Below are 144,179 nucleotides of genomic sequence, written 5' to 3'. Positions count from 1 at the left end.
GCCGTGGGCCGGAGGCCCTAGGCCATTCTTAGCCACTCACGTTCTAATCCTTGGCCATTATCCTATACATATACTTCCAAAATCATGGTGATGGTGATCCTGGTAGTAGACTTTTTCTTCGATAAGCGTTAGACTTGTTTCAAGTCTTTGGAAGCAAACTAGCCTCATTTCCAATGACATAGTTCAATAGCCTCATACAACAGTATAGTGCTTAAAATGCAAACTCAAGTTGTGGAGTATGAGTTTCTGTATACCCAAGGATGTGAGATCCTGCAGGCAAGGTCTTATTTATGGGCTTGGCAAATAGGATAGGTATAGGTAGGTGCCAATAATATAAAACAAAACATAATTTCCATGATCCCGAATGATTTCCAAGCATTCAGCATGTTCAGAATTTTCATTGTACTGTTTAGCATTAAACAAAAATGAACACATAGCAAGTTCATGCTAATTTATGTGGGGCATTGTGTGGTATGGTTTAATGTTTGTCATCTTAGTCTATCTGTATAACATGAATGTTATACAAAAAATGTTGTCAAGTAAACTTAATGTCAATAATATCATTTCCAGATTAAATTAAAATGAGAGGTTCAAAACTCCAGAACATTCCAAGCAATGATGTAGCTGGAAGTAGTACCTCACAGGATTTGTGTTGTTTCCAATTGTTTTTGTGGATTAATATGGGCAGTGGAAAGTCGAAATCATGGACACAGAAAAGCTAATCCATGCACATTTCAATTTCTTTTGTTTTATAGTGGATATAAGAAAACATATAGGCCTATAATATTACTCTGTTTCTTCTTCATTAAGTTCATTCTCAGTCTTGGATATCGTATACTAGGCCTAAAGTAATATTGTTTTTGGCCTACCAAATTACACAACGCAAATTTGATGAAATAATGCATCAGTTTACTAGTATTTGGGAGAGGGGGTCTCAAGGATTATATGTGTACACAAAAAAGTTGCAATTCCGACAAAAGTCAGAAAAGTCTCATTTCTGAAAAAGTCCCTCCTCCATTTTTTTTAAAAACTCGGACTAGAAAAATGTTTTTATTTTTACTCAGCCCAAACACATGCACAGTGAAAATTTGCACTCCACAAACTATCTTCAAGAATTTTAGAAGTATCTTTGGTGAAATCAGGGATGGAAATGTGATAGAGAAGTCAAGATATCCAGAAAGTTACGGGTAATAACTTAGATTCAGGTAATTGAACAACAATTCAATAGCATAGCTGAGATTTTTGCTAGAGGGGTTAGCCTGTGTAGGGCGGGGCCCAAATCCACCAAAAGGGGTGGTATGGGGGTCGTGGTGCGACGCCCCTACATCAACAAGTAAGTCCTCTTTTCAGAGTAAAATTATCAAAGAAGGTCCCAAGTAAAAGAAGATTTCACAAAGGGACCACTTTTCATGCTAACTTGAGCTGTTCAAAATATCCAACAAAAGTACATTCTTAGATGAAGTAAGATGAAGTAGAAAATTCTGCACTTCTTCCTTGCAAAAACATCATGTCATGTACAGGCCTGTTTGTGTAGATGTTACGCACTTTTTGAGGGATAAAGAAATGAAAGAATCATTAATTATTGTTTGCCTTCAGCATGTTAAGGGGGCTATCATTTTCTTCAGAAGGGTGTTCCCAATTTACAAAAAGTTGCCGTCAATAAAATTGCAACCCCACCCATTTTGTCAACAAAAATTTTATGCCCACCCCACCACTGATACACCTTGCCCCTAAACAGGCTAAAATTGTATTGAAATCAGTCTTTTCAATAAAATAAACATATTATCTGTGGTCATCTTGTGACTCCCTACATTTTGGTCATTAAAAATGTTATGACCCCCCTCATTTTTCTTTTCAAAAATTTATGACTCCCAATATATTTGGGAGCTCCCTTCCGAAGAAAATGATAGCCCTTTAAGCTCCTTAAAATATTGTCATCCACAATCACCATCCTTGGATCTACGAGTAGCCTATATAGTGATAAGATAAATCTCATGGAATATTTGTACAGATCTGTACTTTCTCTTTCCCTTAAGGGCTGGGGTATGAACGTTTGGACAGTATTTATTGTGGGACATTAGAGCACATCAGACATATCGAATTGCATTCTGAATACGAAGAATGTCATTCTGATATCAAATAATTTTGATTTTTGAAATTCGCAATTTAATACACATTTTATGGCAAATCATTAAAAATTGATATTTTGATATTTAACAGTAGGCCTACTTGAAGTAAACTTTATAAATCTGATGATTTATACTTAAAGTGTATGTAGGTGGGATAAAAGCCGACGATCAATTGAACATTTTGACCTTTCGTATTATATTGAAGATATGGATTTTTTTTCCCAAAACACAAAAAAAAAATTAGGGCTTTTCCTCCCTGCTACATATACTTTAAGAATATGTCATTAGATTTATATAATTTACTTCGAGGACTGTTATATATCAAAAATTTGAAAAATATCAAATTTTTATAATTTGTTATAAAATTTGTATTATATTGTGATTTTCAAAAAATGAAAATTATTTGATATCAGAAAGACATGCTTCGTATTCAGAATGCAATTCGATAGGTCCTAGGTGCTCTCATGTCCCACAAAAAATACTGTCGAAACGCAATAAACGCTCATTTTAGATCCCTTAATCCCCTTCTATCTTTTCGCCAGCCCATTCGGTGGGCTGGTACCTGTTTCAGGTTTGGGGTCAGTTTACTCAAGAGATTATATTTTAGTGGTATTGGAATGATTTTTTTTTATACTTTTTGTGGTTAAATTTTTTTTAAAATATTTTAATTCGATTTGTTAGGAAAAGTAAGTATGTTTTGCCGTTTCAACGAACGAAAACGAGTGAGTATTACCAAAGTTATGTTTGAACTAATTAATTATGACTTTAAAAGTTTAAAGGCCTAAATGTAACAATAATAGTTAATATATATAGCATCATATGGTCAGCAGAAGAAAATCTGACATCACCTATGATGTAATATCAGTGTCCTTGACCGGGGGTCCTTACTCCTTGACCACTGAACAGCGTGATATCATGTTGATAACAGATCTATAGAATCAAAATCTTCATCATATCCCGGATCATATCACAGATTCTCAACAATCTGTGATCATATGGACCATATTGATGTGAAAGTAGTTATCTATCATATCCTGTGTCGTTTTATGGATAAAAATGACTCAAAATGTTATTGATGAAATGGTTGCTATCATAAACATCAGTTTTGTCTTTTCAACGGGAAAAATCCGATGCAAAATAAAGTTTTTAGGGCCTAGCTATAATATGGGCATAATTTATGCATATAGTATTGAACAATGTACCCCATTTGACATGCACTTATAGATAAATAAATTGTCTTACTTTATTAATTTAATAACTTCTTTATTATAAATAAAATGACACATAACTATTTGATTCATAAAATTACATTCAACAAAATGATTGAAGAGAAAACACACAAGGCACTAGGCAGACTGTTATAGAATGGAGTATGTAAGATGCCATGTCCATAGCTTCGCAGGAGTTTCCGACTAGCAATCAACATGATCAGCACATTCAGAATAAAAATTCCTTTAAAAAAGGAATGGGGCGCCCAAATTATGTGAGCTTGGACGTGATATGGTGAATTCCATGGCATGGTGTTTAGATTTGGTCCCGGGATTTGGTATCATAATGATTTTTTCTAGGGAAGAGTAGAAGATGATCAAATGCAAGACAAATGTGTTTGATTGGGGAAGGTGTATCACAGGACCGTTTTGGATGAAATAAATTGAATTGGAATGAAGCTGTCGTGTCAATTTGCGATTATGTGGGTGGGGAGTTCAATTTTGGGGCATATTGTAGTGATGATATTGCTTTGGATATTGAATATTGTTGAATTTCGTTATGCAAGGGGGTATATGATGGATAGTATAGAAGAGGATCTATCCCTATGTTGACCAAAAGAAAAGTTTTTATGAATGTATAACGTCTGTGATACATATACATCATAACGTCTATGATACATATACATCATCTACTTGCTAATACACTGAAAATCTAATAGAGATGAAGGATAAAAGACAATTACAGAACATTCATTCTTCAAAAGTAGCTATATGGGTATACAATGTTTACAAGATAAGAACGTTAATGTTTTGTACATGAACGTAACATCTTTGATACATAGTTGTTAACACACTGAAAATCTGACTAGAGATTTACAATTTGATGATATCCAAAAGAATACTTACTAACTTAGCATTGAAGAATTAAAATAATTACAGAACTTTCATTTGTTAACATACACGTAGCAATGATTAACAATGTTGAAAATACAAACGTAACGTTTTGTTCATAAACATAACATCCTCGACACATCTAGGATCCGCATAATTTGTTGATTAATGTCATAAACAGTCACAAAAGATTTATGGTCTGATCATTTTATCATTTTAAGGGGACCCGATATTGCATTTGGAAGAACCAGGCTTTTCAATTACTATCAAAACTGCTGGGTACCAAACTTTTTGATACAGCTTGTATAGTAATTTGTTCTAATTTCCATGCAAAAGGAGCCAGTTGTTTCATCCTTAAAACAAATAGGCTACACCATAATTTCCAATTACCCCATGCAGATAGATAAGACCTTGGTAAGATAAGCGTGTTAATTGTTATGTCACTATCACTATCTTGATCTTGATAAGATGCCTGACTTTGAAACTTTGGGTACAAAAACTCATACTCTGCAAGTTCAAGTCAAATTTTGCACTATGATTGTTTATTTGAGCTTATTGGACTATGCCATTCAGATTAGGCTATTGTAATCCATAGTGTTGGTCACCGTCTATCGGGTTCTAAGAGGCGGTAAACTGGTTACAAAGGTCAAAGTGGTTACAAAGGTCAAAGGTCTCGATTTATTTGGTGTTTTACAAATCCATTAATTTTGTCTTTTAAACAAAGAATATCGCACACCATTTTATCCTGTGCATAACAGAAAACAATAATAAAATCAAATCCAAGCATATTGTGGATTTATTTCTGAGCAAGGGCATAATTTTAGCAAAATAGCACAACAATTGCGGAGTAAATCTAGTAAGACTGAAATTAGAAGCTACTCACAAGTACATGCCAATATTGTGGGACGCCTCCGTAGAGGGCGCCCCAAAAACACAGTTTAAGAGTGAAGATTGTAGTGAGTAACCAGTCCTTTATAAATGTGCTGGCCACTATCTATTATAATATAGTAGGCTTAAACTATACATTGCGAATTAATTAAGTTATTTTAAAATAAATGTACATGTAAGTTAACTCAAACCGGCAGTGTATATATCGAAAGCAGTGAAATCGGACATTCCTAAGCGAAGATATTGAGTTCGTAAGTTCTGGTATTACAAAATTGGAAATTGAGATATCGTGGGTAAAAAGCTGAAAAGACAAAAAAACCCAACGACAACAACAACAACAACAACAAAACAAACAGACCAGAACAATTTGGAGTACATGTAATGATTAAAAGAGTTGACATGAGATTAGGAATTAATGTTTTCTGCTGTTTCAGTGTGCATGTTCTCATCGTTGATGGTTTGGTGGACTGTCATGTAGATGTAAGCGTGATCCTAAATGCTTTTCACATTGACCAAAACTAATTACAAGACCTCTTCTACATTGAGGCTGGCTTTCCCTTTTAAAGGGAATTTTTATCCTCTCTCTCCCACATTTTTCTTTCTTTTTTGTTCCTGTACTGGCAGGTGGAGGGGTGGGTATGCAATTTTGCCAGAGCCCCTGGAAGCTATGCCATTGTTCCAATTTCATTTTATAAAAGATGGCCATGCATGACGTAGTCTAAATGGTAGAGCAAATGTAAGCTAATTAAAAAAGAAACTATACACTAGGCCTACTGCATTCAAAATGGAAAGTCATACCAGATAATCAGAATCATATAATATCTTCTATTATATTCTATTGCATCACCATTTAAAGGAGTATTTCGTGATCCTAGCATCCTCTTTTAAGACATTTTTCATTATAGATATCCACCAAAAAGCTCATTCCCAAAATTTCAGTTGATTCAAACTATGTACTTGCAAGTTGCGCACGATTAAGGCTGGTTCAAAGTGTATATTCGAAGGCGAATATTCGGCTTCGAATACTTTTTGGTCGTCAAAATATATGCGGCTTCGAATATAAAACTATGAACCGGAGAAAGATATATTTCTACAATTCACAGCGTTGCCCGACTGTTAACAAGTATTGCCCGTTGACCTAGGTAAGCAAAAATTAGAGAATTTCTATAGAAATTCTCTAATTTTTATAACATAGTCAATAAAATAATAGGTAAACTCAATATTGAACTACTGTCATGATTTAATGTCTGAAAATAAAAATGAATAAATAAATTAATAAGTTAATAAAGAAATAAATAAGTCAATAAATAAGTCAATACGTACGTGACCATGCGTTTTAAGTGGAGATGTTACATTTTGGGGTTCATAATATAGGCCTACCCCGGGGAGGCCTACAGCCTATGTAGTTAAATTTGGTGTCAAACTAAAGCTTGTGATGAGACCAATACAGTAAGCATAATAAATATTGTAAACCTTATTAACATTTGCATAATTTGCGGGGTGGAGGATGATCAGGAGGAGCAAATTGAATATAAGTGACCCCCAGTGGTCATATAATGCAAGAGGGCCATTTCTTTTTTCACATTTTGTTTACAATTCACTTTAAACTGCATACTTTAACACCATACAATCATATTCCAGGTAATTTAATTTGCTTTGAGAAGCAATTTTACATATTTAATTTTCTGTAATTATCAAACACATGGCTAATTGTTATCTAATCAAGTATAACATTATAATTATAATTATAGGCCTAGATAGTAATGCGTTGAGTTTTTAAAAAGTAATATCCGCCTTTTTTTTCTTTCTTTTTGAAATGACATACTCGTTACAAAAACAAATCAGCATGGAAAACATTTTTTTACGTCAGAGGCAGATATTTGGTCTATTCAGTGTCATAAAGCTACAAATAGACGATCTTTTAAATTCATTTTAAATGGCTTTTTCTTTTTCAACCTTATTGTTTGTATTTGTAATGTTCACACAATCTGACAATGTCCCAACTTATACCTAATGTGAATCGAGCCATTTAACATGTGCTTGTAGGACAACGATTTTGAATGAAACTTATTAATTGTGATATTTTAATTCCCCTAGAACACTACAGTTAAGCGTCAAGTCAAAAATTGTAAGTGGGTTTTCTTTTATTTTACCTCATTATTTCGTTAAAATTACTCGAAAACCCTCCAAAGAGTTGTTACTGATATACATTTCATAATTTTCGGCAAAGAATAGCCAAATAGTTGACCGAAATCGTATATTTGCACCAATATTTGACTGAAATCGTATATTAGCATTACCGCCCCTTCGTGACTTTATTGCTGCTAAATGTGAAACGAGATTACTTGAAATATATATTTCAAGAGTTGAACAAGTTTCAACTCTACGAATATATTTCTGAAATATGTCTATCTGATTGGTTGATGGTCAAGAGGATTACGGCATCCTCAAAGTCTCTTGCTGTAATTCTCTAATCGATATCTATTATAGGACCGATCTTTTGAAATCCAACCGTGTCAAATGAAATAGTCTCGGATCATAATTTGTGCACGATACAACGTTGATACTTCAGATTTCGGAATTTTATTTAAAATAGGCATAAATCACCTTGAACAGGTTGAATGCTGGCAAAAGTAGATAAAATAACTATGGGTCGAATTTACATTAATCAGTGTCCTGGGCCAGGATAACATGTAGGACTCCTTCGCACTCTAAAACAATACTTCACCAAATGTCCTTGCTTTCATTTTCTCATTTAATTTATTTTTATTTTTATTAATTTCTTTATTCACTGCCTATGTGGTCAATCCGGTATTGCCAAACATTTCTCGTCCATTACCCGTGTTAATCTATTTATTTATTAAAATGCACCATCTATTAAATTCCTGTAATACAATGTATAGTCCTAGTGTATTTTGATAACAAAGTTGTTTTTATTTTTGATTGGAATTTGGGGTTCCATAGATTTAAAAGGGGTCAATTTTACACGATTTCATATATAAAATATGTTTGGGCATGGCGGAATTAATATATGATTAAAAATAGACATACTCTTAGGCCCCCTTTTTTAATGTTTGTACATTATTAATATTAATGTACAAAATGCAAACGAATGTATATATTTGACTGTTTTGTAAACATTAATTTTGATGTTTACTCATAATTATGTCTGGAAAGTCAGGAAAAAAAAGGAGTATCGATATTTCCTGGGAAAGTGGATCAGATGAGCAGTGAGTAAAAACATTCGCTCTAAATGTTTATTTGATTTTTATTTTTTTATGAATTTATTAGGCCTACTGGTAAAGTGAAGAAAAAAACTCCAAACGCACTCTAGGATTTTTCATCAGCAGCAGTAGAAATTTCTCTTGCATAGATTTTCGGGTGATCTCGCTTGGATTTAGCAAACAATGAACCGTTCACTTGTAGGTTATGTTTGTAAGCCTAAATATCATATTATTTGCATAAAACATAACTTACCATCACTACAGCATTGGAATGCTATTGCCTGCCAGGCATTTTCCTTTTCTGGACGTCTTTATATAGTCCCTTACTTTTATGTCATATAAAATGGGTACGCTTGTACCGCACTAATAACGTTTTCTTTCAGTTCGTTATCAGCCATTTTGGAACTATCCAGACGTATTTTGCACAACTGTGCAGGTTAATTTCATTGGGGATTTTTGAAATCATCGTTCGTCGAACGATATTCAGGTGACCTCGAGCCTTTCATATAAATCAATAGTATCTCGCTATCAGTTGCGCGATATTTAATCCGACTCAACTCGGCGTGTCATCATATTTTATTCGTTGCCGTATATATTTTGACGTCACAAAAAGTATTCGACAACGAATATTCGCCTTCGAATATTCACTATGAACCGACCCTTATAGCAAACAAAATTATACTGCAAGAAATTTTTTGTACATAAACATTCTGTAGCCAGGGGTTTCCAGTGGTATAAAAATCTCATTTTTTTTGGAGAAAAGTTAGGAAATGAGGCTGTGGATCACGAAATGACATGCACTTTATAATATAGGCTACTGGTCAGACAATAGAGATACCTGCGTGTGTTTGTGATTTTTTTTGGATCTTTTTGATTGATTAAAAGCTATTTCACCAAATAACATGAACTTTAAAACACATCATTTTACCAACATTGAAAGCAAATTATTTTGGTACTGAAAGTTCTACTATAGAGTCTGGTTTAGAAACTTGGGTCTAGCCTTTGGTGTATTGTATTAATTAATGTTGCATGCCAAACACAGTAGGTGATTTCCAGGCTCATGATATTTGGGTATGTGATAAGTGATTGACAAATTGCTTGGTGGGGAGTGTAAATCCTGCTGTTCTGAGGGGTAATAAAATGAACAGTGGACATACTAGTTCCCTCGCTACGCTCAGTGCTTGCTCCGCTCGCTATTCGAGAGGCGTCGCGGTTTGTGGAACGGCGGGCAAGTTCTATTGAGACATAATATGACAAGCTGAAATGAGAAATATAAACACAGACATCCTTGGAACATGAGGCCAAATTATAACACCCACATGAGCTAACACATACTCAGTTCTTTAACCCCAATACACTTGTACAGGCATAGAATGACCTTTGAGTCTGTTGGGTAAAAAATCCCATGCTCTTTAACCTGGGGTCAACTTTGAGCTATATTAATTGCATGGTGTTAATGAACTTTGCCATAGGAGATGAGATTATTTTGACAGACACTGTAATTCATAGGAATGAATAACTCCCCAAGTCCTCTGTCTTTTTAGTCTGCAAATCCCATTTATGCAGTTATGCACTTTCTGTTATGCAAAATAGACTTGCCGCACTCAGCAGTACTGAATAAGTTGGAACCCCATTCAAATACATGTAGCTAATTTATATACTGTCACTTGTCAGTATATAAATTAGGCCCTTCGCACTTGATTACTAGTTTCCTGTTTACCGCCCACCTCCAAAATTGAAAATCTCAAAATAATTAATTATTTTTTCTATTTCTAATTTTCTCCTTTAAAATAACTTTCAACTACTTCTACTTGCCATTTTCTGACTTTAATAATATCAACAATAATGATGAATGAACAAAGAGTACAACTCCACCTTCAATTATTTATAAAATCAAATATTGTTGGGAAATAATTAAATGCCCGCTCTAGTCAAAACGAGCCAATAGTTGCTTGTAATAGTTCAAACTAAATAAAGAAAATAAAAGATAATTAATAATTAAAAGTCACCTTGTCCCTTTTTCAACATCTTTAACAGGAAACTAATAATACAGATTCATGTAAATTCCTTTTTTTGTAATAAGTAGGCTTTAGGCTGAGCCACTAACAGGCTATACACGTTTATGACAATGACAAAGGTACCAAAATCTGAATTTTTTTAATTTTTCGATCATCCAGATGAGCAAATCACTCATGGTATTTCATACACTAGAATAATGGGTATTTTATGTTTAAGTTCTATTCATTGTAGATTTCTCAAGGAGGAAAAAGCAACCTAGTATAAATATAGGCTTGACCAACCACAGATATTGGAACACAATGGGAGATTTTTTTGAGTGAGGGGATGGGGATTTTTTTTACTTTTTGCTTAATTCATGCACTGGTCAAAATTGACTGAACATTTCGAACATTTTCAAAATATGTTTGAAAAAAAAAAAAATCAATTTTTCCAAATTTTCAAGCTTTCGGAGACTAGTATTAATTAGGGTCATTTCATTTTAGCCTCCAGAAAAAATTAAAGTGAAAAAAAAATCTCGACCAACCTACCATACTTGAAAAGTCTATCCGCTCAGGTTTTTTTCTGTCGCCTTGACTTTTCAAATGTTTGTTTTGGTTTTGTTCAATTATTCTTGAATTTTCTTTCTAGTACAGGGTGAGTCAAAAAGTACAATAGAAAAAGAATCCATTTTATTTAAGAACCGAGTTGAACCTTTTAGGTTTTCAAACATTTACATAACATATCCATTAGAGATCATGTGTGAAAAAATCAAGGAATTAGCATTAACCGTTTTGTTTTTATGACACATTTTATAGCGATACCCAATTTTAATGTTTGTTCAAGAGGCATCTAAAATTTGAATGTCAGCCCACTCTGTGTAAGGTAGATTTGGAACAACTGCCATTTTCTTAACCTCATTGTATTGAAATAAAATGGAGCACCCAAAGTGTTATTGTCCTTGGTCTTGTTTAAGGAGAAGCAACATTATTTGTTATTATTTTCATTTTCCCTTTACTTTTTTCTCTATCAAAAACATAGTATACATTTGTAGGCGGGTTTTTCAAATGTCAAAATGAAATGCTTGCGCAAAATTGAAGTGGAGTGAATTACAAAATATCCATTAAGTTGGACATATTGGGGTTAAAAACTGAAGTTGGAGTCGAGTGAGGTATGAAGGACTTAAAGTAATGTTATAAAGTTTGTTTGAACAGAAAAAAAATTAAAAGTAATGCAAAAATCAACCTAATTAAGTTAAAGTTAGTTTCAGAGCTGGTGCTTTTATTGTGCATTGTGTGCTCTCATTCAAAATACATGGACAAATAATGGAATTGGGTATCGCAGCAAAAGGACACAAGCCGAGAGGACTAAGGGCAAGCGTTTTTTGGCACACATTTAAATAAAACGCTCTAAAAACAGTACGGAATGAAACGCTTAAATATGCAAATTTTTCTTGCTAGCTCGCTGCATGCACTTGCAATATATATCTAGACCATTTAGGGGCTATGTAATATTACTATGAGCCCCGAGGGTAAAACTAGGGGGAATTTTAGGCACACATTAACCATGGTTAATGGGGCGCCTTTTAATGTTCTAAAAAGTCTTTAATATACATGAAGTATACATTTTCAGAAAGAAAATGATGCAAGGTCTCCCAACACTAAGCACAGCAGATGTGGGCAGAAATGAGCAGTTTTTGAGAAAAGAGCTACATTTTGATTTTCCATGTCAATATTTCTGTTCTGACCATAACAACTTTCTCTTAATAACAAAGTTGATGAAAATTGCATATTTGTGTTCAAAAGACAAAACACTATGATGATATTAGTTTTAGAATTTTTTTCTTCGTTTTAAAAATATGGGTCAAAAAAGGTCACAATTTGAATTAAAAAAAAAAATTTGTCCAAAATGTTGGATATTTTAATATGGCATAGCAACATTTACTCTAATTCGATAACTGAGGCCTACAGCGCAAGTCTTCTACATGTTCAATTATCTCAATCATATAATTTCACTCTGGTCCTATGTAAAAATTGTACCTATGTACAAGTATTAAACTATACATTTCTCTTGACATTTCCTCAACTGCTCCCCAGGTGTTGCTAGCTCTATTCCCTTTTCAATACTTTTTTAAGTACATTTATTTTTGTCCAAATCTGTTTTATGGCCATAACTAGGCCTAGGTTTTTTTTATCACTTTTTATGTACTATTTGCCAATTTTAACTTGAAACTTGAAAATGACAATTTTTCACACGCAATAGCCAGAAGCAAAAGATAATTCATTTTGCTCTTGATCACAGACTTAACACTTTACAGGAAGTCCATCACCACAATATTTTTTTGACATTAATATTAATTTTTTTAAATTACAAAACACCACACACACACCCCCACATCACCAAACATAAGAAATCTCAAACCCCATGATACACAGGGCAAAATGGAAATTAACAAACACACAACAATTTAAACATTCAACAATCATCCCTACTCTCTAAACAACACACATCAAGCATTGCAGCCATGTTCAAGTGTCATGTACATACATGTACCATTGGCCTGCCAAATGGAAAACCAGGAAAAAAATTATTTCAGAGGGCTTCAAAGATCAATCATCCTTTTTTAAATTAAATTAAGACAGACACAATGTTGAAAAGAAATCTACACCACTGATGACTTTACATAAATTTGCCATGGAAGTCACTATTGAAGGATAAAAGTTTGTTAAAGCTTAGGATTTCACACTTTTATTGAACCACGTTCTAAACATGCTTGATTCCAAACCCCTATAGTTTTGAACTGCTGTCCGCACACCCCTGGCGCTGTCAAGTTGAATGGCCCCGGGATGGAGCAATCAGTAGCTGTATACATATCAGGCCTGGCTGTCACTGGTCACTACACTGCAATAGGAATTTTAAACACTTTTCTAAACAATATCTTGCACCATGTCTTTAAGGAATTTGATAGGCTGTGTAAAAGAATTTAACACATGATGTCTAAATTGGAATTTGACATTGGTTTTTAGGAACTAAACACTTTTCTTACACAAAGTTTCTAAACATGTGTAGCATTTAAATATGTTTAAAAACAGGGGTGCTATTCCTTAAAACGCTTTTTGCAGTGTAATATTAAATAACAAAGAAAAGGCAGCATAGTAAACAGGCAACAAATAGTAACAGTAATGCTATGGCCAGTCTCTCTTCTTTTTTAACTTTATCCAAAGAGAACATTCCCAGGTATGCATGACCAGAGATTTTTAAAACATACGGGGGAACAGGATTTGCTCTTTTGAGCAAAACAAAACCCTACTAGGATTTGTGTGATTCATGTTTATTCTCAGAAAAGGATGCATAATTCTAATTTGTGTTTTTCTGGTCACCTGTGTACACTTTCACCCGGCCGCCCCACACCCCCAACCCCACATATTTACACAACCACCCCACACAGTTCACAGACAAAGCAAACCGCACGCATGAACCTTGTATCCTTGATTTACATGTGTAGTTTTCAACAAATTAAAGCCCCCTACACTTTGTTAAAAATCATGTAAAATTAGCCACTTTTGGCAATCTCTGAGCCCCCACAGAAAAAGATCCTGGCACGCCGGTGTGTAAAATACAATTTCCTGCATGTTTCCCTTCTCCATTCGTACCTGGCTGAGGGTTCTGATATTTTATCATTCTCAGCGTCTACACAAGTAAAAAGTGAATATAACATTTGTGAATTTAAAAATGCAATATTTTAAGTCTGTCAGACATGCAGACCTACATGTTAAATAAAGTAGAGGAGTTGAATTTGTCTTTGGTGGAAATTCTGCAGTCAGTGAGTGTTTTGCATACAAGCAAGTACTTTACATTAGGCTATGCTTTTTAGTGATAAACTTTTCCTGACTGACCGACCGACCCAAATTCTGAAAGTGATCTATGGACAAGCAAACAATTTATTTTTGGCCTTATTGTAGGAAGGGTTTCTGTTCGTTTTGAGCTGAAATAACAAGTTAAAGTGAAAAAACCCTACCGGTTATTTTGACCGTTTAACATGCAGTTCGATGGGAGGACATAAAGTCATAATTTTATGAATTATGACTTCATGTCAAACTTTGCTTTGACTTACAAACACAACAAATTTGGCCAATTCCAATTAGGTGGACGTTGGGACATGTGTAAACATTTATACAAATATGCCAAAAAATCAGGTTTGAAAAAAATTAACCAATTTCATAAAATAAGATCGTAGATTAGGACTTTTACAAATAATTCTTAGTTTCCTGTTTCCGTCCGCATCCAAAGTAGAGAATTGCAAAATATTTAGGCCTAATTATTTTATTTTTATTTTGGATTTTCTCTTTTAAAGTAACTTTTAATGACTTCCAGTTGCTACTTTCTGACTTTGATCATATCAACTATAATGATGAATAAACTAACAACATAACTGTACGATTACTCCTGTATAAAATTTAACATAGTTGTAAAATAATTAAATCCATGCTCCTAGTCAAAACGGGTTGATGTAGATGTAGGTTGCGACCGCTTGTTTTAAAATTAAAATAATAGATAATTAATAATTAAAAGTCACCTCATCCTTTGTTTTCAACCATGAAACAGGGATTTCTTTTAGAATACCCTACCACTGTAGATTTTCAATGGGGGTCTTTTATGAACGACCCATACACACATACAGTGTGAATGTAAGAAACAGGAAACTATGAATCAATTGTGAAGGGCCTTTATATTGCTTTAATTTTTATTATATTGACAATGCTGTTATTTTTAAAAATTTATTCCTCCTGTATTTGTATGTGTGCTAAGGGGGACCCAGGGCTGCCTGCCATGAATAATTTTCAGGGATAAAATGGGTACATCAAAGAGTAAAGTGTCCTTAAAATTACTATTGACAAAATTAATGGGGACCAACATTTGGCTTTGCTCCCTCACACTGAATCTTGGCTATACTACTGATGTATGCTGCACGAATCAAGTGACTCTTTCCTGGTTCCTGCCCACATGTGGGTTCTGTCTACATGTAGTACTAGTATGTCACACACACAAACACCACTCCAGGACACCACTGCACATGACCATGACTGCTCTCCGATGTCTGTGTTTTCAGAAAGTAAGTACTTTCCTGCAAAACCATTCACCTAATATAAGGTGAAGGACAAGCCTGTAAAGTAAGATATTTTCAATGCCTGAAAAATTTGCAAGCATTGAAAAATTCATGTAATTGCCAGAAGCTAGACCAAAAAAAAATCTTTCTATTTAGTTATCTATTTCTTTTCAAAATTTGAAAATGTGGTTTATTACTGAAAAGTTTTGAATTGTAAAAGTTCTATGCAACAAAATGCATGCATTGTGGACTGACAAGAGCCCCTTCATCCATTCATATTCAACCTTGTGCTCAACCAACTCAGATTTCACCCAGTCAACATGGTCAACTTTCTTTCACCAACAACTGCCAGTGCTGCTAGAGTATACCATACCGGTAGATTAAAATCTTTGAGTATACAGGCCCGTAGCCAGCCCTCCGAGTTAGGGGGTTCGTTTTTGCAGATTTCTGTTAAGTATAACTGATGAGTAATGGCCGCGTAGCGGGCATCGCGCCGCGGAATTGCGGCGCAGGGGTGGGTGTCTGAGGGGGGATGTTCCCCCCTCAGAAATGGGAGAATTTTGACAAATGAAGTCCCAATTGAAGGCATTTGGTGCACAATTTTTACATTATTATCAGAAATATATGGTTTCAATTTATTATTGCAAAGAGGCAAATTAGCACGGTTAAAACAAGAAAAAGTTGCAAATCAGGCATACGGGGTGTCTGAGCTGAAAAATGTAGTCCCAATTGAAGGCATGGTGCACCATTTTTACATTATTATCAACATATTGGTTCAATATATTACAGCAAAGACGCAAATTAGCGCGGTTAAAACAAGAAAAAGTTGCAAATCAGGCGCCCTCAGAATTGGAAGAATTTTTAAAAAAGAGGTCCAAATTGAAGGCATTTGGTGCATTATTTTTACATTATTATCAGGAATATAATGGATACATTATAGCAAAATTAGCTCGATTAAAACAAGAAAAAATTGCTAATCAAGTGCGTTATTTCATCACAAATAATATCAATTATCTTATTTTCCTATGTTATATCACTCCCTTCATCTCTGAACTAAGCTTTCTCGGTTATCGTTTTTTTGCAAACCAAATATTTTTTTTAAATCTTCAAATCTAGATGAGACAAAGAGGCAAACAATGACTCTGCTGTATTTATAGCATTAAATTAAGTCATAGGGCTACATAAACTGGGCGTCGGGGGATTTTTCAAATCGTCCCGCTAATCTGAGCCTAAAAGTAATAGGAAAATTCGCGCGAAGCGTGAGAAAAATAAAAATTTTTGTGCTAAAATGGCCATTTCAACCACATTTCCCATGTTCTCCTTTTTTTGTGTCAAAATTTTAGGGGGTTCGATCGAACCCCTCGAACCCCCCTGGCTACGGGCCTGGTATACATGCATAATTTCTATCTTTTCTCAAGGTTATCTATGAATTTGACAGGTTGCTAATTGATGCAATAACATTATATGGCATGTAGCTTATTATAACATGGATTTATCATGTTTCTAGCCAACCTTCCACTGCAGTGGTCAAACGGACCTTCTAGTTTTGGGGTCAGTTGACTGCTATGCATTCCTTTTAATAAACTCTTTACCATGCAGCTATGCTGCCATTCTTCCGGGCCATTCCATAAAACACAACACACTTCAGCGTCCGCTCCGCCCCGGTCTGACGGGAGTGGTTCTTGTTCTGATCTTGTAATCATTGTCAGATGAGTTGATATTGAAGTATGAAGTTTCAAAAGAGGAGTTTTTGGGTGGCTGTATCAACATGATCAAGTTATTGCAGTGGCGTAAGCATGGGTCATCATATTGGGGGGGCACCATGATTGGGGAGCACCAGGTCTGTTTGGGGGACAAGTTGGGTTTTTTTTTTGCTTTATTTTTCTTTGGGTTTTTTCAAATTTTACAATTGATTTGTGGGGGCACGATGCTGCGCCACTAGAGGTAATGTGTGTGTTTTCCAACTGGGGAGATTCACACACCCACATTCAAACTGGGGAAATTTTTTTACACAAATCTCAGAGCAACCGCCATACTGTGGAGGTTGCTCTAATCAGAAAAATGACAGGTGGTATACCCCCTCTATGGCTCAAAAACCCCATTTTTGAGGTTATCTCCAACTGTGGAGCTCCACGGTTGTTAGCAGACTCCACATTGTGAATGTGACAAAACACACACACCTCCACAGTTAGAACCATTTACAAACACACCTCCACACTTGGCAGCATCTACAAGGGGGGGATTGCTTGGTTGAATCTTTAGTACTATTATTCCTGTGTAGGGTGGTTGTGTGTATGTACGGGCCGGGGTGTGTGAACATCTTCAAAATTGAAAGCTATTGTATAAAATGTGCTCTGATAATTAGCACAGAACAACCACTGAGACATCCTAGCCCTATTCATGGAAGGCAGACATTTAATACATACATACTACTAGTCAATTTACTACAACATTTATAAAGCACCTTTTTTTCGAGATAAGTTTCAAAGCGCTAGTAAGCAAAACACAAAAGATCAAAAATATAAACATTAAGCAATAATTAAATATATTGGTGATATACATGTTTCATGAGAAGAACAAAGAGTTTAGGCCGTATAAAATTAATGTTTTGGTTCTCGTCCCTCCCTCCTCAATTTCTGGGATTTGTCAGATTTTTTTATTATAGATTTTTCAATTATTTTAGACTTTGGAATGATTTATGAATTGTTCATACATATAAATTTATTAGAGAACACGGATCACTTCCAAGTCTTTTTGTGGTACTCTAGGGGGTTTATCCCTCAGAATCAAAAAAAAAAAAAAAAAAAGTGCCTCATCGTTTCCTCAAGCACTGTTGGAAAAGACCGAAAACTACTGACAATGCTGATTTTACATTTTACAAAAAACAAAAACAAAAACAAAAACACCTCCCTCCCTCATCAATTCATGAACATCCTCTGGACGAGAACCAAAATATTAATTTTATATGGCCTTATGGAAAACAAAAACAAAAGTTACTGTGGATAAAGATAAGATTTGAGAGCTGTTTTGAAACTGTTTATGTTTTGAGCGTTTCTGATTGCATATTATTATCATTCACTTTATGACAAATCAATGAAAATAAGCTATCTTCAGTAGATAGCAAGAATGACTAAGCAGTCTGTCCTGTGTTAGTTTCCATGACTCACTTACTGCCCACCCCTCTTGCATGCTTGTAATTGAGCACCATGGAAATTGATGAGGGGGATGTATTTTTAGTAAGATTTAGATATATGTTAAAGGGGTATGGCCCGATCCCTAATTTTACAGAGAGTGGTCTAAATTTGGTTGACCAATATTAGGTTTACAATAGGACATACGAATTCAAAAATCAGTTTCAGTTCTCACTTTACAGATGGGATATGTGGGTTAAGGTGAACCATTCAAGATGGAAACGTTAATTGGGTCAAAATACTAAGAATAACACAAAATATTAGTATATGAACATAATATAAAAAAAAGAAAGATATATGAAAATATCGCAAAAAAAACACATTTCAGAAAATATTGTAAACAATGAAAAACTATACCCAAAATATTTGTTTACAAATGTAAAATAAGATGAAAAAACAAACAAAAAAACACACACAAAAACACAAACTTTCAGAAAATGTTTTAATACAAAAAATTGTAAATTAAAAAAAATTAAGAACATTTAGTAAAACTGCAAATTTTTAGGAGATAATGTAAAATAACACAAAATTTCAGGAACACCCCTATATAGAGGAGTAACTTTTCAATCAAAGAAATGTCTGGATTATTATTCTTTCGGAAAACCACTGGAATTCCTGTTGCCAATGTCACATGATAAAGCTTGGAAATCCAATTAAATGAAGGAAAAATCACAGAAATCTCCAAAATAAGCTCTCAAATGGAGGATTGCTGATTTTAAACTATTTTTGCCTGATTTTTTTTGCCTTTGGGCACTTTAAATGTCTGGATTTCCAACAGTCACGACTGGACAAAAGTCCAGTTTTGAACTCCTCTATAGGGGTGTGCATCTATTTTCCGAATAGCTCAATCCAGGATCCAGACTTGTACCGAGTCCAGCTCGTCTGAGTCCGAGCTGAGCCGAGTCCAGTTGAACCCGAGTCCGAGCCAAGTCCGAGTGCTTTTGTATCCGAGTCCGGACTCGAGTCCAAGTCCGGGGGTGCCAAGTCCGAGCCAAGTCCGAGTCCAACAAAAATCGACCCGAGTCCATGCCTGGGGTGGGGCACTGAACTTTATATCTGACATGCATGTGTCTATCAGCTTTTTATCAGTGAAGTAGGGGCCTAAAAAGTGTGGGTGTGGGTCATTGGGTATAAAAAAAGACAAGGCGGTTCTCGAACCACGAGTCTCGCCTGCTTTCGCAACAACCTGCTTTTGTGATTACTTTTGGTTGAGGTAAATGAATTTGGCGGTTATCGGCTAGGCACAATTATCTGGCTGATGGTGACTGTGCCCACCAAGTTTCATGCCCATGCAACAGTTTTTACTAATTTGACCCCTGGTGACCCTGAAATGACCTTTCAAAACATTGGCTCTAAATGTTGACTGTATCCACTAAGTTTCATACCCACACGACAGTTTTTACTAATTTGACCTCAGATGACCCCTGATGGCCTCGAAATGATCTTCCAAAAATTTGGCTTTAAATGTTGACTATACCCACCAAGTTTCATGTCCATCGACAGTTTTACTAATTTGACCTCAGATGACCCCTGGTGACCTCAAAATGACCTTCCAAAAATTTGGCTTTAAATGTTGACTGTACCCACCAAGTTTCATGCACATCCGATAGTTTTTACTAATTTGACCTCGGATGACCCCTGGTGACCCTGAAATGACCTTCCAAAAATTTGGCTTTAAATGTTGACTGTACCCACCAAGTTTCATGCCCATCCGACAGTTTATACTAATTTGACCTCAGATGACCCTGGTGACCTTGAAATGACCTTCAAAAATTTGGCTTTAAATGTTGACTGTACCTACCAAGTTTCATGCCCATCCGACAGTTTATACTAATTTGACCTCAGATGACCCCAGGTGACCTTGAAATGACCTTCCAAAAATTTGGCTTGAAATGTTGACTGTACCCACCAAGTTTCATGCCCATCCGACAGTTTATACTAATTTGACCTCAGATGACCCCTGGTGACCTTGAAATGACCTTAAAAAATTTGGCTTGAAATGTTGACTGTACCTACCAAGTTTCATGCCCATCCGACAGTTTTTACTAATTTGACCTCAGATGACCTCTAGAGGTCCTCAGTGACCTTGACCCACTAACCAATACAAACCGGTTTTGTCTCGGGTCAAGATGCACCCACCCACCAAGTTTGAGAAACGTGCGACTCCTAGTCTCCGAGAAAAAGCAAAACTTTAATCAAATTTGTCACACACGCACGCACACACACCCCTACATACGGAAAAGTGATTATATAGTCTCCTGCCTTATCAGGCGAGACAAAAAAGGGGGTAATTTGGTAAACATTTTAAACGATGGGGGTCACAGGTATTAGAAGTTCTCTAAAAACTACATGTATCAGACAGCAGTAAATGTGGATGTGTTGTTGTGTGTATGTCACATTATTTTAGTCACATGCCCGTGTCGCATGTAACTCACAGATGTACACAGGCCACAGGGAAGGGGCACCAGGCTGTGTGCAGCATAAATGTACATGGAGAGCAATGTATTCAATGGGGGTGGGATAAATTATAGAAAAATATAATAATGATAATAATTTAAATAATAAAATAAATGATAATAATAATCATAATAATATAAATTCAGCCTTCAGAAATATCAAGAAGAAAATGTGTTGAAATGTTTTCCCAGTTTGGCATTTTGTTACCAGTATGCAAACATCTTTTTACCATATTCATTAAAGCAAGCCTGAAGATTTGGAATAACTACACATGTATACAAATCAGTTGTGGGGTCCATATCCCCCCCCCCCCACTTTTATCAGTCAGTCTGGGTGGATTATGCTGTCACCAAACAAAAGTTCAAGAATGTGGTATGCTTTGTACCAAAACTGAACAAATGTGCACCAAATCTAGTGAACACATACAAACTACACATGTATGTATTATCTCGGTCAGGGTTGTTCCATCTAGTGCACTTACCCATTTCTCACATCTGTCACAGGGGACACCCTCACAACATCCCTATTGGATTGTACAGGGTCTTTGATTTCCAGTCAATTTTCTCCGCATAGAACACATCAATGTGCATTAATTTTCCTTTGTAATTACTCATTATTGGGAGCGTATTCCCCTGATAAGAAATCAAACTTTTTAAATTGTTTCACAAAGAGGTATATATCATATGACATGTTTTGTGATTTCCCCCATTGAGTACAACAGTAAGTGTCCCCTGTGTCTGAGGGCACAAGATGGAATAGCCGAATCTATCGTGAGCGACCGACAGAATGTAAAATACCCTATGTAATAACCATACCCATACCCATACATGTACATGTATGTAAGGAGGAGCACAAAGTTAGGATGAGCTGCCATGCATACTGCATGGTCCAGTGTGCACTTTTCTCTTTTTCACTGAGTTTCATGAAACTAGACAGTTCCATGAAAGCTCATGAAAGAAGTTTAAGATATTTTTAAACAGTAAAATTATGCATAATTAATTATATAAAACTGGTTTATTTCATTAATGCTAACAATAATATGATTATGCTAATTCACAGATATTAACCTAAATAATATGGTGGATATGTAGGATACATGACAGATGACTTATTTGACAGCCCCAATTTTAGGAAAAAGGGCAAATAAAGTGAAGTCAACAAATTTTAAATCAAATTTTAGATCTATTTTGACATATTTAGGTATAATCAGTTCACATTTTAAACATGGATCTAATTGCATGACTCGGACCGGACTTGGCTTCGAGTCCGAGCCCTTTGTGTTTGAGTCCGAGCCGAGCCGAGTCTTTTTATGTTAGAGTCGAGTCCAAGTCCGACAAAAAGTGGACTTGAGTCCAGACTTGAGTCCGAGTCCGGACTCGAACGATACATCACTGCCAGGATCTGTGCTGACAGGTACATGTAGTTATCAGATTCCCAGTCTGTAACACAGACAACTTGACTGGGGACCTGTACAATAGATAAATTTAATAAAAGTCGTTCTTTGTCCAAGTTATATCATCAATTAGGAGAACCACATAGACTCAGTACACCGGTCGATCTTACCGTTTCCGATGTTGATTAAGATACTTCTTGCATCGATCCCGAGATGCGGAAAAACCAATAGTCATTTTGTCCCACATAAATGAATAAATAACAAAAAACCCCCCGATCCCCCGGTGGACTCACCCAAAAGGTGACGTCACACCATATGATCGTCCCTTATCCTCCTTGGTCTCCGACTGACACAGACGTGCCTATCGATTGTTCATAGCACTGTGTATCAATTTCTCGACCAAGGCGAGATATACGGTTGTAGTTTCACACCTTAGGTAAAACCAAACCGGTATTGTTCGGCTGAGGATAGTTTTGACGGCATTTTCTGGCGAAAAAGTGACAAAAACGATCCAAAACTTAGCTACATATCGTGCCTCCGTTTGTATACGGGACACACGAGCAATTCAAAATGGCCGCTCGTTGACGCCATTCATTTTGTTTCCCACGTAAAACAACCATTGCAGCCTGTAAGTTACAATAGATGTTTGTACATACACATTGTATTTCATGTACGGTAGGTTATTGTTGCTATGTTAGGGTGATTACTCTATCGTTATGTCTTCATTACCGTCCAATAAAGACGAGTTAATCAGATATTCATACGGTGGGGATTGGTAGGGACCCGTCTGACTTTTTAGTAATAAAGTTAGCCAGTCCTTACTTTACCACTAACGTTAGCGACCAGCCTCCGTGCTCAGGTTTGCTTACTGGGCTTGAGTCGGCGTGTTGGGGGGTAGTGCCCCCCCCTTTTCTCCTCGCTTCGCCTCGGCCCTGTCGGGCTTGCCCTTCCCTGGTGACGGAGCGGGACCCACACCCGCTCTGTTTCACCCACAGGGAGTGCTCACGATCTTCTACATGTCTTTCTTTTGCTTAGGACTCTCCGAGTTCCAGCTTGACGATTGGGATAGGCTCCGTCATCGCCATAAGACGAAGAAATCTACCAAGGGCACTGGTAAGGTCGATCACGGTGGATTCTGCTGTGACAGCCCCTATGGGTCATGGCAGGTCTGCTTAAGGGGCTCCGGTCCCCGGACAAGCAGGCGGTTCCTTCGGGGACTGCTAAGCGCGTCCAAAGGCTCAGCAGCCAGCGAAAGCACTGACTATACGTCCGGAGCAAAGTAGCAGGCAGCAGAGCGGTAACCACCAGCGAAAACCCTAGCGGGTTTTGCAGCAGGAGGATACCAGTCGATCACGGTAGATTCTGCTGTGACAGCCCCTATGGGTCATGGCAGGTCTGCTTAAGGGGCTCCGGTCCCCGGACAAGCAGGCGGTTCCTTCGGGACTGCTAAGCGCGTCCAAAGGCTCAGCAGCCAGCGAAAGCACTGACTATACGTCCGGAGCAAAGTAGCAGGCAGCAGAGCGGTAACCACCAGCGAAAACCCTAGCGGGTTTTGTAGCAGGAGGATACCAGTCCTCTAGCGAAAATCCTCACGGGTTTTTAGCAGGAGGACACCCGTCTGTTGCAGGCATATCTACGGGCTCAAACAGCCACAGTAGTAGCCAGCGACGGGCAGCAGGCAAGGGTACCCCGGGCTTGCCTGGGTTGAACCCTAGCATGCATGGGTTCAGCAGAGACGATACCGCGGCTAACGCTGTGGGTGTAGTCTTAGCAGAACCAACTGGGGTTGTCACACGGCAGCGTTCCATGGCGGGACCGCCGAGTGATACCCTGGGCCCTAGAATAGCTGCTGGCTGTCCACAGGACTGGCTGGCGATTATTCAGGGGTTGGGCTCGCAGTCTCTCACGGGACAGCGACCCAGGTGCATTCAGTGGCAGCTACAAAGGCGAGCTACGGCTTGACTTCAGTGGTAGCCGCTATGCACCCGCCCATAGCTGCCGTGAGTGGTCCGCCACACACAGCGACCTTGGGCGAAGCTCTAGAGGGTACAGTAAGTAGCTTGAACAGCCTAGCTGATCAACAACCCACTTATGTCCTCGAGAGCCAGCGGAGCGTGGGTGATCCATTACCGTCAATGGGTCAATTACCCTCTCTTGATCGATCACTGTCAAATCAACAGGGCATAGCTCCATTGATTGACGCTGCCTATTCAGGTGGCGAGGTGATTGATCGGGGGGATGCACGCTCAGCTACCCGTGGTACTAGGCAAGCTGACTCTAGCCAAGGGACAGCCGGTATAGCGGGGTACCCATACACACGGCTTGATCCTTTGCGGGGAACGCAGTGAGGCATGGGTACAGTGGTACACAGCCGGAGCCCTCACGGGCACCTACGCTGGAACCACGCATACAGCGGTACACAACCGGGAACCCTCACGGTACCCATGCTAGTACCGCGCCGGTACCACGCCAGCACACAGCTTGATCCCCAAACAGGGAACGCGTGTGGCGAGGGTACAGCGGTCCACAGTGGGGAACCCTCACGGGTACCCACGCTGATACCGCACCGGTACCGCAGCACCCGCCTTAGTCGCCACAGTCTCTGTGGCAACAAGGGGGAGGCGGTGCTGGTACTGCAGTACCATGGGGTTACCCTGGTGGCGGATCCTTTCAGGGTCAGCTGCCGGCTGGGTATGCCCGTGGTACCCGCCGCAGGGTGTTTCTTCCACGGCCTAGCACCGTGGCAAGTGTCGCCTAGCGATGGCCACGCAGTACCAACATCAGCTGTTGACCAGGCCAGCCGGCATGGGGCTAACCCAGATCTTGATCAGGGTAGGCCCGTGCTGCTAAGCGCTAGGACGACGGCTGCGAGAGCATGCGGACCCAGTGGTGCCATGGCGGATACCTCAGGGTCTTGCGGAGTACTCCTCTTCTGCTGGCAGGTAGTCGGCGAGCCACACAGTGGTTATGCCTTCTTACCCGCTTTCAGATGCCCGTCCTCAGTTACCGTCATCATCGGAGCATGATCACGGATACTGTGGGCGAGGAAAGGAGTCGGAAGCTGAGTCCGGTAGTGACATCACTACAATCTCCTTCCCCGCTGCCCCGCGAGGGGAGCAACAGCACTGATCTTCCTCCGGACACCCCTAAGGGGAGTCCATGGAGGAGGACCAGGGATCCTTTCAGTAGGATGCTCAGCTGCTGCTTCCTCGCAGGGGGCGCCTGCACTCTCATTCCGGCAAACCTCACGGGTAGATATCGTGGGCTGTCGAGCTCAGTAGAGCTATGACGCCGCTGCGTGCTTGCACGCTTCCTCTGCGTGTAACGCGGGAGGACCACGGGACCTACCTGAGGGGATCCGAGCGGGACCCAGATGTCGCCAAGCGTATCACGCGCAGACAACCTCTGAGCTCTTCCGCGAGGTGAGCCTATTAGCGGTGCTAACAGCTAGCCTCAACGAGCGCGCCATGGGCCTAGCCCATCGGGCGTCCACTCAGCGCCGGGGAGGGGCCTGCCACTCCAATCGCTCAACGCGATGGAAAGGCAGGGTCCTTTTTCTCTTTGGATGCTTCTGCGCCACGGTGGAGGACCGTGCAAAGAAGCTACCAACGGGAGCACTCTGAAGAGGTCGGAAACTGCCCTTACCATGGGTAGGAGCTCCGACTTCAGCAGGCCGTGCACCACCAACAGTACCCGAGCCCACTACCTCTGCAGCACCCATTTCTGGGAGGCGCAAGGGTAGCACAGGAACAGCTGGCAAGCCCGAAGAAGAGCAAGCGCTCTTCCAAGGGAAGCTAGGCAGAGCATTCCTGGGGGCTCAGCAGTTTTTCCACAGGGGATCTCCCAGTGGACGACCGCTTATGGCTTTCACCCAGAGGTGGGAAACCATCTCTTTGAGCGCCTGGGTATGGTCAGTGGTGAGTGGGGGTTACAGACTGGCAACCCAGTCTCCCCACATTCGCCTGCACATTTCAGAGGTCCACAGTAGTGCCGTCAGACGGCCCCCAGCGTCCGGGCACTACTGACAGGGATCACACAGCTTCTCACGGCGGGCGATTGTCCCGGTCTACCCCCGTTCTCTACGGGTGATCTTGGAGCCATTGGCTCCAAGGAAGACCGGCGACGGGCGCCCCATCCGGAGCCGCAGGCTGTTGAACACGCTCTTCAGGCCCAAGAGGTTCAGAATGGGGACTCTCGCCTCGGTGCTAGCCTGCCCCGTCAGGGGCATGGGAACAGCATCGCTCGATCTCTCGGACGCCTATCTGCATATGCCAATCGCCTCTCAAGATCGGAGGCATCTGCGCTTCTAGGTACAGGATCAAAATTACCAGTTTTGATACCGCCATCCGCCTGTCCATCTCTCCAGGGTGTTTAACACTCTTGGTCAGAGCGGTGGCAGCATACCTGAAGCACAGGGGTGTCAACATCAGTTGCTACCTGGACGTTTGGCTCATATACGGACGCACTCCACTGAAGACTACGGGTCTCATGGGGGTGATAGTCCGTAGGGTGCGGGACGCTGGTGTTTTTGATGGGCCCAGAAAAGTCCAGCGTGGTCCCGACGCAGACACCACTATTTGTAGGGGCCCAGATCACCCTCACGGAGGGGTTCGCGGTGCTCTCACCCGAGCGGGTGATTTAACATGGTGCGGTGTGCCTGACTCTTGGCCGAGTCTCGGCAAAACCCGCTGTGGCATGGATGAAGGTGGTAGGCCTAATGGCCAGTATGGTAGACCTCGTACTGTACTGCCGTTTCTCGTTAGGCTTACCCAACTACACCTTCTAGCCTGCTTGCAGGCCCAGTCGTCACCAATATCCCTCGCGGTTCCGTTGTCGGAGATCGCGCGAGAGGATCTCTGGTGGTGGACCCATCAGCCCAATTTGACCCAGGGTGTCAGGTTTCCTGCACCCCCGGTATGTCACGTAGTGACGACCATAGCGCAAAACGGGGCTGGGGGTCCACATCCACGGAGACTCCGTCTCGGGCCTATGGGGACCATAGAGACAGAGTTTCACATCAACCTCCCTCGCTTACGAGGAGGTGATCGTGGAATCACATACCGTTGTCCTGACGGATAACACAACCGTGGTAGCCTACCCCAACAGACAAGGGGACTCCGGGCCACCACGATTGAGCCTGCATGCACGACACCTGATAGGGTGGTGCAAGTTCAGGCAGATTACGATGAGAGCGATACACATCGCTGGCGTCACCAGCATCCTCGCGCACAATCTGTCACGAGGAAGGGTGTCGGGACCAGCAGAATGGTCCCTTGCTCCGCAGGTCGCTCAGACGATCTTCAAGGGGATGTACCACCCCTCGAAAGATCTGTTCGCATCTCATCGCAATCATCCACTGCCGGTGTACTGCTCAAGGGTCGCGGACCCCAAGCATTCACCGTGGACGCTCTGTCCATAGACTGGGGAGGATGACAGCTTATGCAGTCCCTCCGATCTCACTACTCATGAGGGTGGTGGCCAAGATCGGGTGGGAAGACTGCATTGTCATTCTGCTAGCGGCAAGGCCGCTGGCACTCCCAGTACCAGATCTACTCCGGATGCCGGAGCGGAGGTACCCAGTCTATCACTAGAGCACCTGCAGTTAGCTGCATGGCCCTTACCAGGAACACGCAGCGGAGGGATACTTTTCATCAGAAGCTGTTTTTCTCATCGCCGGGGCTAGACGGAAGTCTACCCTCCGTGCGTATAGCCAGAGTCTGGCTCCATACTACGCTTGGTGCAATGAGACAAATAGCTCTCCCTAGAGCCTCTGTGCTGCTAGTTCCGGAGTTTCTGACAGAAAAGTTCCAAGCAAGACTTCAGCGGGCCACTGGGGCCAGCTATAAGTCAGCTGTCCTCTCCATTCACCGAGGTTTCGAGACGGGTCGACTATCATAGCCGAGGGTTACCTTATTAGTCGACGCCTCGACGGTATGTTCAACGAGTGTCTACCAAAAAGGAAAGTGATCCTCCTAAGGGATCCCAACACAGTCTTAGATTACTTTAAGGGTCACGCTTTTGACCTTCTGTCAAAAGCGGCGCTTAAATCGTAACTCTCAAGATGGCTTTCCGGTTTGGCGTTGGCTTCGGACGGCGGTGCTGAGTTGCACACGGTCTCGAGGTTAGCTTCCGTGTTCACAAACACTGGAGCGACACTGTTTCGGCGCTCTGTTCTCGTGACTACGAACGGGCGCGGTGCATACCGACATTCGTCCCTCTCCAATCCCCAGGGTTGGGCAAGGTTCGGCTGAAGCCAAAGATAGGCTGGGGTGTCCGATAAGGCGCTGCAGCACTATTTCTTCCGAACACAAGCCTTGCGAGGGACTCACGACCGCATTCATCACCCTTACAGAGCCTTTCGGTCCAGCCGCTGTCGCAATGGCTGGTCCAGGTGTTGGTGGGGTCCGGGGGATCGCGAAGGTTTCGCGTCCCACGACCCACTCGTCACGAGCTATCTCATCATCTTGGGTATACCGTTCGGTTGTCCCTTGAGGAGATCTAGCAGGCGGTGTCCCGGAAGTCACCTTCGCCCTTCTCTACGATACTTCCGTTTACGTTAGTAATCAGAGACGGCGGGAGGTTTACCGGGACATTGTTCGGGCGATCATAATACGGTGGTGTACGGGTACCAGGTTTTCAGACTATACAGAATACTCAGCATGGTAAGAACCAGTGTCGCTATTCTTAACCACCAAACTTATTAAGTAAGGAGGTTTATGTCTGTGATCGCGTGGTCTTTTTTGTTTCCCGACCGCGGGGAAAATATTTTCTGACCTCGCGAAAACCATCGTTACCCGCTTCCGATCCCTGATCAGATGCTGACCAATCTTGTACCTCCATCCGTCGGTTACTTGCTAGATCGATCTTTCAGATGTTGATGCAAGAAGTATCTTAATCAACATCGGAAACGGTAAGATCGACCGGTGTACTGAGTCTAGTCCCAAACAGAAATGTTTGGTAGACTCATAACCGGTGCGATCTTACCTTTCCGATGTTGATTATCCCGACCCCGGCCACCCCTACAAGTTTGGTCCGAGTAGGGGATCCCAAGTCGGATAAGGGACGATCATATGGTGTGACGTCACCTTTTGGGTGAGTCCACCGGGGGATCGGGGGTTTTTTTGTTATTTATTCATTTATGTGGGACAAAATGACTATTGGTTTTTCCGCATCTCGGGATCGATGCAAGAAGTATCTTAATCAACATCGGAAAGGTAAGATCGCACCGGTTATGAGTCTGCCAAACATTTCTGTTTGGGACTATTTTCAAAGCAATTTTCAATGCGCTTCTGTAGTCTTTTATAGTATTTTATAAATCTATATAAATTAATCCCATTTAGGCCTAGGTGGTCACATTTCTAAATGTGCAGTTCATTGTATTATGGGATGGGTGCAATTCATACACTCTTCCCCCCCTGAAAGAAGAAATATAACTAAAAATGGTGAGAAAATACACAAACTCACAAGGAGAGTGAAATTCAACTGGGGTGACTTGAATGGGTGCTTCAATATATAGACCCCAGTGTGGGCGGTTTAAGGTCATGTCTTCCAGATTAGGGGGTGTATGGATTTCAACTGGAATAGCCCAATGGCAATAGCTCACATACTTGTATGGTCATCTTGGACATGTTGGATAGGAAAAATAGGACAATCTGAAGCTACAGAACACACCCCTACATGGGCAAAACAATTGCTCTAGTAATAGATACATGTACACGTACATGTACACACAGGATACTTTGTAAAAAGAAAGTCACTATTATTTTTGTAAAATCATTGCAATTTGTGTAAAATTGTCTCAATTTTGGTCAAATTAACATGTAAAATCGCCAAAAATCACTGCAATTTTTGTTAAATCAACAACATTTTTGTAAAATCACCAAAATTGTGTAAAATCTCCAAATTTTTGGTAACTTCACCAAAATTTTTGTAAAATTGCCAAAATGTTTGTAAAATCACCAATTTTTTTGTAAAATCGCCAACATTTTTGTAAAATCGCCAACATTTTTGTAAAATCGCCAAAATTTTGGTAAAATCGCCAAAATTTTTGTAAAATCGCCATAATTTTTGTAAAATTATCAAAATTTATGTAAAATCGCAACAATTTTGTAAAATCGCAACAATTTTGGTAAAATCACGACAATTTTTGTAAAATCACCAAATTTTTTGTAAAATCACCGAAATTTTTGTAAAATCGGCAAAAATGTTGTAAAATTACAAGAATTAATTATAAAATCGCATTAAATGACAATAGTGAAATATAAATATATTTAAAATTTTTTTAAATACATCAAAATATTTACAAAAAACACAAAGTTTATGGCGATTTCCCGTTTTTTCCCTTGTGACATGGGGCCTTATTATATATGTGGTGCATAACACAATGGTTTCAAGTAAAAAAAATCAGGTCTATTAATAGCTATTAATGGCAAAAAATCCTGACGTTACGTTCATGTCGTCACAGATACGTTACCTAAATTCTACTCCCCTCGAAAAAACGCTGTAATAAATGAAGCCAAATACCATACCAGACTTTAGTACATTGGGTGATGACTGATCAAGTATAAGTATTAAGTCGGTAAGTTTTTACACTTGCACGATTAAGACAAAAGTGTGAAAGGGCTTCACAGATACGTTACCACTGATACGTTACCACCAATGCGTACAAGTAATATTGCTCAAAAATGAAGTATTGTTGAAAAATCACCCATGCATTGTTTCGTGCTCTGAAACTATTAAAGTTTACGATTCTGAATGATTTTTATGAATTTTTCGTGGTTGGAATTTTGCAATTACCGAGACCAAACTTGAACGCTTTATCGGAGAATGAGCCATATGTTTATTATAGGGGCAAGGACCACAACTACTGCACTGAAAATTCAGCAACTCAAGGCAAGTAGTTATTGATTTATTGATCAAATATTGGTTTTCCCTCATTTTTGACTGCAACTCCACAACTGTTGTCTGTGCTGAAATAAAATGTCCAGTGCAGTAGTTGTAGTCCTTCCCCCTATAATATACATATCTTGCTTGTCGCCAATGCGCTATAATTTTTGAGAAAAATGCAAAAATAGGCACAAAATTGGGCAGGGGTGTAGTACCCCCTTAAGATGATTGCAGTCAAATTTTGATTTTGGTTATTCTTTGTCAAATATTTTTCTAGTAGTACATGTATAAACAACTGTCAGGAAAGTTTTCTGGTCATTTAAAGCCAATGAGGTAAATGAAAGAAAACCCACTTTCTGGCTGCCTTAGCCGCTTACTGTGGTGTTTTATGGGAAATTTAAAGTTATAATATGACTTGAATTCAAACTTGCTCTGTTGTCCTTAAAATCCAACTAACTTGGCTGAATCCAATACGTATTACTTTAAAGCTTTAACAAACTTATCAAAAAATGTTTTGGTTCAATGTGTAAAATTTATTGTTGATTTCCGAAGTTTAAAGCCTCTCCAGTATTGCCGACATGTGAGAGTAAGGGTGTGTTACCCCCGAGGTTACCCCCTGTCAGAGGTCTTGGCCTGTAACAGTAAAGAAAAGATATTAATGTGCCCTTGAGCAAAGAAAGGGACATACATTTAGGGGGGGGGGGCGTAAAAAACCCGAATAGGCCCCAAGGGCACTTTTCTTTGCTTTTTACGGACCCCGAAGTCTCTTTTCCCGGCCCTTTTTGCCTTTACAAACTAATCATTTGTTTGATTTCACAGGCCCTGGGTATACAGGGTGAGTCAAAAAAAGTGCAATAGAGAAAAGAATCCATTTTTATCAAAGAACCGAGTTGAACCTTTTAGGTTTGAAAACATTTTATATATGATATATTCATCAGCAACCTTGTGTGAAGAAATAAAGGAATTAGCATTTACCGTTTTGTTTTTATGACACATTTTATAGCGATACCCAATTTTAATGTTTGTCCAAGAGACACCTAAAATTTGAATGTCAGCGCACTCTGTGTAAGGTAGATTTGGAACAACTGCCATTTTCTAAACCTCATTGGCATTGAAATTAAATGGAGCACCCAAAGTGTTATTGCCCTTGGTCTTTTTTAAGGAAAAGAAACATTATTTGTTGTTATTTTCATTTTACCTTTACTTTAAAGATGTTTATTCTCAATCAAAACATACAAATTTGTAGGCGGGTTTTTGTCAAAATAAAATGCGCGCAAATTTAAGTGGAGTGAATTACATAATATGCAGTAAATTGGACATATTGGGATTAAAATACTGGAGTTGAAGTCGATTGAGGTATGAAGGTCTTAAAGTAATGTTAGAAAGTTTGTTTGAACAGAAAAAAAGAAATTAAAATAACGCAAAAATCAACCTTTTTTAAGTTGATGCCAGTTTCAGAGCTAATGCCTTTACCGTGCATTGTGTGCTCTCATTCAAAATACATGGTATCTCGTGGACAAATAACAAAATTGGGTATCGCAGCAAAAGGACTTATAAAAATTAAATGGTAGTCGCGATTCATTTCATATTTTCACAGAAGGTGACTTTTGAGTGTGGCATTTATAAAAATTTTCAATAATGGGAAAGTTTGACTTGGTTCTTGCATAAATATCGATTCTTTGCTCTATTGCACTTTTTTTTACTCACCCTGCAAATGAACACATAGGCCTATACTTGCACGGGACTTGCACAATGACGTGCAGACCACCAGTACAGTCCAGGCCGGGGTCTTTCGGTGAAAGATTGACACCAAAAAGGGATTGGGTGAGATGACTTAAAAAAGAGATTTCAAGTTGTGGGTATAAAATTATAAAAAGTCATTCTATGAAATTAGTTAGTTGAAGAAAAAGAAAAAACTGGAGTTGGTGAAAGATCCCGGGATGAGGCCATTCAAATTCAATAATGAGTTTCCCGTCCAGTCCACCGTCCCCCGTCCGCGTTATCATTTTGCAAAATCTGACAATGATTCCCGGCAATGATTCATTATTTTAAATTTGCAAATTCATAAACCAGCTGAAAGAAAATTTTGTTCTGCAAAATGTTTAAACCACAAGAAAAGCAGTGGCGAATTTCTTATGATGACATTCGGCGCCCGGGGAGGGGGGGGGGGCACTCCAACTTTGGAGGTGACACGTATGTGTAGGGCTGTTAAGATCCCCTTTTTCAGCGTCGCTGTCACCCAAAGACCCCATATTTTTTTTTTACGAACACATGTTCTGTCACCCTAAGACCCCCTATTTTTTCATTTGACCTGTCACCCAAAGACCCTAACAAGTTCAATTTTAACAGCAACTTTCATTTATCACTTCTTTTGAAAAAAAAAAACAACAAAGAAATTTGAAGCCATTTAGAACTAGAAATTCTATTTTCGAGGTTTCTGTGGCGCTGAGTTTCGGCTCTCACCCAAAATTCCATTTAAAAAAAGGTCATGTTCTCACCCAATTACCCCATATTTTTTACATTTTGCTCTCACCGAATGCCAAAAATCATGCTCTGACCCAATGACCCCATATTTAATTTTTTACATTTTGCTCTCACCGAATGCCCCTTAGTGCGAAAGTGCCAGCCCGACACCTATATCGATTTCAAATTGAAGTGCCCCCCCCCCGATTTGGCGGAGGGGTTGGAGACTGTGGAAGGTCCCACAACATATAGGCCTACTCAGGACTCGCGAGTGGATCCAAGTTTTTTAAAGGGGGTCCACTGGATGTTTTGATTTTTGTTTTAAGTGGAACGCCCCCTGGATTGAGCGTTTCGACAGTATTTTTGTGGGACATGATAGCACATCAGACATATCGAATTGCATTCTGAATACGAAGAATGTCTTTCTAGTTCTGATATCAAATAATTTTCATTTCTTGAAATTCACGATATAATACACATTTTATGACAAATTATTAAAATTTGATATTTTTCACATTTTTGATATACATGTAGGGGAAAGTGGGGTAATGCCGGACTGTGGGGAATCCCGGACACATCGATTGCAACTAACGGAGAAGGGTGGCACTATTATACTACCTTAGGGTATTAGCTACCTAAAGGTGTACCTCACGTGTACTACTACCAGCGCTTTGGGTCTCGTCTTTCTTTGTGAAAATTACGAAAAAACAGAAATTGTCATTTTTGACTTTTTATCTGAAAAGTGATTTATTAGTTGGGTGACAGTTAATGCGACAAGGGACACAGATGAAGTATGGATGAAAAATTATGTTTAATACTTGAATGTTAGTTGGATGTATGAATTTTGGTATCTTAAAAATGGATTAGTAGAACAAGCACTGAAAAATTAAATCGGGACCGTGAGGGGTAATCCCGGACACACATGCGTCTCTATACAGATGGGGTAATACCGGACACTTGTTATTTCGAAAATATAGACAACAACAACAGCCCCCATAGTTGTATGCTTGAGGTAACAGAAGTATCTAATACATTCTAGAGGATTATCATCCTAATCCACTTTCCCTCTTAGCAACAATCATGTGTCCGGGATTACCCCGTGTCCGGCATTACCCCATCATTTTTTACCATTTTGTTTTTTAATCATAACTTATTAACCATAGATGTTGAGTTATTAAAAACTAGTTACTAGTTAGAACATTACTCCTACTTTGCATTGATATGATTTTTACTGATGAACTTTATTTAATCTTGTACCTGTGTAGCCTTAACGAAAGGTGCCCGGGGTTACCCCACTTTCCCCTAGGGCCTATAACAGTCCTCGAAGTAAATTTTATAAATCTAATGATTATTAAAGTGTATGTAGGCCTAGGCCTAGCTGGGAGGAAAAGCCGACGATCAATTGAAAATTTTGACCTATCATAGGCCTATATGGATTTTCCCCCCAAAATACCTAATTTTTTTGGGTGTTTTGGGAAAAAATCCGATATATTCAATACGAAAGGTCAACATTTTCAATTGATCGTCGGCTTTTCATCCCACACTTGTAAGTAGGGCCCTATGAATCCCCGGGTATGAATCATCAGATTTATAAAGTTTACTTCGAGTTCTGTTAAATATCAAAAATAACATTTTTTAATCATTTGCCATAAATATAGCTAAATATGTATTATTTCATTGCGAATTTCAAAAAATCTAAATTATTTGATATCAGAAGGACATTCTTCGTATTCAGAATGCAATTCGATATGTCTGATGTGCTCTAATGCCGGGCTCTAATGTCCCACAATAAATACTGTCTAAACGTTCATACCCCATCCCTTAATCCGCCCTTGGGGAAGTTCTGATTGATGGTCGAGATCGAGTGAGCAACCAATTAGGGGTGGTGCAATAATTATGTGTACCCCTGGGGGTGAATTCTCAAAATGGTCTGCCAAAATCGCTTGCCCCGGGGCACTTCAATTTGAAATGGATATAGGTGTAGGGCTGGAGCTTTCGCACTAAGGGGCATTCGGTGAGAGCAACATGTAAAAAATATGGGGTCATTGGGTGAGAGCATGATTTTTGGCATTCGGTGAAAGCAAAATGTAAAAAATATGGGGTCATTGGGTGAGAACATGACCATTTTTTTTAATGGAATCTTTGGGTAAGACCAAAACAGCGCCACAAAAACCTCGAAAATCGAATTTCTAGTTCTAAATGGCTTCAAATATCTTTATTTTTTCAAAATAAGTAACAAAACCAGTGATAAATGAAAGTTGCTGTTCAAATTGAACTTATAAGGGTCTTTGGGTGACAGATCAAATGGAAAAATAGGGGATCTTCGGTGACAGAGCGGAGCGAGCATGTGTTCGTAAAAAATATGGGGTCTTTGGGTGACAGCGATGCTGAAAAAGGGGTCTTAACAGCCCTACATACGCGTCACCTCCAAAGTTGGAGTGCCCCCCCGCCCCCCTTTTGGCCGTGCCAAAAATCTTTGCCCCCCCTTTCGACATGCCAAAAATGTTTGCCCCCCTTTTGACGTGCCAAAAACCTTAAATTGTCTTATCATACAATGCGAGCGCAGCGAACAGGAAATTTTGCATATTTAAACGTTTCCTAACATTTTCCTACACCTTTTTAGGGCGTAATATAGAAACAGTACCCAAAATATCTGTGCCAAAAATTGCTTGCCCCCCCCTTTCGACCTGCCAAAAATCGCTTGGCCCCCCCTTTTGACCTGCCAAAAAAATGCTTGCCCCCCCCCCTTCTGGCCTGCCAAAAATCTTTGCTCCCCCTACACATAATTATTGCACCACCCCTTATAGAAATAGAAATAGTGGTGTGCACCCTTAATTGGACGACAAGCTGTTAGTAGTCAGTCATGGCGTGTCGACTGCGGAGTGCCTGTCGGATTCTTCTTTCAAGCAAACAATTTCACAGGTTTGTACGTTTTTAGAGTACAGTTATTTGGGTCTGAGAATCAGAATTTGCTGCTCAAACTTGTGATAGTATTGTACGCGACTTTACAAAGTCTAGTGTACACTGAATGAGTCACTGATGATGAAGTTGATTTCATGATTTACATGTAGGCCTATCGCTCATTAAAATCCGGTGCCAATAGCCCTTTTTCCATTCTTTGGTCCACAAATACTTTGTCGAGCATTTAGGGCATCAAATATGTTGTTTTTCTGGTAGAACTAAACGAGATCTACACGGACATATATAGTTTTCCATACTTTAAATGCTGATTAACCCTTGCAAAGGCTCGAAAATCGCTAAAATTGCGTTTCCACTGCTCAAGTGTTAAATCTTAATATTTTCTTTGAATAAATGCGATATCTTTACATATTTGTTGTTTTTTTAATTAGATAAGGCGCCATCATATTGCATATCAACATTATTTTTTAGTGATTAAAACGTCTTTGTGTAATTCTAAAATAAATTGCACTTTCCACCAAAACGCTGTGAGCTACGTTACCCCTTTTTAACACATGTTATTGGAAAGAAGTAAATCACAGGTATCAACGTAGTTTACGGTTTTTGAAAGAAAACACTCATAGGTCTTTAAAAATAACAGTAAAAATCGTGATGCTGTAGCACTTTTGGCATAGAAATGTTGTAAACATTGAAATTTCGACCGACCATGTTAAGATTGGTGAGCTACGTTACCAGAATTCCATAGTATGCACTTGTATAACAAGTACTTCCTAATAATATGTGATAGGTACCAGTGATCGAACCCCATTTATATTAGAATTATTTAACCAACATAACATCCTAACGTTCGCAAATCACATCAAAAACATTAAAAACCCGTGAACTACGTTACTGTGAGCTACGTTACGCACTCATTTATGCATCTTTAAAACTTCTATGAAATGGTGAAATCGGTGTTACATTTCACTCAAGTGATCTTTCGTTTGCTTTTTATGACCTTGGATTAAGTAAAACCAGCCCATTTTGTAGCCGGTAACGTAGCTCACATTACATTGAAATTTTAGTGTTAAAAAACATTATGACTTCCTGAAAGAAAAATATACAAGTGGTGTTGACAATCTTTTACATCTGAAAGTAGTGATACATTTGCTCTTAAAAAACACAAAAAGCAGGTCTTTTTGAACAACCTTATTTTTTTCAATTTTTACAGTGGATTGGCACCGGATTTTGTAGAATGAGCGGTATACAATCATCATGACCATTGGACATGACAATGTCATAGTGATACATCATACATGTCATAGTACAAACCAATCGCATGATCACAGCGTCATCATCCCTATAACAAGCGGCTACGGGACGACAGGTAACCTTCCGGTCAGCTATTGTTGTCACGCAGTAATCCGTTGACCGCTATCCTGTCAATCGAAATCTTTGTAAATTGATCGATTGATCCAATTATGGTGTACCCGCGCCGCGGCGCCCTGTGTGATGCATGCAGCAGGCACAGGTAGCACCTAATTTTTTGGACCAACGCTAGCATTGTAGTGGAGGACTGTGACTACAATAAGGTCATGTGTCTTATGGTGGGGCACATTTGCGTTACAAGCACTGATTTTGATCATGTGTCTTCCTTTTCACTAAAATTGATACATGACTAAAACTAAACATCTCACACCAGCAAAACTATACGGTACATTTTTGGAAAGCTTATGTTCCAAGGAATCCAACTATGCAAATTTGAAGTTGGTTTACAGGGTGTGTAAGAAAATATATAGGGTGATATCATGAAAAAATTAAATTTTACTAGTAAATTGATTATTTACTGCATTTGCTACTGATATGGAATACCTCAAATGAAATCTAATTTTGGGACAGTCAACACTATGAGCTTTAATAAAATGTATACTTTTGCTATGTTATGACTGACCAAAGTGGTGATACAGGGTGCGAAAATATACATAACTTCATGCACAAAATGTTGATTACATTTTTGAAAATATTTTCTTTAGAGTGTATCCTACATTTATTTTAATTGCATATTTAGATTCCTGGGGTAAAAAGCTTTCCAAAAATGTATAATTTTCCTAGGGTGTATAATTCTCAAGATACAACAATTGAAAGCCAAAACGCATGTTGTGACTGAAAATGTTTGCATTTGTGTGTAAGTGAATAGTAAAAAATTGTGGTTCTTGTGACTTGCAGTTCTCAGTGAATACTTGTAAACATGATTAGATGAAATTAATAGCTGAATATGAATAATGAATAAACAAGCTTTCATTTCAGGTATGATTTGCATGTATAGCACACAATTTGACAATGATATTTAATTAAAATTCAAAAAGATTTCATGTCTTCAAAGCATTTGCCATAGAGATTGTACATACTCCTCTACCACATATCCTCTACCACATATCCACCAGGTTTACCTTCGTTAACATTTTAATATTTTTCGCTAATTAAACGAATTGGAATTCCAAATTGTGAAACATATTTGAAAATTAGAATAATCAAGCTGTATAATGAGCCCAAACTTGATGCAATTGGACAATAGGGTGCATCTGTTGCCCCTTTAGTGAGCAATTGTTCTGTCCCTAGTCTTAAAATGTTCCATTGGTCAAAATATTGCTTGCAGTGAAATTTTATTTTATTCCAAGATTGTTTAGGGGGGCCTCCGCAGCTTTGAATCTTTTGAATGCAAGGCTGCCGAATTCGGCAGGCTTAAGGCTTGCATTTCAAATATTTCAAATTTTGACCAAAATACTAACTGGACTCTTGATGTTTTCTTCAAGTATGGCAATTATTTATCATATTTGATTATTAAATGGTACATACAAGTCTGTAAACTTGTGTGTGTGTGGGGGGGGGGGGGGGGCATGTATGACCCCCCCTTTAAAAAAAAGGGTACACAAAAGAAACTGAATTTTCAGTACCAATGAAACAAATGCAACTGTCAGAATTCCAACTTTTCAAGCACTGGACATGTGACAGCAGCATGTGCCACTGCTCTTCAAAGACCACTATTTATATGAGACCACAAGGGGGTCGTCATCATGTTGGCGAAATAAGATTGACTCGGTGTCTTTTATGATTTGCAAATTGAAGCCTCCCATGTTGTCCGGAAGAACTTCGGGTTCACTGGCCACTGATACAGTTAGATGTATCTCATTTATTGGAATTGCAGACAATGATAGCGGTCATTATACTGGGTTGCCGAGGTTCTTCAAGTCCTGCAATTTGAATCAGATCATCTAAGAAGAGAGCTGAGAACTATTGCAAGTTTGTAAGATGCTGGGCAGAGATATTAAATTCAAGTAGCCCGGGCCACTGCACAAAGCCAGATGGATGGCTAAACTTCTGAACGCTATCAAAATGTGCCTGCTAGAGGCCGAGATCCAGAAGCTCACAACAGGAGCAGGAACTATAAAGCACCGGGTACAAAAACTGAGAGACTTTGCACAGCCTTTGCTACCAATGAGTATAGTTGCTGGTGGCTGACATGTAATTCTGTGGTTGATACCCCATGGAACGACCTCAAACTGTGGCGTAGTTTGCTGAGTTGAACCTCTCTGTTACAGAAAGTGCGCTTAAAGGTATTCAAGCGGCACTTATGGTACCTGATGTCAGAAATATTGTTCCCCTGGCTTATTCATGAACAAGGTACCAACAGGAGAGTGACAGGCACTGGCTGATAGTCTTCTAACAATTAAACATGCAAACCACAAGTGGAGTGCCCCAAAGGACCACTTTGGAACTGGATTTGGAAAGCCCAAGTTCCCCACAGTTATCACTGAGTCTACAACACTTACAGATTCAGTTGATTCCTGGTTCATGCTTTTTAAAACAGTTTGCAAATATACCATGAGTTTCTAATGGAACCAGTTGAAACCTGGTCAAACTCCGCTACATACCAAGCCTCACTAGCAAACATTGATGCATTGAATGTATCAACTATTGTGCAGAGCATGGTGTGAAGCAACGTGAAGTTTAGCTTGTATATACCTGTCAGCAGCGAAGTCTGAAGAACATTATCAGAATGTTCATCAACTTGTAGAAGAAGACCAAAAGAAAATGCCTAATGGACATCAACGGAAAGCAAACGCCAATTTAAAAGCTATGGATAAACTACTTCAAGCCTCAAGGAACTGTCACTTTTAGGTGTTTTATTAAACTTAAAGTTTATGCAGTATATCAATGGTTATGAACAATTTCAAGTTATGTTAAATTATTCTTCAAACTATATGCTGTTATTATATGTACTATATATATCCATGTTCATAACAAAGATTTTTAAGGTGGGTTGAGGGATGTATCTAGATGAGTTGACCTCAATGTTTATATCAACAAAGGCAGGGGACTTGATATGCTTGAGTAAACCGCATACAACCACTACACAGTTCAATAATCTTATTGGGATGTGGCATGAGTTTTAAAAGCACAGGCCCTAAACAAAATATGATGTGCGCTTATACTGCCATGCAAGGAACAATGGGAATTGTGATAATGCACGCAATGCGCATACTGCCAGGCAATGACGTTGAAGTCAACTCATCTACACGTATAGTTTTAACCAAATTATACTTTAATGATAAAAATGTTTTATAGCCCAGATTGAAAACAGTTTTTTTTTTTCAATTAATTCCATCCTGATTTTGAGCCATAGTACCATTAATGAAAGGAAAGCAGACTTTTTTTTAGGGGGGGGGAGGGCTGGGGCATCACAATGACCCCAATCACAAGGTTACAGACCTATATGTACCATGTAGTAACTAAATATGATTAAATAAGAACCATTCTTGAAGAAAAAGTATTTGATTCTTGTCAAATTTTGGTCAAATTTAAAGTTTTTGAAATACAAGCCTTCAAACCTGCCGAATTCGGCAACCTTGCATTTCAAATGTTCAACCTCTCGGAGGCCCCCCTAAATCATGTTCAAATTTTCTAAAATTTTGCAGCAGGCATTTATTTAGGCATTGGAACACATTTAAACTAGGGAATATAAAAAACAGACAATTTTGAAAAAAAAGGGGGCAACAGATGCACCCTATTGGACAAAGAATAACTTTGTGACAACAAGTTAAATCAGAAAGGGAAGAGAAAAATGTAACGCCACCAGGTATTTTGTGGTCCCACCATAAGACACATGACCATAAAATAAATGATAAATTAATATTAATACAAAGTAACAAAATATTCTGATCATGTGGATTTTTATTTCTTTGTTTTACTTCTCATCATTATTGCTTTTCTTTTTGTTAGGCCCACAATTTATTTTCTTCTTTCTCCCTTTCATTTTCTTTATTCTGCTCATCAGGAGAATTTTTTTTCCTTTTCTTCAAAATTATGTAGTTCTTTTTATTCTTATTCTTATCTTATTCTATTTATTCATTTCTTTGTACGCATTTTTTTTCATATTTCTTTATTCATTCGAAATATTTACCTTCTTTATTTCCTTTTTCATTACTTACGAGGGGTGGTCAATAAGTTTGTAGAACAAGGTACTTGAAAGAGTACTAGCCAAATTATTTCTATCTCACTCTTTAGCATGGTCAGGGGTACTACACCCCTGGCCAATTTTGTGCCTGTTTTTGAATTTTTCTCAAAAAATTATAGCGTATTACTGACAAGTAAGATACATATATTATAGGGGCAAGGACTACAACTACTGTACCGTACTGGAAATTTTATTTCAGCACAGACAACAGTTGTGGAGTTACAGTAAAAAATGAGGGAAAACCAATATTTGATCAATAAATCAATAACTACTTGCCTTGAGTTGCTGAATTTTCAGTGCAGTAGTTGCAGTCCTTGCCCCTATTATACATAAGAATAATATACTAAGAATAGCGTACAGGACACAATCCGAGAACATTCACATTCCTACCATCAACCTTCTTCACATGATGGCTTGCCTCAATTTAATTGCTATCAAAATTGTATGATATATGCCTATGATTGTACTTTCATTTGGCAAATGATCTGGCATCAAGACTCTCCCTGGATCTCAGAAACAGCGATGAAGACCTTGCACTATGGTTACCGAGTGATGATCTTCTTAGGGGTGGGAGATCCAGAAGTTTCCACTACATGTAAATACACTCGTAATTCCAGTGATTAATGTCTGTCTTATCAACTTAATCCACACATAGATTAAGCTTGTCTCGGTCCTCATTCTAAGTGTATAGAAGGTGTGGACCTGAATATGTCAATTGGTATCAATTTTTTGAAGATTCTGGGACCCGATCTAGAATACACCCTGGAATACCCGATGTTAATGGATTAATGTTGAAAACACATTCATCAGAGTTGTCATATTTTGTGGCTACATGACATCTTATCTTTCTTATTTGGCTCTTTATTCATTATCGATGCCACTGTACCAGCACGTATCATTAGTGGTGACGTCAGCCAGTCTTTTGGACCTTGGATGATCTTCAAGGATGCTCATTCCATTCTTGAACTCTAAGAACCACTTCGTTGCTGTTGAATACCAAGGACTTCATTACCATTAACAGCAACTGTAGGCCTACATTGTTCAATTTCATTTGAGTTTTCACCACCGTCCAGAGAACTTTCCATAAAATGACCCTATATTCACTTCTGGTAGTGCCTGTGAATTCATGGAGGTAGGCTTCCTCTGAAGAGTGTCCTGCCCACATACAGTGATGCAAAAATCTAATATCTTTGCAGTAATGTATTGAAAGAACAAGCTTTCAAATGAGACCAAATTCAATACCGTGCGACAAAGTATCATGTACCGAATTCTACAAACTTTTTGACCGCCCTTGTAATTTGCCTATTTTACTTTGTCTATACTGTTTTTCTTTATATATAATACACAATTCATTTATTATAGACCTGTAATATTTTACTTTTTGCACAGCCGCCATCGGCGCTGTGCATTCTTTTTTCCGCATTCTTCTTTCTTTCTTCTTCTTCTGTCATCATCTCGTCAACATCATTAAATCAGCCATCGTAGCCACATGCTTTCAGCCATGTTGATCATAGTTGGTCACTAGGACTATTGGGTGGTGCCACAGATGTCACATGATGAACTTCCGATCAAATGTCATCCACTTCCGGTCAGTGGCCAAAACCGTGATTTTCACTAAAAATGCTACTCCTTCCACATATTACATACATGTAGCACCGTGACGGCACTTGCACACATGCATCACCTACATGTATAGCCAGTGTCTAAAAGTTATACCACAAAATTGGAATCAAAGGTCATTAAGGGGTCATCACTTCCGGTAAAAGTCTGAAAAATTTGTAAAAAATATTCAAAAAATCACTGTCTTTACAAATTACATAGCAGAGAGTCGCCATTAGCACAACCGCCAATATATCACCTATATTCAAAAAGGGTGATAGAGCGACTGCCTCAAACTACCGCCCAGTGTCATTAACCCCCATATGTTGCAAGTTACTCAAACACATTATTCACAGCAACATCATAAACCACTTCAATAAGCATCATATTCTAACCAGTAAGCAACATGGCTTTCGCCAACACCACTCGTGTGAAAGTCAGTTACTCCTCACAGTCGATGACCTTGCTAAAGCCCTTGATGACCAAATCCCTGTTGACATGGTCATCATGGACTTTAGCAAGGCTTTCGACACAGTACCACACATGAGATTACTTCACAAACTTCAAAATTATGGCGTTACTGGAAGGACACATACATGGGTGTCAAATTTTCTCACAAGGCGAAACAGAGAGTTGTCGTGGATGGCGATCATTCACAGTGGGTGTCGGTTAGATCGGGCGTTCCCCAAGGCACCATCTTCGGACCGTTGTTGTTCTTAGCGTACATAAACGACCTCCCGAATAACATCTCGTCAGAGGTCCGTTTGTTCGCGGACGATTGTGTAATGTATCGGCCCATCCACGACAACTCTGATGTTGAAACCCTCCAGCAAGACCTGGATAAACTGGATGGCGGGCAAAAAACCTGGCAGATGCAGTTTAATGTGCAGAAATGTTTCACCCTAAAAATAACTCATTCTAGGAAAAAAACAGACCACCAATACAAACTTGGTCAAAATACTCTTCAAGAAACAGAGACTCATACTTTTGGGTATTCACCTCACAAAAGACCTAAAATGGGATGTTCATGTAAATCACACCGTTGCAAAAGCAAAAAGAGTGCTTGGAGTAGTATGTAGAAATCTACATCCATGTACAACTTCTCTAAAAGCCACAGCATATAAAGCTCTGGTGCGACCGCACCTTGAATATAGCTGTTGTGTGTGGGATCCTACGACGAAAGAACTCATACAGAAGGTGGAATCAATCCAACGTAAGGCAGCAAGATTCGCACGCCGAGATTATGGTAGAACAAGTAGCGCTACGGAGATGTTAAAAACACTACAATGGGATACTCTCCAAATGCGTCGGTAGGCAACAAGGTTGACTATGCTACACAAAGTCAACACAGGCCAGGTTGCCATTCCGGCGCAAAAGTTTCTCACACCGGTCGTCCGCCCCACTCGTCATAACAACAGTCAAGCCTACTAAGACCAAGAGCAAAGAAGAACTGCTATAAAGATTCGTTCTTTCCAAGAACAATTCATGAATGGAACGTATTGCCTGAACAATTAGTAAACATCCCAGTAACATCCACTTTCAAGACACAAGTAACAGACCATCTGAGAAAAGAACAAGAATAAGCAACCTCACGCTACCACAACCCTTCGCTTGACTTCAACCTTGGAAGCGCTTGGGTATTCATCAAAGTCAAAGTCAAAGTCATGCATCGCTACTAGCCAGGGTCTTTAGGATGCCTACAGTTTTGGGGTCAAAGGTCATTAAAGGGTTACTTCCGGTCAAAAACCAAAATTATCAAAAATGTTTACAAATTTTTTATCTCAAAATGTAAACAGACCAGAGTAATATAATCATCATACATGAATCAGTGTTACCTGATGTATGCATAGTATTTTTATTTTTGGGGTCAAAGGTCATTAAGGGGTCACTTCCTGTTTTTAGCTACATCTCAACAACTAAACATAGTAGAATTTTTAAATTAAAATTGGAACAATGCATTTTGTCGGTGTAAATGAGTTTTTTTTTTTTTTGAGGTCAAAGGTCATTAAGGGGTCAAAAAGTCAATCATAAATTTAAAAAAAATCAAAATCCATGTATAAGTTCCGATTAAGCTGAAATTATCTATGTAATATTTTTGCGGGGTCAAAGGTAATTAAGGGATCACTTCCGGTTCTCACAGATTCATTTGTCCCTGCTGGCTGTGCATGCTCGCGGTCGCAGGTGAACGCAATCAGATCTTGTTTCTTTTGTTTTTCTGTTATTTTTTTCTTTATTCATTTAATTCTTTGAACTAATTCGCCCTATTTATTTGCTTTCTCAAACGTTTCTTTCTTTCCTCTTTCATTTGCTATTCCACTAGTCTTTTCATCTGTATAAATTATCTTTTCTTTATTTTAATTTAGATTTTCTTTTACCTCTTCTTTATTTCCCAGACTTCAGCAATGAAATATTTCCAGAAAGCATCAACATCACTGTTGATGTTGGTAACCGGTAACATCAACAGTGACTGTTTTATAAAATCTATACAATTTATAAAACAGTCATTTTATATACCGTATAGATTTTCTTTTTCTTTTCACCTCTTCTTTCTGTCTGTTTCTTATGGTTCTTTTCTTCTTGATTTCATGGCCTTCTTCCTTTCCTTTTTTCTTCATCTTTCTTTTCTTCATATTTCTTTATTCATTCAATATAATTATCTATTTACTTTCCCATTTTTTCCTTTATTTCCCTTTTCATTACTTAATTGGCATATGTTAACTTTGTCCATACAGTTTTTCTTTATAGTCACAATTACTTTATTATATAAGTATAGTCTATAATATTTTTATTTCCCTAATTTGCATAATTAATGATTTAATTTGCATAAAGCTAATTTTTAAATGCGCATTTTGGCTACAAACACATAATTTTCGGTTCAATTTGTGTGAAAGGCCTAGCCTTTATGACTACTGTACCAGTATAGTATTTTAGTAGCTTTTAGTGTAGTGTATAGTAAATTTGGCTTTGTTCAAGGTTACAAAAATGTAAGTATTCTCTTTCCATGTATGTATTTAATCAGTTATTTTTAAATGCTTTATTCAATTAACTTTAATTCCTTTTTTATTTCAATTCAGGCCTGTGTGTTTCATTTTTATGATTCAAGCACACAGGCCCAGGCCTATACCCGGGGGCCTATAGGCCTACTATTATGTGACCTCACTTCATTTTGTACAAGCTATAGGCCTATCATGCTAACCATAGACTCTAAAATATAACTTCTTAATCCAACACACTAAATTTTGTTTCAGAATTTTCTTCTTTTTTTTTTCCTTTCTTGTAAACATGGTTAACGTTTCCATAATTATAGGCACTGCACGAATCCACACCTTACCGCGACACATCTGCGTACAAGACGGGTTAGCGCTCAGAGTATCTTACCCGATGATTCCCCGCGCTGCGCCGGCCCGAGTCTGCTGTGATGGAACATGAACCACCCGTAGGCCTATACCGTGTATTTCAACTTCGTCATTTTATTTCCATTTTCATTTCATTGTTATTCCATTTCAACTTTATTTCATTTCAGGTCCAATTTATTTATTTTATTTTATTTTATTTTATTTTATTTTTGTCTCGCCTGATAAGGCAGGAGACTATACATGTATAATCACTTTTCCGTATGTGTGTATGTAGGGGTGGGGTGTGTGTGGGGGGGGGGGTGTGTATGTGACAAATTTGGTTCAAGTTTTGGTTAAAGTTTGCCTTGCGGCTATTTTCACGGAGACTAGGAGTCACACGTTCCTCAATCTTGGTGGGTGGGTGCATCTTGACCCGAGACAGAACCGGTTGGTATTGGTTAGTGGGTCAAGGTCACTGAGGTCATCTAGGGGTCATCTGAGGTCAAATTAGTATGAAACTGTTGTATGGGCATGAAATTTGGTGGGTGCAGTCAACATTTAAAGCCAAATTTTTGGAAGGTCATTTCAAGGTCACCAGGGGTCATCTGAGGTCAAATTAGTAAAAACTGTCGTATGGGCATGAAACTTGGTGGGTGCGGTCAACGTTTAAAGTCAAATTTTTGGAAGGTCATTTCAAGGTCACCAGGGGTCATCTGAGGTCAAATTAGTAAAAATGTCATATGGGCATGAAACTTGGTGGGTACAGTCAACATTTAAAGCCAAATTTTTGGAAGGTCATTTTGAGGTCACCAGGGGTCATCTGAGGTCAAATTAGTAAAACTGTCGGATGGGCATGAAACTTGGTGGGTACAGTCAACATTTAAAGCCAAATTTTGGAAGGTCATTTTGGGGTCACCAGGGGTCATCTGAGGTCAAATTAGTAAAAACTGTTGTATGGGCATGAAATTTGGTGGGTGCAGTCAACATTTAAAGCCAAATTTTTGGAAGGTCATTTCAAGGTCACAAGGGGTCATCTGAGGTCAAATTAGTAAAAACTGTCGTATGGGCATGAAACTTGGTGGGTACAGTCAACATTTAAAGCCAAATTTTTTGAAGGTCATTTTGGGGTCACCAGGGGTCATCTGAGGTCAAATTAGTAAAAACTGTTGTATGGGCATGAAATTTGGTGGGTGCAGTCAACATTTAAAGCCAAATTTTTGGAAGGTCATTTTGAGGTCACCAGGGGTCATCTGAGGTCAAATTAGTAAAAACTGTCGGATGGGCATGAAACTTGGTGGGTACAGTCAACATTTAAAGCCAAATTTTTGGAAGGTCATTTTGAGGTCACCAGGGGTCATCTGAGGTCAAATTAGTAAAACCTGTCACATGGGCATGAAACTTGGTGGGTGCAGTCAACATTTAAAGCCAAATTTTAGGAAGGTCATTTCAAGGTCACCAGGGGTCATCTGAGGTCAAATCAGTAAAAACTGTCATATGGGCATGAAACTTGGTGGGTACAGTCAACATTTAAAGCCAAATTTTTGGAAGGTCATTTCGAGTCCACCAGGGGTCATCTGAGGTCAAATTAGTAAAAACTGTTGCATGGGCATGACACTTGGTGGGTACAGTCACCATCAGCCAGATAATCGTGCCCAGCCGATAACCCCAAATTCATTTACCTCTACCAAAAGTAATCGCAAAAGCAGGCGGTCACGAAAGCAGGCGAGACTCGTGGTTCGAGAACCGCCTTTGTATTTTATTTTATTTTATTTTATTTTATTTTTTATTTTATTTCAAAATCTTAATCTCTAAATAAATGCAGGGATTTCATATCGAATTGCATTTTTTTTCACTTAAGTTAATTTCTATTAAATTTTTGTATTTCATTTCATTTCATTCAATTCAATTTAATTTAATTTAATTTAATTTTAAAATGTAATTTTATTTTTTGTTTTTATTTCAATTTTTATTTTAAAATTTTTACAAGGATTAGGGCGGGCATATAGGGCATATACATAATTCTATTTCTTCTAATGTTTATTTTCTTTTTAATTATTAAATTTATTTATTATTTTTTTATTATCAATTTATTTATATATTTATTTATTTGTTTATTTATTTATTCATTATTTTATTTTCTCTTGTTTCTTTTCTTTCTTTTTTTATTTATGAAAAGAACAAGCCAAGCCCATTCAGCTCAGTCTATAAATACAATGCACCATAGTGAGACACTATAAACTTTTGTTATCTGCGACTGCGTCAATAATAGGATATTGATTTAAATGGAATTGAATACATCTCTACATCTGAGTTTGTACTTCATCACTGAGCGATCTAGCGATCGGTTTCTAGCCAATCAGATAGGGCTCCTTTTCTTGCGTTCGGTACCAATCGCCCATCGCTCACCAACGGAATATCAAGATGTGATTCATTGCAGGGAAATTAAATACTTATTTACAGGTCGTAGACACTGTGCCACAAACATACAGGCATATAGGGTTCTGCAGTAGCATATTTTGTTGACATTTTTATACTGTACTTTCAACATAAGTAATATCATCAACTGACAACTCAAATACAAAGAATATTAGTAAGTTGGTAAACTTAATGTTATGCAATCACTTAGCTTAATAGATTATTATCATTATAATCATCCAGCTATCACTGGCATCCCCCGGCCCCCACTACCAGGGCAATAGCGGGGATGCCGCGGGGACATTTTCCCGGTGCATTGGTTTAAGGGAGTACTACACCCATTGCATTTTTTTGCGTTTTTTTTTAATGCATTTTGTGAAGAAATGAGAAAAACATTTGGACAAAGTGGTACCGGTATGCAAAATAAAGGGGCAAATCTTCTCGTTTTATTGGTGGCATCGGTATCAATGTACTTTTTGTAGCTTGCATGCTTTTAAAGGTAGAAGCCAAAAAGTGGTACATCAGGCATGTATCACTAAAATGCCGCTTTGTAAATGCTTTTCACTATCATATAAGAAATTGAAAATTTAATATTTCCGAGTTCTGACTGATTTTGCGCAATTGCATCACATATGTGTATCAGGCAATACAAAACAATATTTACTTTTTTTCATGGTATGTTTGTGAAATTATAAGCAAACATGATGTCCATATACAATTGAAGGGGAAAAAAACAGGTGAAAAGGAAAGTATCTGCCATCTGAATTCTTCAAAAAAAAAACCCCATATGACTCTAACCAGCAACAACCTTAATGTTTAACCAGAAATCACTATTTTCATATCTATAGGTGTAAATCGGTGGTAACATATTCAGGACCTGGGACAGGATTGTGTACTGTCAGATACCACAGCAGTGAAGGTAGCAACGTCAGTTTACAGTCTGGTAAGCATTCTTTAATTTGATTAAATTTAAAGTAATGTACTTCTTTTCAGGAGATATTTAAACCAGGGCTAATTTAGAATTTCAGAAGAAATCCACAATTTGCTTTTTGTAAATAAAATACCTGGGGTACTCAATTTTGGTGTTTGGTAGGGGTGTATACAATGTACCTGTACATAATGTATATTTATGAAGATGGAAACAAACCACAGCTGATACAGTTTCTCAGTTTTGCGTTGTTGTAAACTTGCTAACAATTTTATTCTTTTTTCCTCCAGAATCGCCATTACAGAAATTTGAATGGATACAAAAGAGAGCACCAGCATTTGCTATTTCAGGAGAAAATGTGGTAATACTACCAGGGCCAGTGGAATACTTTGAAGAACTTAAAGTAAGAATAATTCCAACAAGATATGGATTTGTGATCAATGTTTTTCCTCAACAGGGTTTTCACAAATGAAGGATGAAGGGCCAAATTCCCTGACTGAAGCCAAACTACTTTTATTATTATACCAATTAATTGACTTCCAAGAGAACAGCACAATTTTTTTTGGTCTGCTGTATCCTCTGCTTTATCACAGACATAAATGTATTAAGTTAGTCACATAATGGGTGCATTATAATAGAGATCAATTTAATTTGTATTACTGTGATTGTTTATTTTTTTGTATAAACCATTTGTTTCATTGCAGAATCAAGCAAGAAATGCCTCTAAAAGGGTTGTCCTGGCTTCTCTATACCTTGGAACAAGTCCTAAGGTCCAAGAACTGGTAAGAAGAGCATCTTTTGTTCTGATTCAGATTGTTTCTTATTCAGATTGTTTCTTATATAATACTTTACCCATAGAAAATAACAGTAGCAGCAGTGTTCATCATATAATAATAATAATAATATTTTTATTTTTATATAGCGCAGACAGTAACCATGCCTGAACATTCTAACTGCCTGGTATTTTTGGATACCGGTACTTACTTTTGTAATTATGCATAGCACAACTGACATAGTATATTTCTTTGTAACTCTTCACATTTATTCTATATATTTTTGTGTGTGTCTTATTTGTGACCATTCACGGCGAATGAGCCGTAAATTCCTCCCCCGGTCAATTTTGTTTTATTTCGTGTTTAAAAAATAAACATCATGAAATTAAAAATGGTATATCATTTGACTTCAAACGATATCCAGAAGCGGGGTTATGGTTTGTTAAACTTTGCTTCTTCAACAAAGTTATAGCTTTTACGCTTTTACATGTGTCTCTTTTTCCACATTGCTGGCAATAAATATCAAACAGTCATAATTGGCGGTCATTTCAAATCATCCCCAAGTCAACGAGGTTTGAGAAAGTTCTCTCATTGTTAATTGTTGGTTAAATGCATACCTGTACAAAATACAATGCCTGGTAACCCACCACTTGAACAGGATTTAGCAAAAGCAAACAAAGACCAGAGTTATTAAAAGTTCTATAGCCATCTAAGGTAGAAGCTTATTATCCACTTCAACAATAAGATTATTGATTAGTTTTTGACTATCAAAATGGGACAGATGTCGGGCCAGCTTAAGTTACCGATGAAGACGACCTTCGTACACATTTTACACCGTAACTCAGAATACAATTTAGGGAATTTACGGCTCATTTGTGCTGCTGGGTCACATTTAACCTCATTACCTGGGTAAATCATTCAGTATTAAAACATTGCTCTCCCATGATATCCATGGGCCACGGTAATAGGGTGTACAAACAGCCAGGCATTACCTGGTCAGAACTGGCTGTGAGGTCTTTGTCATCACTGCATTTATGCAGGAATGGAGACAGTAGATAATTGAATATGAATTTTGCTTCACTAGGGATCAAACCGGGGACCTCTCATGCCAGAGTCAAAGACCTGAACAATTACATGTTGTTCTCTTGAAGTGTAGATCAGAATGTGATCATTTTCAACTCAAAACATTCTCCTTTACCATTTATCTCATTAGGTGGATACCATTTACCAAACATGCCAAACATCCTCACAGGGTACACAAGACAAGCCACCGCTAAAAGTGCACATCCTCCTAGATTGTACACGGGGCTCACGTGGCAAGCACAATTCTCGTACCATGTTGCTCCCGCTCATCAAAGATTTCCCAGATAGGGCCTCTGTGTCACTCTACCACACACCGGACTTGAGAGGAAGGCTGAAGGAACTGATTCCTGAGAGATATAATGAAATCATTGGGCTGTCACATATCAAGGCATACATATTTGATGACACTGTTATAATGAGTGGGTAGGTATCTTATTAGAATAGAAAACTCATGTCCTAACCATCAGAATTTACAGGAGTAGAGACAGGAGCAGAGCTCATTTTATCATGGAATCACCCCAACAGTTTAAGCTACATGCAGAATATAACATCTTTTAGTATTAAAGGGGCATTTCGTGATCCACAGCCTCATCCCCTCACTTTTCTCAAAAAAGTTGAGATTTTTATACTACTGGAAACCTTTGGCTACATGATGTTTATGTACAAAAAATTTCTTGCAGATTAATTCGTTTAGCAAAAATATGGTCAAATTTGAATTACATTCTGGTACACCAGAACGAAATTAACACAGTGGCCTATGGAACAGTGTAATACACATGCATAACTCGCAAATGCAAAATGGGAATCAACTGAAATTTTGGGAATAAGGATATCTACTGAAAAATGTCATAAAAAGAAGATGCCAGGACTCACAAAATACTCTTTTAAAAAAGTTCATATTATGTTCACTATTGGTTTTGCCTTTATGCTTTGGGAGTGTTTAACATACATCCCAAGGATATTATATTTTTTCATAAAAGTAACCTTTCAATTTTCAAACCAACAGTGCTAACTTGAGTGAGAGCTACTTCACCAATCGTCAAGACAGGTACATAATGGTAAAAGACTGCCCTCAACTGGCAGATTTCTTTCACAAATTAGTTACAACAGTGAGCACATTCTCCTTTCAACTACAGCAGGATGATAGCTTGGTATTGGATCCAGAATTCAATGTACATCCATATGAAGGTGAGGTTCAACTTTCAGTTATGTAGTTTGGAAATGACTTGAATATGCTTTGATTGGCTCATTTAATAAGCACAATTTTATAACACTAAGCTAATAGCTATTAATAATGAAAATCTGATGCATTTGAAATTGAATAACGAAGTGAAGCTCAGGCAAATAAAAGGAGAGAAAATATTAGAACCGTTTGCATTCGAACCAGCGTGTGAACTCGCGATTACATGTTGTTGAGTTCACCACCACACGCCACAACAGCTCATTGGTGATCTGCCCGCGAATTATTAAACATGTAATGATTTTCTTCTCTCGAAAATGTCTCGCAACCAAGGCATTTTAAATTTATTGAAAAGCGTAGTGTATAAAATATGCTATATCCAGCTTGCATAATATTATAAAGAAAATAATCAGAAAATGTATGGCTCTTCTCACAAGATTAGAAGTGTAACTTTCATTTTCAGAAATGAACATAGAGTGTCAGTTTAAACCTTGGTTTTCAGTGCTTCATATTATTATTATTAAATATTATTATTTTGTTAAAACTGACTGAGAAGTGCCTGCTAGTATAATAATATTGTTCATGCCAACAGTGAGCACACATTTTAGGTTTTTTACATACATGGATGTATGATTTGCTATGAATGTATGCCACAAAGAAACTGCTTCGCTTGTGGCAACTGCTTAGTATGATACATGCTTAACTCAAACCCGAATTCTAACCCTAAGTGGAGTGTGCTAATGTTTCCATCCCTACCAATTTTGCACATGTTGCAAGGAATATTATGAGCACTTATTAATTGAGTTTGAGTATACAATATTTATTCTTATTTGACAGGAGACATCACTGAATTCAAAACCAAAGCTAGGACTCTTGTTGAAGAAGTAATAGACCCTGAGCATTGGAATGGCAACACCAGTCAACACAACCATCAACCACACACTACAGAGTCCAAATCATGTGAACTCCATCATACATCACCTGAATTTTCACATAGGACTCTTGTTGACAATAGGCCTAAAGAATCCAGAACTAAACCTGTGATCCTGTTACGACAAGATGCCAATAGTGGGAGCAGCACAAGTCCACAGAGCCAGCATGCCACATGTTTGCACACAGGTGCAGTTCAGCAAAAAGATATTTCAAATAGTAGTTCCAATTCTAATTCCCAGGAAAACATTGATACCGAAAGTGTGCAGAATTCAGACTCTACAATGTATGATGGGAAGGAACGTATGACCTCTGACCTGCCACTTGACACATGGATCTTCCCCTTGGTGCAAATGGGACCACTTGGTGTGACGGTGGATGAGGAAGTAACTAGTGGTATTTTGAACACTGCCGATTCAGACATGGAGTGCTATCTTGCTTCAGGTTATTTCAATTTGACCCGGACGTACATGGATATTGTGCTGAGGTCAAAAGCTAAGTTCAACATGCTGATGGCATCCCCACAGGTAAGTTGAAGTGACACTCAGAGACCCAGAAAGTTTAACAAAAGAAACACTGTTTGTGATTTTTAGCCCTGTTGTAATCAAAGAGATTATACCCAAAGAGTACTGACTCTGCCGTGATTGTGTGTTGCTCATGGAGGGCAAAATGGTGTACATTGTACCTTCAGATTATATTTTGCCATGCACCTGATGAACTTCTATAGACGAATCCGATGAGCCAAGTGATGGTCAGGATTAAGTCGGCCATAGCTGGGGCCATCCGCGCAAAACTAGCTTAGTTTGTTTGGATTGCGATCCAAGACAGCCACTATCATGAGCGCATTGTAGTGCGTAGCATTTGCGTCACGGGAGCGGTAAACGCTGCACGCCTGTGATACTGGCGTCGCGTAAAATGGATTGGAAGGCCCCCAGCGAGGTGTAGGAATGTGTCAAGTTGGATTTGTGTGTAATAGTACATACTTATTTGTGTTGTGCGAGTACTGCAGTCAGATAGCGTGCGCTAGAAGTGCTATACATTTACACACAAACCCTTGATAATTTATAGCTCTCAAGGTTTAAAACTCATTTTCTGTTCGATTTCTGGCTTTTTCTGACAAATGCCGGAGGTTCACTGTCTGACACAAAAATACCTTGGTACCAGTGTTGTAGTCAAGACCTCTATGTCCGAGACCGAGACCAAGACCTGCCCATCCGAGACCGAGACCGAGACCAAACCTTCCAAGACCAAGACCACCCCTTCCGAGACCGAGACCTCTAAGTTCCGAGACCAAGACCGAGACCGAGACCTTGGTTTAATCCCGGGGGATACTCAAGTTTGGTTTGAGTAGGGGTAATGGCGTGCCGCTGAGAATGTGAAAGAGAACCCATCATTGTACCAACTTTTCAAGAAATTTGGACCAGTTGAACACCATTTGTCTTAATTTTTACAATTTTTCCTCCAAATTTTGAGAAAATTTCATAAATGTTACACAGTGAGGGCAAAATTAGTGTGTGAAGGGCCAGTGCGTGAAGCAATTGAGCAATTTTACCATATTTGGGCCCAAAACACAGTGTTTTTCGTGTTGAAAAGAAGATGCACATGTCACAGGGCAACTATTTGTTCATCTATAAATATGCTTTTGTGGAGAATATTCCCCTTGCAAAAATTTAGTGGGATCCTCGCTTCCGCTACCTGCCCACCTATGTTTAATAATGAACTGAAATTGGAAGGTCACATACGAACATGCTCACTTATGATTCATTTATAACTTTTATAACTTTATAAAATGATTTCTGTATCTTTATTCTTAACAATTTCTTCAACATTCATTCAAATTTAGAGTAAGGAATAAATAATGAACAACAACAGAAAATCATATCATTTTCTTCAGGTCTCAACCAAAAAAAAATGTTCAAGACCGAGACTTTTGAGGTCCGAGACCGAGACTTTTGAGTTCCGAGACCAAGACCGAGACACTGCAAAACCAGGTCTCGAGATGGTCTCGAGACCGAGACCTGGTCTCGAGACCTACAACACTGCTTGGTACCTTAGGTATTTTCATCTCAGTACGCTGTTCTGGTATCCATGAATGACAAACCAAGCCAATTTACCACAGCATTACGCACAGGGCAATTACAAGTTGGTACTCTACGGGCATTGAAATACTCTCTATGCTGAATGTATCCCGTAATGTCATCTTAAATATTAACTGGTCATGCATTTTTTAACCGTAGCCATATCTGCATTTGTGTTGATAGGTCAATGGTTTCTATGGTGCCAAAGGAATATCAGGCTTCATACCAGATTCATACACCTACATTGCCAAGAAGTTTTGTGAGCAGAGAGATAGCAGAGGTCAACAAGACAGGATACAAATGTATGAGTATTACAAAGACAATTGGACTTTCCATGCTAAAGGTATTTATCAACTTGAGTTTAAACTTCACTCACTTTATCACTGGGAATCAGTTGACCAAAGAGCACTACTGACATTTTTGTCAAAATTTAGTTTTTACTATTGATGGCCTTGATGACAGTGATTAGGATGTTGAACCCAAACCCTAACACACTAAAATTTTTTTACATACATGTACCTCATTGAGCAAAAAGGTTTTGTCATTATTTGAAAATACTATGTTTGCTGTGTGCCATTATATAATGTGCCATTGCATATGTGTCTACAACAGTTCTGTTGTCAATTGTAGTGAGGAGTTCAGTTAATTCTTTGTTTATACCTTAGGGTATTATATAGGCACGGCTAACAATTTGGCTATACATGACTATCATATGTATATTTGCCTAATACCTCAGATTGTCTCTGTCTATAGAATATCTTAGTTTGTTTGATTTGCAGATTTAGCAAGATTCAAGCAAAAAATGAGTGACCACAATTTTTCAAGAGATTTTTTTCTTGTGCATTTTGTTCTAAAAGCAATATGAAATCAATAAATCCTATCTATGAAAATCAATCTATAACTTTCCTAAAACCGAGTTTTCATATCTGACCTGCTAAAAATAAAAAATAAGGTAACACATTTCACATTTTGGTTTTAATGCCACTTGTGGAATACAAACGTTTTAGCCTTGTTGATCTGTATTTACTGTTAATTTGTTCTTTCATTTTCACCTTGCACTAGGTTTATGGATTTATCAATCAGGCAAAAAGCTACCCTTTCTAACCCTGATGGGCTCACCAAACTTTGGTAAGCATAATTTAATTTATTACTGTAGTAAGTTTGTTATAAAGTCAGGACATAGATAGAGTGAGATGGGGCAACTAATTGAGTGAGTTCTTAGGGTTAAATTTGCACCCTTTTCCTTGGTGGCAAATTGTGAAAAAAGTTGACAGTTAACTCCAGATGCAGATAAAAATGATATTTGAAATCAAATCATCTTTTAATATCATATCTCAAGTATTGTATATTATAAAAACAAGCCAGAAGATAGGTCCTTTACTGTAATTCAATGTTCAGTTTGTGATGCGCTCTCACAATTGTATGGCGAAATAATTTTGAGGCACACCATTTTGCCATAGTGTCTTTGGACTAGACAGAAATATAAATGTTGAGACAGAGAAGCAAACTTCTCAGTGAAAATACTACATGCAACTTGTCTAGACTTATAAAATGCGCTATACAGTTGAACTCCATACATTCCCAATTTGAAATTCACACTCCCCGTGTGGAAGATTAAGGTTAATGTTTTTAACAGGGCAATTGATGACAGCAACTTAAAATGCGCCACAAAAATGGAATCAAGTAAAATTCCTGAAGCACCTAGAGGAAGTCTTTATTGAATGATATTTATTTTTACTATCCTTGTGAACAGGTCATAGGTCAGTGCATCGTGATCTTGAGGCTCAACTAGCAATAATAACAACCAATGGAAACCTCCAAAAGCAGTTACATCAGGTTGGTTTCAAATTATAAAGTAGTTTGGAACAATAATGTTTGCAGCAATTGTAACAGTAATATGGTGACAGAAATCCAGGCTATAATCCAGGGCATGCAATATATCTCTGGCCCCTGAACTTTCATACAAATTGTGCATGACATCTAGGTGACCTTTGACCCTATTGTCAATGGCAATTGACCCTTCCCAATTTCCCATAAGAAATGTTGTGACCAAATATTATTGGTGATGATCTTTCATGGTAAAATTAGATTTTTTGCATTTTTGCACAATTACCAAATTGGACCCTAAGATGACCCTTTGACCTCAATATCATTCAGGTCACCTTAAGCCCCCCCCTGCCCCACTCAATGATCATTGATGCCAAGTATGTGTTTAATACATAATAGTTGACTAAATTATAATTCTATTCAACTAATACATAATAGTAGTGATGCTTTTGGAATTACATCAATCTGTTTTAGCTTACACATACAGATATGGCAATTGCATAATATTATTCTTTTTCTTCTACAATGGTTGTTCCAAAATGATGATTTGGAAATCTATTATAATAGACTGGTTCTATTTACGCTGTTACGCATCAAGCGGCAAGTTCACGTAAAAGCTGCCAACCAAATTATTTTGGTTAATTTGGGTATGCTGAATTCAAAAATTTTGTCTGCCAAGCTATATTGGAACCCAGTGACCCTAAAAAAGACCTCAAACCCCTACATGCTCATACAGGGGGCAAAAATTAAACATGCTCCAAATTCACTAAAAAAACATGTCAGATTATTTATATGGGTCTATTTAAGGATCACAAAAATGTAAAATATTTGCACGTAGGACATATAGTTACCAAGTTATGAGGCTCAATAGGTCCAAGGTCAAGTTGCATGTTATACAGGGGTGAATAATTTATCAGACACTTTCTCACACTTCTCAACCCTTTCTTTCCCAACAGGAGCAAGAGAGGCTGTACACACAATCAGAGAGAGTAGATAAAACTACATACCAGCAAGAACACAGGAAAGTGCCATTATGGGTCAAAATAGTCTCTATAACAACAAGGAACTTTTGGTGACATGTCAGATAAACACTTTGCAAACTGAACAAGGATCTTTTTTTGGGGAGGGGAGACAGTGTTTGAAATATGCCTCAAAAAGTTACAGGCCAGCCGGGCTTGACCTTAAAAAGTTACCGGCCAGCCGGGCCGGCAACGAGATGCCAGTCAGAAAGTTACCGGCCAGGCCAAAAAGTTACAGGCCAATGGCCGGCTAACCGGTCCATTTCGAACGCTGAAGGCAGACCTACATATATCTCCATAGGCAGTCAGTTGAGTCTTGTGCAATGAGGCTGGCATATTGTTCAATAGGCCTGACACGAAGAACTACATGTATAATAGTTCTGACCTCAGATAGGGATGTTTTGCAAAAGCCTGGAGGCAGCCATTTATTGTTAAAGTTAACATCAGTTCAGGCTATCAACATAAAAGAGATAACTGCTTTGTGCTCTCACTAGCATACAGTAAGCAAAATAATTAAGGTACCAGTTATGTTCACCCAGCTGTATAATTATCCTAAACAAAGGTAAATAGTGAAAATTACAACCAGCAGCCAATACCTGTACCGGATACCCTTTAGCTCTGATTTACCTCACTTGTTGAAATTGGTTGAGAATTAACAAAACAGTAGGACCCCATTGGAAATAAGTTTACAAATTTGCAGCTAGACTTTATGGGTTATCCTGGCATTTCGCTTTTTGGTGTCTTTGCTTGTATCCATGTATTTCATATATGCTAAATTTGTGATAATTTGTGATTGATTAATGATTATATTTATTGTTCTTGTCGATTTTGCCGAATAAATATGAATGAATGAATGATCTAATACACAAGAAAGTAACAAAATCAAAAGTTTCACTTTCATGTTCCAATCAATGGAGAGTATGGCGCTAGTTTTAATGTGCTAATCAATGTTCGAGAACGCTTTGTGTACAAATCAATAGGGCATGTAATGGAGCAAAACTGCAACTTTTGAATTTGCATCTTCCTTGGGTTTTGGATCATTGTGGCTTTATTTCTTGACTTTTAACGAAGTCTTAATCCGAGCTAAAAGATGCAGGTATTGGCTTCTGGTTCTAATTATGACAAATCTGCCTTTGTTTTGGATATACAGGGTAAACATAACTGGTATCTTTATTGTTTAGCAGACCGTATTTGCTAAAAGTTTTAAGAACATGAAGCCTGTTTAAGCCTGGCTCCATCCTTTGCAGTGCTACATGCTTGTGGATCAAATGTCAGGTTATCAGAACAAGTGCAAGAGTAGGCAATACAAGAGTTCAAATTTAATTACTAATTCAAGCCAACCCAGTAACAATGGATTGGTGTTATTTCCAGAATGGACCGGTCAGTTGTCAAATTTTAGAAAATCTGTGATAGCTGTTTTATTCCTTTAATCAACCTATTTTATTGTTCAGTTTTGTTATCATTTCTGATGATACACTGCTCTTTCAGTGAGATCCTGTATGTTGTGATGCTACAGCAGATCAGATGGGATCATGATCTAGTGGTGTTTGCATTCAAATATCAAGACAAATAAAGCTGACACACAAGAGAAATGGTATGGGTTCTATAAAAGAAATCCCCAAGGTTTGATAAAGGAAATCCCCAAGGTTTGATATAAGGGGTGTGATTTTCACCCCATGTGCATGATTTTTCTTGGCAGGGGGAAAACTTTGGTTTTGAAATATTATTGGCCTCAACTCAAGAACAGCAAGACCTATGGAAATAGAAATGTGATTATTGGGCCCCTCGACTCATTTTCCTATATGAAGAGCTTTGTTTCAAAACCCCTTACATCCACTTTGGCTAAATTGAGTTATTGACATGAAATAATAGTGTGGGTAAAAATACACATTTTGGTGGTTGTTTGACCTTCATACCACTTTCCCTTCCGGAGATATGGTATATTTCCGTTTGGGAAATCTTAGGAATTTCCGAAATCTGAACATAAAATGAATATAGAATTGTTTTGTTTTAATTTTTGATGTATACTAGTAGCATGGAATGTTCTTAACCTATTAAAACCAAAGAGAACTGTTTTTGGGTCACCATTTTTGAAAAAATCATTCTAATTAACAAAAGGTGTAGCTTCGGAAATACTCAAAAAATGCCATTTTCCCGAATTTAATTAAAAATTCATAATTAAAAAAGTAAATGAGATATTTCAATTTTTCTTTTTGATTTTGAAAGCATTAGCTAAGTTACATAAAGTAGTGCAAACAAATGGGCTCAAATATGATTGCAAAGGTGGTTTCTAGAAAAGGGGTAAATTTGTTTTGTTGCAAAAGCCCTTACATCCACAAAAGGCGCGATATAAAAGATATAATAAAATAAATAGGAAGGCTTCAAAATTTTACCAAACCTATTCTTTTAGTCTCTATTCATCAACACTTTATCCAAACCCAAATTGAATCAAATCGAACCAGTAATACTTGCACAATTAAAAAAAGCTGTTTTTCTCAAAAAGTCAAAAGTGGATGTAAGGGGTTTTGCAACAAAGCTCTTCATATGATCAACAATGTATTAATATTAGGAAGTACACCAGTTTTTTTAGTTAAATCACCCAAACTGGAAAAATTTGGCTCCTGCTACCCGATTCGCCTCAATGACAAAAGCAACCAACACAATATAATAAATGCACAAACAACATGTAATATCATATAATCATTAATTTATTTTGTTTGCAAATAAAACTCTTAATAATCAGTTCTTTTGTATAACACCACTGAATATATTTCTGTGCAGAAGTTTTAATAAATATGTACATATACCACAACAAGACAAAATGTTTGTAATAAAATGAATGCCAATATGAACTAAGATTGATGTGTTGTATGTCTGTTTGCTATTTCTACATAAATTGATTTTTTGTAAGTTTTTCTCACTTTTCTATTTATAAAAATTAGAATGTATATATCTAAAAGGAAATATAGAGAAGAAAACTGCAACTACTGCATGTTTTTAAGATGTTGAAGTTTTCTTCACTCACAATTAACAGTACATGAAAAATCACTGGCAGCATTATAGAAATTTCATTTGAATGAACACAGCTGCCAACAGCATGAAAATTGTTGGTGCACACTGTGATGAACGCCCACAGTAAATGCAACCATCCCAACTACTAATGCAAACTCACTCAGGACTGGTTAGTAAGTATCCAATGTCATGCATTTTGAAATATGATCACGGTCGGCAGCCGCATTCATTCAAATGAAATTTTACTATAGATATATTAATAAATATTAATACGGAGGACTAATCATCCTTTTGGATTAAAATATTATGTACCTTTTAATCATCCTTTTGGATTAAAATACCGTATTGTTTGTAATAAACGCTCCCCCCTCTAATAAACGCCCCCAATGTTTCTGTGAAAATTGACAAAATGCTAACATTTCCATGACATATCGTGTAGGTAAGCTTAAAACTTGCATCAGTCATGTCAGTCACGATCGCTAAATTGAATGGACAAAACCTATTATGACTCAACTCTCATCCATTTCATTGCCTAATTATGGTAGAATTTCACTAATTCCATGCACTTACAGGTGTAATTTTGTTGTATTCCCCACGAAAATATCATTTTCCGTATGCGCCATCATCATGTAGTGTAAATCCTCCTTTTAATAGGAGCACCATCGGGAAATTGAACACGATTTTTAAGCTTTTTTCACTGACAATTCACTTCCAATAAACGCCCCCTTTTGGAAAAATGCAACGCCCCCGGCGTTTATTACAAACAATACGGTATGTACCTTTTTAGTTAACCAGATTGTTTACCAGGTTCCAGTGGCCAAAAGTTTAAATGTGGATACGATTTGGGTTTTTGTTTTTGGAACTCCCAACAGCTTACATAAAGATTAAACATGCCAAATAAACTACATTTACGCATGCAAATGTGGGCGATATAATTCACTGGATGACATGACATGACTAATCCGGAAATTAGCTAATTGTGTCTGAAAATGGCAACTGCCATTCAGGGATAAGACCATTTACATAAATAGATGGTTCACCTAGTGCCAAAGTCCAGCATCATTTGTTTTGGCCAATAGTTCCATGATGTGCGAGAGACAAAAATGCTAAACCCACTCTCTGCCTGTTTCTAACGCAGACTTCTTGGTGGTTCACATAAACCCAAAGGCATGTTATGCTTTGTTAGGCACGGGCAACAGAAAAATCTGCCCTCATGAATATTAAAGTGGTTCTACACCCTGAATTTTGCATTTTTCTCAAAAAATAATAACACACTGGTAACAAAAGTTATGTATATTATAGGGCAAGGAATCCAGTTACTACACTAGAATTTCAGTGACTCAAGACAAGCGGTGCATTGTTTATGATAAGGAAAGAGGTATCGCTAGAATATACCTCATTTCTTAACATATATAATGAACCACTTGTTTTGAATCGCTGAAATAATATTAATGGCTCCAAACTTTGAAAGCCCATAACTCTACAAGTGGTATTCGAATTTTTCTTTGGACCCCTTATTCAGTTAACCACAACATCTGCCTTCAAGTGACTTATGAACAAACCCCCAAGAGGTATGGCAAAATGGCTGGCTGAATTGGGCTGGACTCACTTTGACATTGATTCCTATGATAACTGAATATAAATATCATATACCAGAAATCTGCTGAAAATGAACAGTAAAACTATACATTTATCATCAATAAAAAGTGTAAGATGCCTTCTACTTCTACTAGTGCCTTCACAGAAGAAATTTCTACTACTTCCCAAAAGTATAAAGAAAAGACAGAAATTCATATAAATTGACTCGAATGAGGTCCAAACATGACCTATAGTTTACAGATGTGATGTTATGTCCTTCTTTGACCAGTTTCTAAAAAAATGTTTTTCTTCCTGTCCATTGAATAAGAACGTACAATGTTAAGTGAAAATGTTACATCAGTAGAAAACATTTTAATAATATATAGGATAAGTTGGTTCGGTCTCCCTGTCCAACAATGAACACTTTTCAGAAAACAAATTTGGATTGTGAGATTATTATGACAAACATTTCATTTAATATTTTTTTAAACTGTAAAATAAGGAGCAAAAACCAAAACAATAAATATTTGAAATTTGTATTGGTAGATGCTCATTAATTTGCATCTAAAATCCAACATTGGCTATTCCAAATAAACATTATTCCAGTTGAAATCCATACACCCCTATGGAAGACATGACCTTAATCTCCCACGCAGGGAGTGTCAATTTCTAATGGAATCACCCATTCAGGTATCCTCATTCCAAACTCACACCCTCTATGTGGAAGATGGTCCTGTCTTCCATAAGGGGTGTATGGATTTTAACTGGAAAAGCCCATTTCATGACTATTTTGTGGCATAACCAGCACTCATCACAATCAAGGGAAATCCCATGATCAGCGGCCAAGTTAGCTTAATCTTTAAGGCGCTAGACTCTAGTGTGTAAGGGTACAACTTCAAGCCCCCTTCTGTGTCTACCTGTACGAAACCTGGTGAGCTGATTCTGGCTGTGATGGTTATTATATAATTTAATGTAGGCTGCCTAGGGTTCTGTGTCTGTATAGCTACATCCCTGAATGATGCTAAATGGTAGTAAGGTGTGTATTGGGCCAAAGTGGTCAACAACGTTCTCCAAGGTATATTTCTGTCTATTCGAAAAGTACATGTACAAGCTGTACATTTTGCCAGAGTAATAATTTGTATGCATTTCAAAAGTTTTACGCATTTTGTTAATTTCACAATTTTTACTACGGAGACCTAGCTGCAAAGTTAACACATAATCTTAAAGATACATTCACTGATGTGATTTTCAACCCAAATATTGTTCACTCTTTAGTGTTTTATAAAGTCACACCCTGTACACATTTACAACCTTCCTGAGAAAAGAGAGAACACAATGGTGTGTTGTATATATACCGTATTTCGTCAAATAGTCGCCCCCCCTCAAATAAACGCCCCCCACCACTTTTTTTTTTCAACCAAGATCTTGTGTAGTAAGCTTACCAAGTTGCCCACATGGTCAATAATAGCGTCAATATAAATTGGTGTTAGTGAACCAGAAGTCAGTTTGTCATTTTAGCGTGAATTTTAAGTTTACCTAATGATTTTAACGGGAATTATCGTTCTAAAATTGACCTTGAATAAACGCCCCCCCCCTTGGGAAAATGTAACGCCCCCGGGGCGTTTATTTGATGAAATACGGTATTGAACATTTTGTCATTCATAATCCTCTAAACTGGTGCATCACTTGGCGTAAGATATTCATGAATTAGACTTACTTGTGTAAGATTACACTACTATCTATGGAATAAAGCTGTATAATTCTTCAATATCGCTGTGATACCTTGGAATAAGAGAGGATATTTTGCACTTCCCAGAATCCATTGCAACATGGCTCATCACCTCATTACAGCAGATGGCGACTCATATTACTTTGTACAGGTTCCCTTTGTTTTCATGTTGAGAATAGAATAGCTAAACTGTATAGGTTGATAATCAAGATATTAATTTTTTTGCAAGATCTGGATGTGCTCTGTTCATTGAAGTACAATTTGTAACTATCGCAACCCATGTTGCACTCGATAGCAAATGAGTACAGAAAATTGAAGTGGAAGAAATGCATTGTTGGAAGTATAATCTTCTCTGCCTTAAAATTATGCAAGCTCTCTGTAACTTTCTGTAGCATCAAGTTAATCTAATAAATGACAGGCTACTCAAAGAACAGCCCAGTCCTGCCACAGCTAGATCAACTGGCTATTCCAGTTAAAATCAATATCCCCTCGATTGCAGGCATGAGCTTGATCTTCCACACAAGGAGTGTGAATTTAAAATGGGGTGATCTGAGTGGGTGGCTTCATTTGAAATCTACACTCTGTGTGGGAGATTAAAGTTTGGGCCTTCCACAGGGGTTGTATATGGATTTCAACTGGAATAGTATTATCAAATATGCATGACAAAGATGGGGTGATCAAACGCATGTTTACCAAACTTGATATTTTACAACCACATTATATTCTTTGGAAACTTTCCTTTATGTTGCATTAGGACATATGTGTGCTACATCAAAACTATATACTGGTGTATCCTTTGTTTAAGATATGCATGCGGAGGGAAGTAAGGAGCTTACGGAATAAAGCTGTATAATCCTTCAATAGAATATTTCTATTCTAGGCTAATTCTGCGCTGTTTTACAAGACGGATAAACCCAAATAATGGAATTGAGTCAACCATCCCTCCTCTTCCACCCAAAACATAAAAATCTGAATGTCCCTTTCAACTTCATAAGGGGCATGAAAGTTTCACAAAAAGTAATGTGATATTGACCCCTTGCACAGTCATCTCAAAATGAGATCATGCTTACAAAGAGCAAGATCATTTTAACAAAACACTGATCATGCCCGTACATTAAAATATATCACACCAATCCATTTCTTGCGATTTCAAAGCGTATTCAACCATGCAGTGTGGGCACCCTGTTCAGTAAGTACGGGCAACATGGTACATGATTGGTGTGAACAATCAGACCATGCCATAAGCTCACTGAACACACTGTACCCAGTGTGGGATTGATTAATGGAGTATTGTTTACCACATGTGACATCTTTGTTAACTAATTTCCTAAGATTTTCGATCAGCTGCTGTAAAGGTCTATTGCATGATATGGAACCGTGTTTTGGTAGCAAGATGATGGATCCCCCACAAAGGGTCGAAGAAGACATCAACTAATACAGTACCTCCACTTCCAACAGAAAAGTATATTACAGGCACGCCCAACGCCAATGAAAGAGAGATGGAATTCCAGTTTCCATAGCCTAATGTGGTCGTTGCTATAGAAGTCTAGCTTTGAATTTGCTCACCGATAGCTTCACTTTCTAGGGTAGTATCCCCAATTATCAAAATCTAGTAGAAATTGATGAAGCATGATGTGTAATAAAGCAAAGAAAACACAGGTGATCACGATGGGCGATCACATCGAAAATGTTGCTACAATTGCCCTTCAATTCAACTTCAAAATATGCAACCTTTGCACTTAAACATACGAGGGGGTATCAAAAAGTTTTAGAAATCGCCCAGAAGTGAAAGACCTATATCAATGAAATTTTGTCAGTGCAATCACTGGTCCTTATGTACAATATGATGCAAAAATGGTCTCATAAGAATGTTTACTTTTTTTACAGGCGCTAGATGTCAGTACATGCCTATGTAACCGCATAACCAGCAAAATGGAGAAAATTGAGACATGTAGCATGATTAAGTTCCATTTTAAGGGTTACAGTGCCCAAAAAATCTGTGATGAAATAAAAATTCATTTTCCAAAAAGCAACAGTGACAATATCACAATCACCACCGAAGATAACTTTCATTTCATCATCGATTTTCTGGGCACTGCAACCCTTCAAATGCAGGATCTTAATAACGCTGCTTGCCTCAATTTTCTCAATCTTGCAGTTTATGCGCAGTAACTGGGGCAGCAGGTTATTAGCATCTAGCGTCGCCTGTAGAAAAAGTAAACATACTTATGAGACCATTTTTGCACCATAGTGTACATAAGGACCAGTGATTGCACTGACAAAATTTCATTGATATAGCTCTTTCACTTCTGTTCGATTTCTAAAACTTTTTGATACCCCCTCGTACAGTTGACCCATCAAAATAACTATCATTCAAATTGAAACATCAACAGAATATCTAACATGCTTTGCAAAAAATGTCAGCAATGTCAACACTGACCTACCAAAAACAATACATTGAAGCTGTGGACTCTATAATGTGGTTCACCTCAAGTTTGGTTGTGACGTAGGTGCGTATTTTGCTCGCCGCAGTATGGAAGCGCGCGCGTAATGTTACCCGCGCTGACTGTCCACGCACGCGTACAGGGGCGGCTTGCTGGCACGCTTGCGGCGCAATCGCAAAAAAGCATTGACGTCACTACCGAACTTGAGGTGAACCAAATTATAAGCCTCAAACTATTGTGTGCAAATTCAAAGCTAGGCTTCTCGAGTAAGTAGTGGGCCATTACATTTTCCTTTACAATAAATGAAGATTGGCATAGGAACTGAAGCATTTTCTGGGTTATAAACTTACAGATGAAAGAGAATAAAATGCTACAGTGCTGTCTGTAATTCACCATCATAGTAAATACGTCATACCTTAGTTACTGGTTCACACTTGGTTTGCGCACATGTTAGCAACCCACTGACCTTGTGTTGTGATCATGATTCCAAACACAGATAGCGTGAACCAGTTGCCCTAGCAATGATAAATTTTGACGCCGCACTACGACAGCGAATATACATTTGTAAATGCAGAGTTGGTTTGTATTCGAAGAGTTCAGGCACAAAACACAATATACACTGCGTGTACTGCCTAATATTATTTTCTTCTCACTATTATTGATACTGTTATTTCATGCCTTTAACACCATTTCTCCTTTAGGGATGAAATCAAAACCGGCAGTTGAACTATGTTCCATTGTTTAGAACAACAACTGGAACCGCCCGGAACCGGCAGTCGACTTTTCATCCCTTATCAGTGTCCATCCTTTATCAGCCATAACAAAAGTATCTTACTACATAAAACAAAAATATCAATACAAAAGTACACAGGGCAGCCTTTGGTAAACCATGTTTTCCATCTGAACTCTTCATTTGTATGTTAAAACATTCAGGTCTTTAGAGATTACATTTTCCTTAGCATTTCCATTTAGCATGTTACTTATTTAAAGCTGCCTCCAGACATTAATCCAGATCTTCTTCCTTTGGTTTTAGTTCTGTGGTTCTCCTTGCTTGTTGCCTAGTAACGGTGCTGTCATCAGTATCATCATCTGTTCTGAATAAATTTTTGAATAAGTTTCCTGCAGAACAAAAGAGATGATAGATATTAATGTCAAGTTTTTCACTTATAATTGTTTCCTTGTTTGCTGTTAACTTTAAAGGGAGTCTCCAGCAATCATAACATTACAGTGTATGCCTTATATGTTAGAAAAATAATTATCAAGCATGAATCACATGGTTTTATTTAAAACAAACGAATAAAGACAGTCAGCTCTCAACACGCGGTATTCAAATTTCCCGCACCGAAATTGTCTACGCGTGCAATGACGTAATGGTTATTTGTGCTCAATTGTTGTCACCCTTCATTGTATTACTGGGACGTCATTGCACTCGATAATTTCGGTGCCCGGGAATTTTGAATATCGCATGTTGAGAGACGGTTGTTTTTATTGGTTTTTATGGTTACTATGTGATTCGTGTTTGATAATTATTTATCTTACATATAAGGCATAATGTTGTGATTGCCAGAGACTTCCTTTAACCACTTCACTTTTTCAGTCACTTAAATGAGTGACACATTTATATTAAATCAACTAAAACTAGCACCTGCACACTTGAAAGTAACGGCTTAAAGGAAGTCTCCAGCAATCATAACACACGATATTCAAAATTCCTGGGCACCGAAATTGTCTAGGGCAATGACGTCCTGGTAATACAATGGAGGCTGATGACAATTGAACACAAATAACCATGACATCATTGCCCAAGATAGTCGGGTCAGGGAGTTTTGAATATCGCATGTTGAGAGACAGCTGTTTTTATTCATTTTTTATGGTCAATATGAGTTTTAAACAAAACCATGCTTGATAATTATTTTTCTATAATGTTATGATTGTGGGAGACTTCCTTGAACCAGTAACCTGTCCACCCAAAATGCCTAAACCGTCCATTAATTACCTGTGCAATAAAAACCCTTGCTGAAAAACACAACTCTCCTTCATTTTCACATACATACCTAGCATTCCTCCTGGTCCTGAGGGTTCAGGAGGGGGGAGTCCAAAGAAGTGTTGGCCAATCTTGTCAAGATATTCTGCATACGCTGGGTCTCTCCTTAGTGTTGGCTGGTACTTGTCACAAAGTTCTGTAAATGTTGTTAGTTTGCCTCTGTGGAAAAAACAACACAGAAATAAACATGTCATTTTTGTCCAATATTGCACCTCATGTAAAGCATCAGACCATTTAATGACCTGGGTATAGTCCCATGCTTAATTACAATTAATCTCTGTTACAGGTCGATAGTACAGAAGGTCGCTAGTCCGAAAACCCAATAAAAGTATTACAAACCCAAACCCAAATCCTTACCCTAACCTTTCAGTTTACCATAATCCTAACCTATAACTTAAGCCATAATCCTAACCCAAATTGCCAAAACCTAACCCAGACTCTAACCCTTTATACTCTGGACCTTACCCTATCCTAAAGCCCACAATTTTTCTGCTTTACAAATGTCAAATTCCACTTTTCTCCGCTTTGTAAATTTTGCAATAATACAATTCCGATTAGGTGAATGCAATATCGCAAGACAGGGACTAGGTATGGTACTATGCCTGGAACAGGTCTATTCCTGGATTGTGTAGATCCCTATGTTTCTTTTTTTTTTAAAGTTTCAACTTACGTGTCTATAGTACTGAGAAGGAACCAGAGAAAGTTGAGTAGCGGTAGTATGAAAGGTGGACCCCTTTCAATTGCTGGGTGTTTCTCTGTGTATACATGGAATGTCACTGTAGCTGTAGCCTTGTTCTTTAAACATAAATACCTGTGAAAAAAAACAACCAAAAAAGGTAAAGCAAATGCATAATTTAAACTTGTTCATTCCAAAATGTATTTTTACATGTACATTCCCAGTCCTGAATATTTTTATTAGCTCTTACATTTTGACAATCTTTTAAGTTTCTCTCTCAAGTTTTATATCTTGAAACCATTATGCGGAAGTCTTCAACCTGGAATGCTTCCTGAATACATGATACTTTACAGTAGTTTGATTTATGCATGTAATTTGTAAAGTTTGTTCATATTTGCATTCAGAAAGATACCACATCAAAGCATAGTTGGTTTGATTTTGACAAATCTATCCAACAGTTTCTTACACATAACAGTCTCTTGTTACTTTTCCCTACTGATTTCTAATTATTACATCATGCACTCATCCACTGAAGTCTCTATATAAATCAGTAAAATGTTTAATATATAGCGAGACTAGCACAACCAAAATTAAAACGTCCCATTAAAACTTATTACTATCAGTTCAAAAGTAGTCCTTATGTTTCAAACTTTGATTCTTATAAAATATCTTCCTTATATGTGATGAGATCAGAGGAAATGAGTCTGATGTCGCTAATATTGATTTTGAGATATTGGCAAAGAAAGCCTTGAAATTCTTTTGTTTTCAGCGATTGATAAATTAACGTAACTTTGCAACGAAAAGGCATATCAACATGTGGTTCTCAGTTTCTGAATGCTCTAAATGTCCTCTTTAGAAATACATGTAAAACTCATTTTCGACCAGGGTCGACATGTGACTCATTCCCCTTGATCATGTCACATATAATCAAGTATTAACTTACTGTAGTACAGCTTGTGCTAAAAATAGGTCCACTTCTCCTGGGTATCCAGTCTGTATGTGGAACTCAATCAACATTGTAGCACAGCCCTCCCCATCCTTGGAGTGGATGAAATGGTAACGTGAATCTTGGTAATTCTTCTCTGTGATGGATTGTGGGAGAAAAACAGTATGTAACTAATTATCATAGAGCAGCGGCAAACACAGAGACTGGGAGTGTATTTTATGACCTGTATATACATGTACAATGTAACACTGGACATGAGGTCAAATAGGTCAAAGAAATCATGTCAATAATATCATGAGAGGATTATTAAGCTTGAAACATGGAGCAGAAATGCTGCCACATGTAATATAGGTACAATTAGCCTTTTAGAGGTATGGCAGACACAATAAGATAGCACTGCACGAAGTGGGTCTTGAAGTCTTTTGAATTTGGCGGGTTTTACCCATATTAAATACTGCCCTCCTATTTTGTACGCCATGCTTCGAAAAGGCTAATGTGAATGTATGTCGTGGGTGTCATCATGTTTTAAAGACAGGACAGATGCACTCTAGTTCCCAGTTTATATGCATTATGGAACGCTTGGTACACTCTGTCGAAATTCCGTGCAGAATTTCATATGATCATGGAAATGACGTATATTTTGCCTGGGAACAAGCATGACATCTACAACTATGATTTACCCTTCCCCTCTCTCCATCAATCAATGTTGGAACACATTGGGAAACTGCTGAAGACTGTGGTATTTCTCAACATTGCACGGGGGAGAGGGGGTGACCGTTTTCCGTTATTTACACGCAAGCGTTCCAAGACTTTTTTCGTTGATTGTAGCTTGGCATGATACTACAACACAGGAGAAGGGAACAAAGCTCTGTGTATGTTGCTGGAAGTTAGTATAGTCCTTAATAAGATTTATAAAATGCCCAAAACAGACTTGACTCTTACCCTCCCATAATATCTTTGCCAACTTTTGGTGCAGTTCCGGATTCCCGTCTTCACCTCAGGGTCCCCATTCTTTGACCACTGCAGAGCAGACATCATGAACTTGTTCCTCTCTGGTACATCGGGTTGGACCTTCTTGAAAAGGTTTGCTATTCTTTGGATGTTTGTATCTGAGGCTGAGGCCTCGGTCGTGTTGAAGGCCTCAACAAGTAAAAGACACAGATCAGCTCCACTCACATCCTGTTGAGAGACATGTAACACAAGCAATATGTTTCATAATTCTTACAAATAGTCATGATAGTGTTCAAACTAGAGCCCAGCAGCAAGATTTTCTTCACCTAGATGCCGGACTTCCCCATCCCATACCCCTGAACAGTAAGGCAAACCTAATGTTTTTCTAGACCAGACCGGACCATCTCTTTTCATCAATACTCCAGTATAGCGAGTCTGTGAATTTCTGACATGAATCGTCAGATTCAGTTCCCCCTCACTAAATTGTTTCAAACTTGCAATTATTACACCTGAGGAAAGTACAGACACATCAGTACATTTATATCTACATGTATGTTAGAGGCTTAGAGTTTAACAAAAGGGTAGGAGTATTTTGAACGGATGAAAATTTGCAAACTTATTGGATGTCAATGAAAAACACACAGCGAGCTGGATTTGATGGTTATTTTTACACTACCTGATTGTGTTCAAGAAGTAGTGATGCACCTGAATAGACCAGTTCTATTGCTTCTGCATGCTTCTTTTGAGCCATGTACCTGAAAATATAAAAGGAAATACAAAATGCACATTGATTATCAGAAATGAAACATTTAAAAGTTATGTTTCACATAACAGGATAGGTGGCGTTTCCATGGTCAGAGGGAGGGATGATAAATTAAAATGGTCTACTAAAGTAGACTAAATGTATCCTGTGCAGTGGTGTCTATTTTGCCAAATAAATAGTCCCAAACAAAATGTTTGGTAGACTCATAACCGGTGCGATCTTACCTTTCCGATGTTGATTAAGATACTTCTTGCATCGATCAAAAAAAAAAAAAAAACCAATAGTCATTTTGTCCCACATAAATGAATAAATAACAAAAACCCCGATCCCCGGTGGACTCACCCAAAAGGTGACGTCACACCATATGATCGCCTTATCCGACTTGGGATCCCCTACTCGGACCAAACTTGTAGGGGGTGGCGGGGTCGGGATAATCAACATCGGAAAGGTAAGATCGCACCGGTTATGAGTCTACCAAACATTTTTGTTTGGGACTAGACTCAGTACACGGTCGATCTTACCGTTCGATGTTGATTAAGATACTTCTTGCATCAACATCTGAAAGATCGATCTAGCAAGTAACCGACGGATGGAGGTACAAGATTGGTCAGCATCAGATCAGGGATCGGGAGCGGTAACGATGGTTTTCGCGAGGTCAGAAAATATTTTCCCCAGCGGTCGGGAAACAAAAAGACCACGCGATCACAGACATAAACCTCCTTACTTAATAAGTTTGGTGGTTAAGAATAGCGACACTGGTTCTTACCATGCTGAGTATTCTGTATAGTCTGAAAACCTGGTACCCGTACACCACCGTATTATGATCGCCCGAACAATGTCCCGTAAACCTCCGCCCGTCTCTGATTACTAACGTAAACGGAAGTATCGTGAGAGAAGGGCGAAGGTGGCTTCCGGGACACCGCCTGCTAGATCTCCTCAAGGGACAACCGAATGGTATACCCAAGATGATGAGATAGCTCGTGTCGAGTGGGTCGTGGGACGCGAAACCTTCGCCATCCCCCGGACCCCACCAACACCTGGACCAGCCATTGCGACAGCGGCTGGACCGAAAACTCTGTAAGGGTGATGAATGCGGTCGTGAGTCCCTCGCAAGGCTTGTGTTCGGAAGAAATAGTGCTGCAGCGCCTTATCGGACACCCCAGCCTATCTTTGGCTTCAGCCGAACCTTGCCCAACCCTGGGGATTGGAGAGGGACGAATGTCGGTATGCACCGCGCCCGTTCAGTAGTCACGAGAACAGAGCGCCCGAAACAGTGTCGCTCCAGTGTTTGTGAACACGGAAGCTAACCTCGAGACCGTGTGCAACTCAGCACCGCCGTCCGAAGCCAACGCCAAACCGGAAAGCCATCTTGAGAGTTACGTATTTAAGCGTCGCTTTTGACGGAAGGTCAAAAGGTGACCCTTAAAGTAATCTAAGACTGTGTTGGGATCCCTTAGGAGGATCACTTTCCTTTTTTTTATATTCTTGTTGAACATACTTTCGAGGCGTAGACTAATAAGGTAACCATCGGCTATGATAGTCGACCCGTCTCGAAACCTCGGTGAATGGAGAGGACAGCTGACTTATAGCTGGCCCCAGTGGCCCGCTGAAGTCTTGCTTGGAACTTTTCTGTCAGAAACTCCGGAACTAGCAGCACAGAGGCTCTAGCGGAGAGCTATTTGTCTCATTGCACCAAGCGTAGTATGGAGCCAGACTCTGGCTATACGTGCGGAGGGTAGACTTCCGTCTAGCCCGGCGATGAGAAAAACAGCTTCTGATGAAAAGTATCCCTCCGCTGCGTGTTCCTGGTAAGGGCCATGCAGCTAACTGCAGGTGCTCTAGTGATAGACTGGGTACCTCCGCTCCGGGCATCCGGAGTAGATCTGGTACCTCGGGGAGGGCCAGCGGCCTTGCCGCTAGCAGAATGACAATGCAGTCTTCCCACCCGATCTTGGCCACCACCCTCATGAGTAGTGAGATCGGAGGGACTGCATAAGCTGTCATCCCTCCCCAGTCTATGGACAGAGCGTCCACGGTGAATGCTTGGGGGTCCGTGACCCTTGAGCAGTACACCGGCAGTGGATGATTGCGATGAGATGCGACCAGATCTTTCGAGGGGTGGTACATCCCTTGAAGATCGTCTGAGCGACCTGCGAGCAAGGGACCATTCTGCTGGTGCCGACACCCTGGCTCGGGACAGATTGTGCGCGAGGATGCTGGTGACGCCATGCGATGTGTATCGCTCTCATCGTAATCTGCCTGAACTTGCACCACCCTATCAGGTGTCGTGCATGCAGGCTCAATCGTGGTGGCCCGGAGTCCCCTTGTCTGTTGGGGTAGGCTACCACGGTTGTGTTATCCGTCAGGACAACGGTATGTGATTCCACGATCACCTCCTCGTAAGCGAGGGAGGTTGATGTGAAACTCTGTCTCTATGGCCCCCATAGGCCCGAGACGGAGTCTCCGTGGATGTGGACCCCCAGCCCCGTTTTGGCGCTATGGTCGCACTACGTGACATACCGGGGGTGCAGGCAACCTGACACCCTGGGTCAAATTGGGCTGATGGGTCCACCACCAGAGTTCTCTCGCGCGATCTCCGACAACGGAACCGCGAGGGATATTGGTGACGACTGGGCCTGCAAGCAGGCTAGAAGGTGTAGTTGGGTAAGCCCTAACGTAGAAAGCGGCAGTACAGTACGAGGTCTACCATACTGGCCATTAGGCCTACCACCTTCATCCATGCCACAGCGGGTTTTGCCCGAGACTTCGGCCAAGAGTCAGGCACACCGCACCATGTTCGCCACCCGCTCGGGTGAGAGCACCGCTGAACCCTCCGTGAGGGTGATCTGGGCCCCTACAAATAGTGGTGACTGCGTCGGGACCACGCTGGACTTTTTTGAGCTGATCAAAAAAAATCCAGGGTCCCGCACCCTACGGACTATCAACCCCATGAGACCCGTAGTCTTCAGTGGAGTGCGTCCGTATATGAGCCAAACGTCCAGGTAGCAACTGATGTTGACACCCCTGTGCTTCGGGTACGCGGCCACCGCTCTGACCAAGAGTGTTAAACACCCTGGGAGAGATGGACAGGCGGATGGCGGTATCAAAACTGGTAATTTTGATCCTGTACCTAGAAGCGCAGATGCCTCCGATCTTGAGAGGCGATTGGCATATGCAGATAGGCGTCCGAGAGATCTAGCGATGCTGTTCCCATGCCCCTGATGGAGCAGGCTAGCACCGAGGCGAGAGTCCCCATTCTGAACCTCTTGGGCCTGAAGAACGTGTTCAACAGTCTGCGGTTCGGATGGGGCTCCCGTCGCCAGTCTTCCTTGGAGCCAATGGCTCCAAGATCACCCAGTAGAACGGGGGTAGACCGGGACAATCGCCCGCTTGCGTGAGAAGCTGTGTGATCCCTGTCAGTAGTGCCCGACGCTGGGGGCCGTCTGACGGCACTACTGTGGACCTCTGAAATGTGCAGATGAATGTGGGGAGACTGGGTTGCCAGTCTGTAACCCCCACTCACCACTGACCATACCCAGGCGCTCAAAGAGATGGTTTCCCACCTCTGGGTGAAAGCCATAAGCGGTCGTCCACTGGGAGATCCCCCTGTGGAAAAACCGCTGAGTCCCCCAGGAATGCTCTGCTTAGCTTCCCTTGGAAGAGCGCTTGCTCTTCTTCGGGGCTTGCCAGCTGTTCCTGTGCTACCCTTGCGCCTCCCAGAAATGGGTGCTGCAGAGGTAGTGGGCTCGGGTACTGTTGGTGGTGCACGGCCTGCTGAAGTCGGAGCTCCTACCCATGGTAAGGGCAGTTTCCGACCTCTTCAGAGTGCTCCCGTTGGTAGCTTCTTTGCACGGTCCTCCACCGTGGCGCAGAAGCATCCAAAGAAAAAGGACCCTGCCTTTCCATCGCGTTGAGCGATTGGAGTGGCAGGCCCCTCCCAGCGCTGAGTGGACACCCTATGGGCTAGGCCCATGGAGCTCTCGTTGAGGCTAGCTGTTAGCACCGCTAATAGGCTCACCTGCGGAAGAGCTCAGATGTTGTCTGAGCGTGATACGCTTGACGACATCTGGGTCCCTCTCGGATCCCCTCAGGTAGGTCCCGTGGTCCTCCCGCGTTACACGCAGAGGAAGCGTGCAAGCACGCGGCGTCATAGCTCTACTGAGCTCGACAGCCCTCGATATCTACCCGTGAGGTTTGCGGGAATGAGAGTGTAGGCGTCCCCTGTGAGGAAGCAGCAGCTGAGCATCCTACTGAAAAGGATCCCTGGTCCTCCTCCATGGACTCCCCCTTAGGGGGGTGTCCGGAGGAAGATCAGTGCTGTTGCTCCTTCAAGGGGCAGCGGGGAAGGAGACTGTAGTGATGTCACTACCGGACTCAGCTTCCGACTCCTTTCCCTCGCCCACAGTATCCGTATCATGCTCCGATGATGACGGTAACTGAGGACGGGCATCTGAAAGCGGGCAAGAAGGCATAACCACTGTGTGGCTCGCCGACTACCTGCCAGCAGAAGAGGGAGTACTCCCGCAAGACCCTGAGGTATCCGCCATGGCACCACTGGGTCCGCATGCTCTCGCAGCCGTCGTCCTAGCGCTAGCAGCAGCACGGCCTACCCTGATCAAGATCTGGGTTAGCCCCATGCCGGCTGGCCTGGTCAACAGCTGATGTTGGTACTGCGTGGCCATCGCTGGCGACACTTGCCGCGGTGCTGAGCCGTGGAAGAAACACCCTGCGGCGGGTACCACGGCGCATACCCCGCCGGCAGCTGACCCTGAAAGGATCCGCCACCAGGGTAACCCCATGGTACTGCAGTACCAGCACCGCCTCCCCCTTGTTGCCACAGAGACTGTGGCGACTAAAGCGAGTGCTGCGGTACCGGTCTTGGTATCAGCGTGGGTACCCGTGAGGGTTCCCAACTGTGGACCGCTGTACCCTCGCCACACTGCGTTCCCTGTTTGGGGGATCAAGCTGTGTGCTGGCGTGGTACCGGCGCGGGACTAGCGTAGGTGCCCGTGAGGGCTCCCGGCTGTGTACCACTGTACCCATGCCTCACTGCGTTCCCCGCAAGGGATCAAGCCGTGTGTATGGGTACCCTTCATACCGGCTGTCCCTTGGCTAGAGGGAGCTTGCCTAGTACCACGGGTAGCTGAGCGTGCATCCCCCCGATCAATCACCTCGCCACCTGAATAGGCAGCGTCAATCAATGGAGCTATGCCCTGTTGATTTGACAGTGATCGATCAAGAGAGGGTAATTGACCCATTGACGGTAATGGATCACCCACGCTCCGCTGGCTCTCGAGGACATAAGTGGGTTGTTGATCAGCTAGGCTGTTCAAGCTACTTATTGTACCCTCTAGAGCTTCGCCCAAGGTCGCTGTGTGTGGCGGACCACTCACGGCAGCTATGGGCGGGTGCATAGCGGCTACCACTGAAGTCAAGCCGTAGCTCGTCTTTGTAGCTGCCACCGGAATGCACGTGGGTCGCTGTCCCGTGAGAGACTGCGAGCCCAACCCCTGAATAATCGCCAGCCAGTCCCTGTGGACAGCCAGCAGCTATTCTAGGGCCCAGGGTATCACTCGGCGGTCCCGCCATGGAACGCTGCCGTGTGACAACCCCAGTTGGTTCTGCTAAGACTACACCCACAGCGTTAGCCGCGGTATCGTCTCTGCTGAACCCATGCATGCTAGGGTTCAACCCAGGCAAGCCCGGGTACCCTTGCATGCTGCCCGTCGCTGGCTACTACTGTGGCTGTTTGAGCCTGTAGATATGCCTGCAACAGACGGGTGTCCTCCTGCTAAAAACCCGTGAGGATTTTCGCTAGAGGACTGGTATCCTCCTGCTACAAACCCGCTAGGGTTTTCGCTGGTGGTTACCGCTCTGCTGCCTGCTACTTTGCTCCGACATATAGTCAGTGCTTTCGCTGGCTGCCGAGCCTTTGGACGCGCTTAGCAGTCCCGAAGGAACCGCCTGCTTGTCCGGGACCGGAGCCCCTTAAGCAGACCTGCCATGACCCATAGGGGCTGTCACAGCAGAATCTACCGTGTCGACTGGTATCCTCCTGCTGCAAAACCCGCTAGGGTTTTCGCTGGTGGTTACCGCTCTGCTGCCTGCTACTTTGCTCCGACGTATAGTCAGTGCTTTCGCTGGCTGCTGAGCCTTTGGACGCTAGCAGTCCCGAAGGAACCGCCTGCTTGTCCGGGGACCGGAGCCCCTTAAGCAGACCTGCCATGACCCATAGGGGCTGTCACAGCAGAATCCACCGTGTCGACCTTACCAGTGCCCTTGGTAGATTTCTTCTTCGTCTTATGGCGATGGCGGAGCCTATCCAAATCGTCAAGCTGGAACTCGGAGAGTCCTAAGCAAAAGAAAGACATCTAGAAGATCGTGAGCACTCCTGTGGGTGAAACAGAGCGGGTGTGGGTCCCGCTCCGTCACCAGGGAAGGGCAAGCCCGACAGGGCCGAGGCGAAGCGAGGAGAAAAGGGAGGGGCACTACCCCCCCCCAACACGCGACTCAAGCCCAGTAAGCAAACCTGAGCACGGAGGCTGGTCGCTAACGTTAGTGGTAAAGTAAGGACTGGCTAACTTTATTACTAAAATGTCAGGCGGGTCCCTACCAATCCCCACCGTATGAATATCTGATTAACTTTCGTCTTTATTGGACGGTAATGAAGACATAACGATAGAGTAATCACCCTAACATAGCAACAATAACCTACCGTACATGAAATACAATGTGTATGTACAAACATCTATTGTAACTTACAGGCTGCAATGGTTGTTTTACGTGGGAAACAAAATGAATGGCGTCAACGAAGCGGCCATTTTGAATTGCTCGTGTGTCCCGTGATACAAGCGGAGGCACGATATGTAGCTAAGTTTTGGATCGTTTTTGTCACTTTTTCGCCAGAAAATGCCGTCAAAACTATCCTCAGCCGAACAATACCGGTTTGGTTTTACCTAAGGTGTGAAACTACAACCGTATATCTCGCCTTGGTCGAGAAATTGATACACAGTGCTATGAACAATCGATAGGCACGTCTGTGTCAGTCGGAGACCAAGGAGGATAAGAGGCGATCATATGGTGTGACGTCACCTTTTGGGTGAGTCCACCGGGGATCGGGGTTTTTGTTATTTATTCATTTATGTGGGACAAAATGACTATTGGTTTTTCCGCATCTCGGGATCGATGCAAGAAGTATCTTAATCAACATCGGAAACGGTAAGATCGACCGGTGTACTGAGTCTCTAAATTATTCCCTGATGCTACCATACTGTGGCCACATCCTTCCCCAGACTCCCCAACCTGAATCCCACAGAAATGGATCCAAAAGGGGAAATTTCATGTCTGTTGCTATCTATATGTGCCATACTTGTCTTTATTGAACCCACTTGACTGAATGTAGGTAATTGTCAGACCCAGAAACGTTTCTTATAAAACTGTAAGCAAAATTTTGCGAGTTCTTTTCTGTCTTCCCCAAACCTCACTACCTTCACTAGATGGTACAGTGACACTGAACCATTGCATCCACGGACTAATGGTTCAAAGGGAACAGACTCGGACTGTCAAACACCTCTGTCAAACAATGAAGATCTTGCGAGACCCAGCTCATTGTCACCTTGGATGACCTGGCCAAAGGATTGGATAACAAATCCCAGACTGACGTGATTCTCCTAGACTACGAGAAGGCATTCGACAAGGTTTCGTATCGTCACCTCCTAAAGAAAGTGGAACACTACAGCGTCCATGGTAGTTCTCTCAACTGGATCAGAGACTTTCTTTCCAGCAGATCCTAATCAGTCGTTGTTGATGGCAGTAAGAGCCCTGAAGCACCTGTGACATCCGGTGTCCCCCAGGGCAGCGTGTTAGGACCCTGTTGTTTGTTATCTACATCAACGATCTTCCTAATTGTGTCTCTGACTCTACAACAAGGATGTTCGCCGATGATAGCCTCATCTACCGAAACATCACATCTCCAGGGGACTCAGCTGCTCTTCAACATGACCTTGACGCTCTCCAGAAGTGGGAATCTGACTGGCTAATGAGCTTCAACGAAACCAAGTGCCAAGTATTGCAGGTGACCAACAAATGCAAGCCCACTCCAGCATCCTATTCCATCCATGACCACACACTGGAGACCGTCAACTCAGCTAAGTATCTGGGCGTCCATCTTGATTCCAGACTAAGTTTCAACACTCATGTGGACACCGTCACCAAGAAGGCAAATTCAACCAAGGCTTTCCTGTCACGCAACATCAGCCACTGCAGTCAGAAAGTTAAGGAAGCAGCCTACACAACCTTCATCAGACCTACTGTGGAGACGCAGCATCAGCTTGGGATACCCACACACAGCGTAACACAAAGAAGCTCGAACAGGTGCAACGAAATTCTGCCCGTTTTGTCACGGAAATCTCACGACAGAAGAAGTAGTGTCACCTCAATGCTCCGCAACCTGAACTGGACAACTCTCCAGGACAGACGCCTTTGCAGTCGCCTACTGATGATGTACAAGATCAGATTTGACCTGGTTGATATCACATGGAACCAATATCTCATCCATCATCGTACATCTACCAGAGGCCATTCATCCAGGTTCTTGCAACTCCACACCAACTCTTCAGTGTTTGCTAATTCATTCTTCCCACGCACCATCCGGGATTGGAACAAGCTCCCAGTGGATCCAGCAAACTACAGTACCAATCTCTCGACAGCTTTAAGACCATGTTGAGGGATTCTCCACTGAAGTAGTCTCATCACCAGCCTAGTTTTTACTCGGCACATCTGTATATATTTTGCACCTGTCTTCAGTTTCATGCTACGTTTATTGTTCCGGTCCATGCACACCACGCAGTGCGCCTGTTCTCATTCATGTGAGCATTGCACTTATAAGGAAGGAAGGAAGGAAGGAAGGCTCTATTATTTATTAGGGGTTTATGAGCTCAGCATTTTTGGTTTGATATTTCTAACTTTTTTTGTACACTTGCTCTGCACAGAAGTATAAGCTATTCCCAAATTACAGCAAACTTTTTCATCTCTCTTTATTATGTGCTTAAGGGCAGAATAATGGGAGAGAACATGGACCTTTTCGAGCATCATTATTTCTGAATTGTATCTCCAAAGTATATAAAACTATACATTTTTGGAAAGGAAATGAGTCAAGGAATCCCATGGTGACGTCAGATTTTTTCAAAAATCTCGAGTTTTTGATAAAACCACAAAAAATCACTTTTTTACCCCAATTTTTTTGTGACAACTTAAAAAAAATCAGTTCGGAGTAAAAAAAATCAGTTAGCTTTTAATGACGAAGAGACATGAACTTAGGGAAGGTTTTTTATTTTTTGAAATTCGTCTCTCTTTTGAAATATTGAAAAAACATGTGAAAAAAGCAATTTTGTCATTCTATTCAGCTAAAATTGCACATAATGGTGTATATTTTTGTTTAAAACAAATATTTTGAAAAAATAAGAAAACCTTCCCTAGACTTTGATGTACTCTAAACGATAGTGAAAAAAGTTGACCTTTTGCTTGCATATTTTTCGAGTTATCTTGTCACAAAAATCGTGCAATATTGTCAAAGGTTAACTATGAGAAATCGATGTTTTAGTAAAAAAATGTCAAAATTATGCACAAAATGTCCTTATATTTTAAAACGGCAAGACTTTCACGCTTGTAAAAGCTGTACCTGGTGCATGGTCTTAATATGCATCTTTTTGCAACAATGAATTTATAATGTCTGCTTTTAGTGCGCCAAAATTCAAAATAATTAAAAAATCTAAGTGGCATTTTGATTTGACTGCAAATTTTTGTTTTGTTTTTACACCGCATTTGCGGCGTTAAAAACATACCGAATCTTTGACTGCTGCGTTGGACATACAGCGCAGAGTTGCGCCCTCGTCACGTGATGCGAATCGCGCGTAATCACAATATTTTGCATTCAAAGCATTCCTGACTCATTATTTCCGCCAATTTACTAAGCTGTCTTGAGCCATGTGACTTTTTAAGAGTTGAAAAGAGTGAAATAAATCAAGCAAAAATACGTGTAAATATTAACAAGTTGTATTTTATCAGTTTCAAGTGAAAGAATACATCTTAGTGTTGATAAATATCAAGAAATCTCAAATTCGGGCGTGGATGAATGTGTCTTCCATTACTCTGGCCTTAAGTTACTGTAAATTCTACTTCACAAATCAGTATTACTGTGTGATATATTAATTATTGAAGTAAATTAGTCCATAATTCACTTGGAAAATGATGCGCATATTATGCAATTTGGCGCCTTAGAATGCTGGACTTTCTGAGAGTTTTGAAAGGCTAAAATAATGACCGGCGACGATATATGAACTGAAAATTGACGGTGCCCAGCCTTGGATTTTCCGAAAAACAACGATTTTTGTGGCCGATTTATGTAAATAAACAGTTAACATTGCTAAATGGGGAGGATTTTTATTTCTACACAGTAAATCAGGCTGCGATTTGGGTGCGTCCAGTTGAGATTTTTTGGACCCCCTAACTCCCTTGGATTTAGAGATTCAGTGCGTCCATATTTAGCGATTTTCAAAATTTTGCATCCAGGATGACGCATAAAACATGACTCCTGATTGCCACTGAACTATTGCATACACTACATGTAGGGAAGGATAACAAGGATTTTGATCTGAGGCCGATCGAGATTTGAAGGAAGACAAACTTGGACATGTTTCTAGCCAATAGATCATAGATGCTCAATTGTTTTGTCGACTCAAAGAAGCGGCAGATTGAAATATCTCCATCAACAAACTGTGGTATTTTGCTGGACTAGCATAGTGTGTTATCTAAGCACCGGAGAAAAAGGCGGTTTGGGAAGCCAAAAAACGCACCACGGTTTTCCAAAAAAACGCGACAAATCGTGATGTACCCCCAAAAAACGCCTTAAGTTATAGACCCTAAATTTCTTGTTATTCAAGGTTGGGACCAGAGAAAAACTGCTACGGTATTTAATAATAAAAAACCCAAAAAACTATAAGTTCTGAGGTTTTTATTCAAAGCTGAACAGCCTGGGACAGTACATGATGAAACATGCATTAATTGCTAGCTGTTCAATAGAAGCAAAAGTATTTAAAATGCACTCTATCCAGCTTAATAAAAACCTCAGAACTTGTAGTTGTCTTTTTTTTTTTAAATAGCAGTTTTTCTCTGGTTCCAACCATGAATAACGATAAAGATAGGGTCTACAACTTTAAACAAAATTTAAAAATTTAAAATTAAATTCTTATTTTTTTTTAAACGCAATTGCATCCAAAAAACACAATTTCGGCTGCAAAAATCGTGATCGCGTTTTCCTCCGGTGCTTAGTGTTTTTATCTGTCAAGTACAGTAAAAAGCTTGCTCAAGAGATCTCAGAGAGAGGAGCTTACGGTCAACATTGAAGACAATTAGAAAAACACTAGCACAGCAGCTAGGATAGTGAAAACATAGTCATCAGGACTTTGGACTGAGAATGTGGTAGACCAGGGGTTTCCCTTGTTTAGACAGGATCTTGTACATTGCCGGATCTTGGATCAAGAAGTGAGACCATCAAAGGAATCTCATCAGAACTTCAGCTAATCAAGGTCACCAGGCTTAGATAAGAACCATAGGAAATCTCTGTATTGTCAAATTATGCCATGTAAAATAAATAACATTACAAACTTGTATGTTATTTATTTTACATGTATCATCCCTGCCCTCACTGATTTTTGGAGATTTTCAAATATTTTTGTTATTTTTTCTTCTTTGCTCCTTTACTTTGTTTCTAAAATTGTTGTAATGAAAAAATATAAAGAAGTTCTTGGTTATCATTTATAAACACATTGCAAACACCCTCTTCAGGCTACGGGTAGCGGGGTAGGGCAGCTTTGGTGAAACAACAAAAATATTAGGGGCCTCCCCGTGGCGTTTTTACGGTGTGTTTGCAATTTGCAATTTACATAGAAATGGATGGTAAAAAATAACATACAAAAATTTCCAATCTGAAACAGCTGTGCTGCACATTTACGTATGCACCATGTGCGATTGTGCGTAGGCATATTCGGTATACCGAATTTCGCGGTTTATATCGGTTTGAAATCAATACCGAAACCGACCGTTTTTCAAAAACGAAAAACCGAAAAAAAAGAAAAAAAAAAAAAAAATCGATTTTTTTTCCCCAGTTTTTCCTAACCTTATAACCCTCTAACCCACCCCAACCTTACGACTACCCCTTCTGCCAAACCTTACTATAACTATACAAACCCACCCAAGCCCAACTAACCTAACACCCTTGCCCGAATCGGGAATTAGGGATGACATTTATTTCACCTAAAAATCGGACCTATATATTTTTTTTTTTCAAATTTTATTTTTTTTAAATGTTTTTCCTTAACCTTATAACCCTCTAACCCACCCCAACCTTACGACTACCCCTTCTGCCAAACCTTACTATAACTATACAAACCCACCCAAGCCCAACTAACCTAACACCCTTGCCCGAATCGGGAATTATGGATGACATTTATTTCACCTAAAAATCGGACCTATATATATTTTTTTTTCAAATTTTATTTTGTTTAAATGTTTTTCCTAACCTTATAACCCTCCAACCCACCCCAACCTTACGACTACCCCTTCTACCAAACCTTACTATAACTATACAAACCCACCCAAGCCCAACTAACCTTTAACCTAATCCAAAACCCTTGCCCCCTTATTAGGGGAGAAATTGATTTCACCTTGAAAATCGGACAGGTATTTAATTTTTTACGTTTTAAATGCATAAATGTGTTAATAACGTTTTAATTACTTTATTTTGCCTCATTTCATCGATTTGTTATTTTTATTGCTAAATTATAAAAGAGAAACCTTTAAAAGAATTCATGCATGGGCCTATTTATCAAATTTCTAACCTGCAAGCAAGAAACTGGTGCATGTAAGATAAAAATTCTTACCTAGAAGAAAACAACTTGTGCACTCTAATGTATTTTTTTTGTATTTTCAGAATTTTAGATTTTTTTTGAAATTTCCAAAATTATGTGAAAGGGATCTCCTTCCTATAATTAGCCATAAAAAATGGCCATTTTGATGAGATGATGCTAAATAAAGTAATTGAAACTTTATTAATATATATTCATGCATTTACTAAACATGCTAAATATAGGTCCGATTTTGTGGTGAAATCAATTTCACCCCTATTCCATTTTTGGGTTTGGGGCAACAGTGTTAGGCTAGTTAGGCTTGGGTGGGTTTGTATATTATGTAGTAAGGTTTGGGGGAGGGTTAGAGTTTGTTTATGGGTTGGAAAAACATTAAAAAACTCGATTTTTTTCTTCTTTTTTTTTTTCAAAAACCGATTTTTCGGTTTATATCGGTTTTAAACAGACGGTTTATCGGTTTTCGGTTTTTACAATACCGATTATGCCTAATTGTGCGTGAGTGTTTATGTTTCAAACACTAAATGACATGCAAAATCTCGGCATGAGAGGCATCACATTATTTTCTATATTTGGTAGTCCACATAAAAATAAATCTGGAATCTCTGAGATTTATTTAATACAGATTGATTCAAGACCATATATTTGAGCACCCCCATCGCTAGAGAATCAATCACCATCGTTGGCTGTTACTTACACACATAACATACAGTATGTGGCCCCGGGTGGATACAGGCTTGAATCAAGACTAAAAAAGAGGGGAGGGGAGCGTGGCCTAGCGGTTAAGGCATTGGACTGTGAAGTCAAGGTCCGCCTGAGCTCGGCTGGCTCTTTGTGTCCTTGAGCAAGGCACTTCACTCTACATGTACTTGCTTTTGCTTCGGAGGGCACTTTAAGCCGTCGGTCCTGTGTACATGTATTTCTGACATTAATTAGGGATGACCAATGAACCATCAAGTTTATTAGAACACTCCCATAGACATGCAGGGAGCTCAACTGTGCACTGCTTGCACAGACATTTCTAAATTGAGCTCATTCTTTTATTTTTCAAAATTTTTCTGTAAAAATTAGGGATGTTAATGCCAAATATGTTTTGTAACGATCCTGCAAATTACAGCAACATAACTTATTTGGTTTTCCTGTAAGTGTGTACAGCACTGCTCAGAATGGCACAAAATATTCAGATCAATAAGACCTAATGCAGCTGCCAATCACAGTCGATGTTAAACATTTTGTTAAAACCCCAAAAGTGATATCAGGACAAAGCTGTGCATGTTGGTACTTGATTATTTGGATTTCTATGTTGAAAATCCCTTGTAGAAGTATTTTTTTTTATGTGTAGTATAATTTATATTGTTGTGGAAAAAAATTTCACCTGGACTTTTGATTTTGTGCCATTTCAGCCATTTTGGATGATTTTTAGCAAATGTTTTCTAAAAGCATGATTTCAGTGCCTCGGTTTGAAGAAATAATTTAGCTATTGACTAGCCCTAACCCAACTAGGTCTCAATAAAGCTCACTATTAAAACCACTCTGCGTGCATGCATTCCACGGGACTTGATGACACAATCAGACCAAGTCATATATACCCAGGGAATCGTTGGCCGGGCCAACGTGTGGCTGTGCACTGCTTGCACAATGTGTGGCTACATGCTGGGGATCTTCTGCGTGGCATGCGAGGGGTCCGAGGTTCGAATCCCGGGGGTGCCAAATGACTTTTCTCTTCATCTTCTCTCCTTTTTCGTTCCTTCTTTCCCTTCCGATAGCAAAAAAAACACGGGTAGGGTTAGGGCTAGTAAAGTGCCATTTCATAAGAAACCCCTTAGATACTTTCACAATATGCTTGTTTCATGTTTGCATATATTTAAAATAAAGAAATATAAAAAGGTAAATATATATACCAATTTTGCTCCCATTGCTATTTTTGGACTTTGTCATTTTATTTCAGTCCAATGACCGATCAGAATGGGAAACTTTGAAAATTCATAATTCGAAAAGTTTTTGACCGATTTTGACCATTTAACCACCAAAATACTTCTGCTGATGAGTTCTTTCCAGAAAACAATCTTTTGTAGCAATAGGGGCAACATGAAATTTTGATGGTCATCCCTACATTAATGCAGTTAAAGAATGTCACAGGTAGGTATGTCCACATTGCTTAATATAAGTAAGGGCGAGATGGCGAGTGGTTAAGGCGTTCGCTGCCGGCCGGAGATCTGATCGACGAGGTTCGAGCCTTGGGCTTGCCTTAGGTGAAAATTCTCTTCCCTCCCAAAAGTTCCTATATGGTGGGAATCCTTCAATTAGGTTCAGTTATTTAATTTCAGAATTTAATTGAAGAATTTTCTCTCGCCCCCATACACTGCCTAGCATGTGCAGATATAGGTAGTGTATGTGCTTCGTCCGTGATTCGGAAGTCACATAAAGCTGTTGGTCCCGTGTTCAGGAGGATTCATCCCTGTGCACGTTAAAGTGTCAGAGCTATTCGAAAAGAGAAGGGGGACCATCCCCGGTTCTGATATATCTGCACTCATCCACTCTAGGTTCCAGAGTTACGTTAGCGACTTGCGGTATTCCGCCCTGCTGACTAAAAAACTCAGAAGGTATAGAGGGCGACGTTCAACTCAAAAAGCTCAAAAAGTTGCGACCACAGTAAATGGCTTAACTGTGTAATCCCCATAGGAAAATACAAAATTTTGAAATTTGGACACCAGAAACTTGGAGACATAGTCTAAAAAGTGCTGGTCCTTTATCCTTGATAGAGAAGTCATCATGCAGTGATAGTAAATGTCGAACAACGGAATACAAGCACAACGTGTGGACCAAAATATTTTTGTAAACAATTTGAGGTCAGTATGAAATTGATATTTTGTACAATTTGTACAGCTATCGAATCTACGCTATCACAAGCAAGCGTACAGTATGTAAAAGTGCCCTTAAATACTGGACATCGCCAATATATTTATGACAAATTTGTGTCCAGAACACGAAAAGTGTCCAGACCTCACGCTTGCTCTCTCGGCTACAACAATGGCGTAATCCATGTATTCCAGCGGTTCAAGCGTAGCTATGAATAATTAAGCAGATGACGTCTTTACCAACTCTGATGATGCGTAATGACCTGACCTTGTCAGACCGATGAGTTACATAGGTTTGATCCACCAGTCCCTTTACTGCTTACGCACGGTCATTTTATTCCGCCATGTTTATTGTTTCGAGATCGGGGCCAAGGAACTTAGGCTACACAACGTGCACAGATCTGACAATTTCCCACAATGCCTTGCGCATTTCCAGAAGAAGGCCTGGCGATTTCCCACATTTCCGGCAAAATTGTAAACAACACCTGACGTTTCGATAGGGAAAATGGAGATAGCGAAGTCGCATTTTACATCAAACAGCTGCAAGGGTAAAACGTTCTGAAGGATCGCTAATGATTAACAGCTGGTCTGGTGTATTTGAAGTTCATATTGAAGTTTGTAAGTTTGTGACTTCTTATGTTATGTGCAATAGATATTACAGGAAGCTTAAATTTGCACGCTGTTCTGCAATTTGTCTGTCGCTTCCGAAAATGTATTGGAGTTCTGGACATGTCACACCGGAAGTGTGACATGACCTCGCTGGACATATAGTGATAGTTAGATTTCATAAAATAAAATCGCCTTTGTGTAAAACGGATCATCGTGGTGAAAAATGATGCATTACTGGCTCTTTTGTACAGTAAGTCATTGTAAGGCATTGTCAATGATGGCCGCAGAAAAATGAAAAATTTTTAAAACAGACATTTGCCCATAACTTTGTTGATATTTGAGCAACAGACATGGTTGACCCCTCATTTTTTTAGTTAAATGATCACCTTTTTAAACAAAATAATTTCCTGAGACGATTCGTCTCAGATAATTTCCATGTGAAAAAACCTACTTGAAAATTTTGTGATCATGCCTATCACAGGCTATTCGAAAAGAGCAAGGGATCATCCCAGTACTGTTGACTGTACTCATGGTACCAGAGTAAAAAATAAGTACAGCTTGTCTGTACGCAGTGGCGATAATACTCATGTGAGGGAGGCACTAATGAGGAAGAAGAAAGAGGATGCTGTATGCGCTACATGTAAACTAAAGATCACGAAATAGCAAAAATAGTAGGCCCTACCGTACTTTAAAAATTATACCACTCCTTTAATATATGTTTACCCCCCCCCCCCGATTTTACTTCTACGAACTGCCACGAATGCGAGGGCATCCGTGAGCAAATTTGTTGCTTGTGTTCTTGAGTAAATTCATTTAAAATTAAAATCATATCTTCACATGCATGACGTGACTCGTGAGCCGAAACGGTAAGAAGTGATATTTTGTAGGTATGCTAGGTGAATTCAAATTTGCCATCAAACTGCATCATTTTACATATCAAATTAAAGCCCTTGAGTAAAGAAAGCCAAAACTGAAAACATTTGTGTCATAGCACTTTCCGTAACAAAGTTACATCTTGTCAAAGATTGACTTTCATCAAAAAGATTCTGCTAGCAAATTTCCCCAAAAGCGGCATTTAGGGGTGTTTCTAGATCTTAGTCTCATGGCGATAGCAGCTTTTTTAATGGAACTGCTATCAAAATCCTCTAAAATTCTATGTGCGACTGGCTCATCACCATAAAAAATCATATATTTGGGTCAAGTGAAGTATAGTCCTACAGAAAACATATTTATGTAGGTTTCCTTCACCGACCTGTTCTCGAAAAAAATTCAAATTTCTATGTAAATATCATGCATTGTGTTTGGGCCCCGGTCTAGGCGAATTTCACTGACTAGCATGACTAGCAAATGTGTTAACAAAAGTCTAAGCCTAGGTTTGCCTGGCTGGGATACCTATATTTTGTTAATAAAATCATGAAAATTCATATTACCAGTCTACCCTAGACATCTAAGAGTTCTACGTGCGGAGAGAAGTCAGCGGAAATCGTAGTGAAGGAGCCGGGTGAAGGAGGTGTGAGTAGTTCACCACGTAAACTTGTATGGCTCAAAATTCGGACCGCTCGCCATTAAGTTTACTGCTTTCTGTGTTTTGAAATTTGTTGGCGTTTTAACGATCCCGATTCCCGGTCGATTATTTTAGCTGTGTCACGTCACATTACTCACATGCATGACGCTGGTGGGTACCAACCAAACTTCAGAAGAAAAAAAACCTCGATCGCCGATAACGATGTGATATGGGACTTACATAGGATTACACAGATCAGAGATATTTCTTGCCAAAATTTGACCATTTCTAGGCAAGTTGGCCCTACTTTGTCTGCGTTATGTGAAAAAGGACAGTCTTAAGTAAGTATAAGTGGAAAGCTTTTGATGTTTTGGGAGACTGGGAGGGATCATAATAAAAAAAATGATGGAGCCTATTCTTGACTGTGTAATATTCCTTCACCACATTGCCGTACGGTAACAGTCTTATACGATGGACAGATAGTATCACTATCACTCAGTTTGTGAATGAGGACATCGTATAAGTTCCTTGTACTAGAGGTGTGAGTACCTCCATGACCTCGGGCTATAAATGACAAGGCTGCAGAATTTGACAACCACCATATACTGCACCCACTGGCACTGCATGACCTTGCATGCTTGTGCATTAATTGTGACACGATGAAATCACAAATTTCACGACCATGACGACCTAGAAAACCACTAACTAATATTTAAATCATGCTGTTACCTAAAATACAAGGTCCGGTACATTTGATGAGCTTCATAGTAATTCCCTTCTTCCACACTTTTACGTAATTTGACTAAAACTCGCTGTACTCCGCCTCTCCCTGCTGACGCCATTTTCCTAAATTTGACAATCTCATTCCCTCCGGCTTCTGCGTATTCTCAGGTCGAATGTGACGATGCAGGAGATGCGACACTTGCACTCTTGTGTGGAGATATTAGTACAAAAAGTTGTTCTTCAAACTTTAATTTCTTAATAAAAATAATATATATCACCTGTTAAAAATTAACTGATGCATTACTTAAATTAAAAAGTAAGTTATATATGTATTTTTTGATATTTTTTAGTTCACATTAATTGTGAAATCAAACATGGTAGTGATCGTAGTTTTCTTCATATTTATTTGGTATGAAAGAGGACAAACATGGCCGCGCCCATGAACAGGTTGAAATGCAAGCAACACATCAACATGCATCAAAGATTAGCTAAAAGGGCAATTAATTGCTAATCATGCACGCTCAAACTCCATTCATCGGTATTTTGGTACTAACTGGAATCTCTTTTTTAAGTTTAATAGGCATTGTTTTGGCCGCTTGTGTAGAAAAGGTGAGTTTAAACTAAAGGCCCTAGCCTGAGTACTTACAGGCTACATACACACGGTTAATAGGTATGACAGGGAAACCTCAGTTAACACATTTGCTAGTCAGTCAAAATGGCCTAAACCGGCAATAAAAATTTACATTGAAATTTAAAAGAAGCTTTTTAAGAAGGAAACCTTCCTAAATATGTTGTCTATACTTCACTTGACCCAAATATATGATTTTTTTTGGTGATGAGCGACTCGCACATGTAATTTCAGAGAGATTTTGATAGCAGTTCCATTAAAAAAGGTGCTATCGTCATGAGACTAAGATCTAGAAACACCCCCGTAATGCTGTTTTGGGGAATTTTGCTAGCAGAATCTTTTTGATGAAAGTCGATCTTTGACAAGATGTAACTTTGCTACGGAAAGTGCTATGACAAAAGGTTTTCAGTGTTGGCTTTCTTTACTCAAGGGCTTTAATTTGATATATAAAATGATGCAGTTTGATGGCAAATTTGAATTTACCTGGCATACTTACACACGTCATTTTACCTGACATAATCATTCATGCATATCATCATATCATGAATTATATTATGATACCAACTCAACCAATTTTCAGAAAAGGTTGGCTGCATGGTCAGGTCATCCTCTCAGGCGCTCAGATTTTATTTAAATCACTAAAATTTAATAGTAAATATGGCCATCATGTGCCGTGAACTAGGCTAGCCTGAGTGTGGGCTGTGTTATGCACTTTCAGTTTCTCTGCCATGCATTTGAATGGGAATTATTTTGCCTAGTCGCCACAAGTTTAGGGAGCACATTTCTTCAATATTTTAAAATTTTGACAAGTTGACATAAAATGTTCTATTCTATATTGTTTGGCAATTTAATGTCTTTTTGCCAATAGTACGTCAAGTTGTAATTTTGTGTTTTTGATCGCAAAGATTGAATATTTTTATTCCCGATTCCAATTCTGCACCCTTCGCAAGGGTGGAGAATTCGGCATAACTTTGACAATAATATTGCCTTTTTGGACACTAAAATGCATTCGATCCTTAATTTTGTTTCAACCGAGTCTTAAATTAGCAAGCACAATAAGGTGGGTATTAAAGGGACATTTAGTGATCCACAGCCTCATCCCCACTTTTTTCAAAAAAGTTGAGATTTTTATACCACTGCACTGAACACCTCTGGCTACATAATGTTTATGTTCCAAAAATTTCTTGCAGATTAATTCGTTTAGCAAAAATATCGTCAAATTTGAATTTCGTTCTGGTGCACCAGAACGAAATTACACACAGTGGCCTAGGAGGCCATGTGTTTTGAGTTGGGCCAGTAAATAGGTGGAGATGTTACATGCGTGCGACATTTTAGGGTTCATCTTTTTCATTTTCTCAGTTAATATGCAGCCTATGTAGTTAAATTTGGTGTCAAATTAAAGCTTGTGATGAGACCAATACAGTAAACCTTAAAAAGTTGTAAAAAGTTATTAACATTTGAATAATTTGCATCTAATTAGCATAATGTGCGGGGTGGAGGAGGATCAGGAGGAGGAGGATCAGGAGGAGCAAATTTAATAAAAGTGACCCCAGGGGTCATATGATGCAAGGGGTCCATTTCTTTTTTCACATTTTTGCAATTCACTTTAAACTGCATACTATAACACCATACAATCATATTCCAGGTTATTTAATTTGCTTTGAGAAGCAATTTTGCATATTTTATTTTCCGTTCGGGTTACACATTGAAGTCAATGGGAAAATATGCCTTGAAAGAGGCTGGCGCAAAATCATTTTAATTTTATTGAACCCTATGATGATATGGAACTTTTAAACATGTGGGGTGAAGCTAACTTTTTTTTTTAATTTGTCAATTTTTACATTTTTCCCCTAAAATATTTGGTATTTTCAGTTTCATAACTCCTTAGTGTTACACCCTATGTCATTTTAAAGTGCCTTTTTGGATTCCTTGGTTCATTTGCAGCCAGAAAATGTATACTTTTATATATGTTGGGTATAATATGTGAAAGATATTCATATCTAAACGAAAAACATGCAATTTTCATCTCGCGAAAACATGTAACGCATTATACCGGCCCAACTCAAAACGCATGGCCAGGAGGGAGCAGTGTAATACACATGTATATAAATCATGCATACCTCGCAAACGCAAAATCAGAATCAATTGAAATTTAGGGAATAAGCTTTTTTCGTGAATATCTACTGAAAAATGTCATAAAAAGAGGATGCTAGGATCACAAAATCCTCCTTTAATTTTATATACCTTTGATGAAATTTTGAAGAAATTTTTCGAATATCTGACCTGCGCAAACCGTTAAGTGTGTATTTTCCATAGACAGACAAAATGGTGTGAGCCAGTCCTTAGGTAGGGGAGATTGGGGTTAGTTGAAACATTTTTCACAAAATCGTCTTTTTAACGCAAACCGATTACTTTCAAGAAACACTAACCATATCAGTATAAACATATACATACATGCTACAAATACAGCCTTAAACTTTATTGGACCTGCTTATGATTATTCATATAATCCAATTTGAAAATTTGAAAAAAAGTGTTTCAACTAACCCCACCCCTGGGGTAAGTTGAAACATAGGGTGAGGGTTAGTTGAAACACGGCTTGTAAAAATTTCAAAATAATTATTATTGTGTTGTTAGGGTTATACTTCCCTTGAAGGCACCCTTTAACATACAATCAGTGTGAAAAAATGAATAAATAAATATGAGGGAGTGCGGGTCAATACTTTGGACACAAGGTGACGAGTGTCACCATGGACCAAAATATGAGAAGCCTAAAATATTATAAAATGTACTTTCTGTGTGCATTTTTTGCTTGTATTATTGCTTTTTAACCATATTTTAAAAAGCAATATTGAAGAAATGGTAAACATGTTACAAATTTTTAAAAAGTCAAATTTTTAACCATATTTTTCTATCACGATTTTCACGCTTTCAACTAACCCCACCTCAAAAGTTTCAACTAACCCGATGCCTATTTTTACATTTCAAAGTTCATTACACAAAATAAGAAATACAATAAAACTTTTATTTAACATTATTCTGGGACTTACTACTAGTGCTTATGATACTCAAAAAATAATCCCCTGAATCGTTAAACAACATGGAGATAACGCATCTTTTCTGAGGGGCATAAAAATTAAAAAAAAAAAAAAAAAACAGATATTCCTTTCCCAAGCCAACATTGGTGGGGCATCAGTGCTGTTGCTAATTTTGTGGATCACCCTTACTAATTCCTATTACTAGGTGCCAGTATTTTACCAAATTAATTTTTTGTGTCAGAAAAAAATACAATGCTTCAACTTACCCCGCGTTCCAACTAACCCCACTCTCCCCTACGGTACTGTATGTATCGTAGGACTGGCGAGCGAGTAAGGGTGGTGTTGTTTCATTTTGAAGTAAAAAACCGGGGGTCACTCTCGCACAAAAGTGCCTCCCACCCGCGTCCGAACACCTCTGAAATGCACCCTTAATGGCGAATTTTCACATAACCAAATAACAAATTGCACCCCTTAATGGCGAAACACATGCAAAATCCTACCCTAAATGGCGTAGCACATGCAAAAACCATACCCTAATTTCCTAAATGGTGTCAACTTGGAAATATCTATATACCGGTACCCTAAGTGGCGTAAACAGGGAAATGAGCTAATTTGATACCCAAGGTGTCTTTTTGATGTTGCAGACATACATGTATAGATACTGAAGAAAACATGCACAAAAGTATTAAACAAGAATCAATAAAAAAGTGGTGATTTTTATCAAATTAGTGCAAACTCACCCAAACAATAATATTACTAGTTACCCTAAACGTCTATAAAGGACCCCTAAATTGCGATGCCTTCTGAAAAAGTACCCTTTTTCAAAAAAGACGTCGACGCCACTGTGTGGTGAAAAACATGCCCTTTTAGACGTTTTTCTTGGACACGGGTGCATAGCAAGTCAAGTAGTGAGTGACCCCCCGGGGTAAAAATAACAAAATGACTTATTTGTACATGTAAGAAGTAAACAACTGAAGTCTGTTTCAATACTACCAAATGATTTGTTTCTTTTTAATACTGTTCTTGGTAGAAAGTTAAATTTGTACATACTAGTGTAGGCCTACATTGTCTGACTAAGAGCAAGGTGTCTGAATATTTAGGAATGGCAAGATTGTCCTACACTGTAGACCTCTCAACTCAAGCCATCTGACACTCTTTATGTGGTAAGGATGAAAGATTTTAAGAGTATAGTATTGCGTACCAGCCAAAGAAAATCAAAAATAGTTGGCAGACTTCAAAAAATGGAATTTCTTCTTATATCAGGATGCAACTTTGGTCAAAGTCTACAAAAATCAAAATTATTTCATCACTGCACCTTAGTTACCATCGCAACGGCCAAAACATCAAAATGACAGGTTTTAGACTATTTCGCACTTTTACAAGGCTAAAAAATAACAAGTTTCAGGATTCACCATATAAAGGAAAAATAGAGGTAAACCTTGAGAGTTCCACGACATAATTGGCAACATCTAAGCTTTCTAAAAATACAGTTGTTTTAACAAACAGTCTGTCCTACTTGGGATATTCCATTGTTTCAAATAGGGGTGTTTTTCGTAATTTTTGACTTTCTGAAATATAGCAATATTGATGAGCTGTAACCCCCAAAGTGGTGCTTTTTATATGTTATATTTTTCAGTGTGGCTGGACTAGATAGTACTGTACCCAAATAAATTTTAAAAAGTTTTGGTAATTTTAATATAGACAAACAGTGTTATAAAGATAGGTATTTTTCCATAAAATAAGAGTTAGACCAGGTTAAAAATGTTACCACACATGAAAGGAAACATTCTCACATAGTTTTTCTGGACCAGTTTTTCATGAGCAACAAGAATTTATGAGGTAAAAATAAAAACCATGTATCCTGAGAACTTCCTGTTGGGGCGCTTTATTCAAAATGGCTGCCAAAATCCAATGAAAAGCTACTATACGTTTAAAAAGGTCGCATAAAAGATAAAAGCGACTAGATTTCGGATTTGTATTGATGAAAGTAATGTATAACTATGTCAAGGTATTAATAGAATGGTACCAACAGGTAAACAGTTGGGAACGCTTTTCAAAATGGCCGCCAAAATCCAATGAAAAGCATATATATGGTTAAAATAGTCACTTATGAGGTATGATTGCAGTGGCGTAACGTCATAGGGGCATGGGGTTACATGGCTTCCAATCGATCTGAATTTTAAAAATCCAAAAAAACGGACTGCCACCCATATTGGTTGGTTCCCCCTCCCATATGATAACTGGTGCTACGTCACTGTATGATTGACCAGATTTTGGTTAAGCATTGATAGCAGTAATGTAAATATACGTCAAGATATTAATAGGAAGGTGCCAGGAGGTCACAGCTGAGGGCACTTTTCAAAATGTCGGACCAACATAGTACACCGTTAAACTTAAAATAGTCACTTAAAAAGAGGTACAATTGACCAGATCTTGAATTAATATTGATCCCAGTACAGTAAAATTAAGTCAATGTAATAATAGGAAGATACCGGGGGTCACATTTGAGGTTGCCTTTCAAAATGGCCACCAAAAAGAGCGGCATGATATCAGCCACAAAGCCACAGATAAAAGTGTTAAGAAAGAAAGTTGTCTTTGATAAGAGAATGTAATAGTTGTCTTTGATGAATCATTCAATAGTTGTCTTTGATCATTGTCACCTCTAAGCAAGTGTTTCAGAGTGCTATATAGCGAGCTACAAAGTGCTATATAGCGAGTCAAGATGGCTAATATGATCACCAAATCTCCAAAATGACCACCAGAGAATTGTCCCTATGTATGGACAAAGGGCAGGATATTTACTTCATACTCTTCTTGGTTTCACTGAATTCTTTTCTTGTGTGTTTATCTTCAAGATCACTCACATCGATATCACTACATTAAGAAAATTATTCTTCATTATCTAGCCTATCTGAAATCAAAGCGGCATATAGGTCATATATATCTTCTTTGTGAAAACGTTGCATTCTCTGAAAAGAAGATAGCTGCACTTTGAGTCTGCTAAAACCTTTTCCTTTGACACCAATAGACTGCTTTGTTCTCGATGTTGGTAAAGAAACTGTTGAAATCACAAGACAACTGTGATTACCGTACCTGGCGATAACTTTGGATGTCATTATTGTCATACCTCTTGTTTTTCTCTCAACATACTTGATGCTTTATGTCAAGGAAAAATGCAACAATGATCAATTATTGTCTTGCATATAGGCCTACTGGCAAAAGCAAAATCCTCATACATGACTGGTAGGTGTAAATGTCCTGACTAAAGCCATCGGGTCAACGGCACATGCAATGCCAGTTGCCTTTGCTGTAACTTCAAGAAGCAAAGTTACAAGCATTTGATTAGATGAAAATCCAGTTTTAAAAGTGACACACTGGCCTATTCAAAACAACACGGACTAGACATCTGGTTTGAGAGTGGTAAATGGCTAATTTGTGTGTGCCTTTGATTTAAAAGAAAAGGAACAAAAGAAAACTGAAACAAAAGAGCTGACAAAAATACAAGTTATGAAAAGTACAGAGAAGTAAAAACTGAAATAAATATTGCTTTAAAATAAAGCTTCATTGAAGAAACTGTTCAGTCTCTTTGTTGCACTTGCGCTTGTTGGAATCTTTTTGCACATCGTATAGGCCAATTTGTAACTTTTAAAACTGGACCTTCGTCTATTCAATTGCTTGTAACTTTTCTTCTTGAGGTCACATTGGATTCAATGTGGTGTCATATATGTGCAGGATTAGATAGTGCATCTATTACAAAAACCAATTTACCCCAATATGGTTAAGTTTTGAAATTGTGCTTATTTTTCCAAGTGTAACTTGAATCTGGGGCACTCAACTTTAGAAGTGACGGTATGTGCCTACCGGTGTCATAAGTAGGGACCTATCGGTAACAAAGCGTTATTTAAAAAAAGGGATCATTGGGTACAAACAAAATAAAAAAAGGGGGTCATTGGGTATAATATTTTGAAAAAAGGGGGTCATTGAGTATAAGATTTCAAAAAATGGGTCATCGGGTAGAAATTTTTGAAAAAAAATGGAGCAAAATTTTGAAAGTTTCGGCAAAATTTTGAAAAAATGGAGCATAATTTGAAAGTTTTGACATTATTTTGTTGCATTTTGATGATGTTCTTCTAGAAAAAAGGGGGGCATTGGGTAGCCGCAACCAAAAAAGGGGGTCATTGGTAGCCAAAACTAAAAAGGGGGGGTCATCGGGTATGACTTTAAAAAAAGGGGGTCATCGGGTATGACTTTTAAAAAAAGGGGGTCAACAGGTATAAGTCGACTTCAAAAGAGGGTCGACAGGCACATACCGTCGCTTCCAAAGTTGAGTGGCCCCCTGGGGTAAGGATACTTTCTTGGCGCAGTATATTTAGTTAATATGTTGCCCTTCGTGAACATAAATTATTCCTGTGGACATTTTAGTGGTCATCTTGACTTGGTGACTCGTTCTTTTGCACCCTCAAAACGATAACTTAGAGGTGACAATGATTGAAGACTACGATTACATCAAAGACAACTATTTCAATGTTTCAAATATTTTTTTCAATAACATTATCTGAGGCTTTGTGGCTGATTATACTGTACTTTGATAACTATTAATCCAAATTCAGATCAGTTATGCCTCTTAAATGACGGTGTACCATATATATATATATAAGCTTTTCATTGGATTTGGCAGCCATTTTGAAAAGCGCCCTCAACTGTGACCTCCTGGTAGCTTCCTATTGAAACCTTAATTTAGCGTTACGGTACATTACTGTCATCAATACTTAAACCAAAATCTGGTCAATTATACCTCATAATTGACTATGGTAACCGTATAACGCTTTTCTTTGAATTTTGGCGGCCATTTTGAAAAAGGTTCCCAACTGTGATCACCTGGTACCTTCTTATTAATATACCGACTTATTTATACATTACTTTCATAAATACAAATCCATAATCTAACAAATTCTATCTTTTATCCGCCTATTTTAAGAGCATAATTGCTTTTCATTGGATTTTGGCAGCCATTTTGAAGAAAAAAAAGTGCCCTCACAGGAAAGTTTTCAGGAAACAGGATTTTTACCTTATACATTCTTGTTCCGCAGTTTCTCCTTTCATGTGTGGGACCTAGCTCATTTTTAACCTGGTCTATTTGGCCATTTTTCAGCATAGCTGTATGATAGGTAATAACAAGATGAGCAACAGCTTCACTGAGAGACGTTTTTTCTGGCAACACTGTAATTAAAATATTATCAAATCGTGTCTCACTTTACGGTGTATTGATGCCAATTTCTTTTGGTACATTATCAACCCTAATCAGGATTTTCAGTGAAAGTAAATGCTCAAAATCCTATTTTCCACACTACCTTATAATGTCAACAATCCTAAAAAGTTCAAAGTTTCTGGCAACACTGCTCTCCAGTAAAACAATTACCAGAACTTTTTTCTATAGATAGGTAGACCAATACCTTATCTACCTACCCTGCAAAAAATAATTAAAAAAAGCACCACTTTGGAGGTTACGTCATTTTTAAAAAGATCATTTTTTCATAATTAAATTAATGAAAAACACCCTATTTTACAAAATGGTATCTACCATATTGAAATAATTAATTGTTATGTTTACTTCATTTTTGGAAAGGACAAGGATGGATACTTCATTGTATGGGAGAAGATTATTTTAATTCACGTTCTTCATACAGAAATATGACCTAATATTAAGCATTTTTCCAGTTGTGAAAAGGTAAAAATAGTGAAAATTGGGTCAATTCATATTTTGGCCGTTACCATGGTAACCATAGATGAAGAGGTAAAATTTTAACCAAATTTATACATGTTGACTCAATGTCTAACCATGTGCAATGTATATAAAGAAAATCGATTTTTTTCGAAGTCTGCCACCACATCTTTGATTTTTATACACAATTAAGGGCTCTTAAAGGATGACTCCGGCAATCACAACATTATCCCTTATATGAAAGAAAAATAATTATCAAGCACGAATCACGTGGTTTTATTTAAAACAAACTCATAGTGACCATAAAAACGAATAAAAACATCCGTCTCTCAACACGCGGTATTCAAAATTCCCGGGCGCTGAAATTGTCGAGTGCAATGACGTCCCAGTAATATAATAAAGGCTGACGACAATTGAACACAAATAACCATTACGTCATTGCACTTAGACAATTTCGGCGCTGGAATTTTAAATATCGCGTGTTGAGAGCCGACTGTTTTTATTCGTTTTTATGGTCAATATGAGTTTGTTTTGAATAAAACCATGTGATTCGTGCTTGATAATTATTTTTCTAACATATAAGGCATAATGTTATGATTGCCGGAGACTCCCTTTAAATCTCTTGTAACCACTTAAGGGCAGAGTAATGGGAGAGAACACGGACCTTTTCGAGCATCATTATTTCTGAATTGTATCTCCAAAGTATATAAAACTATACATTTTTGGAAAGGAAATGAGTCAAGGAATCCCATGGTGACGCCAGATTTTTTCAAAAATCTCAAGTGTTTGTTAAAATCACAAAAAATCACTTTTTTACCCCAATTTTTTGTGACAACTTTAAAAAAAATCAGTTCGGAGTAAAAAAAAATCAGTTAGCTTTTAATGAAGAAGAGACATGAACTTAGGGAAGGTTTTCTTATTTTTTTTAAATTCGTCTCTTTTTTTTAATTATTGAAAAAAACATGTGAAAAAAGCAATTTTGTCATTCTATTCAGCTAAAAATTGCACATAATGGTGTATATTTTTGTTTAAAACAAATATTTTGAAAAAATGAGAAAACCTTCCCTAGACTTTGATGTACTCTAAACGATAGTGCAAAAGTTTACCTTTTGCTTGCATATTTTTCGAGTTATCTTGTCACAAAAATCGTGCAATATTGTCAAAAGTGAACTATGAGAAATCGACGTTTTAGTAAAAAAATGTCAAAATTATGCACAAAATTTCCTTATATTTTAAAACGGCAAGACTTTCACGCTTGTAAAAGCTGTACCTGGTGCATGGTCTTAATATGCATCTTTTTGCAACAATGAAGTATAATGTCTGCTTTTAGTACGCCAACATTCAAAATAATTAAAAAATCTAAGTGGCATTTTGACCGCAAATTTGTGTTTTGTTTACTTTTGCCGGCGTTAAAAACATACCGAATGCGCCTTGACTGCGTTGGACATACGCCAGCATAGCTGCGCCACACGCGACGCGAATCGCTCAGCAGTAATCACAATATTTCGCATTCACGCATTTCTGACTCATTATTTCCGCCAATTTACTAAGCTGTCTTGAGCCATGTGACTTTTTAGAGTTGAAAAGAGTGAAATAAATCAAGCAAAAATATGTGTAAATATTAACAAGTTGTATTTTATCAGTTTCAAGTGAAAGAATACATGTTAGTGTTGATAAATATCAAGAAATCTAAAATTCGGGCGTGGACGAATGTGTCTTCCATTACTCTGGCCTTAAAGGAGTATATTTCGTGATCCTAGCATCCTCTTTTTATGACATTTTCCAGTAGATATCCACGAAAAAAGCTTATTCCCAAAATTTCAATTGATTCCAATTTTACGTTTGCGAGTTATGCATGATTTTGTGTATTACACTGCTCCATAGACAATGTGTCGTAATTTCGGTATACCAGAACGAAATTCAAATTTCACTATAGCTTTGCTAACGAATTAATCTGCGAGATTCAGCGAGAAATGTTTTGCACATAAACATTATGTAGCCAGAGGTTAATTTCCAGTGGTATAAAAATCTCAACTTTTTTTGAGAAAAGTGGGGGATGAGGCTGTGGATCACGAAATGCCCTTTTTTAAACCTTTATTACGGTACTCACTTGTAGGTAGTCCAATGTCTAAAATAAGTGTCTGAATAAGGGTTTTGTAGTTGCTGTTTGTCTAAGGTTGCTAAAGAGGCTTCCATTTTGACAGTTTTTCTCTGGTTTTAGAAGACAGTGTCCTGTCCTGATTGGAACTTTAAGAATGCTGGTTGATGTACATGTAGGACCACACCACTCCACGCCATACATAAATTCTCCCAATCACATTTCCCCAATATGAAAATTGAAAAAAGTTAAAATTTAATTTTAATTTTACTTCTTTTAAAGTTTGGCAGAGGCGGGGTTCGAACTCACGTCGGACCACGCCGCTTTGGATATGCTCTATGAACCTAGCGCCTTAGACCACTCGGCCACTTGTCTTGATGGAATCTATTTGAAACTTATTTGAAGATATAATCGCAACTTCAATATAGGCCTACCACGTGACAAGCAAAAGCAGAAAACGTACCATATTTTGGAATTTTATTTCCCTAAAAACATTAATGTGTATTATTAGCGCTCAATTGTTGTTAATCCGAAAATAAACATGATAAATGCGCGTCTATATGGACAATACATTATATCGATTTTGACATGTGCTCGCACGGCGTCAGTACATTTCCATGGTCTGTAAAATACTATAGAGGAACCTACCATTTTTCTTGTATGTCGTTCGATGTTTTTATCAATTACATACAAAATCCATTTTAGACCCCAAATGTTTTTTCAGGAAATAAAAGATTAGATTACCATAAAAACGAAACAGTAATCTTTTGCCGGGTCTAATGTTATTTATACATAGAATTTTCAACGTTTTTTCTATCCTTATTCTTGGTAAATTAAAAAAATATTTTGGCGTATATAAAATTGAAATAAAATTCTCTGCCTCATAAACGACATCAAATGTGCCACAATTGGGTATCACGAATCGTTATATATGATGTGCAGTTAATATTCATATTTTCTTTTATACAGAGGATGCTTCAGTTTTGACAGGAAAAATATTTTCTTGAAAACCCTCTCACTCGGTTATTTCAAAAGCGGTAACCACGCTTCCCTAGAATGTGCAATAATTTAGCATTAAAATTTTTCTTATTCTAACAGCAAGCGTTTCTAGAATGAATTATGGCGAAATGTGGTGTAATGTAGGACTAAGAAAATAGATTTTTTTTTTCCAAATTAATTGGACTTTAGAGCTAAGCCTTAGGGAGCTTTAGTGAAGCCACATGTAATAAGCTAGAGCATAATCCCATTGCGATTAGTTTCCAGCTTATTTTCAGAACTTTATAATATAAATTTCATTGCGATTTTCAATGTCAAAATTTCATATGCATGAAATGCCATGCATGACTGTGTAAGAAAAATGGATTTAAAATAGCACATTTACAATTTGCCACCACCTTTTTCTCCATTGTCAGGATTTTCCATCAAGTTGTCTTGTTCCAGATACGTTGTGCTACTATTCTGTACTTCTGCCTGTCACAATACCAGTAGCAGCAATGTTCATATTTCTCAACTGGATGGGCCTCAAGTTCTTCAGACACAACTAATTAATACTGGTACACATGGTACAAGGTAAGTTTATAGTCTGAGTTTGTAAATGGAATGACTGTAACCAGATTGCTGAGTGAGTGCATGATAATTTTGTTGATTTGGAGAGTTGGGGAGGTATGAAGTTACTCCATTTCCGGAGGTTTTGCGCATGGACGACAGTGACTATTATTATAGTTAAAAACCACCACAGCGTGCGCAAAAACTCCAATATCGGAGGTTTTGCGACGGGCGCAAAAACTTAAGATTAAGCATGTTTAAACAATTTTATAACATAAGTTTTGATGCTAAAAACTCCAATATCGGAGGTTTTATGACGGGCGCTGAACTCCGATTTTGGAGTTTTTATGCGTATACTAAAAGTAATTAAGATTAAGCATGTTTAAACAATTTTATAACATTAGTTTTGATGCTAAAAACTCCAATATCGGAGGTTTTATGACGGCGCAAAAAACTCTGATTTTGGAGTTTTTGCGTATGCTAAAAGTAATTAAGATTAAGCATGTTTAAACAATTTTATAACATTAGTTTTGATGCTAAAAACTCCAATATCGGAGGTTTTATGACGGGTAAAGCTAAAAACTCCGATTTTGGAGTTTTTATGTATACTAAAAGTAATTAAGATTAAGCATGTTTAAACAATTTTATAACATTAGTTTTGATGCGCAAAAACTCCAATTTTTTATTAACTATAATTAGCAATGACCAATGAACCATCAACTTGATTAGAACACTCCCATAGACATGCAGGGAGCTCAACTGTGCACTGCTTGCACAGACATTTCTAAATTGATCCCATTCTTTTATTTTTCAATATTTTTCTGTAAAAATTGGGGAAGTTAATGCCAATTATATTTTGTAACTATCTTGCAAATTACAGCAACATAACTTATTTCATTTTCCTGTAAGTGCGAGTCAAAATTGGTCCATCGCCACAGTGCGCTTAATTGCCAGTGGCTGAGTTCAGCACTGCTCAAGAATGGCACTAAATATTCATGTCAATAATTTCAGGTGAAAAACGTGGCCTACTGAGCTGTAATTTGGCAGAGTTGCCAGTAATACCTCTATCATACCCTCTGTAAAAAGGTTAAAAAATTGAACAGTAGATCTTGAGTTAAAAATTAAATCACAAGCTTCCCTTTGGAATTTCCATACTCCTTTCGAATCATGCTAAGAAGACACCTTTCTGAACATAAATGTGAAGTTTCGTGCCCATTCGATGTATTTTTCACCTGATTTCAATCCTAAACGCTTTCTTATATTTAGGCCTATACCATATACAACTTGCTGCTGGCTATACCTTGTTTAGAACTTTCAAAAGAAGTACCTGAATGTGCAACCATAACTGTTTCAAAATAGCCCGCGAAAGTCATGCAGGTAACTCCGAGGTCATGTATTGAATTGTTTTGAATGAGGAATACTACGGGAACCAGCACCCTTTAGCTCCTTTTGTTAGAAGTCACACATGAGCATGATGAGTGAAGTGGATAACCTCTATTGTTTTGAATGAGTCAATGACCTTCAATGACACTTAAGATTTAATTTGCATACACCTACTAATTGGTCATATTAAACCCAATAACATTGAAATTTTTGGTTGTGAAAAAAAAGTTTACCTGGACTTAGTGCAATTTTGATTTTGTGTCATATCGGCCATCTTGGATGATTTTGGCAAAATGTTCTCTAAATGCATGATTTCAATGCCTCGGTTTGAAAAAATAATTTATGCCATTGACTAGTAAAGTGCCATTTCATAAGAAACCCTTTGATACTTTCACAATATGCTTGTTTCATGTTTGCATATATGTTAAAATAAAAAAGAAATATATAAAGGTAAATATATGCTTATGCCAATTTTGCTCCCAATTTATATTTTAGGACCTTGTCATTTTATTTCGTTCCAATGACCGGTCAGAATGGGAAACTTTGAAAAGTCACTGTCGTCCATGCGCAAAACCTTCAAAAACGGAGTTTCTGCGCACGTTATACGCAGAACCTCTGGTTTTGGAGGTTTTGCGCTCGGGCGCAGAACCTCCGGAAATGGAGCCTGGTAACTACATACATGGAGTTGGGTGTTTACAAAAGTATGACAATTCTTGTCGTAAAGAGTTGCAGTTCCGCATGATTTCTAACTGCCTCCAGATATAATTAAAGCATGTATTGCATTTGCTGCTGTTACCACCTCAAAAGAAATCTAATTATGTACAGGCCACACTATGAGCAGGCTGCAAAATAAGGATTCTGAAGGGCATGCACCCATTTCACTAACGCAATTTTGAAAGGCCACATCTATTTTACAAGGCAATTACATGTTAAAGAATAGCAGCAATTAATATGGCATCAAGGCAACTGGTATAGGGGCACTGAAGGCAATTGCCTTCAGTGCCTTCGGTTATTTTGCAGCCTGACTATGAGGTTTAATAAAATGTATAGTTTTGCTATAATGTTATGATTGACCAAAGTGGTAATACAGGGTGCGAACAAATATGTAAGTTCATGCACCGAATGTTTGTTACACCTTTGAAAATATTTTCTTTAAAAGTGGCTGGGTGGTATTGTGGAACATGTCACATATTCCCACAAATCCACCCAGCTCAAATATCAGCATTTGGAAGGGAGTCATTAGTATGCCAAATCAATAAATGGGTAGGCAGGTCACACTCTCTCAGGTTTTGAAAAATCATTTTCAGAATGACTATGAACACATGCAAAAAATAAATAACAGTGCAACTCCAAGTCATTTCCACAAAATAACTACAAAATTTCATGGTTTGGGAGGTGTATTGCACACAAGTGTGTTGCAACGTGCAGAAGCACAATTAAAAGATGGACTTGAGACTTGAGAATGATCTGGCTAAATGTGTTAGATGTTACAGCTCAAATGTTCAGAGCAAATCAAATAAATTATGCATCTCCAGTTATGAATGGTCAATTCAGGTGAGGTGCTCTTGTTATTATTATACTGGTCAACTAGTGGGAATGGGAGAATGCATAAGTTTTGTGTGACAAGTTATTATTAAAAGCATTCTGTGTGAGGTATCACATTATTTTATTTTCATTTCCAATCACTTAAATTTTTCAATATTCATAATTTTGAACTCTTTTTTTCCCCTCACAGATGGATTCCATGAAAGCAAGTATCTTTTCAGACAAAGGTTATGGACAACTACCATCCCTTGTCAACATTTGCATCAAGTCTATTTTAATGGACCATGGTAGAACAAAGTGTGCACTACAACTCATTCCAAAAGACTTGTATGAACGCTTCCTGGTGTCTGCCTTAAGACATGAGCGACAATTGTGTATCATGGTATGAACACTTTCTTTCTTCATTCATAAATATTCAAGAAAGCTATTTAGACTTTCCTGTAACTACTCGTGTATAAGCCCACTTCCCTTGTTGATATACATGTAATGTAGGTTCTGCCCAAAAATAGGGGTGGGCTTATATACCCAGGGGATAAGCTAGAATGTAAAATGTCCAAGAACTTTTGGAAGCCTATGCATCTATGATCCAACTGCTATCTACCAGAACAGCTACATATAAATCAGATATTGAACTATATATTGGCTACCAAAGTATAAAGGATCTTTATAATCTAGACTAACTCCAAGTCCATTCAAAGCTTCTTTTCTATGGTTTATTACCCAGCATTGATAGACACACTATGTTTTTTGTTTACTTTAAATCAAATATTTAACAAACAAGGGAAGAGGCCTACGCATCATACACTGAAACAAAGTACATTTAAACATTACAAACTAGCGCACAAGATTAAATTAATGATGCTTAATCATTATAGAACTAGCCCTAGTTCCTCGGCGGTATCGAGACACGCAGCAAGGCGCCAGTAGTGGATTTTGTAATGTCAGAGAAGGGTTGTATGGTCCCATACAGGCACTAAACAAGTGCTAAATCATTATTCTTAATATATCAATATACAATATCAATAAGAATAATCATGCATCGCACACTAGCACAATTCATTTCATATTTAACGCGGCTGTGTACTCTAGACATTGTTTCTTTCGCGCAATTGCGCTTTTTTGAAATGTATTTACTTTGTTATGTTTTTTATAAATACAAGGTAAGAAAATCCAGATTTGTTAACTCTAACTGCTCTATTTTATGGATTTTATTTCACTATTTTACTCGTTTCCGCAATTTAAAAGGAAAGAAAATCTTTGTTGTACCATCGGGGTATACGCGCGCAACAACGCATGGCGTTTTGTAGACGCGCAATTAGTTAACGCACAGATACGCTACGCATACGCAACGCTTATCTGCATGCGCGGCGCATCTTATATATCGGAAGCACTGATTTCATAAAAACCTTGCGGTCAAATGGCTCCGTTTTAGCTGATAAATGTGAATTTTTTCAAGTTCTTTCCCCCGATTTAAACACCAAGATATGAATAGATTTCACCCAAACTTCTAAAGGGGCTGTGGATTTACCCGATGTTCACGTAATGTAAGGTAGAATAACGAGAACTGCCGCATTCTCCTGTGAGCTTCGATCAAAGTGCAAAATGTGACCTCTTTAAACTTCAACGGCCTTTATTTCAATGTTCATTTTCTCTGTAAAATGACGATTTAGGTACACGATAACTCAATAAATACAGCATCTATAGGTAAGCAATTATGCTCATCATAAAAAGCATGATCGACTTAAAGGAGTATTTCGTGATCCTAGCATCCTCTTTTTATGACATTTTTCAGTACATATCCACGAAAAAAGCATATTCCCAAAATTTCAGTTGATTCCGATATTGCGCTTATGAAGTTATGCATGATTATGTGTATTACACTGCTCCATAGACATACGTTGTAATTTCGCTCTGGTGCACCAGAACGAAATTAAAATTTCACGATATCTTTGCTAAACGAATTAATCTGCAAGAAATATTTTGTACATAAAAATTATGTAGCCAGAGGTTTCCAGTGATATAAAAATCTCAACTTTTTTTGAGAAAAGTGGGGGGATGAGGCTGTGGATCACGAAATGCCCCTTTAAGAAACGGTTTTCTCATTTTTTTATATTTTGGTCTATTTCCGATTTTAGGCATCATTTTGTGCAAATAGGCGTTTGTGAATTGTAAAAAGTTCATTTTGATGCCTTATATGGTCAATATCTAAAAAAATAAGGCCAATATCAAAAAACTAAAAAGAAACGTTTTTGGAATGATGTCTGAAGATTAAGAAAAAAACAAAACAAAAATTTTTGGAAAGAGTGTTTTTTTGTTATGATGTACCGAACAAAAATTGCTAAAAACTCACTTTTTTGTGATTTTCTTCATAATTGTTGTTTTTACACCAAATCTGTATTTGTATTAAGATTCATTGATGTATTGTCTTTATAAAAATGTATACTTTTATATGTCTTGCGTGAATAATTACAAAGTTATGGCACTTTTACTACATGCATGTCTGAGAGTACACAGCTGCCTTAATTGTGCTATTGTGTGATGTGTTATCTTCTTTCCCTGTATATATAATCAAGCCAAAAGTATAACTTGGCTTATATACCCAGGTGTACCCGTGTTTCTAGAATATTTTGCAATAAAGGGATGTGCTTATACCCATATGGTTACCAAATTTGCATACCATACATTTTCAGAGTGAAGCAAAAGAGTATAAACTTTCTAATTTAAAAGATTAAACAAAACTTTCTATATTACTTATGTTCAATTATTTGCATGTGATTGTATTTTATAGGAAATAGTTGCCCAGTGGCCTTACAGAGTGCTTAATTTGAGATCACTCATGCCCAAAGTGAGTGATGCCCAATGCAGGGTTTGCACCTGGGATCACCGGTCACAAATAGCTTTTATCAGAAGTCTATGCTTAATGATAGCAGCTGGATTCAGGGAACAGATTCGTAGGAATGGGAAACTTCAAGTATTGGACATATCTGACTTAGGTAAGTAAGTATTTAGTACATGGCGATATGTACCAACTTCCTTTGACAGTCACTTTTGTGGACTTCAAAAAAGCCTTTGACTCCATCAACAGGTTCGTCATGTTTTCAGTGCTGCATTATGGAATACCAAAGGTTGTGGTTAATGCCATCCAAGTGCTCTTCAAGGACACCAATAGTGCTGTTATGGTAGATGGAAGTATCTCAGAGCCTTTCCAAGTAACAACTGGAGTGCTTCAGGGTGATGTGTTGGCACCATTCCTGTTCATTATCCTGGTAGACTACCTTCTGAAGAAATCAACTTCTGGAATTGACGCAGGAATTGTTACCTTCCCGCGTTGGTCAAGCAGGTATATCCTGCTAAAAAGGATGCTGAATGACCTGTATTTTGCTGATGATATTGCCCTATTGGAATCTTCTATAGCCCGGGCCCAGTCGCAGCTTACTAGGACTGCAACTGCAGCAGCATATCTAGGCCTTGTCATCAGCGCACCTAAGACAGAATATATGACTGCAAACTGTATCACCCATTTAGCACTTGAAGTCTATGGTAGTATATGTACCATCAACCATGTCACAGATTTCAATTACTTGGGTTCCAAGATGGGCTTTAGTGCTACAGACCTAAAAAAGAAGAAAAGCACTAACCTGGGCAGCTTTCTGGAAACTGGAACGCCTTTGGAGAAGCCCATCCCTACCAATCGAAATAAAAATCAAGCTGTGAGACAACTTGTGTTACTGTCTTTCTGTATGGGTGCGAGTCATGGGTAATAACGGACCAAGGACATGGAAAACAAGATCAATGCCTTTGCAACATCTTGCTACAGAGTCATGTTAAGTGTGGATCGCATTCCAAATGAAACCATCTACAATCTGACCAGCACCACTCCACTGGTTGCCAGAGTCAAGATTCACCAACTCAAATTTCTCAGCCATATACTGCGTCTTGAAGACGCATTTAACCTGTGAAAGAACATGCCCTTTATATTCCACTACATGGGAAGATGAAAGCGGGACGGCTGCACACACTGTACTTATAATATATCCAGCACCTCCTGGGAGATACTGAAAGGATCGCAATAGTTGGAGAAAGCTTGTAGTCGCCTGCTCCGCAGCAGACTGATGATGATGATGATGATGTACATGTGTAGTGATATTTACGGAGCCATTGGTGACAGATTAGAAGTAGAAGAAGGAAATCAAGGGCTGCACAAATGTAAATTTTTTGATTTCAAGAGTGCAAAGTCCGCAGATGTTGTGAACCACAAAAAAATAAATAAAAATGATGATGATGATGATGTATATGTATGTGTAGTGATATTTGTATTATTTTGGTCTTGCTACATTTGTGGAACCAATGTTTTTTTGGCATTCTTACACCCCAAATGATAAAACTTAAAAACTAGAAACGGTTTGATTTATTTATATGCCCCCTTCCCACGAGTGGTCCAAGATCATGTGGGGTCCAAATTCAATTTTGTTCTATCATGCATGTTTTTGTAATATACTTCAAATTGTTCCTCTAATTGCTAAAAATAAACAAAGTTGCGAGAGTCTTTCAGGAGAGTCAAAGCTGTATCGCTGAATGATGTTCAAATGATTAATTGGATTTCTTGTGACACCATCTCGTCCATGGAGGCCAAATGAGGCATTTCTGAAAATTGAGTTACTATAATTATTACCTTATACAAACATTAGGCTATCATATACTGAGAACACCAAAGGTCTAGCATTCTTGGTTATGAAGTTTTGTGATGTCTATTTTCTTATGTGTTTTATTGTTTTTTACTTCATATTTTTGCCGTATCTCAATTTCAAATTTGCCGCCTTATGCCTCCATGGACCAGATTGTGTCACATTTAGTTGCATATTACACCCATAAATTAAACAGATTTCATTCTTTTTTAATTCTGAAATACTTTTTTCCTGTACAGCTTATTCCATCACTGGTATGGGAATTAAAAGAGTCTCAGATGAAGAATTTGTAACCCATTTCCTGAACATGTTTGGGAATCGCCATAGTAACACAACCTCACAGCAATCAGGTAAGGAACTCAACCAGCGGTTGATTGCCGGTTCCGTCCGGTTTCCATTGTTTAGAACAATAGAAACTGGACGGAACAGGCAGTCAACAGCCGGTCAAATTTTGATTTCATCCCTAAGTCAAGTTGTCAAGGATCGTGAAATTATTTTGTTTCAAAAATCACAACGATAGGACTTTAAACTACACTTTCAGAGCTACCATTTCATGCAGAAAAAAGTTAGTCAAGTATAAATGGGCAAGTTGCAGTGTACTATAGTACTCTATAGGCAGTTCTACATGCAAAACTTACGATAGGTTTGTCCTGGAAAAAAAGTCAGAGCTAATCTTGATAAAAGCTTGACATTTGTCAATAGCACTTGTCTGATGACAAACCTGTTATGAACTTAGCCATTATAAAAGCCTATCAAGCAATTTATTATCGTAAAAGGCAACCCATTTTACTGCTTGTCTTTGATTTTTAGTACTCACCTTTGGTTTCAGTAGGTAAATTATTTTGCCAGTAATACACCCACTTTTAAAGACCAATTATGGCCAAGTTTCCATCTTTACTGAATGATTGATTTAAAAGTAGAGTGTACTCAGACACAATCATTGTACCAATCTGAAACAAAGCAACCCACCCCCTAGTATGCAGGCAGGGCTTATGAGCACATTTCCTTTGCAACATGTTGCAGCAAAAATATAGCACTTTGGTCTAGAGCCAAAAAAATGGAGTGCCTTTTGCAAGGGCAAAACACCTAAAATACATTGAGACTAAACACTGACCTTTAGTTACAGCCATAGACTTATACAGATTATATACCTCATAATAGATTCCTGTCATCTGAGTGGTTAAAAGTGCGGTCATTGAATTAGCTATGCCCCCCCCCCCCCTTTTTAAGAAATACGTAAAAAATGAACTATTGCTCGGGCAATAGTCTTTTTTGTTTACTATTGACCGGGCAATAGTCATTTAAAATCTCTTTTCTCGATTGAATAATATCACTTTTACAATACGTCACTGCCAAGTGCAACATTAAGACTGTAGAAGAGACTGATTTTGTTTTGCCGATGCCAACACAGCAAGTCCACCAAAATCAAAACAAGCAAGCACTGAAGCAGAGAAATTGTGGCCAAAAAGGACTGAATCAGAAGCGAAGTATGCTTCCAACATGTTGATCATGAAGATACTCTACAAGCTGTGAGCATTTAATGCAGTGAAAATATGGATGGATGCTTAAACTCGCTAAAACTAGGCTTAGGCCTAAGCTTCAAAATCATCGCCACAGACTTCGAATTCTAGAAAAAACAACACTGAACGTGCCCATCATATTGATTGAATGATAACACTGTAAATATGAGGATCCTTTGGCAAGAATAAACAAATGCTTGCCCCTAAATCCGACCATAGTTCTACATACTGAGGCCTTGTCTTGGTCTACATGCCATCACACGCGTAGAGTTTGATCGGGACGCGCACTGATGATGTGAAAATGACTATTCCCAGGGAATAGTTTAGTTTTTTCGTAATTCTTAAAAAATCACTGCACTTTTAACCAATCAGATGACAGGAATCTATGTGAGGTATATAAAAAACAAATATTGACTGGTTTATATTTGGGGCAGGGTTAAAATTAGGCCTGCAGTGATCTCAAACCCATGACTATGCCCCTCGACTTTGTCTCGGGGCATAGTCATGGTTTTGAGATCACCCGGGGCCCATAATTTTAACCGTGCCCTCATAGCAGTCAATATTTGTAAACTATTCACCAACATGTAAAGTCCCAGCATCACCCATTAATGAGGGGGATGTTAATGAGGGCCATGAAGTGGGAGAGATGAAACTGCTATGCACATAACACATATTTGTACAGTTTTTCACAAAAACTCGAAGACACATAACGCTCTTTCATGTAACACGAAGGCACACAATGCTGGCATGATTTGTTACACTTGCTTGTACGATCAAAAGCGACCCTCGTTATTTTGTGAGAATTCACAGCATACAAGGCACAGGGACTTTGACTGTTGGTGAATAAATAGTCTGTATGTTTTCTAGTCTGTGATTGCAGTCCTGTCTGCAGATATGAATCTTTGTTTTTCTAACCAGTTAGTGTTCTTAAATTGTTAATTTTTTTTCTCCATACAGGGCACAATCGAGTGATATACATGGACTGGGTAGTAGGACGGAAGAACAAGAAATTGGTTCTCAGTTTCCTGAAGTCTGGTTCAACAGGCATGTCAGTCAGATGTAGATCTCTCTCACTTCAGTATATCTCAGAAAACTCAATAAACCAAATCTTAGCAAGGATAGACCCACAGGTAGGACATATAAAAGTAACTTTATTCCCATCTTATTTTTTATTTTCCTGCTTTTATTAGCCAAGGGGGACTGATAGTTATATTCCCTCACTGTGTATGTATTATTTTTGGTAGGCTTCTCCTATCTTTGTGCTTGATACTTTATAAAGATTTGCTTAATGGCCCACATGGGATGTCATCACTTTCTTTCGCACTTGTTGCCGATTTCAGAGACACTGTACAGCCTGGTACAGCGTAAGCATGGAAGTGGGGTTCTTGATTGGTTGATTGGATCATATGTCATGAAATATAAGCACCTCATTCACAGAACAAACTGGGTATCACATGACTAAGGCATGAGCTGGTTCTTTTTACGCCACAGGACGAGCATGTCGGCCACGACGGCCAGTCAGTATACTGGTGTAAAAGGACCTGGCCGAGAACTATAAGGTTAAGGATTGTAAGACACACATGTGGTATGCATGGCAAAAATGTCATCTCCAGTTCCGGATTTAATTCTGAAAATAATGAGCTTGCTCATTATCGATCAAGGTTACGCAACATGAGTTTTGTCGACAATTAAATATTGTGCCTCTGGGAGCTAAGACTTTTTTGATATGCTTTACAGAGTGAATAAGCGTGATGCTTAGTTTGAGCGATTTTCTTTTTTAATTTTTGCAAAATATTAATAAAAGATGTAGAAAATAATTTAAATACATGATGAACTTTTTCAAGGGGCACTCAAGTTACTAATTAGTGTGCTTTTAAAAAATGGCCTGTAATAATAATTTAATTTTTGAACTTTTTTCAAGCAGTTATAAAGTAGCTCGCCATGTCACACAAATCTTGAGGTTATGCATTAAATTGATTTGAATGAGGGATAATATATAGGAGCAAGCCACTTTTGTTAGTAATCATCATGAGTGTAGTGGAGTTCAATTATTGTCTTACAGTTTACCCAAATTATTACAGTACTGTAACAGTGTAATGAAGGTATTCCCACAATGCAATGTTTTAACCCCTTTTAAATTTGTTCAAATTTTGGCACAGGGTCAGCGGGCAGTTGTAGGCCAATTAAGTTTGATAGATTTTATTGCTCTCACAGTTACAACCCACTTTCAGCCATTGCAGACATTCTCATTAAAATATAATATTTTTTTCCCAGAAACCACCCTAAAATTGTCAACACAGTTTTGACAATTCTGGTGTTGTCATAGAGTTTACAGAAATTTGTAGCAAATTATGGTCTTTGCCAAAGTTATTACAATTAATGAGAATACATGTAGTATCTCGTAGCATACCGTATACCGTATTGTTTGTAATAAGCACTCCCCCTCTAATAAATGCCCCTCCAATTTTTCCATGAAAAATTGACAAAAATACAAACACTTCCATGTCATATCGTGTGAGTAAGCTTAAAACATCAGTCATGTGAGTGACGAGTATTAAATTGCATGGACAAAACCTAATATGACTCAAACTTCCATCCATTCCATTGCCTAATTATAGTAGACTTTCACCAGATTCTTGCTTGATGATGCACTTACGGGTGTAATTTTGTTGTATTTACCACGAAAATGTCATTTTCCACTCAATTTCCGTAGGGCGGCGCCATGGTAGGTTAGCATTAGTATATTCGTAAATCCCTCCTTTCTACAGGAGCACCATTGAGAAAATGAACCGATTTTAAAATTTTTTTCATTTAAAACAATTCACTTCAATGAATGCCCCTTTTTGGAAAAATGCAAGCGCCTCTGGGCGTTATTACAAACAATATGGTATTTTGATTTGAAAAGCTTAATTTATGGACTGTTATTTTTTTTCTCTCCTTTTTCTGCTATTACAGACAGTTAATTCTTTAAACTTCAGGACAAGGGACATGTTCCACAACGGACTGAAACTTCTTGAACGCCTAACAAACCTGTCGTCTTTGGATCTGTCCTACACATTCTATGATATTCTCAACTATGAGCCATCTCGATGGAGTAACATATATGCTGAATTGGGAAGTACCTTCTCAAAATTACCTAATTTGATTCACCTGAATCTTGAAGGCAATCGGCTCAGCAATCAATTACGTACCCTGTTACAACGTATCCAAAAACAATTATCAACACTTCAGGTTGACTTTTGCCAGCTTAATGAGTTGGATATTTCCTACCTAGCGAACTCCCTCCATGCAAAGCAGCTTCAGAATCTTTCTATAGGATCTAACAATTTGTCCAAAGATCCCGAGAGTCTTTTCAAGCTGTTAACATCATGTGGGGAAACATTGCAATACTGTTGTTTGTCCGCAACATCTGTTGATAAGATAGAGGCAGTAGCCAACAGGTTAGCTCAAGTGAGTCACAGGATGAAACAGTTGTGTACTTTGAGACTTAGTGGGGTCCAGTTGAGCATACCTGACCAAGCAGAAATTGTAACATGTTTTGGTTTGAATGTACCAACTTTAAAGTTTCTTCATATGCCACTGCATACAATTAGGGATGAGGATGATTGTGAAAATGCAGGTTACACAATAGTACGAGCAAGAAAATGTATTGAAGTTCAAGCAAGACTTCCATTTTCTGCAAACTTTAATGATGCTGGCATCGATGAATTCTTTGATATCTGTGTGAAACGGTTTTGTGATAGCGAGCCTCATGAAATTGAACGGGAACTCCACGTACTTGCCAGAAAAGGACCACAACTTGCATCACCAATTAACGAGTGCTGTTTTCTATTTAAATTCTGAAGAATAGAATTTAAAGTGACTGTATTGTGTACTCTCATAAATGCATTAATTAAAAGTGATAGAACTTCTTAGTTATTCTTGCAAAATGTATAAAAGTGTACTCAGATCTACGCTCAAGTGGGAAATGGTGTCCACTTTATATGATATTGATTTTAGCTTGATGGGTCTGGTGTGCATGTTTATAGTAAATGTCAATTTAAATATGTGCCTAAAGGGGTCCCCTGGGGGTCACAGGGGGTAATGGTATAAGAATTTGAAAATGCTCAAAATCAATTCAAAATGTTCTCCTGATACAAGGAACAAAAAAGTCAATCATTTCATTACACATACTACAATCCAGGAAAAAAAGGTTGGCACAGTTTGCCTGTCTTTTGGTATATCTTTGCCCCCGCTCCCCCAATTCAATGTTGGACCAAGCCATGTTGTCAACAGGTCCGTGAGACCCTCCAATATTGAATGATGGGGAGTGGGGAAGGGTGAGATATAGGGGGGAGTCTGTACTTCACATATATTGTATGCATGTTTCCCTCGCCTCCCCAATTTTAATAGGGCACGCATTTCCATTGTTTAGTGCAAGTGTGCCAACTATTAATTTCGCGGGTTGTAGTTTTGAAGATACAATGTATGGCTGAAACAAGTCGAAGGTTGACAACCTTTCACACAGGGTCAAATTTGTGAACATCCACCTATCGGGTCAAAATACATGTTAAATAATTCCTCTTGATGCAAGGATTCCAAATAAATATATTTTTTACATGTACCATAACCCGGGACCATAACCAGTTTTCCTGAAATTTAATAATATCAAATGCTCATTGACCACTGTATAAAAATACCAAAGAAGGTTATTAGCTTTTATTTACCCTTTTGGGCACATTTATATTTTAATAAGCATTTACTAAAATGTTCACCTGACCCAAACAGGCTAAAATCAATATCAAATATAAAGTGGACACCCTTTGCCACTTGAGCATAGATCTGAGACTGTATGCTTAGAATATAGTAATGGCAGTTCCATCTGTTTTAAAATCCAGTACTAGTGATCTGTAGGGAAATAAAAAGCTAGCTAGATCTTCAGATTTCACACCACCAAATAGAATTATATCGTTGTGCGCCCTTAATTTCACTTCTTAGAAAAACCCATGTATTCTCAATTTAAGCATTAAAATGAGCAGAAATTTGCATTATTATAGCCAAATTTGGATTGGTCATGATTAGTAATATTATTTCCTGCAAGTGTACCACAGATGGGCGAGATCAAATAACTTTTAATGATTTTAAGCAGCCTTTTCTTTACAGAAACACTGGCATGGTTTTGCCTGTAAAATAGGCAATTCCCAGACATCGTGAGACTTGAGGGCCAGTCGTAAAAAATAATGACGGTCAACCTATATTTTTTCCCAGCCAGAGGGATCAGGCAAGGGCTGATTTCAACCATCATAGCTGTCGCTTAAAACTGAGTCGCAAATAAAAAAAAAAAATGACGTTTTCTTAAGGCAAGTTTAGCACATATCTCTATGGGACTCTGATTTGGTGGTGTGAGATCTTCAGATTTCACACCACCAAATAGAATTATATCGTTGTGCGCCCTTAATTTCACTTCTTAGAAAAACCCATGTATTCTCAATTTAAGCATTAAAATGAGCAGAAATTTGCATTATTATAGCCAAATTTGGATTGGTCATGATTAGTAATATTATTTCCTGCAAGTGTACCACAGATGGGCGAGATCAAATAACTTTTAATGATTTTAAGCAGCCTTTTCTTTACAGAAACACTGGCATGGTTTTGCCTGTAAAATAGGCAATTCCCAGACATCGTGAGACTTCGAGGGCCAGTCGTAAAAAAATAATGACGGTCAACCTATATTTCTTACCAGCCAGAGGGATCAGGCAAGGGCTGATTTCAACCATCATAGCTGTCGCTTAAAACTGAGTCGCTCCTGTGAAGAAAAAATGACGTTTTCTTAAGGCAAGTTTAGCACATATCTCTATGGGACTCTGATTTGGTGGTGTGAGATCTTCAGATTTCACACCACCAAATAGAATTATATCGTTGTGCGCCCTTAATTTCACTTCTTAGAAAAACCCATGTATTCTCAATTTAAGCATTAAAATGAGCAGAAATTTGCATTATTATAGCCAAATTTGGATTGGTCATGATTAGTAATATTATTTCCTGCAAGTGTACCACAGATGGGCGAGATCAAATAACTTTTAATGATTTTAAGCAGCCTTTTCTTTACAGAAACACTGGCATGGTTTTGCCTGTAAAATAGGCAATTCCCAGACATCGTAGACTTCGAGGGCCAGTCGTAAAAAATAATGACGGTCAACCTATATTTTTTTTCCCAGCCAGAGGGATCAGGCAAGGGCTGATTTCAACCATCATAGCTGTCGCTTAAAACTGAGTCGCTCCTGTGAAGAAAAATGACGTTTTCTTAAGGCAAATTTAGCACATATCTCTATGGGACTCTGATTTGGTGGTGTGAGATCTGAATGGAGCTGTGTGTGTGAGTCTCAACTTTTGATTGAGCAAGTTAGCCCTGTTCCAAATTTGCGTTTGCATCCACGAAGAAGTGCATTGACTGAATTTATGTAATTAAAGGCTAAAATTGAAGAGAACTGCAACATTTGCTACAAATATACCAGTGCTAAGGTGAGTTTTGACCCGAAATGTGTGTTTGAGTGAAATATTCCATTTCGTAGAGTGACTTAGGCCCATGCAATGTTTACAATCATAATATTTGGTAAGCTTACATCATCAATGGCATGCAATGACACAGTGGCAGATAGAGAAGACATCAGTATGGTGCTAGGGAACTCATGAAATAGGCGCCTGGATCAGGTAAGCTTACGGTTTGTGTGTGTGTTGTTGGGGGTAGGCTAAGCATTTGATTCCACTACTGGTAACCCATGTAATGTTTACAATCATGATGGTATGCAGTGACTCAGTACCAGATGGGGAAGACATCAGTATATGGTGGCACATGGGCTAGGGCACTGGTTGGAGCTCATAAAATGTGCCCATGGATCAGGTAAGCTTATGGGGGGGGGGGGGGTATACTTAAGATTTCACTAATAGGCCATATAATTCAACACTTATAATTCAGGCATTGTGGACATGTTCTTCTTTGTTTCTGTGTGTCTGCCTGGCTTCCTGTCCCTCTGGACTGTAAATTGCTGAAAGCCTAAGTCTTGGTGAACTTTTAACTTGGTAATCACAATGCTATCTTCAGTAGATAGCACATGTCAGAGACACAATGATTCTGCTTGAAATTTTTTTTAACCAGCTTCTTGCTCAAATTATGCTAAAAATAAGTTAATTAGATTAAAATAGTCTGAAATTAAGGACAATCAGAAACATGTTGGATCATTCAGATTTCACACCACCAAATAGAATTATATCGTTGTGCACCCTTAAATTCACTTCTTAGAAAAACCCATGTATTCTCAATTTAAGCATTAAAATGAGCAGAAATTTGCATAATTATAGCCAAATTTGGATTGGTCATGATTAGTAATATTATTTCCTGCAAGTGTACCACAGATGGGCGAGATCAAATAACTTTTAATGATTTTAAGCAGCCTTTTCTTTACAGAAACACTGGCATGGTTTTGCCTGTAAAATAGGCAATTCCCAGACATCGTGACTTGAGGGCCAGTCGTAAAAAATAATGACGGTCAACCTATATTTTTTCCCAGCCAGAGGGATCAGGCAAGGGCTGATTTCAACCATCATAGCTGTCGCTTAAAACTGAGTCGCTCCTGTGAAGAAAAAATGACGTTTTCTTAAGGCAAATTTAGCACATATCTCTATGGGACTCTGATTTGGTGGTGTGAGATCAGTATGTTGGAAAAAAATCAGCACACATTTATTAGTCCCTCCACACAGATGTGTACGAGAGTAACTGTTTCGGACAAAAATGTGTGTTACCTGCATATTTTCATTTTGTTTGGGAGTTGGCAGTCATGTTAAGTCATATGAAGGGTATAATATCAAAATCAACATTTCCAACTGTTCTATACCAACACTTATTGATACCATTTCAAGATCATCAAGAGTTATTTGCGCCATCCTATTAAGTTATCGGATAGCAACATTTGCACAGTATTTTTGTGGGACCTGAGTTGCATTCTGAATACCAAATTGCAATCTGAATACAAGGAATGTCCGAATGTCCTTGTTTTTGCCTGTTTTGAATAATTTTAATGTTGAAAATTGCCACATTTGAATTAGCTTCCATTCCATTTGGAGCATCTTTAAAAAACTGCTAATTTAGCGAATGAACAGTCTAATACTACTTTAGTAGTATTGCCATTGCAACTCAATCAATGAAGGTCATATCTAAAACTGGCTGCCGTATTTGGATTGCGCGCTACCATATTTGCACAGATTGTGATACACACTTTTGTTATTGGTCGTCCTGTTTTAGCCTGATCGATTTTTGGAAAGGGAAGATGTAAAAATCATCTATTTTTATAAACTTTTGAACAAAATTTTGTGTTATCTTGTAAGGTGAAGAGATTAAGTGCGGTTTTTAATAGCTTGTCTATTCAAAAGCGTTTTTGTCACCATGGGGTCTCCCTGTTGGTTTTGTTTTGGCTGGGTTTTTTCTCGATGTTCGGGGAGTAAGGCAGGTTATATTAATTGCCCCAGCTCAAGCCATATCAGTAATGTCACCCTTGTGAGGTAGTAACTGCGGCGGGGCTATTCCCCTTCTTGATAGGATGCCTTACGACCTTGCCAGGCTCGGACCAATCAGATCTCTTGTTAGTGAGCGTCTGGTACTTCAGCGGTTTTTCCCTTTCCTCCTCATTCACTTTTTTCCGCTGGAGCGGTCAGGTTCGTTTGAAAATCCCGCCCAACCCACCCAGTTTTGTAGCTGGGGAGGGTTTGGTGGGTCGTGTCCCAGACCAGTGGTGTTTGGGGGTAGCTGGCCAGGTTTGTGCGCAGTCCCCGTTCCGGATGTGGGGATGGGCTGGCAAGATATCTTGCAGCTGTGTGCTCAGCCAGGTGTGGCATGTTTTTCAGGGGGATCAGGGTCTGGACCGTGTCTTTTTTGGTAGTTTCAATGGTCGTGTCCGGAAAATATTTGGAGGTGTGTTGCCCCAAGTGGGATCCACCATCCAAATCATCAAATAATATGTGACCGTCCACGGCGAATGAGCCGGTCAATTTTGTTTTATTTCGTGTTTAAAAAATAAACATCATAAACTTAAAAATGGTATATCGTTTGACTTCAAACGATATCCAGAAGCGGGGTTATGGTTTGTTAAACTTTGCTCCTTCAACAAAATTATAGCTTTTTACGTTTTTACATGTGTCTCTTTTTCCACATTGTTGGCAATAAATATCAAACAGTCATAATTGGCGGTCATTTCAAATCATCCCCAAGTCAACGAGGTTTAAGAAAGTTCTCTCATTGTTAATTGTTGGTTATGCATACCTGTACAAAATACAATGCCTGGTAACCCACCACTTGAACAGGCTTTAGCAATATAAGCAAACAAAGACCAGCGCTATTAAAAGTTCTATAGCCATCTAAGGTAGAAGCTTATTATCCACTTCAACAATAGGATTATTGATTAGTTTTTGACTATCGAAATGAGACGGATGTCGGGCCAGCTTAAGTTACCGATGAATATAACCTTCGTACACATTTTACACCGTAACTCAGAATACAATTTAGGAATTTACAGCTCATTTGTGCTGCCGGGTCACATATGTCCAGAATCTGTTCCCACCTTTTTGTTCCCTATCAATGGGTAATCTCTGTAGATAGTCCTATTTGTTCGTGCATCAGTGTGGTGCTCTGACCGTTTCAGCTAATTCCATAAAAAATAAATGTTAATTGGGTGGTATCATAAATTGGCTGTGTGATGAGTTATTTTTCTCTCTGTGCATGTAACCTAAGACCCTCTGAGGACAAAGTGACGGTTATGAATGAGGTTAATAACTTTGCATCGGTAATATGTAGGGCATTGTGAAAAAGCTAAACATTTTGCTTTGGACCTCAGAATATCCCTCGGTTCCAAAGGCAAAATGTTTAGATTTTTCACAATGCCCTCCAAATAACCGATGCGCAGTTATTAACCTCTAATTATTGAAACAATTTCATTCAAGGGAACGTCATGATTTGCATATTTGTGAAATATTGTCAGTGAATCTGATAACAAATCAATTTGTTCTTTGAACTTGTCCCAAAGATATAATTTTTGTATTTTATAATTATTAAATCTTACATTTAATTGTGAGTATCACAATAAGGTTGTGATAACAAAACAATTTTGTTTTAATCTCGTTTTGAAAACCTATTTTTGGTATTTGGATAATCCTGCAATAAACTTGATACAATATGTACATGTTTTTGAACATTTGAGATTATGAAACATGTGATGTATTATTGGCAATTTGTACAGCATTTGAGCAATTGAATAATATATTGAGTTTCAAGATATCATCTTATTTAATTGGATATTGATTACTATTTGTGGGATTGAAATTGAATGAATATTGAATGTAAATATTAAATTATTGTTTGAATATATTTCACCAAAAAGTAATTACCCCCTTTATTATGAGATAAAACTCAAAATCTATGCATCAAACTTAAAAACTGAAATAGCAAAAACGTAACAAACCCAGGTTAATTCTGCAAATTTTGATACCTCATTTGTCTAGATAGCTCAAAGTTTGCAGCCATGGTGGCTCCTTGAATGAAAAAGATGCATTTTCAAAAGTTGTACTAAAAAGCTACTCAAGTCAGTGCACCATTACATTCTCTACATGACTGATCAAGGATGACCCGCAGTGACCAGTAACCAAAGAGATTTTATGAACATAGAGTGGAAATAGATTATGTAACGCATTGTTCCTAGGAACACATAGGACAGTAACGGTATGTTCACACATGAATTGTGGTTACCCAATGCATATGTGGTATTTTTCTATTTGGGGTCAAATGTCATTAAGGGGTCACTTCCGGTCTGAGACGAAAAACCTTCCAAATTCCCCTTCTGCCACAAGTAACATAGCAAAGTGGTGCCACGTGCACCCATGCATTGACATTAGCCAATGTCTATGGGCGTTTTCATATATTTTGGGGTCAAAGGTCATATAGGGGTTATAATACGGCTGTGTTCGTGGGTTAGACCACAGCTAAGTCTAGTTACACAGCTTCTTCTTTACACAGCCGTTGACGTTAGTCACGGCTGTGTCTTTTTTCTTACAGGTTCTTTCTTTCTTCTTCTTCTTTCTTCTGTCGACCATTACATTTGCTCTAGCACTCACATGCTTGAATCGATCTTGACCTAACTTGGTCACAATGATCATTGACCAGGCCCCTACATGTCACATGAATTTCGTGGGGTCAAATGTCACGTAGGGGTCACAGGGGTCAAAAACGTGATTTCAACTCAAAATGCTACTTCTCCCACAAATTTCGTAGGACAGTAACGCCACTTGCACACATGCATTGTTATTACCCAGTGTCTATAAATCATACACAGATTTGAGGTCAAAGGTCATTAAGGGTCACTTCGGTATAAAACCAATTTCCTTCAAAAATTTTTATTAGCTAAGAAAAACATAGGAGAGTGACGGTATGTGCACACATGAATTATATCAACCTAATGTATATGTGGTATTTTTTTATTTGAGGTCAAAGGTCATTAAGGGGTCACTTCCGGTATAAAACGAAATAGCTTCAAAATGCTACTTCTCCCACAAATTACATAGGACGGTGACGCAACTTGCACATATGCATTGCTATTACCCAGTGTCTATGAATCATACACAGATTTGAGGTCAAAGGTCATTAAGGGGTCACTTCCGGTATAAAACCAAATTCCTTCAAAAATTTTTATAAGCTAAGAAAAACATAGGAGAGTGACGGTATGTTCACACATGAATTATGTTTACCTTATGTATATGTGGTATTTTTTTGTTTGAGGTCAAAGGTCATTAAGGGGTCACTTCCGGTATAAAACGAAATAGCTTCAAAATGCTACTTCTCCCACAAATTACGTAGGACGGTGATGCAACTTGCGCACATGCATTGCTATTACACAGTGTCTATGAATCATACACAGATTTGAGGTCAAAGGTCATTAAGGGGTCACTTCCGGTATAAAACCAAATTCCTTCAAAAATTTTATTAGCTAAGAAAAACATAGGAGAGTGACGGTATGTGCACACATGAATTATGTTCACCTAATGTATATGTGGTATTTTTTTGTTTGAGGTCAAAGGTCATTAAGGGGTCACTTCCGGTATAAAACGAAATTCCTTCAAATAATTTTATAAGCTAAGAAAAACATAGGAGAGTGACGGTATGTGCACACATAAATTATGTTTACCTAATGTATATGTGGTATTTTTTGTTTGAGGTCAAAGGTCATTAAGGGGTCACTTCCGGTATAAAACCAAATTCCTTCAAAAATTTGTATTAGCTAAGAAAAACATAGGAGAGTGACGGTATGTGCACACATGAATTATGTTTACCTAATGTATATGTGATATTTTTCTATTTGGGGTCAATGGTCATTAAGGGATCACTTCCGGTCCAAGACCAAAAAACATTCAAAATGTCCCTTCTGTCACAAATAACATGACAGAGTGATACTATGTGTACACATGCATTGGCTTAAGGCAATGCCTGTGGGGTTTTCGTAGATTTCGGGGTCAAAGGTCATTAAGGGGTCACAACACGGCTGTGTTCGTGGTCTTAGACCACAGCTAAGTCTAGTTCTTTCTTCTGTCGACCTTTACATTTGCTCTAGCACTGACATGCGTGCACCGATTTTGACCTAACTTGGTCACAATCATCAATGACCATGCCCCTACATGTCACATAAAATTCGTGGGGTCAAAGGTCAAGTAGGGGTCACAGGGGTCAAAAACGTGATTTTGACTCAAAATGCTACTTCTCCCACAAATTTCGTAGGACAGTAACGCCACTTGCACACATGAATTGTTATTACCCAATGTCTGTAAATCATACACAGATTTGAGGTCAAAGGTCATTAAGGGGTCACTTCCGGTAAAAAAACAAATTCCTTCAAAAATTTTATTAGCTAAGAAAAACATAGGAGAGTGACGGTATGTGTACATATGAATTATGCTAACCTAATGTATATGTGGTATTTTTTTGTTTGAGGTCAAAGGTCATTAAGGGGTCACTTCCGGTATAAAACGAAATACTTTCAAAATGCTACTTCTCCGACAAATTACATAGGACGGTGACGCAACTTGCACACATGCATTGCTATTACCCAGTGTTTTATGAATCATACACAGATTTGAGGTCAAAGGTCATTAAGGGGTCACTTCCGGTATAAAACCAAATTCCTTAAAATTTGTTTTATAAGCTTAGAAAAACATAGGAGAGTGGCGGTATGTGCACACATGAATTATATTTACCTTATGTATATGTGGTATTTTTTTTGTTTGAGATCAAAGGTCATTAAGGGGTCACTTCGGTATAAAACGAAATAGCTTTAAAATGCTACTTCTCCCACAAATTACGTAGGACGGTGACGCAACTTGCACACATACATTGTTATTACCCAGTGTCTATGAATCATACAAAGATTTGAGGTCGAAGGTCATTAAGGGGTCACTTCCGGTATAAAACCAAATTCCTTCAAAAAAATTTATTAGCAAAGAAAAACATCGGAGATTGACGGTATGTACACACATGAATTATGCTTACCTAATGTATATGTGGTATTTTTTTTTTATTTGGGGTCAAAAGGTCATTAAGGGGTCACTTCCGGTCCAAGACGAAAAACATTCAAAATATCCCTTATGTCACAAATAACATGGCAGAATGATACTATGTGCACATATGCATTGACATAAGGCAATGCCTGTGGGGTTTTCGTAGATTTGGTGTCAAAGGTCATTAAGGGGTTACAACACGGCTGTGTTCGTGGTCTTAGACCACAGCTAAGTCTAGTTCTTCTTTCTTCTGTCGACCATTTCATATGCTCTAGCACTGACATGCTTACACCGATTTTGACCTAACTTGGTCACAACTATCACTGACCATGCCCCTACATGTCACATGAAACTCGTGGGGTCAAAGGTCATGTAGAGGTCACAGAGGTCAAAAACGTGATTTCAACTCAAAATGCTACTTCTCCCACAAATTTCGCAGGACAGTAACGCTACTTGCACACATGCATTGTTATTATCCAGTGTCAATAATTCATACAGATTTGAGGTCAAAGGTCATTAAGGGGTCATTTCCGGTAAAAAAACAAATTCCTTCAAAATTTTTGTTAGCTAAGAAAAACATAGGAGAGTGACGGTATGTGCACATATGAATTATGTTAACCTAATGTATATGTGGTATTTTTTTGTTTGAGGTCAAAGGTCATTAAGGGGTCACTTCCGGTATAAAACGAAATTCCTTCAAAAAAATTTGTTAGCTAAGAAAAACATAGGAGAGTGACGGTATGTGCACATATAAATTATGTTAACCTAATGTATATGTGGTATTTATTTGTTTCAGTTCAAAGGTCATTAAAGGGTCACTTCCGGTATAAAACGAAATACCTTCAAAATGCTACTTCTCCCACAAATTACATAGGACGGTGACGCAACTTGCACATGCATTGCTATTACCCAGTGTCTATGAATCATACACAGATTTGAGGTCAAAGGTCATTAAGGGGTCACTTCCGGTATAAAACCAAATTCCTTCAAAAAATTTTATAAGCTAAGAAAAACATAGGAGAGTAACGGTATGTTCACACATGAATTATGTTTACCTTATGTATATGTGGTATTTTTTGTTTGAGGTCAAAGATCATTAAGGGGTCACTTCCGGTATAAAACCAAATTCCTTCAAAAATGTATTAGCTAAGAAAAACATAGGAGAGTGACGGTATGTGCACACATGAATTATGTTTACCTAATGTATATGTGATATTTTTATTTGGGGTCAAAGGTCATTAAGGGATCACTTCCGGTCCAAGACAAAAACATTCAAAATGCCCCTTCTGTCACAAATAACATGGCAGAGTGATACTATGTGCAGACATGCATTGACATAAGGCAATGCCTGTGGGGTTTTCGTAGATTTTTGGGGTCAAAGGTCATTAAGGGGTCACAATACGGCTGTGTTCGTGGTCTTAGACCACAGCTAAGTCTAGTTCTTCTTTACATTTGCTCTAGTAATGACATGCGTACACCGATTTTGACCTAACTTGGTCACAATCATCAATGACCATGCCCCTACATGTCACATGAAATTTTTGGGGTCAAAGGTCAAGTAGGGGTCATAGGGGTCAAAAACGTGATTTCAACTTAAAATGCTACTTCTCCCACAAATTTTGAAGGACAGTAACGCCACTTACACACATGCATTGTTATTACCCGGTGTCTATAACTCATACACAGATTTAAGGTCAAAGGTCATTAAGGGGTCACTTCCGGTAAAAAAACAAATTCCTTCAAAAAAATTTATTAGCTAAGAAAAACATAGGAGAGTGACGGTATGTTCACACATGAATTGTGTCTATCCAATGTATATGTAGTATTTTTTGTTTGGGGTCAAAGGTCATTAAGGGGTCACTTCCGGTATAAAACGAAATAGCTTCAAAAAATGTTATTGGCTAAGAAAAACATAGGAGAGTGACGGTATGTGCACACATGAATTATGTTTACCTAATGTATATGTGGTATTTTTTTGTTTGAGGTCAAAGGTCATTAAGGGGTCACTTTCGGTATAAAATCAAATTCCTTCAAAAAAATTTATTAGCTAAGAAAAACATAGGAGAGTGACGGTATGTGCACACATGAATTATGTTTACCTAATGTATATGTGATATTTTTTTTTATTTGAGGTCAAAGGTCTTTAAAGGATCACTTCCGGTCCAAGACAAAAAACATTCAAAATGTCTCTTCTGTCACAAATAACATGGCAGAGTGATACTATATGTGCACACATGCATTGACGTAAGGCAATGCCTGTGGGGTTTTCGTAGATTTTGGGGTCAAAGGTCATTAAGGGTCACAACACGGCTGTGTTCGTGGTCTTAGACCACAGCTAAGTCTAGTTCTTCTTTCTTCTTCTTCTGCCGACCATTACATTTGCTCTAGCATTTACATGCATGCATCGATTTTGACCTAACTTGGTCACTATCATCACTGACTATGCCCCTACATGTCATATGAAATTCGTGGGGTCAAAGGTCACGTAGGGGTCACAGGGGTCAAAAATGTGATTTCAACTCAAAATGCTACTTCTTCCACAAATTTCTCAGGACAGTAACGCCACTTGCACACATGCAATGTTATTACCCAGTGTCTATAAATCATACACAGATTTGAGGTCAAAGGTCATTAAGGGGTCACTTCCGGTATAAAACCAAATTCCTTCAAAACATTTTTATAAGCTAAGAAAAACATAGGAGAGTGACGGTATGTGCACACATGAATTATGTTTACCTTATGTATATGTGGTATTTTTTTGTTTGAGGTCAAAGGTCATTAAGGGGTCACTTCCGGTTTAAAACGAAATAGCTTCAAAATGCTACTTCTCCAACAAATAACGTAGCACGGTGATGCAACTTGGGCACATGCATTGCTATTACACAGTGTCTATGAATCATACACATATTTGAGGTCAAAGGTCATTAAGGGGTCACTTCCGGTATAAAACCATATTCCTTCAAAACAATTTATTAGCTAAGAAAAACGTAGGAGAGTGACGGTATGTGCACACATGAATTATGTTTACCTAAGGTATATGTGGTATTTTTTATTTGGGGTCAAAGGTCATTAAGGGATCACTTCCGGTCCAAGACAAAAAACATTCAAAATGTCCCTTCTGTCACAAATAACATGGCAGAGTGATACTATGTGCACACATGCATTGACATAAGGCAATGCCGGTGGGGTTTTCGTATATTTTGGGGTCAAAGGTCATTAAGGGGTTAAAACACGGCTGTGTTCGTGGTCTTAGACCACAGCTAAGTCTAGTTTCCTTTGTTTTTGTTTTTCTTTGATATTTTTACTCTGAAAGTACACCTTTTTTTTATGGGGGATGCTTTTTTGTTTTCCAGTGGCATAGCGACAGGGGACGTGGGAGGCATGTGCCCTGAGCGCCACCTTAGAGGCGCTGAATTCTGCGCCCTTCCAAGCGATGAAAGTCAAAATTTCAGCCCAAATAGTCATTTAAAAGATCAATTCAAGACCGAAATTCAACTTCATTATAACCAAAATTAATTAGTAGTAGTAATTGTGCAAATTGTTTCAAGAATTGGAGGGGGAGATTATGATTGTATCCTTGGCCCCGTGCGCCACAACCTCTAGCTACGCCAGTGTTTGTTTGGTGGATTTGGGCCCCCGCCCCATGATACAGGCTTGCCCCCCCCCCCGGGAAAAATCCCAGCTACGCCACTGATTCGCACACCGTACTTGAAGCGCATTCAAGGGCATTAAACCGACAAACCGTCGTTCTCAGGCACAGCCATATATTCAAATAACCTGCCACTTCAATTGGTTTGTTGCTCTAAGGTAAAGTAATAGAAATCTCAAACTAGTGTCCACGTTCTCTCTTAACTAAATTTGTAGAGAACTCTTCAAACACACTGCCTCTAGAGTATGACATTCCCACAAGCAAATCAGACATTTCAATCGCACATTGTCAATGATTAAGATCCAACATGTCCAATGTTAATGGAATATTAGCTCTGGAAAATGCGAATCTTACAAGACTGTACAGGGTGGTCAAAAGAGAACTTTACCCAATTTGAAAGCTTAATTTATTTCTCGGAGTTTAGAGCTGCTATTCCCAATATTGTTACATATTAATATGTATCTTTCTAAGAATATATGGTAAACAAATGAGAGAAAAATGAACTAAAATAAAGTTTGTCATAATTTTGCGCTTTGTTGGACTGACCTTTATACCCTATTCTTGCAAGTTCGTTTGTGGCAATTAGGAGCTTGTCAAAAACACATCCAGGAGGTTGATGTCATATCCGCAATTTCTGACAACTGTGTCAATTTGTTGTACATTTTGCAGAACAAACTCCAGGAAAAGGTTGAATAAGACTGGTGACAAATAGGCATCCTTCCTTGCCTTACCCTTACTCCAACTTTAAACCACTCGGATATTATCATTGCACACTTCGTCTGATGGTATAACATGACTTCGATGAGATCAACTGAATTGCTATCAACTCCAATACAATTGACCTGAGGCATTTCCAAAGAGGTTCGCACCAAAAGGTGTCAAAGGCTATTTTGAAATCGGAAAACTCCCGAATAAATACTGCATCTGAGGTTCCCCTGGCTCTTTTGAATCCACACTGGACCTCAAATTGTCTTTAATGGTGTCCTATATTCTACCATCCAAAAAGATGACCAGGGATCGAGAGGAATGTGACGGCTCTGCACTTTTATTAGGCCTATATAGCTTTATCCAATCACCTGTCTGCCTCATTGAACTTCACACTGCTTTTAGAGTTTCAGTAGAGGTTTATAATCCAGACCAGTACTTTATCTAGTAAGTCTCCTTCAACGGTGTTTCCTGTAATTGTAGGAGTGGTCCAAAGACACCTCCTAACTGTGCACTGCATTAAGTTGCAATTTTGAGATTATTGCATTCGTTACAGTTTAAAACAACGTTCCTCAAATTTAATTTAATACATTACTTGCAAAAAATATTGCAATTCACGTCCATGCACTCTCATAATTTCAAGTAGGCTTAATGAATTAATCTACTCTTTATTTATTGTGTAGTATGATCACCGCACTGATTGAGGGATGAACTGTATGATAAACATGATGTGCAAAAGGCTTTTACAGATACTGCTGAGCTTGGATTTTCCTATGATGGTTCAAGTTTCATAAAGTAGTGACTGTTTGTTCATGGACCCGTGCTCATATTTGGTTGGCTCACTTCAGCTATCAGCAATAGTAATTGTCGAACATTGACATTCAAAAACCAATTTTGTCACCTACTAGCAATGTAAGATGATATTGTCTTCTTATCCTTCTAAATTTTCTCACTTTAAACTTCCAGTATTTTTCTTCAAACCACTACTGTGTTGCTAATAAGTAATATTGAACGGCATTAGACGAATTGGGTAAACCGTAAAATACAAGTAAATAAACAATCCTTTTGCCTATGTTAAAATTATTGTGAATACTATAGTTCCGAAGACGTCAAAACGTCAAAGTACATTGGTTTAAGACAAGGTTTTGTAATCAAAATTAGGTTTAATTCTAACACAACAATAACGACAACAACACTAAAATGGGTTATGTTAATGAAACACCAAATATGCTAAAAAGGTAATCCAAGATCAAATACTTCGAAAAGGAAAAAAAATACTTCATGGGAATCAGAGTTTGAAATTGACATGCTAAAACCTTTTGTTGAGACTAAAAGGTTTGTAGAATTGTTACATTTCAGCGCTATCAATTTGTTGCTTTGGTAGCATATGATGCTTTTTGATGCATTAAAGTTAGCAACTATTTTAAACTGTTGCGATTTGGTAGTTCCCAGCTGCAGCATCTTGCGATTGGTAGTGAGCTTTGGCAAAAATTGCATCGATCATTTCATAGCGAGCGTGTAGAAGAATTCAAATATCACAGATATACTTTTGTAGGTCCTGTGGTTCTTGAGTTATGTTGTAAAGAGGGCTGAAACAACAACACTTTTGTAAAACGTACATAACTCATTAACAACAATAAATCAAGCAAGTTTTCAAAGTATACGATTTGTAGAATGAACTTTTGCAAAACATCAATTGATTTAGAGAATGAAAATCGATTTTTGTTTTGGTTGCTTCGACCAACAAAAGATCGCGTCGCCTTAAAGGAATGACTGTTCTTTCGAGAGATACTTTCCAAACACGCACACTTTGCTATCATTATTTTGTTGGAAGTTAGCAACAAATATACAAGCATCTTAGTATTGTTGTCAAAAATCCTCTTTTTTCTTTAGCTATATTGACTAAATTATCATGTTCTACAATCGTGGAAAGAAAGGTCGCCACAATTTGGCTGTCTTTTGATGTATCTCCACCCCCATTCAATTCTGAACAAAGCCATGTTGTCCATTGGTCCATGGGGGAAGATTGGTGTCTGTGCTTCACATTAAAGAACGAATGTTTTATCGCCCATCCAATTTTGATAGGACACGTTTCAATAGGACACATTTCAGTTGTTTAGTACAAGTGTGCCAACTATTATTTTCAGGATTGTTGCTTTAAATTATCCCCGGAAAATGCCTCTAGCTTTCACTATGAAAGAAAAGGTCTCGTACTCTCTTTACAATCAAATGCTTTCGTACTTCATTATAACAATGTTATTGTTCATATCCTGTTCAAACAAGCAGGCCTTGGTCAAATCATCCCATGTCATGCCTTTCATATTTCTTATCTTAACCTGATTCCTCTTGCCAATTTTAAGTTAAATGAGGCTTCTTAGGCATAATATGCTTGACCTGTTTTGCCGTGTAAGGGAGTTTCGGGAATTCGTAACGCTAAAAACTTTAACGGTCTACATAATTTCGGGAAAATTTTTTTTGCGATGCGAACAATAGGGTTGTCCGCAATAAAACATCGAAGCAAAGTATTCTGGCTAGAATACTTTGATCGATGAACAATGATGGCGCTATTTATCTAAAATCTTGTTTGCATCTTTAACACTTGTCAACTGGTATTAGAACATCAGCATGCAAACAGACTAACAAATGACAAGGGTATTTTCAAAAAACATTTTATCAAGAAATGTAAGGTATGACTCATATTATTTGGCTAATCTAAATTTAAAATATATGTAAATAGCGCCCTCAATTTGCACACAAATGTACAGTTTATAGAATTAAAATTACCACAAAGAGCAGGAAAAGATGAATGATTTGATATAGAAACAAAATATATGTTTAAAATTGCTACAAAATATTATGTGTATATACAGTTTATTAGTGTGATAGCTTTTGGTATTATTCAGGTCTAGAATTGGACGTTACTGTATAATAATGTTTTGTTAGAAAAAATAATAAATGATCACATCAAATTTTGGGATTTTAAACTATTGTATCTATCTCTGATAGAAGTGAAAATCTGAAAATCCAAATCCTAATCCCGTTGCGGACGTATTCACAGAAAGTCAACTTTTTGAGTCACTTGTGTTTCAGTTACAATTGCTCTGTAGATGGAAACTGTCAAACTGATACAGTTTTGGTTGTAAGAGGGACAAAGCTAAAGAAAAAAAATCAATAGTCTTTATCTTTTGGTCAAACTTTCTCACTGTTCTCCGTTGCGGACGTACATTTTTTTCGTTGCGGACATACAATTTGAAGAATTTGTACGTCCACAATGATGAAATGACATTGATTCTTAATACTGAACAGGGATGCAAAATCAAGACAACTCATGCTGAGAAAGGCAGCTATCAACTTTCAAAATATGCAAATTATTTGTTTGAAACCAAAAGAAGACTTTAAACAAGGTGGTTAAAGATGGCAGTTTTGGGAGTGAACGTCCGCAACAGAGGTCAATTTTCACATTTGTACAGGATAAAAATAAACTGAATGCTCTGATTTTCTTAAAATTGGCAGCAAATTGTTCATCTATTCGTGTGGATTCAGAAAAAGAATAGTTTGCACTATCTACAATGTCAAATTACTGAGATATGAGATAAAAATAGGTGTCAAATATTGACCAATATTTTGTTTGACATAATCACAGTTCTTTTTTTTTCTGAATGATAAATGAAACCGTACAAAAAAATTGTAAAAGATGTTTCATTCTCCAAGTGAAGTCAAAGTACATTTTGTAATCAAAGTTAAGCCGGACGTACAAAGATTAGTTTTAATACGAACAACAACAGCAAAATGTGATGCGATCAAGCAAAATCAGTCGGAACTCGGCAATATTGATTTTGAGATATAGCCAAACAAAGGAACTATTTCCTTTTGTTTCCTATTGTTTTGGAACCTCTTTAATTACTTATATCTTTGGAACTGGTTGTTCAATTTCAATGGGATTTTCTGCAAAATTCAGCTTTGTAAATGTTCTTTCATATCCTATAAGAACTGAAAAATAAATATTTCCGAGTTCCGACTGATTTTGCTTGATCGCATCACAAATACGTGAAGCGGTTAAATTATTTCCAATGAAAAGTATCCACGTTTCTTGAATATCCATAAATTGGCATAGTGCAAAATACAAGCTGGGAATATGATCCCCTTTCTGTTCTACACGTATTCATCAATCCAATAATGGAAGCTTTCAACCGCAAGTAACCGGCATTAATGCACAAATCGAGTATAGTGGAATATGCATTAAGTGATTGTTTCTGTTCAATAGGGCCTATTATGTTGGAATTATCCGGATAATGTCTCAGCGTAAAACAAACTATATATATTAAACATCAACAAGGGTGATATCTTACCCTTGCTGACATTATTGTCACGAAAACACCAGAGAGCCTTTCATCCTCAAAAAAAGATAATCCACGAGCGAGGAAAATAATGTAAAAGCTAGGTTAAAAGATGTGAAACTTGGCATTTGTTTACCTCCATAAAATCACACGATATTAACAACACTAGAAATGTTTCAGTCGGAACAAAAACCGGAATAATGCATGTAGTTCAGAGTTTAAGATTAAATATGCTGCATAGTGATTCGAGAAAACATAAGATTATATTTCAGCGCATATCGTTGTTTAGCTGTGATCGCACAGGATATTTACCCGGGATATTTATTGGTATAAAGGAATGTATAATTTGATAACATTTCTTATTATTTGCTCTTATCTTTTTTTTTTTTAAATAGTAACGGATTTTGTTAGAGTGAAGCAGTTATATTTTGTCATTTGACATAATTTGTGATAGTTTTTTTGTATGGCAGCTTCATTTCAAGCCATCTAAAGTGACCAAATGGTATTTTATAGTCATTTCAAGATTGTCTACTTATGTCTGCCTTGTAGATATATGTACAGATTTTCTCCATTTCCGCGGCACTGAATCCTGATTTCCTTTTTACTTCACCAACAACAGATCAAAAACGATATTGAAACAAAATTTGGTTGTAAAAGGTTGTAATCATGGAACTACTACAATACATGGATGCTATTAAGCTGAGATATGAGGATGGAGGTAAAACTTTTTGAATGACCCTCGTATATTGACTAAATTATTGTACATAGCTTTCCCCGTGGCTTTCATCAGGGGACCGACAAATATGATGTTTTGGTTTAACGAAGGTTTCAAAAATGTAAATTATTATTTGCACACAATATATTGTCATACCCAAGAGTATTTATTTAATTTGACATAAGTTCACATAAGATTCGATCTTCATCACCTTTGCTAAATAAATGTAATTTCATTTTTTCTTCAGTATGTCACTCTATATCATGTCAACAGTCACATTTTAAAAACTTTCTTGGGCAAATACACGCATACTCTCTTTTCCATAAGTACTTCATATTTACACTGTAACATAATTGTTATTATTCATATTCTGTTTAGACTTGAAATAAGCGTTCCTTTTAGACAGATGTTATATAAAAGCTTCCCATGTCATACCGTTCTTATTTCTTATCTTAACCTGATTCCTCCTGCCCATTACAAATCGAGTGGGTCGGTATAAGAAGCTTGACCTGTTTTACTATACCCATTTTGCATGGCGAGATGTTTATGTACCAGTCTTCACTTTTTTTCTTCACCTAAAATTACATATAACAAATTGTGGGTTGCTATTGCTTATTCAAACACAAATCGGACATCACCGTATGACTTTTTAGGCCACAATTGATTTGTCTTAGTGGTCACATTTCGGCAAATTCAAAATTCATTTTGCTTTAGTTGCATCAACTGCCTCAGGATCTTAGCATTTCCAACTTGAAAAAAAAAAAACCAGTTATCTTTGTTCGGGAGAGCGTGGCACAATAGTTAGGGTACTTGCCTTTAGTGCATGAGGTCCCTGGTTCAATTCCCGGCGGTGGCGATTTGCTGGGATATTGACTTGGAAAAAAAGTCTGAAATTAATTGGCAACTTCTGTAGATTAAATTTAGACTTCCGCTCTCCCCATGGTTCATTTAGAATTGGGTAAATGAATCATGAAAGTATACCGTCCTTTGGAGGGGACGTTAAGCCGTCGGTCCCGTGTGCAGAGAGCCATACCCAGCAAACACAAAACGTTTTCGACATCATTCGCAAAAAGTTATAAAAGGTGGTCAGAAAACGTTTAAATGTCGGGTTATATAAAGGGTACATTAATGGTATAAAACGTTTTTATAACATTAAATAACAATTGTTGGTAATTTACTGCACAGCAAACACAAATGTTTTACAGAAAACATTTAAATGTCGGGTTATATAAAGGGTATAAAAACGTTTTAATAACATTCCAAAAACATTTTTGAAAACTTGGTACAAATCATTCTAAACAGAATGTTATTTTGGGGTTGAAAGAATATTTTGCAAAAAATGTTTGCGCAAAATATTTACAATAACGTTTTTAAAATGTTTTCACGACCTTTATATAACCCGACATTTAAATGTTATTAAAACATTTTGTAACAAACATTTTAAGAAAATTTCTGTGTTTGCTGGGTGCAAATATTTTAACATAATGTTATTTAAGTGTTGACAACATATTTTGGCCAAAAATGTTTGCAAAAATAGTTTACAATGACATTTCGAAAACATTTAAAAAATATTGTTGTAGTGTGTTTTCATGCAAAACGTTTCAAACGATTTCATGACCTTTATATAACCCGACATTTTAATGTTATTAAAACATTTTTACCTGAACCAAAACCCAAAATATAACTTATTTAAAACGATTTAAAAACGTTTTTTTTGTTTGCTGGGTACCTGTACATGTATTTCGCAGCCAGTTTCGAAAAGAGTAGGGTGTTAACCCCTAACCCGTATCGGTGTTCAAATGGACCCCAATGGAAGTAAGCTTCAATAAAGGCTTTCGTAGGTTATCCAGGGTTGTCAGAACCCGAACAAATCAAACAAACAAATTCGGTGGGCTTAAATGTTGAGTTTCATTAACTATTTTCATATTAACCTCTTTATTACGTAACAAGGCAAGTAATATCAACAGAAGGGTGTTTTTAAGCGATCATTTTTATGAGTGTATAATAACTGGCTCGACAATCTTCATCGCGTAATTACATACCACTGTGACCCAAAACACCCCTTATAAACCATTATAGGCGCTTGCATTTAATAACCATCACTTGTTAAATTTACGCATTTTAGTGCATACAAAAAGCCAATTTAGAAAAGTGCAACTTTTGTTATTTTTTTGGGACCGTTTATTACCGTTCATATTATTTTGTGTAATTTTTACTAATTATCACTTTGACCGCACAAATTAATAACATCAAAATAGATCAGCATACAAGGGCTGCTATGCCCCAACAAAAGAGACCAATTAAGGATTTTAGTAAAATAACGGTATCATGTAGACAACCTTATTACATACCAGAGATGATCATCATGGAAATTAACAAATAGGCAGGACACGAGACCGTTCGTACGTTACAGTTACAGTACATTCCAAGAAATTAAATTAAAGAAATCCCACTCATATCTAAAATATCAACATGATCAACATGGAAAACAACATGGAAAGCAACAAATAGGCGGGACTCAACTTCAAGACCGTTCGTACGTTACAGTTTAAAGCAACATTTCAAGAAATTAAATTAACACCGTACTTGACAAAAGGATCCCCACTCATATCTAAAATAACTATCGCACGTATACATGTACAATACACTCTTTGGTAGTATATAGCCTAATTCACTGCAGTGATTACATGAGAGATGCAATATTACTTGGCATGATAAGCATGTTAAGTGCAGAAGGCTTTTACTGATTATTTGTAAGACTGCTAAATTGAGGATTTCCCTATGGGAGTTTCTTCACCTATAAAGCACTGACTGTTTACTCGTGGATCATGGGCGCTTGGAATTGGTTGGCTTACTTCAGCTATCAGCAAATAGTAATTGCCGAAAACTGGCATTCAGAAACTAATTATTTACCACCTCCTAGCGATGTAAGATGATACTTCTATTTAGCCTTTCAAGAGGAAACCAGAGTTTAGCTCCTTCCTTAAATTTCACAAGCCAAGCGTGCGTGTCTTATCACCGAATGATATTCTTTGTTGCCTATGGAAGCTTGAGGGAACAATTATTATGCAATAACGCTTCTATCGTCCCTGTTTCAAAAACAAGATATCATCAATTTGCAGAAAAGAATTACCACATAACACAAATCTTGCTTGGTTAGCTTGAATTTCAAAACAACGTTTTCTGTTTCACATAATAATTATTCAAAGGAAGATGAAGAGATGTTTGTAATGTTCTTTACCCTATACATGCGCTAATGCATATGTCGGAAAGTGAGGACCACACTACTCAGAGTTTAATTCTAACGATTAAGCTACCGACGTTAAGAGGCTACGGTACCACACCTTATATCCTAGGTTAATCTTCAGGCTGTCTGTTGATCTGGTTGCAATGATACTATTGGTCATATATTGACCTGATAACAACATGGACAAGATGGTGTTGTCAGTGGTCGTTGATTTTGAGTCAAACTTCTTAGGAATGCTTTTGATTACAGAATTAAATGATTCCTATTCAAATCAGACTCCAAGCTCGAACATTAAAACACACAGACAAACAAACAGAGAAACAAAATTGTCATTAGGCTGCAATATTCTTAAGCAAATCAGTCCTGGTTAACCAACGTTTAAACGAAAGATCTGGGCGTTTTACCCTCACGAGAAAAATCTTGCACAATGGGCGAAAATGAAACCCATGTTATTTCAAGCCTTGGAATCTCTTTTATCCATAGAACCCATACCTGTGTGGTTGTGTATCAGGTTTATTGGTATCAATATTTGAGTCCAAGCACAACTAGCTAAATCATGCTACTCTCCGACCCCTTCAACATATTAGATAAATGACTCGATAAATGGAAGCTCCCAACCGCAAGTAACCGGCATTGACTATAGTGGAATATCCATTTAGTAATTGTTCTGGTCAATAGGGTCCATTATATTGAATTAACATGGGTAATGTCTCAGGCGTATGACAAACTACATTAAACATCAACACGGGTGATAGCTTACCCTTTCCGATATATTGTCAGTGAAACACTAGAGAGCATTTCATCCTCAACAAAGTAATCACTGATAAATTACTTTTACGAAGAAAACCCTAAAAGCGCGGTTAAAACATAGTTCACCATGCGCTACTAACCACACTAGGGATGTTTTAGTCGGAACAAAAAAAATAGAATACTGCTTGGAAATCGGAGTTTGAGATTAAAGATGCTGAATAGTGAGTCGAGAAAACTTGTAGAATGGTTAGATCTCAGCGCGTAATTATCAATTTTACCTGTGGTAGCTTAGGAAGCTTGCTATTTGATACTATATTAAGGAATGAATAATATTCATTTGAGCGATATGTTAATATGTTTAAAATCTCAGACTTTGCTGTCATTGATATAAAATTGGATATTAGTGGTTATTACTAGATTTGAAGATTTACCGGGAGCGCTTTTACACTACCAACTGTGTCCTCAGCAGGATGTTAATGTTTTGATGATTTATGGCATAACAACCTCGGATGACGTCACACTTTTAGATGACGTCAAATGTGTTTTCCTTGGCCTCTGGTGGTCTAGGAGGAACTTACTTTACTTACGTGGAAGGTTAACCGGTAAGCGATCAAATTTTAGTAGTGTTTGATGTCAAGCAATTCTTCTTGTAATTACTATCATTATTATGTTACATATTCGCAATAATGTTTTCAAATATTTAGCGTAATATTTTCGTCAAACGTTCGTTTTTCATTTTAAGATATATTGACTGGGCATATTCAGTGATTTTCTTATCCGCATGATCGTAAAAATCATCAAATTTCAGATTTGAGTTCCATTTCTAGATGTGCTAGGTATCATAGATGTGCTGGCATAGCCTGCTAGTGGTTAATCCGAAAGCCAGTGTGACCGTACACCACGAATGAGCCATAAAGTCGGCCCGGTCAATTTTGTTTAAGTTCATGTTTAGAAAATATATAGCATACGCTTTAAAATGGTATATCATTTGATTTCAAACGATATCCAGAAGCGGGGTTATGGTTTGTTGAACTTTGCTCCTTCAAAAAATTGGTACCTTTTTGGTTCTACATGTGTCTCTTTTTCCACATTGCTGGTAATAAATATCAAACAGTCATAATTGGCGGTCATTTCAAATCCCAAGTCAACGAGATTCAGGAATGTCCTCTCATTTTTAATTGTTGGTTATACATACCTAGACAAAATACCCACCACTTGAACAGGATTTAGTCAAAGACTAGAGCTATTTAAAAATTCTATAGACATAGGTTAGGTAGAAGCTTATTATCCTCTTCAAAAATATGATTATTGATTGCTTTAAAAGGTGCTTGACTGACGCTATCAAAATGAGATACATGTAGAACCAAATTAAGGTAAGTATGAATACGACCTTCATGCACATTTACACTGTAAATCAGAATACAATTTGCCGTGGTGTACGCTCACATAATTATTATAAAGACAAAATAAGAGATTTTACAAGAATCTGTAATTTCTCTTTTTAGTGGAGAAATTTGCTGCTGTTTTCATCGTTTTTTTGTCAAATTTTTCATTTCAACAATTTTAATAACCTATCCTTCGCTTTTAGGCAATTTATGCACAATTTCAATTTTTTAACACTTTCACTGGGATCACTGAATGAGCCTTTACTACTGTGCCTAGCTCTTCCCGTAGCTTTCACTGTATAAGAAAATGATTGGCGCCCTCCTCGATCCGTTGTTGTTGAATTGCCAAAACATATTTCTCTGACCATTTCATTTTACTTATTTTAATTTCTCAACTAACTAAGATGATATTTGCAACTTAAAAATGTATAGCATTACAGGAAATTATTACTTATTAAGAGTATCCACGTTTCTTGAATATCCTTTGGTATCCATAAATTGACATAGTGCAAAATACAAGGTGCGAATAATGAAAGCTTTAAACCGCAAGTAACCGGCATTAACCCTAACCCAACTAGGACTCACTAAAGCTCACTATTAAAACCACTCTGCGTGCATGCATTCCACGGGACTTGATGACGCAATCAGACGAAGTCATATATACCCAGGGAATCGTTGGCCGGGCCAACGTCACCTGTGTGGCTACATGCTGGGGATCTTCTGCGTGGCATGCGAGGGGTCCGAGGTTCGAATCCAGGGGTGCCAAGTGACTTTCTCTTCATCTTCTCCTCCTTTTTCGTTTCTTCTTTTCCTTCCGATAGCAAAAAAAAACACGGGTAGGGTTAGGGTTAATGCACAAATCGAGTATAGTGGAATATGCATTAAGTGATTGTTTCTGTTCAATAGGGCCTATTATAATGGAATTAACCGGATAATGGCTCGGGCGTAAAACAAACTATATACATTAAACATCAACAAGGGTGATATATAACCCTTGCTAACGTTATTGTCACGGAAACACCACAGAGCCTTTCATCCTCCAAAAGGTAATACACGAGGAAAAAACCTAAAAGCTAGGTTTAAGGATGTAAGCATTGGCATCTGTTCACCTCCATAAAACCATACGATATTAACAACACTGGAAATGTTTCAGTCGAAACAAAAATCAGAATACTGCATGTGAATCAGAGTTTAAGATTAATTATGCTGCATATAGTTAGTCGAGAAAACAAAAGATATGTAGAATGCAGTATATTTCAGCGCATATCACTGCTTAGCTGTGGTAACACAGGATACTATTTAATGGTTTAAAGGAATGTATAATGATCTTTCAGAAGATATATTCTTAACTTTGCTGCCATATTTATGCTGAAATTTTAATTAATAATTGTCTCAATGTTGTCAGAAACATTTTGAAATGCTTATGACAACACTGAGACAAAGCTATATTCACCAGGGGACCGGCAAATATGATTTTGTTTGGTTTAACGAA

The 144,179-nt window shown here is 38.4% G+C and overlaps 3 protein-coding genes across 3 annotated transcripts; 2 read left to right on the top strand and 1 right to left on the bottom strand.

Annotated features, from left to right (window-relative positions):
• The first annotated feature begins 36,657 nt into the window (after window positions 1-36,657).
• On the top strand, window positions 36,658-61,368 carry LOC140164887 (CDP-diacylglycerol--glycerol-3-phosphate 3-phosphatidyltransferase, mitochondrial-like). The gene is made up of 11 exons (XM_072188266.1): window positions 36,658-36,754; window positions 50,443-50,537; window positions 50,813-50,925; window positions 51,227-51,304; window positions 52,509-52,801; window positions 53,385-53,566; window positions 54,396-55,015; window positions 56,750-56,909; window positions 57,629-57,694; window positions 58,320-58,402; window positions 59,350-61,368. Exons 1-11 carry the CDS (start codon window positions 36,696-36,698, stop codon window positions 59,467-59,469), a joined length of 1,869 nt encoding a protein of 622 aa, XP_072044367.1. The 5' UTR covers window positions 36,658-36,695; the 3' UTR covers window positions 59,470-61,368.
• Window positions 61,369-68,081: 6,713 nt separating this feature from the next.
• Window positions 68,082-92,325, bottom strand: LOC140164886 (Golgi to ER traffic protein 4 homolog). Its single transcript, XM_072188265.1, is given in 8 exon segments — window positions 68,082-69,294; window positions 70,230-70,378; window positions 70,890-71,030; window positions 71,839-71,977; window positions 72,784-72,825; window positions 72,828-73,020; window positions 73,469-73,547; window positions 92,176-92,325. Coding segments are annotated over 8 exon segments (972 nt in total). The 5' UTR covers window positions 92,289-92,325; the 3' UTR covers window positions 68,082-69,178.
• Window positions 92,326-105,085: 12,760 nt separating this feature from the next.
• LOC140164885 (leucine-rich repeat-containing protein 14-like) lies at window positions 105,086-119,243 on the top strand. The gene is made up of 6 exons (XM_072188264.1): window positions 105,086-105,224; window positions 108,319-108,510; window positions 110,917-111,121; window positions 113,053-113,163; window positions 115,291-115,463; window positions 117,289-119,243. Exons 2-6 carry the CDS (start codon window positions 108,319-108,321, stop codon window positions 118,174-118,176), a joined length of 1,569 nt encoding a protein of 522 aa, XP_072044365.1. The 5' UTR covers window positions 105,086-105,224; the 3' UTR covers window positions 118,177-119,243.
• Window positions 119,244-144,179: the final 24,936 nt, after the last annotated feature.

The sequence above is a fragment of the Amphiura filiformis genome, chromosome 11, assembly GCF_039555335.1.
Source record: "Amphiura filiformis chromosome 11, Afil_fr2py, whole genome shotgun sequence".
In the NCBI taxonomy this organism is placed as follows: domain Eukaryota; kingdom Metazoa; phylum Echinodermata; class Ophiuroidea; order Amphilepidida; family Amphiuridae; genus Amphiura; species Amphiura filiformis.
The sequence above is the reverse complement of the archived record's forward strand: the minus strand, read 5'-3'. Positions and strand labels throughout refer to the sequence as shown.

Coding starts and splice junctions, on each gene's coding strand:
- LOC140164885 (XM_072188264.1), top strand. CDS start 108,319: ATGGATTCCATGAAAGCAAGTATCTTTTCAGACAAAGGTTATGGACAA. Junction 108,511..110,916: donor AGCGACAATTGTGTATCATG/GTATGAACACTT, acceptor TGTATTTTATAG/GAAATAGTTGCCCAGTGGCC. Junction 115,464..117,288: donor TAGCAAGGATAGACCCACAG/GTAGGACATATA, acceptor CTGCTATTACAG/ACAGTTAATTCTTTAAACTT.
- LOC140164887 (XM_072188266.1), top strand. CDS start 36,696: ATGGCGTGTCGACTGCGGAGTGCCTGTCGGATTCTTCTTTCAAGCAAA. Junction 36,755..50,442: donor TCAAGCAAACAATTTCACAG/GTTTGTACGTTT, acceptor TCATATCTATAG/GTGTAAATCGGTGGTAACAT. Junction 58,403..59,349: donor TCCAAAAGCAGTTACATCAG/GTTGGTTTCAAA, acceptor CTTTCCCAACAG/GAGCAAGAGAGGCTGTACAC.